A 144,179-nucleotide genomic window follows, 5' to 3' on the forward strand; every position below is an offset into this window, starting at 1 on the left:
ATCACCATTTCAGCTGCCCTATCACATTATAGACCTACAGTGGTTATTTATTCACTTTCTCATAGGGCTGGGCGATAATTCAATATTATCGTTTATCGTCTTTCAGTGGAATCATATCGTGATGATATGAAGATATTTTGATATCGTGACACACATTTCTGCTGTCTGAATTGATGATGACAAGCAAATGTTACTTAAAAACTCTCATAAAATGAGGTATGGTAGGAATATTATTTGAATATTTCAGTTTTGTTTGACATCACACCTAACATTACCATTCGGTTCAATGAGATGAACATTCATTTGATTATTTAACGTGACTTTGCATACATGAACCATATCGTGATACATATTGATATCGAGAAAAATCCTTGATGATTATCATGATATTGATTTCAACCATATCGCCCAGCCCTACTTTCTCACAGTAACTGAATACGGTCTTTATTTTCTAATAGAAAACGGGCCCATCTGTTCTAACTTTCAGAGTGACTTGGCAATTTCGTTTCACTCCTTTTTCAACTGTTTGATTATTGGATGCACTGGCTATTTTCAACTGATAACAAACACTGACAAATATATTCATATATTCAGACGACCATGAAATCACCGTTTGGATTAAAAACTCACATCTCCTCATTCCCACATGGTTGGCCAGCAATGTCGTATAGCTATAAGAATAATCATTAAGTAATTAAGTTGTAGTGGGCCAATAAGATGTTTTTTTTTTTTTTTTAAGTGTTTTAGGGCGGGAGCTTCCCTAACCCTCCACATACTACAGCTTCCTCATTGATCTCTTTAGGAACCCTTGCAGTCTAATGGGCCAACACATCTCTTAGATACACATACAGTATTTGCGGTTTGCTCATTAGCTGAAAAAACACCTTGAAGGGGGAAAACAAAAGACAAAAAAATTTGATCGCACCCCCCACCCCACCCCCACCCATCTACGTTCAAAACGAGGCAAATCTATAAATAGGATTCCTTCAAAAATAATTATCTCCCTTAGCTAAAACAACAGAGCCGGTTTACAGTCTGTGGCTTTTTTTTTTGAAGGGGGGGGGAAGCAAAATAGGGGGGCGGGGAGAGGGGGTCGGGGGGCTTACAGCGCCATCAATTATTTCCAAGCTGGCGTCTCGTGGGAGCCCATTATTGAGCCATGCTGTGGGCGGCGAGCCAGCCCGGGGAGGAGCGCTACACACACACACACACACAGGAACGATAACCCTCTCTCTCTCTCCCTCTCCCCTCCCCCTCCCCCTCCTCTCTCTCTCACCTTCAGCGTGATGTCGGTCCAGTAGATGCGGTTGTCGGTGACGTCGAAGTCGAGCGCCGACGCCTCCTTGACGCCGGTGAGCGGGATGGCCACGTTGTTGTTGTTGGTCTCCAGGGAGATGCGGCGGATGTCGGTGTGGCGGGAGAAGAGCAGGAAGGCCTCGGGCACGATGCACGTGCGCAGGTCGGCGACCAGCTCCAGGCCGATGGGGCAGCCGCACTGCACGCCGCGCGGCTTGTGCAGGCAGAGGTGGCTGCAGCCGCCGTTGGCCTCCGCGCAGGCGTTCGTACCTTTTGGGAGGAGGAGGAGGAGGAGGAGGAGGAGGGAGGTTATTGTTGTTGTTGTTAGTGCTGGTGTTTCTCCACATTAAGACTACATTTCCCCATAAGTCCCCTGTCGCTTCCGATCATCCCTTCCCCCTCTCCCTGAAGAGGATCAACATGTTGGAAGTGATTTTCCGTAAAGCCATGATTCTTAACCTTTTTCATATCAAGGACCCCTAATTTAGTCCACATTAGAGCCACGGACCTCGATTTGATGAGATTTTGTCTCTCGGACCCAAATCTGAGAATATTTTTATTGTTAGATATGATTTTGTCCAGAATTCCACGACTATAGAGAGATAAGAGAGAAACTATGATCAAAACAGTCATTCTTCTACATCCTCTAACAGTGTTAACTTCTTGTAAATGAAATAATGCTGAAGTTTAAGTCACTATCTGTATTGTAGGTAGAGAGATAACTGAAACGATGGCGAAAATAGTCTTTTCTTCTACATTCTCTAATTGTAACTTCTTGTAAAGTTAAGTAGCCTAATGGTGAAATTTAACACTTCCTCAATTTGCTATGGACCCCCAGGAACCTCCTGAAGGACCCCTGGTGGTCCCCAGACCCCATGTTGAGAACCACTGCCGTAAAGCAATGTGCAAGGCTCACAATGTAAAAATGCAGTGTAGAGGCTGCCAATCTCCTCAGCGTTGGTCTTGTTTGTTTATGATAATTATGCTAATGTCTCCGAACTAATATGGTAATGATTTATGGATGTTCAAATGCTACACGGAGCACCTTTAACAGAGTGAAACCATGTAGGCGTAGTGGAACTATGTAGAGCGAGTAAAAGCTATGGCATAGACCAGCCACTAGAAGGCTTTTGGTGTTGTTTGAAAAACCCTCTACATATTCCTGGTGTTGTTTCCTACCCTACTCATCCTCCGCTAGCTGCTTTCACTAGCAGTTATATCTTCATCAAAGCCACACTAAAGCCCAGGGTGGACAAACCCTAAGAAAGTATAGGCCAGTCTTGTTCAGTGGAAGGCAGCATGGCTCCACCACAACAAAAAGCAAGGAAGAAGCAGCTAGCCTGAACGAGCATGACAACATTTATACAAGCTCTTATACAGGCTTTAGTGTCCCAGGATGGTCTGACTGTTGCTTCAGAGGCTTTTCCACCCTGACTAGAATACCTATTTTGGCACGAAACTGGTCAGATTTAAAGATACTGAATATCGGCACAAAATATTGTATATCGGCAGCTACAATTAAAAAAATATATACGCATCGGCATTCAAAAATGTGTCGGTCAAACCCTAGATCAGTGGTTCTCAACATGGGTCCGGGGACCACCAGGGGTCCTTGAGGGGGTTCCAGAGGGTCCCCAGCAAATTGATGAATTGTTAAACTTCAGCATTATTTCATTTACAAGAAGCCAAGAAGCTGTAACAATTAGAGAATGTAGAAGAATTACTATTTTGATCATAGTATCACTGTTATCTCTCTGCCTACAATGCAGATAGTCATGGAATTCTGGACAAAATCATATCTAACAATACTAATATTCAGATTTGGGTTCAAAAGACAAAATCTCATCAATTGGGGGTCCGTGGCCCTAAATTAGGGGTCCTTGACATGAAAAGGTTTGAGAATCACTGCCCTAGAAAATGGACTTGTGTACATCCCTAGCACAGAGAAGTGAGGAGGAATGTAAGAAGGGGGGGGAGAGAAATTCCCTCTGTGGCCCTCATAATCATTATCTTGGAGGCAGAGGAGAGGAGAGGGGAGGGGGGAAGGGGGGGGGGTGTACAGCAGTCTGGATGCAGCCTGCATCAGCTGAGTTGAAGTGTTGAAATATTAATGTGCCATTATCCCCATTTCCCAGCCAGACTTGGCTGCACTGTCTACAGAAATCACCAACAGACAGTTGCTCCGGCATTAGAATTCAGGAGCCATAGTGCGGGTACAGAAAGGGCTGCAGGACTGGATAGAAATCCACCTTGTACTACCTGTACCTTACAGGACTGAACAATGCATTACCCTTGCTATACAAGGGTGCATCTTAACAAGGAATTTAAACGTCTAATATTTTCAAGTAAATGCTTGTAAAAAAGGGATATAACATACGCCAAAACCTCCTTATATGGGATTTGGCAAGGTGGACATACCAAAATGAACAAACCTATATTCAATGTGCAGAGTCAAACACAGATATATACTGGTATATAAAAAGGTGGATACTGCCTATGCCCTGCAGACAGTGGTCAACATAAGGCATCACACCCACCAATATGAACACAAATCAATTCATTGAAAAGCATTTGTTTATGTGTTTTCTCCTTTAAAAATACCTTAAAACGTACATTGATTTCATGCTACTTACCATTCTGTGCTATTTAAGTTTTAGAAATAGAATTAAAAAAACTCTATTCTGCAAATCAAAAGGTGGGTAAACCAAACAGTTTAGGTGAGTTTACCCTTCACCGGGCTGGGAATTCCCAGGCTTCCCGACATTCTGATGTAAAATTCCATGACTTTCCAGAACTAAGCTTCCACGACTTAAAAATGTTTGTTATTGTTGTTTCTCTTAAGACGCGAACAGCCTGGTTCCCGCTCTAGCTGGGCTGAAAACCACGAGCTAATGCAACGAATGTGTCAAACAAGTGTGAAGTGACATTCCACGACTTCCCCAGAGAACTGATCAAACTCCCTAACTTCCCATGTCTGGAAAACGCCGCTCAGAATTCTGTGACCGGCGGGATCTCCAGTCCCGGATCCTCTGCTTACCGAAGACCTCGTGCACGTAGGTGGCCTTGAGGCCCATCAGGTCGGGCAGCTGGTCGATGATGAACTCCCGCTCGGCGCTGCGCTTGTGCACGCGCTCGATGCTGCGCCGCTGCCAGTCCGTCCAGTAGATGTAGTCTCCCAGCAGCGTGAAGCCGAAGATGTGGGGCAGCTTGTCCTCCACCAGGACCCGTCGGCCCGTCCCGTCCATGTCCATCACCTGAGGGATAGATAGAGAGAGAGAGAGGAAGGGGAGAGGGTTAAGGGGCAGCGGTTTTCAGGCTCATCGGCATCTCAAAAAACAAAGAAAGACAAATTTCAGACAGCCAAACGTAAGACTTTTTTAAAAACCTCTTTAAAAGCTGCCTGGAATTGGATTTAAAACGTATTAATCGCTTACTGGAACACTACTAACACTACCTGGAAATGGATTTCAAAAGAAATGGGTTTAAAAAGTAAACAGCAGAGGAGCAGGTGTGGCACGCTTTTATGAATCACCTTTTGCAATATGTAAATGATCAAATGGGCTGGTTGTGTTACAAGTTACAACAACAGCAAAATCAGCCCAGTAATCCAGTTTATGATCCCGTTTGATCCTAAAGATGAGCAGCGGCTCATTTTCGCCACAACGGTCGAGTCTGAAGCGGTGCATTCTGGGTAGGGCAGGTGGACGAGCGGTTCTGTGAGTATTACGAAATGATACAAGTAGCCATGGAATTACAAAAATGCCTGCGTGCAGTTGTAGAAGCTTCGAGGCGGGGCGAAGTGAAGCAAAATGGATATCGAAAAGAAAAAAAAAAAAATGTAATTATGGTGTTTGTATAATGGCATGTATAGGCACATGAGCGCTGTACAGTTCTGCTCTGTTCTGGCCAAACCCAGAACCCGACTCTCAAAATCCACCACAAATCCAACGTACAGCCTGTTCCCGGCACATCGGGCCTAAACGTAAAAAAAAAAAATGACAATAGGCTGCTGAGAAACAAATCAGTGACTCACACAGTGAAACATACTCTGTAGAATCTAAAACATGATAAAAAAAATCTCTTCTTTTTTTAAAAATTGGACACGACCGAACAGAGGAGCCGGACCCGTCCCGCTCGGCCGGTGCGGATGGAGTGGGGTGGGGGTGGGGGGTGGGGGGGGGTCGGGCTTCTTGTCAGTCAACCCGGTGACGTTAAGCTAAGGCTGATGGAGTTTCCACATTGTGTCGGCGCGCTCCGCAGAGCTCAGGCGACCTGGCAGCACATCTCAGCGCCGCTAATTAGAAGCAACAGCCGGAGCAAACAAACAACGGCGCATATGGCCGCCACATTTCCCCCCCCCACCCCCGTCTTCACATGGAGCAACTTTGACATCTTACTTCTCCGCTCGGGTTCCAGCAGAGGGGGGGGGTCAGCGGGCTTTCGGAGAGCCGGATTTGAGACTTTTTAAGGCCTAGGTGGAATTGGATATAAAGGCGAAACAAAAAGGATGGTTTCTGATTGAACACAAGTACAAAGTTATGTTTAACAAAGTTGTGTTCTGGAATTGAATGAGCGGTATGCGAAAAAAGACACCAGGAAATTAGATGTTAGACACATATTGTATTAACCCCATTAATACAGCAGGAGCAGTATTAATGTGTTATGTTAATAATTTCGTCTTATCCCTCAATAGCAGTCTAATTTTACAGCTGCATCAAAATGAAACTCTCATTTTAATACTTTTTAAGGCCTTAAAGGAATAGTTCACCCAAAAATGAAAATTCTGTCATCATCTACTCCCCCTCATGCCAAATGAAACAGGTGAAATTTGTTAGTCCATATAACACACAGGGAGGTTGCCAGCACAACTTGGTAGCAGCCTTCTCCAAAACAACTGAAGTCAATGGGGACCTGTTCTTTAGAGTTCCAAAACAAAAACAGCCAAACAATCACACTGTGAATAGAAAGACCTATACACCATTATTTGTTGCAAATCAATCAGCTGTAGTTAAGATTTGCACTAAATGATGGTGTAAATATACTGTAGGTCTTTTTGGAACTCTGAAGAACTGGTCCCCACTGACTTCAGTTGTTTTGGAGAAGGCTGCTATGGAGTTGTGCTGGCAACCTCCCTGTGTGTTATATGGACAAACTTCACCTGTGTTTCAGCTGGCATGAGGGGGAGGAGATGATGACACAATTTTCGGGTGAACTATTCCTTTAAATTTAGATAACTTAAGACTTTTTCAGACTTTTTGAGGACCTGCGGAGCTTCTCTGTTTGTCAGAGCACTTTCAGTCTCAACACAATTGACTGTCACCACACTGACAGGTGGGGCTCGGTTTATTTATGTCACCGCATCGCAGCCGTTCTGTAGGATAGACACCAAGTGCAACAGTGGGGCTACAGTCCACGCTAAACTCTCGTGCTCGCCCTCCCAGCTTAAGGCCACAGGTGTCAAATCAATCAGAGGCTGCAACACGACGCATTCGCTCAAACTGAAACAAACTAGAGAAAAATGGAATGCGTCATCCCGTCCAGCGCCTCTAATCACTAAATGAAATCATTTCCTGAGCAGATGTTTTGCAAATGACCAAACGGCTATGTGTCGAGCCATACTGCTGCAGCCGGACTGTCTTGGTAACAAAACATAAGACGGCGGAGGGAATAATCGCAGCATCAGAAAATGATTCAGTCGCCTCCATACTGAAGCTTAACCAGACCCGAAAAGCTGAGCAAAAGAAATGGCTCAAATTCTCTAGTGGTGCTATTCCGAAAGCATACCGATGGATTTGATCACTCTCAGTGTTCCAGTGCAAAACAGAACTAAGTTTAAGTGGAGAATTGACATGAAGCTCAAATGACAAAAGGAGGCGAGCGATGTGAGGAATCTACATTAAAAAACAACACACACAGTGAGCCTATAATGGGTGTTGAGTCCATTAGTTGATCAACACAGCGTGGAGTAATACTACTGGCTGTGCCCAGAACAGCTCTTACATGGCCTGCAGCCATTTTTCAGAACATTCTACACACACACACACACACACACGGTATATAAATATAAAATGAAGTTTCCATCCTCAGCGAGATGGCCTCAGCCAAAAGGTCTCCGCTGGTTTGGGAGTTGTGACCGCAGTGTGGTGAGGGTTTCAGATTCTGGGTCTATTCTAAACAGAGGAGACCGCAGCTGGAGTGGAGGCCGCAATCGGAACCAGATGTGGGCTCTCGCCGCAAAAACCAGCGCTCCTCTAAACCTGAGCGAGAAAGGCCAGCTTGGCCTCGGCACCCCCTCGCCAACCCCCACCACCCCCACCCTCCATTCCTGGGGGCGATAGTAAACCTCACGCTCTCTGAGGGTAGGGGTGGGGGGGGGGGGGGATGGGGAGGGGGGCAGGTGGGGGGGGTTTGTGCCACCACCCGGAGAAGAGGAAAACCAGCAGAATGCATAAAAAAAAAAAAAAGCGGGGCAACATGACGATATGCGTGAGGATGCCAACCGCAGCGTCCTCTAGAGGGATGAGAGAAAAAAAAAAAAGCCTCTCTGGAAAAGACTTGTTTTGAAAAAAAAAAAAAAAAAAAAGTCATTTCCATATGTCGGGAAGTGAAAGTTAGAGGGGGCCGCGAAAAGGAGCAACAAGTTTTTCCAGTCCGAGGTAAAAGCGGTAGAAGTCGCCCCCCACCCCCCACATCTGCACCGAATCCTGCCGGTCAACCGGGGCCCTAATTTTGTCGCCCCGGCCCCCGACTGTCAACACCCCTTAAAGTGCCGACATTTAACAATCACTTTCTGAGAAGCGGGGCGGCTTTGATGTGGGGCCGAGCAGATGATGTGGGCCCCGTGGCCGAGGGGTGGGGTGGGGGGGAATTAAACAGCCCCCCCCGCCCGATGACTGACGTGCTCCAGAACCGACGGCAAGCTGTTTTGATTGGCGATTGTCAAGAGTGAGAGGGAACACTGAGGGCACCGAACTCGGGGCTTGGGAATCTATTACAGGGTTTTTTTGTTTTTTTTCTTTTCCCAGGTAAAATCAGCTCCCTAAAAAGGTCAGAACAAACACACTTCCACAGCTCATATTTTACAGCTGATAAAACATAAGGGCAAATGAGAAAATCAAATATAGTTTTATAACGAAATAACCAATTACTGAGGGGGATAGTTCCCGAGTTTACGTTAGAGGTTAGAGAAGCCGGCTTGGGAGCAGAAGGTCGCCGGTGCAAGTCCCAGGACCAGCTGGGAAAACGTGGGGTGGGGAAAGTGAACGAGAAGCAGGGTGTAAACGCAAGGGTGTCCCGTAGGAAAGACGGTGGGTGTTTTATTCTAAGCTGCCGGCGGCTTGATAAAGCCGGGCTCTAAAGAACACCGTGGAAGGCTACACCTGAGGCAAAGGGAGGAGTGGTTTGTCCAGGCTATCTGCAGGTGTCGGAAAGCCAAATTGAAGCCTTTTTAAGACCGTTTAACGCCACCTGGAACTGGATTTACTCTTAACAACCAAAATGAGGAAACAAAAGCTGGCAAAACGGCCTATTTCCGTCACAACCAAAAGCATAGGGAGTGGCTGACTTGCCATTGGCTACGCGAGCGGTTTTCGATCATGTACCAATCGTGACTCAACAGTCTACCGGTTTTCACTTCAACAAAACACTACAGCAGGTGATTGCCCTGGCAGGGTATCTGCAGGTTTCAGAAAGCCAAGTGTAAGACATTTTTAATGCTACCTAGAATTTAAGTTAAAAACCAGCAAAAGTCAGACAAAGGACAACAGCAAATTAAATGCCCTGAAGTCCAACATGTTTGCCGTATTATATTCAACCTGTCCTGTATTAAAGGAATAGATCACCCAATAATGAAAATTCTGTCATCATCTACTCACCCTCATGCCAAATGAAACACAGGTGAAATTTGTTAGTCCATATAACACACAGGGAGGTTGCCAGCACATCTTGGTAGCAGCCTTCTCCAAAACAACTGAAGTCAATGGGGACCTGTTCTTTAGAGTTCCAAAACAAAAACAGCCAAACGATCACACTGTGAATAGAAAGACCTATACACCATGATTTGTTGCAAATCAATCAGCTGTAGTTAAGATTTGCACTAAATGATGGTGTAAATATACTGTAGGTCTTTTTGGAACTCTGAAGAACTGGTCCCCACTGACTTCAGTTGTTTTGGAGAAGGCTGCTATGGAGTTGTGCTGGCAACCTCCCTGTGTGTTATATGGACAAACTTCACCTGTGTTTCAACTGGCATGAGGGGGAGTGGACGATGACACAATTTTCATTTCTGGGTGAACTATTCCTTTAATCTAAGAGTGGACATGCATGTGGGTCAAACTTACTGTGACCAAATGGAAGTGTAAGTAAGGTAATGCAATATAAGAAAATCAAACCAACACTGCTCAACACATCTTTTGGTGAAACTACACACTTCATGGCATTTTGTCTTATTTTATTTGCCTTCATTTCCAACCTGCTTAAAATGGTGAAAAACACTTCTAATAACCGCATTTATGACATTTGAATGCTTTTTAAGGTCTTAAATTTCAATATTTCATGGGCCCACAGACACCTTGTAATCGCCCAGAACCCCTGGCTTCCACGACAATCTGATTAACCGCGGTGTCATCGTTTTCAAAACAAATGTGACAACCGAGATCAAGTGTGTCCTCTGACTGACATCCGTGGCCTTTTGGCACAGTGACCCCCATGGTGGGAGGGCATGTTGTACACTTAACCGTCCCAGTGAGCGGCAGGCATGAACCCAGCGGGGAGCGCTGCTTTGAAGAGGCCAAGTGCGAGACTCGCGCTACCCAGGACTTGAACCGGTTCAGTCACACTCACGCAGGCAGAATGTAAAAGCCGTGCCAAATAGCCAGATAACAAAAAAAAAAAAAGCCCAACCTCGATCTTATCGGTCTTGGCGTCTCCCCAGTAGATCTTGCGTTCGTCGTAGTCCAGTGCCAGGCCGTTGGGCCAGCCCAGCGAGGTGTTGACCATGACGACGCGCTCCGTCCCGTCCAGGTCGGCCCGCTCGATCTTCGGCACCTCGCCCCAGTCCGTCCAGTACATGTACCTGAATGCAGCGGGAAGAGAAAAAGAAAGAATTGCTACATGGCTTGTCGTGTAAATCAGCGGTTCTCAGCCAGCTGCCATCAAGGCCCAAAATTGGCAGGTTTCTATTCCAACCAAATACTACACAGCAGCTGGTTTCACCGATTAGTTCCTCCTCTCTGGTCGAAGGTGTGCAAACGAAATCTGCTGCTGTAGTTTTTGGTTGGAATGAAACGGACTGCCGGATTACCATGGCACATAGTTGAGAACCACTGGTGTAAATCATTTGAAGAGAGAGCGCTTTCACCATAAAAGGCTGAATCAACCATCCCACATCTCCCTGTCTGAAGTCTCTCCTACTCTTTAGAAAACGGCTCACGCATGCCAAGCTGAAATGCAAAACAGAGATAAACATCAGCCGCGTAAATGACAAACTTCCTCGGAACTGGTGGCGGAGCGCGAGAAGAATGCCAACTCTAGCTGTGTGGTATAGGGAAGGAGGGAGACGGGAGGACAAAATGGGGAGGATGATAAGACTCGGCGAACAGATGTCAGTTCCTGACTCATCCGGCTCATCCAGCTGGAGCTCGGCGGCCTGGCACCGGCCAAGCGGAGAGCGGGAGCGTGACAAAGATGAGGTAACCAGTCGTCCTGCCTCCCTGAGTCATGGCTGAGCTGGAGCTACAGTGTTACCACACGGCCTCGCCACTTCCAAGACCTGCGAGGCGCTGTGGTTGGATGAGACCGTACCTGCCAACATACCAGTCACCTGAGCGCAGTCAGGCGAGTCTTACAACAACTAATAGCTCATCAGCCCCGATGCCACAAACACTAAATCTTGTCTGGTGTCATGGTGCTGGCAGGTCCCCAATGTGCTTGTCTTCTTATGAAATGGTCTGGTTTGGCAGGGACATGGGAAGACTTGGGAAGGCATGAAATCACTACCTAGCCTGTTTTAGTGAAGCCGTTCTCTGGCGTGCAGTTTTCAATCGTCTAATGTGAACGGTTCAAACTCTGACCAAAGACATTTGATAAAACACTGAACAAAACATGCAGAGAACAGCAATATATTGTTCTGTAGACCAAGGGTAAATATATCTAAACATAACAAACTAAAGCAAACCACTAAACCTCAGATCACTAGTCCAGTGTTTTCACAAGCATTGGTTGCCAGGCTGATAGCTGATCACTGACTCCTTTCCAGGCAGCTTTTTTTTTTTTGTGGGATATTCTCCTAAATCTAAATCTTGGTTTCCCTTTGTTTTAGCGCTGTGCCAATGCAGGATATACAAACTTTTCTCTCTCTAGTTGGATTCCAACAGAGAAAAAAAAACTTAAACTTATGATTTTATGTGTTTGTAATGTAAAACTTGAGAGTTTTCAGTTGTCAGAGATGTGTAAAATTGACCAACACTCACAACATGAGTGCAATCCCACCCAAGGACTCACTCATTGCCACTATTCGCCAATTTGATTTGAAACTACACACTGCATTGGCAATTGGCAAAGATGATAAATTAAGCAATAACCCACAACATGCTGTGGTACTTTGAAGTTACATCACAGTTAAGGTGTGTTTTTGCCCGACACACAGACAGTCAGCTTTTCATTTTATTGATCCAGTATGTTACATTAGCGTAGATTACATTTGGAACTCCTGTCCTCTGAATAGAAGGTTTTGCATTCATCTAACCAATCTACTGTACTCACTTTGGTCAATAATGGCTTTAGTGGTTGCACTTGATCTATTAGTTTGTTTTAATAAAAATGAAATTGGACAGGATATTATATAGTTTTTGAAGTAAACACATTAACATTTAGATGTGTATTTTGTGTCAGAATGCATGAAGAGACACCAAAATAAAGATTCTTCATCAAAGCATTTTCCCCAACAGAGCGTGACCCCCAACCCCCCTAACTGGCTACGTGTTCTCTTCATCTAGCTACTCAGAGTGCTTCTGGAAAACACAAATAATCAGACGCCATGCTCACCCTGCCACCGGGTCCAGTACGATGGCTCTGGGCTCGTCCAGGTCTTCGGAGATCAAGATCTTGCGCATGGTGCCGTTGAGCCGCGTCACCTCGATGCGGTCGGTGCCGGTGTCGGTCCAGTAGAGGTTTCGGGCGATCCAGTCTACGGCGATGCCGTCGGGGTGGTTGACTTGGGAGGTGACCACGAACTGGGACTCGCTGCCGTCCAGGAGGGAGCGGCGGATGGCCTTCACCTCGTCGTCCGTCCAGTAGATGTGTCCGTCCACCGGGTCGTAGTCGATGGCGATGGCGTGCCGGATGTCGTCCGCCTGCAGGATGATGTCGGTGAAGTCCGGCGTGTCCAGAGAGATGCGGCGCAGGTCCGTTCGCCGTGCCAAGAGGAGCATCTGAGTGGCACCTGGAGGAGCAAAAGAACATTAGGACATAACAGACAAAAGCCCTCTGTGGACGGCGTTAGTATTACCAGGGGAGGTCTGATGAATGGTCATATTTACCTCAGGTCCCCAGGAATTTTACCTTGTCTGAAACGAACAGGTCAATGATTTTCTCAGGCTACCCTAATAAAAACTCTGCCTTACATGACCTACTGTGAGTTAACGCTGATGTTTAAGGGTAATTTTCTTCTTTTCTTCTGTGGGGGGAGTGGCCAAACAAGAGAGGGGGAGCCATGTTGTCAACAACACAGAAAATTCTGATTATAGATCCTGAGTACGGTTTGATAGGCAGCTGAGCTACATGATCAGCAGCAATAGCCATGCTAGAAAGTGAGAGTGCATGGCAGCCACTTAAACTCCCTGAATGCAAATCATCTGTTCACTGGGTCAAACCAAAGAGGTTGTGTGGCGAAGGCGCACAAAGGCGGTGACAAATTAGCAACTCTCTAGCAAAGCTTTAATATCCCAACTTAACATTGTCTGGTGGTGGTGGGGGGGGTAGAATGGGCGAAGGAGGGGTCAGGTCACATTTGGGTCCCAGGGGAGGAGAGACGTGGTTTGGGCCTAACAATAGATGTCAACCCTTTGGGTCAGGCTGTGCCCACGTCTCACCCTGCCGCAACCACTGGACGGCCTCTGATTTAAGGGGTAGGATTGGAAATGGAAAAACCACCAACCCTGCTGAAATAGTTAAAACCAGGCAGTGAAAGGGGGCATTGTCTGCAGGGGGAGCATGTGATCCCTTCCTCAACAAAAGCTTCCCCGCCTTCTCTCCTCCCTTGCTCTGTTGACTGGGGGAACTGAACCAAAAAATGTAAATAAAAGAGGTTGAGAGGGAGAAGGAGGAAGGAGGGGAGGGGAGAGGGGAGAGGGGAGAGGGGAGAGGGGAGAGGGAGAAATGTCCGGGGCTGCCATTCAAACAGCTCGCCCGGTGATAAAGTGGAGTTGCCATGGCAACCGCAGGTCAGCCTGCACCACCTTCAGCTGCTCGGACCGCCCAGAGATAGGATGAGACGGAGAGAGGCAGCACTACCTTGGTAGCAGCCAGCTGAGACTCTAAATACTACAATAGGCAAACAAAGGAAGAGCACCAATGAGCGAAACAGAGCTTGAGGAAGGATACATACGGTTTGGAACAATTCAGAAATGGCAAGGAGAAAAGCTGTTGAGTTTCTGAAGGCTTTCCAACAAGCCAGGTTTCAGATGAAATGCTCTCTTGCTGCATGAATACAAAGCACGGATTGAACAGCATCGCACACTAATGAATTCAATCTGGACGTTGGGCAGAATTCTTGTAAACGGTTACACAAGAGGTTTTTTTTTTTTCTCCTGAAAATAATAGAAAATCTCAACTTGTATGTCTTTCACTGACGCAGCTCAGGAAATATTTGGATCCCTCTCCTTTTCCACTCGTGTCTCCTATGCCTAACTCAAGATAATGAGAAATGGTTTGCCGAGAGAGTTGTTCAACCCCGTTTCTGGAAAATAAAGAAATTCTTTTTCCATATATCTCTTGACTTGCCAGACCTTGTGTAGGAACCTTGTATACATCATTCCGATCAATCACTACAGTAGCCGATCGCACCGATTAATACACCTTCAGCCAGAGAGGGAGGAACTAATCAGTGAAATCAGTTGCTGTAATATTTGGTTGGAATGAAAACATGGGTAACACTTTATTTGGACATTCAAATGCTGATACTATGAGGTGGCAAAAAGTTCAAAAAAGTGTCACTTGCCCATTTTTGTTGCATCTCCACAGACCTTGTAACCTTAAACCTGACCTTAGCCTTAAACCCAACCCCATTTTTAAACCTAAATCTAACACTAACCTGACCCTATTTCTGACATTAACCCCAAACCTAAGATTAAGCCTAACCCAGACATTGACTACTTTTCACACAATTATAGTCACTTGATAGGAAGTTGAGGATCTACATTGGACTATCTAAATAAAGTGTGACCACAACCTGCTCTTTTATGGCAGAGGACTGGACAACACTGGCTTAGGCTGGGGACACACTAGTGGATTATCGGGCTGACTAACACCGGATTTATCCATCCCAACAATCAGGAGGTGGAACTCTGATTGTAGGCTTGGTGAGGACTGATGGACCGCAGTGATTATCTGGTAGTGTGAGGAGTTCACAGGTTCAGTCTGAACCACCGATCGACTCACATACTGATCTGAGCCGCCCCGATCATATCAAATATGTGAGATTTACGACCCGATCTTGACGGGTTTTGAAATGAGAAGTGAGGATTACAGATTCTTTCAAGAACAGATACCACCCGTAGCCAATAAGACCCCAGTTTACAGTGAGGTGAGGAGGAAGTGATATATTACAGAATTATATTAATGATTAGAATTAATGCTAATCATGTCGGGATAAGAATTTGGGAACCCCTGTCAATTGATGTAAGGTACTAGCCTAGCTAACAGTAACGTTTTTTCTGATGATGGTCCTGATGTCCAAAATCTGTGTCCCCCCAGCCTCAGAGGGAACATTGAGTAGTGTGACGCTGGCGGTGGCCTCACCGTCTCGGCAGGTCTTGCCGTCTTCCAGCAGCTGGACTCCGGTGGGACAGGCACACTGGTAGTAGGGCTTCACCGGTGACAGCAGGCAAAGGTGGGAGCAACCTCCGTTCTTCACGGAGCAGGGGCTGGTTACTGCCGGAAAATAACGACAGAAAAGTGTCACATGATACAGTGATTCTGAACCTTTTTCATTTCAAGGACCCAAATTTTGTCCACATTAGGGCCACAGACCCCCATTTGAAGAGATTTTGTCTCTTGAACCCAAATCTGAGAATATTTGTATTGTTAGATTTGATTTTGTCCAGAATTCCATGACTATCTGTATTGTAGGTAGAGAGATAACAGAGAAACTATGATCAAAACAGTCATTCTTCTACATTCTCCAATTGTGTTAACTTCTTGTAAATGAAATGATGCTGAAGTTAATTTATCAATTCGCTGGGGGACCCCCTGGAACCCTCTCAAGGACCCCTGTTGGTTCCTGGACCCCATGTTGACAACTACTGACAAAACACACAGCTCTAAAGTGCGACCATTTTAGTCGCATATGCAACCAAAATTTTATCTGTGCGACCTGACATAGCATTCCACAAACTTAACGTTAACATGAAGCGAACTGACTCATATTTTACAAAAAACGACAATGCCCATGTAGGAGGAGGAGGAAAAAAGCAGTACAATTTTCAAGAAGAATGGGTGAATGAATTCTCCTGTCTATGGTTTGAGGAAGAAAAAATGTACTGTGTTTACTGTAGTATGTGGCATTGAGGTTTTCTGGTAAAACACAATTCATGACTGGGTCCCAAATGTTCAAAGTTTAGTGAAGCATGGCAAAATTTAATTTATGTTGGTGTTAGGGCTGGGCGATATGGACAAAATCAAATATCACAATATTTTTTACCAAATACCTCGATATCGATATTACGACAATATTGTAGGGATGACTATTGGTGCTTTCACAAAATATTTACACAATGAGATTTTTTATAAATAATCATCGGTAATGTGGATATAATGACTAAGTGGGTAAAGGCAAATAATAGAACAGCTAGAACAGTCTGGTAAGTTCAGAAAATGACATCACTTTACTGTAATACAGCCTTTAAAAACAGGAAAAGACAACACTTATGCCATATCACGATATTACGATATCCAAAATCTAAGACGATATCTAGTCTCATATCACAATATCGATATAATATCGATACATTGCCCAGCCCTAGTTGGTGTGCCCAAAAAAACATGGTGGGTGCTGCTAACGTTTTGAAATCAGTGCACCAGTGATCTTAAGAAAAAAAGTTAATAGTGGCATTTTAAAAAAAGATAATGTTGTAATGTTTTGGCATGAAAATGTAACCAACCATAGACACAAACCTGGCAGCTTTGATACAAAAATATCAGTATCAGCCTTTAAAATCCCATATCCATCAAACCCTTGCTATTAGTCAGGCAATCTGGAGTCTTTAAAATTACGCAATGGATTGCGTACAACATCGTAGACAAAAAAAAACCCCAGAGGAGACCACAAAGCCTTTTGATATTCCCATCTCATTGTTATACACATCTGCCTGGAGAATGTGTCTGTCTGCCACCTGAAGGGCCCGGCGTGAACCATGTGGGACGGGTATGGGATGCAAAAGGAGAAGGGTCGTGACCGAGTGGCACGCCTCTCTCCGCTCGCCGAGAAATTCTCCGCATACAATCTCAGGGAACGGAACAGGGACTCCATTGTGTGTCGTGATCACAGAGGCAGGGAAAAAGGTGACCGGCTACTGTGCTGCAGAGCGCCGCTAAACAAATCTCCACAGCACTTCATCTATTGTTTCAGGCACATCTTAAAAAAAAAACATAAGGAGGGACTCCTAGACGAACCTAGACTTTGAAATGACACCATAAAGAGAAATATGCTTTACAATGCAAAGCCACACTGTCTTGGTTCAGGGTTTCTGCTACTTTTTAATTTTAACATTCTAAACTTTTTCCCAGACCTCAATTTCTTGACTGGATTCAAAGATTTTGGTAAAAATTGTGATGAATAATGGATCCTGACAGCTTGATGACTTTCCAGATCTGTGCAGGAATCCTGTTGGCTACTGAGGCTGCCAAACTAGAGACATCCTGCCTGAGAATATGAATAACCCGATCTTAACACTGAATAGTTTCAAGGATTCCAGCTAGGGTTAGACCAATATATGGGGCCGATATTGGCCTCTGAGCAAATGTCGGGTATCAGTCGGTCAGTGTCGCCTTTGATACGATGGAGGTTCCTCCCTGACCATAGATACATAAAAGTCCCAGTGCTTCCCTGCTATTGTCTAGGCATTTCCTGCTTTGAAGAGCTGCTAACCCTAAACAAATTTCATTATTATGGGTTTCAGTGGAGAGTTTTAGTGTCCCATGGTAATCTAAATGCTGTTTCAGAGGCTTTTCCATCCTAACAAGAATAAAATTCAGTAGGAAAACACTGAATACCTGTCATTTTTCTGGCATGAAAATGGTCAAATTTATAGGCCGCGAGGGCGTGAAGCTTACATGCGGGTTGTCTCTTGGGGCTGAAGACGTGGATGTCCATGGGCGAGAAGATGTCGGAGTGGACCTTGCGGCGGTCCTCTCCCGTCTGCTTCTTGCAGGAGTGGATAGAGTGGGTGTTCCAGTCGGTCCAGAAGAGGGTGTCCTCGTGCAGAGTCAGGGCGAAGGGGTGCGGGAGATCTCCTTTGACCACCACCTCCCTGGAAACATGCACGCAACGACAAATTAGGCAACCAATAGCAATAGGGTTTAGGTGACTTGACATCGACTACGCCGGTGGTTTTTAACCCAAGAGTCTGCAGCTTTTCATTCCTACCAAACACTACAGCGGCTGATTTTATTGATTGGCACATCTTCGACCAGAGAGCGAGTTCTTCTGCTGCGTTCCAGAGATGATGGAGAGTCTGAAATTCTGGATTTCCTACTAGGAACAAGCTCGTAAATTCGTGATAAGCTGGGGCCTATTTGGCTCTATGAATCCAAATACAAAAGCCTGATTTGCCAAGCCCAGGATTAAAACCTGAGACTCCTGCATGAAAGTCCGCTGTGAGCTAAAAGCAGTGTGAGCTAAAGCAGTGATTCTCAACCTTTTTCATATCAAGGACCCCTAATTTAGTCCACATTATAGAGCCACGGACCCCCATTTGATAAGATTTTGTCTCTTGGACCCAAATCTGAGGATATTTTTATTATGATTTTGTCCAGAATTTGACTTCCATGGCTGTCTGTATTGTAGGTAGAGAGATAACAGAGAAACTAGGATCAAATAACCATTCTTCTCCATTTTCTAATTGTGTTAACTTGTCGTAAATAAAATAATGGTGAACCTTAACAATTCATCATTTGGGGGGGGCAAATGATGGGGGGTCCCCATCATTTGCTGGGGACCCCCTGGAACCCCCTCAAGGACCCCTGGTGGTCCCCAGACCCCACGTTGAGAACCACTGAGCTAAAGCACCAGCGTGGCTGCTAGAGAAACTTATAGGTCTTGTCTCTAGCTTCTGGTCTCAGCTAAAAATGCAATGGAACGTCCGTTCAACACAGAATTCCAAGAAGAAAACTCAAATTTCCAAGTTCCGACTAATCAGAGGAATCAGCTGCTGTAGTGTTTGGCTGGAATGAAAATCTGCAGACGATTGGGACACAACGGCGCACGATTCAAAATCACTAGACGAAGCATTAAGCGTTAACTGAGGTACCGTACCTTGCGGAGCCATCCAAGCTGGAACGGTGGATGAAGTTGTACTTGGCGTCGGCCCAGTAGAGCTTCTGCAGGCTGTAGTCCAGCGTCAGCCCGTTCGGCCAGTAGATGTCCGTGTCGATTATCATCGCGCGATTCGTCCCGTCCATACCCGCTCGCTCGATCTTTGGGATTTCGCCCCAGTCTGTCCAGTACATGTACCTGAGGCAACATGAGAGAGGGAAAGACAGCAAATCAGTACATGGTGTCATCCTCAAGAGTACGGATAAATATTTTGATCTGGTTTGGTTTGCCACCCAATAACATACAAACAGCTTATTAAAAAAAGCAGTCATCGATATCACAACACCGTACTACTAAAATACTGATATTATAGATCATGATACGGTACTTCACACTATCTTTTTAGTTTTGTAATACATGATTATGTGTATTATTGATACGATTTTATCATCATTAATATGATTTTAGTCTTTCCAGTCCTCTTTATTAGGCAACTGAAATGTAAACAATGCAGTAGGGCTGGGCGATAATTCAATATTATCGTTCATCGTCTTTCAGTGGAATCATATCGTGGTGATATGAAGATATTGTGATATTGTGACACACCACACCTAACATCACCATTCGGTTCAATGAGATGAACATTACTTTGATTATTTAACATGATTTTGCATACATGAACCATATCGTGATATATACTGATATCGAGAAAAATCCTTATGATTATCATGATATTGATTTCAACCATATCGCCCAGCCCTACAATGCAGACATCTGTGTGCTGTAGTGTACACATGCTAGTATTCAGATTTAACCGAGGGCTGTTAGAAAACCATAGTGTTACCATAGTATTACCGCATGTCTTTCAGCTTTCAGATGATGTTGGTTTTACTGAGTTCATGTCACTCCTTTATCTTTTTTGATCTGAAGAGCATCCAAACATCTGCTTTGAGATTTGCTGGTGTTTGCTTAAGGCCTGCCACTGTTACTGACAAAAGTAGTTTGGTCAAATGGGGCCTCCATACTTCTCAAAAACTACATTGCCTTTAAAAACTCCACCTGTTAACACCAAAGCACTGTGGTAGCAAAGTGTTGGTGGAACTAAGAAAACTAACTATTTAACTGCGCTGACTATAGTTAGAGAATCAGGAGCTGCTTCCTGGTATGTGGATGTACAGCGCACCAACCTAGAGCTGGCTCATGCTCGTGTGACTTCTACCGTATTGCCTGGTGTACGGGCGCACACTGCATTTCCCTTATGCAGGGCTCTTAAAGATCTGCCTAAACAGTGCCTACCGTAATTCACCTAAGCTCAGTGCAAAAAGCGTTACAACGCACAAACACACATAGATTTGCTTTTCTCCAGCACCTACAAATAAGCTTGCTCTGTATTGGTGTTTTGATATTTCTACCCAGCCCTAACGAGGACGTCAGGAAGCCGGGAGGAAGCAGGCCTGGCCCTGGAGGAGGACTGTTTCCCCTTATAGAGCTGGAGGCAACCCTCCTAAACCCTGTGGATGACGAGATGCTCCTCAGTGAGTGACAGACTCGTCGAGCAGTCTGAGGTATTTGGATGCAGACGGTGGGAGTTGGGTCTCAAGTGGTGGATGTACATTTACCGCTGCTGTTGCCAGGCAACGAACAAGAGAACAAATGCGGGCCAAGGAGCTCTTCTCCATTTACTCCGTCTACTTGTATGAAACGAACACGCATAACATTGCACTCAAAACACTGAGAACAGGCGACTGCAAGTTTCATCAGGGTGAATCTAAGACTTTTCAAAACCCTTTAAATGCCAGTTAGAGAAATATGAGACCAATTTTGCCATTGAAATGTATATGGGGGGGGGAGGGGGACGACTACTGTCCTATCAGAGTGTGGGGCTGCATGACTAGGCTGATTCTCCAAAGGAAAACTAATTCTTCCCTTTGTTTGCCTTAATTACCCTCACAGCTGGACTGCCCCCCCCCCCCCCCTCCACTCCACCATCCATAACATTGCTAATCTCCATTCCCTCCCTTCCCCCCAACCACCTCACCACACAGTAACCATAGGGGCCGGGCAGGAGCGTCAACTCCCACTGCTGAGGGACAAAAGCCATGAAGCGAGAGAAGACTTCATGAGGAGCTTCAAGGGCAAGCGGAGCCAAACCCACGCTGAGATGCACCACAGACCACGTGATCGAATTGACAAACATGAATTCCTCGACAGAGAAGGATAACAAGCGAGGGGCTAGTAGCCCTGCAAACACAAACTCCTCCAGATCCAGCAGGGGGGTTCGCAGAATGCTGACATAATGCCATTCTCCGATCTGCAGCTGCATCTCCCAGCTCAAACTTAAATGCATTCATGTGGATGGCTGCTGCAGAGGTATGGAAGTGTATCGCATGCATAATTCAAATGGAAATGTAATATGTAAAATGGCCATGTAATCCTACATAGTCCTACATCCACTTGTATGTGCAGTTTTTGGCTCAAAATGAAAATGAAAATTCAATAATGTCATTTGCATTTGACTTCCTATACTAGTATTGACATTTCATTTAAACAGAGATTTGCACGCTTTATTTTTAGCTTTATTCAAATGATGATGCAAATTGGAAAATTAAAATGTATTTCCCGAACTGCATAGATATTTTTCATGTGATCATGCAACAATGGTGTCAAAATTGTAATTGATATGTCATTTACCTTATATGGTTTTGCACTCCCTAATAGGGCATTTTACATTTCATTATCAAAGACAATATTATGCTGTAAAGGTGGCAAAATGTAAATGGTTATCCAAATGTAAAAAGCGAAACCACGCCTTCTGTCTGTCTTCTGTCTGCAATTGCAAATGCATTTCCAGAGGACTGTATTAACATTGTCACAGGCGTCCACCTGTCAGTCATCCCATTAAGGCGGGTCTTGCGTTGCGCAATCAGAAGTAGCTCACAACGTGGGAAAGGAGAGAAGGCGGGGAGTTCTGTGAAGCTGGTCACAATATCATTTTCATTTTGAGCTAAAAACTGCACATACAAGTGGCAAATTTAAATTCAAATGTAGGATTACATGGCCATTTTACATATTACATTTCCATTTGAATTATGCATGTGATACACTTCCATACAGAGGAGGCTGACTGCAGTCCAGATGCAGTTCCAGGGGCCCGGTCATGCCGTCGGCACAGTGCATGAACATGGGATTAACCTGGGACTTCCACTTCAAAACATAAACTAATATCTGCAAATCAAGGCGGAGATAAAAAACAGAAAGACCAGGAAAAAGTGTCCTATCCTTTAACACATCCACTGTTAGCCTATGCCTATCAATCTTACAGTTGAGTCAACAAAGCTGTGAAAATAAAGCAGGAAGCTAGTGCGAGGCAGAGGTCAGGCAGGGTGGGACCGAGCCACAGTGGCTCAGAGGTTACTTGCTGGAGGCACTGGACCTGTTGAAGATGTAAATAAAGTGGGAGGCAAATAAGAGGTCTGGAAAACAGGGCAGGGCACAGTGCTGTAGCATTACATGTCATCTGATACTGGGAGAGGGACGGTTGCTTAACACTGAAAGGAATAGATTTAAATAACATTTAAATCCATTATGTTAGCTAATGTTAGCAGTCAGCTATGTGATACCTATCTCCAAACCAGCTAGGTCCAAAAATTAACTGTTAGCAGTCAGCTGTGTTATATTTATCTCCAAACCAACTAGACCCACAGTGTTAGCTCATGTTAGCAGTTAGCTATGTTATATTTATCTCCAAAACAACTTGGTCCATAATGTTAGCTAATGTTAGCCGACAGCTATGTTATATTTATCTCCAAAACAACTTGGTCCATAATGTTAGCTCATGTTAGCCGACTGCTATGTTATATTTATCTCCAAAACAACTTGGTCCATAATGTTAGCTAATGTTAGCCGACAGCTATGTTATATTTATCTCCAAAACAACTTGGTCCATAATGTTAGCAGTCTGCTATGTTATATTTACCTCCAAACCAACTTGGTCCATAATGTTAGCTAATGTTAGCAGTCTGCTATGTTATATTTATCTCCAAAACAACTTGGTGCATAATGTTAGCAAATGTTAGCCGTCTGCTATGTTATATTTATCTCCAAAACAACTTGGTCCATAATGTTAGGAGTCTGCTATGTTATATTTACCTCCAAACCAATTTGGTCCATAATGTTAGCTAATGTTAGCAGTTAGCTATGTCACATTTATAATCCAAACCAACAAGGTCTAATTATGTACAATGAACTTGTTTTAAGTAGCAGTTTTAACCAGCTAAAGTCACGTAATGCTGGTGTTAGCTAGCAGACACAGCAAACAAACACTTTGACTGTCAAGGAAGTGCCACTGTGGATATGACGCATAATGTTAGCATATTACTAATGGTAAAACTAAAAACTGTTTACGCTAACAATTGATCAGAAATACACCTAGTTGGTTTGGAGGTTAATCTAACGTAGCTGACTTTTTTTTTTGGTCCCAGGCTTCAACTGCTGACACACCAGTGGTCCACACCAGTTCACTCTCCCAATGGAGATGACTAGTAAAAAGGTATCAGCTCTGCTTAGACACTTCGTGCCCCCTTGTGAACAATGCTATAATGTTTGGACAGCTGAGGACCAAGTACAACTTTAAAACAAAACTGCAGCTGACAAATTGTATGGCAATGTAAACATCGTAGCATCTTGAAACACATGAAATATGCCATTAAGGGAGGAGAAACCTTGCAAAACAATGGAAAGGATATAACAGGAAAATACAATCCACAAGTTGAAGTTGTAAAATGCAGCCTGAATGAGAAAAATAACAAATGTGACATGAGCCGTCTGCCCACAGCAGGACAGTCTGGAAATATCAGGGAACGTATGTTTCCCAGCCCTCGGCCTGAGAAACATACCAAAATACCAGTGCTGACAAGCACGGGGTGGGTAGTGATCTGACTGAGGATGAGGAAGGCTGTATGAAAACACAAGGAGGATTACAGTTTGAATTTCTGGACACAAAGTTGGGAGGCTGCCCCTCGGAACTAAGACGCACATTGTCTGCCGCTTCGAGTGTGTGGGAAACGCTGTGTGTTGTAACCAGTGCCAAAGAAGCCAGGGGTCGGGAGTAAGTAAGAGGCAGGTCACTGCTGGGAATGGCAGGAAGGAGTGAACACAGCCACACAAAAGTGTCTGAGTGCCTGAGACAGCGAGAGAGAGAGAGAGAGAGAGAGAGAGAGAGAGAGAGAGAGAGAGAGAGAGAGAGAGAGAGAGAGAGAGAGAGAGAGAGAGAGAGAGAGAGAGAGAGAGAGAGAGAGAGAGAGAGAGAGAGAGAGAGAGAGAGAGAGAGAGAGAGAGAGAGAGAGGAGAGAGAGCGCTCTTTACAACCGGTGGGGGGAAGGAGCTGCTCCTGTCCAAAATGGGCCCTTTAATGAGTCCAATTACACGCTTTTAAAATCTCTGTCTGATGTAATGGCGAGGCCCCGCTCCATCTGACCATGCTGCACTGGCCCAGAGCAAACAGAGTTGTTGTGGTTGTTAAGCACATGTGCAGTGGGAGTTGTGTAAGAGGGCCTCTTTGTCGTGCCTGCAACAAATATTTCTAACCACACACAGAGCAGGCAAATGCATCATCAGTCTGAGAGCCAAATGCACCTAACCAAAAGGAAACAACAACTTTAACATCGTTGACTATATAGTGAATTTGTGTTTCTCCACTGCACTTCCCAGAGATCACCTGTCAATCAAACAGTGTGTCCAGCACTGTGACGTCTTTTTCCTTGGATTTTCATGGTGGCTATCGCTGCTCATGCTAAACACCCAGTTCTTCTTCTATTTATTCCAAACAAAGTGGAAACATAAAACGCATCACTTCCTGTGCGCCAGAGGATTTTTCACAGGAAAGGCAAATGTAAAACTAGCTATAGGTTGAATTGTGTTATATCAGTTGGTGATAGCAAATAGCAAAATGGACATTTATATGTGAAAATGTCACAAATGATTACTTTAACAAAGGGTGAATAGTATGAGGAAACTGTCCAGGATGAAGTCAAACATGTAGCCCATGCATTCATGATTCAAGTGCTTGTTGACTGACATGCTAGGTTTCATTCTAAAGCTTCTAAATTCTTGCTTTCAAATGGAAAAACGACCCCAAAAAAACTAAAACAATGTTGGTGGCCTCAACATGTAATCCCATGCAATTCAAGACACTAGCCTTGACTGATAGCTTGCCCCTGAAGCAAAAAGGCAACAGCCTCTACATACACTAAATGCTTGGGTTTCACTCCAAACAAAGTAACCTCTGACAACGAACCAATTGTTGGCCATGACTAACCATGCCAATGATTAGTCATATGAGTCAATCATGCATGAGAGTGAAGGTTTCAAATACCCACACCAACGCAAAAAAAAGGTTGTGACAGAACTGAAAATGAATGAAATAAAGTAGCCTGCTATTTAAAATATACTCTCATAGTGTAAATTAACATTTTGAAAAGCAAAAATCCATTAACAGATTTACAGGATGCAGATTGTATTTGTCTCAAAGTGAAGATTTCATATTGGTCTGGTTTTAGACATTCAGGTCTTTTCCCAGTCAGAAAGCTAACAATCTGGCCATGGCAAGAAAAACAAGACAAAAAAAAACTGTATGTCCACTGAGCGAATGCCGTGCAGAGAAAGCATCTCCTCACCACAAGAGCTGCATTGTATTTGGTACCTGATGCATTAATCAGCCAAGTTGAACCCGGTCCAGCACTGCGTTCCACAGTGGATTTGGAAACCAGTTTTCCTTAACAGCTCTGTCTCCCAAACTAATGCACTGGGACAATCTAGACTTGGCTAAGCACACATCGTCTTTCTGACAACACACACGCGAGCTAGGCCAATAAAATATGTGTTGTAACAAATCCTATAATGAGTGACTCTTCTGCTTATAACTAAGCACCAATTACAATATTGCTATTCAGTGATTACTCATGCACTGAGGGATGCGCTTTGTAACAGCTTTAGAAAATTATCAATGAACATCTGAATCATTTTCTCTCCCTCTATGCGCAGGGTACCTGCAAGTTTTGCAAAGACAAATTTAAGACTTTATAAGACCAATTTAAAAACCAAAACAAAGAAACAAAGATTTCTGATTATACAAAGCTACTTTGAAATGGGAAGAATAAGAAAAAGGACACCAGGAAATTAACTGTTAAAGGATAATTCTGAATATTTTCAACCTTTTCCTAGTTTCTGTCATCATGACAATTGATTGTGATGGAGATTTCATGACTTGCTCCACTGTAGCGCTTTTTGTTCCTTACTGCTCTCCAATACACACTCACACAGGACAGACACAATCCCCAACAGTTGAACCCAAAATGCGATTAAAACACGTCATTTCAGCACAACAACACTCACACTGCAGTTATGTCTTTAAATAGCTGTGACTGAACAATTATAATGGTCCATTTGATACTTTTTTTTAGTGCTGCTCACACACTTCCTTGTTTACTTTTTTCTGTTTTTCTGCTATGTTCAGGGCATATCGGGAGAACGGGCTTGTGTTGCTTCAGCTTGAAAGCGTTCTTTTACGTGCTTTAGTTGCTGGAATGCCCACATCCAAAATGATTTGGATTTCCAAATTTAAAATCAACCGTAAAATGAACTATTGCAGATTTTTCAGATGCATTGTTGATTGTGTTAATGTGAATCCGAGTGCGAGATTTTTATGGAAAAATACATGTAAAATACACCTGGGGCTGGGGACACTAAAAAGATATTCAATTTACTGATATCACCTTATAGGATATCAGGGTTTTTTTTTTAAATTCAAAGTTATCTCCTGCTGCCACTTGGTTCCCCCAAAGCGCGAAGTTGCCTCATGCAGCTTTGAGACTTCAACACTTTGTAAAAGCCCACGGATGCCCTGGTGTGTGCGTGTGTGTGTGTGTTTTTGTTTAAGCAAAGCATGAGTAAGTAAATCCATTCCCATGCAGGGAGGGCAGGTTGTAGCTGCGGACCTTCCAGAGATGGGATCAAACGCGTGGCACATGTGTGAACCAGACACCCACTGAGGCCCATTAAAACAGCACAGCCAACACCCCCCCCCCCTTCCTCCCACCCTACACACACACACAGGATACACTGCGGGGCCGAGGCCTTGACACATATGTAGACAAAATGTATCGCAAAGCCAGCTGACTCCAGCAACCATATGCATGCAGATAGCCAGGTATACAGAAACATGTGTACCCGTGCCAAAATATCTTGGCTTTAATCTGGTGTAATAGCTGCCAATGCCTTATAAGCTGAAAATAAAAGCCTCCAATAGCTCCCATTGGCAAGTCTTGGACAAAGAAGAAAGAAACACATGTTACAGACTGGAGGCTTTAAGAGGAGAGATTACAATGCGCGGTGTATAGTAAACTCCCCTCCCGCTGCTAAAATTACCTCGGCACAGCATTCCATTTCCACTTTACAAAGTAGTAAAGGCTGGAGGTTTGCGAAGTGTTGATGTGGATGCTCGTCTTCCGTCCTCAACTACCCACCCCCCCCCAGTGTGTGCAGATCAGCGCCAATGGGCATAGTGAGAGTACAGTCTGAGTGAGGGATTAGACAAGACAGCTTCTACTTTGGCTATGTTTATATAGAGGGAGTAGCCCCACTATCGCCCATACTCTGGTTTTATTCAGGTTAAGCTGTTTACATGGAACTTTGATACCCAGTGATTGAGTCTCCCCGTTACCACGAATAAACCAGTTAACAGAATATCCCCCCTCCCTCTTTGACTGAGCTGTAGCTTACTTCTAATAGCCGGTAAAGAAATGATCATCCCAATAATAGCAAGTACTGCTAACCGCCATGTTTTTTGTTGACATCAAAATGTACCCATAATGCTGTGTGAATCTGCACAGACTGTGAAAGCCAAAAGTGAAAGAATTAAGATGTTTCCATGCCACAGTAACCCGTTGAATATTTGGGAGTAAATCAGGCATCTTAACCAGGTTACCCAGTTATGTTTACATGCATCGACCCAAAACGAGTGAGTGAACGGGTCAAATCAATTTTGAGACATTAGTATGATTATTGTAAACAAACAAGACCATCACCAAGAAGACTGGCAGCCTCTACTGGCCTCTACGCTGCATTTTACATTGTGTGCCACCGGGTCGGATTTGGTCCTTCCAGTCCAGCTAAGATAGGCTACATCAAGACAGGAAAAAAAACAGAAACGGAGCGGTCTATATCCTGGATGTAAGAGCCACATCTTGATTAGTAGAATCCTTTCAGCATCCCTTCTTCCATTCCACTCTGCAACAGCGGGCAGCGTCACATATTTCCCTCCCACATACATGAATCACTACACTGGGCATGTTTCTACTCCGGTACCTTACGCTGGCATAGTAACTGCTGGAAAAAAGAAAAAGAGAGAGAGAGAAAAAAATTGACAGAAAACAGCTGCTGAACCAACAATGGGGCTTTGTGAAATGCACGCAACCAATATGTCCAAACTAAACAAGCAAGAAAAAAACAAAAAAACAACAACAACCCAGAAAGAAATTATTTTTTTTAACGTGAACATATGCAACCCATTTACGATTTCATGCGTAAATGAAAGGGCCCACTTTAAATAGCCGTCATGCTAATGAGACGGAGGATGTGTTTAGATGTTCTGAAAGATGTCCACACATTTACACACACACACACACACACACACACACACGGGTAAGCGGGCGCGCTCAGTGGGGGGCCGTTCTGCAGGGCTGGCTGATTAAATCGGAAGCTGGCTAAGCTATTTGTACGACGGTGTAATTACAGCTTTGTTCAACACGGGCCCTTCGCCTGTGCCAGCAGCGTGTGGAGTGTCGCAGTTAGCGCTGCTCTGCCATGGCGTGACAGCTTCAGGCCTCATCAGAGAGAGAGAGAGGCTTCAGCAGCGAGGGGACAATTACAGCAACCTCGCTCCACCTCTTGAAAGTCTCAAAACCCAAGTAATGTCTGATAGGGTTTGATCGGAACGGGTATTTGAAGGGTACCGATATTTCTGTGCGTTTCCCCCCAGAAGTATATTCTCGTGAGGTTGGAAAAAGCCTCATTTTTAGACCATCATGGGACAATAAAACTCTCCACTGAAACCCAGACTAATGAAATTCCTTTCAGGTTAGCAGCTCTTTAAGGCAGGGTGACCCACCACACCTATTGATGTGGTGGGTAGAGAAACTCTGGGATACATCACTGCCTTTAAATGCGTGCAAAAAAAATAAAATGTCATTGCAGATTTCGCACACTTTACTTCAGTGATTCTCAACCTTTTTAATATCAAGGACCCCTAATTTAGGCCACATTAGAGCCACAGACCCCCCATTTGATGAGATTTTGTCTCTCGGACCCAAATCTGAGAATATTTTTATTGTTAGATATGATTTTGTCCAGAATTCCATGACTATCTGTATTGTAGGTACAGAGATAACAGTGAAACTATGATCAAAACAGTCATTCTTCTACATTCTCTGATGGTGTTCACTTCTTGTAAATTAAATAATGGAAGTCTAACAATTCATCAGTTTGCTGGGGACCTCTTGGAACCCCCTCAAGGACCCCTGGTGGTCCCCGGACCCCACGTTGAGACCCACTGCTTTACTTCATGCATGCTACTTTATGTAGCTGTGGTCAGGGAGGAGCCTCCATCATATCAGAGATGGACGATACTGTATGGCTGACATCTGATGTGCAATAAAAGGCCAATACTGGCTTAATGTATGAGCAAACAGATATATCGGTCTAACCCTAATGTCTGATACTGTCATGGATCAAACAGTGGGGAAGCAAGAGTTTCCATGAATAGATACCCAAGAGAAGGCAGAGAGAGAGAGAGAGAAACAGAGAGAGAGAGATAGAGAGCAACACCCCTCAATTTAAATAAAACTAATGAATACATTACAGGCCTCTTTTATCTGAGTCCTAATGGATTTACATTCTAATCCATGCCTCTCTTTGGTGCCTGACTAGGAAAATAGGCAGACTAGTAAACATGGTGACGAAGGAAAGTAAAAGGTATGTGTGTGTGTGTGTGTGTGTGTGCTGTGTCCACATAATATTCTAACTTTAATGGCCAAAAGTAATCTTGGCCGTGACTCTCAGTTCTGCCAACAGGAGATGAAGCACAGCAGGTGGTAATGGGAGCCTCGGAAATGAAATAAACAGTCAGGTTACTTTCCATTTTCATATTCTAGCTGCCTCATGGCATATGCATAAGTGATCTGCATTACACTGAAACAGGAGAGAAACGGATGCTCGGTAGCACTTCACTTCAAAATACGGCAATTACTTAGCTTAGTATGTAGCAGGTGGGTATGCTGTAACTATTACTGAAAACAAGTACCAGCCAGTGGTAAATACAATGTAATAATCTGATGGTTCATATAATTAAATGGGCAAAGGGATCGTATTAAGTATGTAGAAGCACGTATACAGTAGTTATCAGTAATAATCATAGTCGGATAGCTAGTATTGCAAATTCTTCCATCATAGTTACCCGGAATTTTATTGTTACAATGTTCGTTTCTATATCATTTTCATTATTTGCTTTCAAGTATTTCATATTCCTAATAATTACTACAAACCCAGCTGGTGCATGCTTATTATTTATTGCACCATTTATCATTTCATTGTATTTATCACCAGGTAACTATTTGTTAATGCTGATGATTTTTGCATACTAGGTAATTGTTCTGCTATAAAATAAAGTGCTACTGGATTGTCAAGCCAGCCTAAACAAATTCAACACTGATACACAAGCTCCTTTCCTTATTTTTTCCTCCCTCTTTCCCCATTTTTCTCCCTGCTTGAGCAGCAAGGCCATTTGCTTAAGGACTAGGGAGGGGGCAGGGGGACTGCATGCTAGCATCTAGCCTTGATAGCCTGCAGCCATTTGCCATTGGCAATGTTTCGCAAGCAAGGGGGGAGGAAGGAATGAGCTCCTACCTGGAGACAGAGAGGTAGCCTACAGCCTAGAACCATCAGGCAGGCTGCAAGCACAACTGGGAAACAACTCTTCATGGGAAGTTGTGTGCTCTAGCAGAGAATCCTGCTACACTTGCCACTGTAAGCAAGAATTAAAAGGGGAAAAATCCTAAAACTCTACAAAAGAATAACAGCTATTGGTGATGTACCTTGCATTTCTAGGCCCACTGTGTTGTTTGGTGTTTTTTTCTTATTCCTGTGGATAGCTGGCCGAACGTAGACAACGTGACGTCATGTCAAGATATTTCCAGCGCAGCTACAACAGAGTTTGATAACAGAAGAATTTTCAGCTATCTGAAACAACGGTAAACATCAAGGTTTTTACTACTGATGTAATGTGTAATTCACTACAGTGTTGAGTCTGAATAAACTGTTGAACCATGGAGTTTAGTTGAATGGTTATTGAATCAGATGCTTAAATGACAACAGTTGCCCCATAGTGTGTGACGCTTGATCGTAATATGGTGAGAAATTATGAAGTGGGTATGAATGGGATATATAAACTAGCTGCCCACTATTGATTAAAGATAATTCACTTCTATCACCAAACACAATAAATGTACGGAAATGAGTCTCGGTGACATTAATGCAACCAAAGAAGAAAAAAACAGTCCAGACCAGATAGTCGCACTCTGGAGCCTTGCCACAAAAAGGTGTAGGCTCATGCTGACTGCATCATCCATTGAGTGATTCCTGATTCACCCTGTAGGCGAACTACATGGGGCTGAGGAGTGTGTCCGTGATGCATTTAAGATGGGACAATACCAGCCACAACAATTACTGAGATCAGGCAGACATTTTTTTTCCAGCCAAATACTATGTTTAGATAAAGTGAGATAACATCCCACCTCTACAGCTTTCTACAACTACCACATTTTTCTCTGGTTCACTTATTACTGGACACAGAAAAGTGAAACCTGTAACCAACCTCCCTATACAAAACTGTAAGTTGATCAAAGAGCTTATTTGCCAGTAGGTCTGCCAAAGTTGCACTCCCTTATCAGGAAAACTGGTTCCAGCAGTGTCGGCTACGGGGCTATTGTATGGCACCGGTGGTTGGAAAGGTTGTTCTGGGAGAGCATGGAGAGCTCCGTCTGCGTGTGACCGACCATATACTGGTGTCTGCTTACCTGTCCAGCCTTTTGTCCGCCTCCCACACTCATGTTACCCACTTGGGTCACCTGCTTGGCCCTCTCATCCCCAGCCTGTTGGGTGTAACACAAGACCGCCGCCGCCGCACCAATGTGCTACTGTTCCTCTCAACTCCAAGGGGAGTCATCAAAGCCAAGCTGAACCCAAGCGAGCACTAATAAATCACGGCTCTACGCTGCGTTTTATATAGCGTGCCAACAGGTCGGATTTGCCAGGAAATCTGCTGTATTGTTTTACGGCACAAAGGGACGCTGCTTTATGGCACAAAACAGGAAGAGGGTGCTGTTCTTCCAGCACAAATAGAGCAAATAGCAGACGTGTCTTTCCTACAGACGCGACTAATTTGCCTCATTTGTTTGTTTTAATTTGACAATGATATACTGACGTTTAAAAATGATACATGTAGTAACTGTTACATTAATAACAAACCTATCCCTTTACTGCCCAGCTACAAGGCATCTGATGTTGAAAATGAAAGCAGTGGGTGAATTAATGCAACATGCGGATGCTATTGGTGCCATTCCTTCACAGTTTCTGGTATTCTGTGATGGCAGACATATGAGAAGCATGAGCATATCCATCTCATGATGGTTCCCTTACACATTAGTGTTAGGACCTTGTGTTTTTGGTTTGCAAAAATAAAGGCTGGAAAATGGATTTGAAAACTGAATCGAGAAATACCACAAAACTTTGGGAGTTTTCATAAAACAATTTGTTTGCAAATAGTGAAAAATTTGCCATTTTCTGTGCTTCCTGTTGCAAAAAGGATGTTGCTACTTGTCCCTCCTCCACTTTGTTTGTTTTGAAGAGCAAGAATAAGGATAAGGCCGATATCAGCCCTTTGTAACAGCCAACATGCATTCAGACCAGGTAAGGTCACATCAAGGTGAAACTATGCAGTTAGAATAGTGGAACTGGAATAAAGGTGTGTATTACTTCAGAAGTAAACCCTTTGTGCCATAAAGCAATCCATCAGATTTTCTGCCAAATCCTACTCAGTGACACACAATGTTAAATTGCAGTGTACAGGCTGGTAGAGCCTGCCAATCATCTCGGCGACAGTCTCATTTGTTTACTTTAATTATGAAAATGTCTCAAAATGAACGTGGCAATGAGTTATCGATATTAAAATGTTGCAAGTAGCGTCATTTATCGTGGCAACATATACAGATGAGAAGAACTGTGTGCGTGTGTGTGCGTGCTTGCCTGCAACTGTAGGTCAGAAAATCCATGTGGGTTCTCATGGGATGATGAAGCTGAACTGCTGAAGCAAGTGTCACCAACTGTATTTACCTCAGAGAAAATTCAAGCGTCTGTCAGACAGTGCACGTGTGTCGATGCTACAACACAAATTCAGCCTTCACACTGAGAGGTAAGCTCAGCTAAAGTCTGCACGCTCCATTCTGCTGTACACTTGTTCAGCAATCAAGGGTACAAACCGCAAACAACTAGGCAATGAGAGCCTACACATATTCTCAAACGTTTTTGAAGCTTTCTGTGTGCAAGCATCTTCATCTACCAGTCTCAGTAAAGCTAGATGACAGTGCCTGTATCTTAATTGATAAAATGTTCTGGGCTAGATTGAAATTAGTTGAAAAAAAAACTGCGATCACAGGCATTATCAAAGGTAAAAACACTTCAAATAAGACTGACAAATCCACAAAAGGAGAACAAATAAAGAGGAATTGGTGGGAAAATCAAATTGGGATTTCACATGGAACCTAAAGTAAACCAATGCAATGTGGGACTGTGGGGGAGTGGGTTCCTGTTTCCCTACCGATCAGGTTTCATGTCAGATGGCTGTGCGGTCAGGGTTTGCCTTTAACCCCTGGTCGTTCACCTGTTTTAGAGGAGGCTCGACTCCTCGTGACCCCGTGTGTACTGTACGGCTCCATCAAAGAAGAAGAAGAAGCCAACCCCCTCTGCGCTAACAATACAACCGGACGAACGACTCATCCTGAATCACCGTGAATCTGAATATCACTTAAGCATCGCCCAGATATACTGTATATCCTTTACTGTAGAGTCAAGTGAGAGTATGAATCATGCCGTTATTGTTTCCCTCGCACATGACATGAGCGGAAAAGTATTCCGGTCCCCAGCTTTTGAGTCACAGAAAGCGAGAGGGCGGATGTCGAAGTGGCAGTGAATGGCTTTTGTTGTGCCGCCCTGGGTCCCAGATTTCAATCTACTACAACAAAAAGAAATATTCCTTACTCAGACAGGGGAAAAGGTCTATCTCAGTCTATTCGGGGGGGGGGGGGGGAATGCAATCCTTTTCTCGTCCCTTAAAGCATCAGTCCGGCCATTTTTGGACCCTGGGGCCTATTTTCCCAACATTTCCCCCATCAACAAAAATGGAGTGTCCACTGTCCCTATAGGCAAGCAAACTGTAAGAAGCTCTACAGGGAAGCAAGTGATGAGTTATGCTTTAACTTGTTCAGTGTGAGAAATTCAAAGCCATAAGAGTCCAGGTTAAAAACGCATGACACACACCAACAGCAGTCTCCCCAGTGACTAGTGGACAATACAAGCCACAACTGGAAGAGCCCCCGGCGGGAAGCTTTAAGTTTGCCTTAGTGCGAGCGTGACGTACTTTCTCAAAATGGTACCGTCTGTGGTAATATGTTGAATGGTCAGGGCCTATGTGAAATAATTAAAGCTCTAAAGTTCCTTAAGTCAATGACGCTCAACCTTTTTCATATCAAGGACCCCTAATGTACTACGAATTAGGCCCACGGACCCCCATTTCACCCAAATCTGAGAATATTTTTATTGTTAGATATGATTTTGTCCAGAATTCCATGACTATCTGTACTGTAGGTAGAGGGATAACAGTGACCAAAATAGTCTACATTCCTTGTGCATTCTCTAATTGTATTAACTTCTTGTAAATTAAATAATGGTGCAGTTTAACAATTCATCATTTTGCTGGGGACCCCCTGGAACCACCTCAAGGACCCCTGGTGGTCCCCAGACCCCGCGTTGAGAACCACTGCCTTAAGTGACAGCTCTCACCCAGCCAATTCATATTTCTTGTATAGAAGTGCAAAAAGTCCTCCAGGGGTTTCATTACTTCACTGACATTTGCCACTTTTTGCACTTCTATAGGTATTTGCTAAACTTCCCTGACTCATCTGTGCATTTGTTGCCATCATCAGTGATGGGTATTATAATGGGGTATATGTATAATGTGCTGATGTCTGTCCTGAACACAAATTCCTGGGAAGCTTAGTTGAGCAACAAAGTACTGAAACTTGAACCTTTTGTGAACCATCACACATCTAATTGTTAAGACTGGAAGAGTTAATGAATTCTTTGATCATCTGCTGCACTTTGTAACTGACAGAATGATACAAACGCCGCTAGAAAGCAACCGCAAATGCAGAACCCTCAGCGACACCGTCAGCCCAGCATCATCTCCCAGTGCTGACTGTCAGAGGTGAATGGTGAGGTAATTCGAGAGGCATGCCGCTGCTGGGTGACCTGGCTTTGTTTACCCTCCTGCTGGCTCACTGGCTGAGGCAGATGCCCCCTCTATCTCGAGCTGATACAAGACATTCCTCGGCTGCCGGCACCGAGAACCTCGCCGCTCCCCTTCCTCAGAACAGCACAAAAAAAAAAAAAAAACACACACACACACACACACACACACACAACACTGACACTCTTGTTCATTTTGCTGGGGAATTCGGCGGACACCGGCCTGTTCTAGGAAAGGCTCAGCAACCTTGCAACCCAATCCAGGGCCGGGATAGCGCTGCAAACAAAGGTGACCCTCACAAAGCAGTCAGAAACACACCCCTCCGTTCCTCCTGCTCGGGCTTTCAAAGCCTAACAAAGCCAGGTACTCACCCTCTTCCTGGATCCAAGGCTATCGCCCTCGGCTGATCGAGCTCTTGCCAAAACAGAACTTTTCGCAAAGATCCATCGAGCTCCGCCACCTCGATCCGATTGGTTTCCGAGTCTGTCCAGTAAAGTTTGCTACCTAGCCAGTCGCAGGCCAGTCCGTCCGGGGAGGCCAGGCCCGACACCACCACGGTCTGGACCCCGCTGGCCCCTGATTGGTTGAAAACAGTGCGTTTGATAGCCTCCTCGCTCACGTCGCTCCAGTAGATGAGCCCCTGGGAGTAGACGTAGTCCACGGCGGCGGCGTCCTCTAGCCCCCCCACCACCACCGTGGCGTTGGCCTTCCCGTGCGCCGCATCCACGAGCCGCAGGTCCCGCCGGTTTGCATACAATAGGAGCGGCACTCCTGGAAAAGATGAAACAGAGAATTCAAAAACTGTTGCTCAAACTGTAGAAAAGAAAGTCATATGTTGATCCAGTTCAACTTATACCTGCTTCAGACCTCAACAAACCGCTTTTTGGATTAGAAATCGAAACGACTTAAAGAACAAGAAGTCCGCTAAGATCCGTTTAAGTCCTGCAGACATGATGCATTGATGAAATGCACAGGAGGTGAGAAGCGGACTGGGACTCGCGCTACCTCTGCTGGATCCTGGCACGGCGCCTAACCCCAATTTGACACATCTACCACTACATGCCATCGGATCACTAGTAAGGTCACCCCGAGCCCCATGCCTCCGACCGACTGCATGTTTTTTTCCACTGAGGGGGAATTTCCTTCTCCAAATATTTATAAATTCACAGAACATCAAAACCTTGTACTGAAGTTCTTCCAAACTTACTACCCAGCTCTGCCAAGCATAAATATAAGGAAATTTGCTTTTTGGGACACTTAGTGTATGGCCATTGTAAATGTCCTTTTTTTTTTTTACCAACAGAAAGCAGCAGCTTTCATTCTCTTTGGGGTATGACCATATATTTAATAGAGATGTGTCACAATAATCAACTATGAGAGCTTCATAATAAACTCTCAAATTCTGAAGTTCACTCACCATTTCTGGACTTTTTAAAACTTTCAAGCTGAACAATGAGGAAATGTTTTTATCTTAATGAATTTTCCATAAATCGATAAGCCTAGAATCAAAGCAAAGTGTGTTGAATTCAAACTAAACATTGCCCAGTACTGTAGGGCATGTCTAACTTTTTTTGCCCTCTGGCCAGAGCAGCTGGAAGAGTCTCAATTGCTACTTCTGTGACTGATTTTTACGATATAAAGAAGCTTCCAAAGGACAGTTAGTTATTTGCCAAAGTAGACAAACTTACCAACCGTAGCCAAACATTTAACAACATTTGGCTGTTGGCTCATGCTAACTTCCCGCCTTTACAAAAATGACTGATGAAAGATGGCATAAACAGAATAACTGATTATTTGGTTGTTGAAACTACAGAATAACTGACAAAAATCTGGAACCCGGCACATGCCTTTAATTAAAGTTGAAAAGTTCAGCTAAAAAACTGACAACAATCAGACACAGGTAAAGTCAGATACTTGAGCTATACGCGGTTCAGGCTACACCTGTGTAATAAAAACTAGTTTCTAAAAACTACTTCCAAATTACACTGAACAAGTTCAAGAAACTCACTTGAATGTTAACCAATGATGGAAAACATCCAGCTTCCTATTCAATAGTTTCTTGGATGACTGATCCAAAGCAGTCCCCAGTCATTTTCTAAGGAAACTGAATCAAAATTAGACCACTCCACTGCTTTCCCTTACTTGTGGCCCCAATATGGCTCCCAGATGGAGTGAGCTGGCTGCTCTACCTCTCCTCACAACAAATGATTAATGTCACACTGCAATTCTGCATAAACACGGCTTTGTCATAGTTGTAGATGTGACAAAATGGCTTTAAGAGTAGGAAACATGTACAGTAAACACATTCACCTCTTAAAACTTCCTTAAGTGATGAAAGATATTAGCTATTGTTTTGCTTCGAAACCGTGTTTGCTGTGTCTTCGCATGGCTGACACTTGGAAGTTGGACAAATAGTGATTTCCCCTCAGTCTATTCTTATCTTCATAACATCATAGCTGGCCATACATCAAATACAACCAGAACATTTGAACTTCAACGCCAACAAAACATTTCAATAAACTAAAAGAGTGCCCAGTATCTCCATTTTGCAAACAGCAGACTTGGTTTGGCAGAAAGCAACTAAGCACAAGGGGAGCCATTTGTTCAGGTAGAATGCACCGGCTGATAACAAAAACCTAACAAGCTACAATTTGTCGAGTTACTTTCCCATTGTGGTTGAGTTTCTAGTTGCTGTTACCTTAGACAGAATGATAACGTAACTTAATTCCCTTCGAGCAGCACATAACCATATGAAAAATTGGGCCTATGCAGAAAGTAAACTTCGAAATTAGCTCGCTTGCTTCCTAGCTAGCATCACACACAAATACCACAACATGCCAGGTACTACTAACTGGCCTAGCTTGGTCAATGGATTATGCACTGATTTGATGATGTATGCATTCATTGTGTTTTCTAAATAGGATGAGCATAAAGAGTGGCAAGTCCCTATAAGTATCTAACGTTATATATCCAACTAAACACAGCTAGCTCGCCAGTTTGCTCAACCAGGTGAATACTAACGTGAATGACCTGCTAATCACACCATTAGTTGTGCTGACTGGCTTTCCCTGAATCTAACATTCCCATTGATCATTTTAAGATGTTTACAAAATCACAAGTGAACTAACGCTAGCTGCTAGCTAAAATATCAACCATGTTGTACTTGTGCTTCAGAAAATATGGAACCCAGAGTGGCTACCAAGAAACCAACGCTATAAAGTCTCTCTAGTGAGGTTTTACCAGCTAACATAAGCTCTGTGGTTTCATTCTCCTCTGTTCCAGCAAATAGACTGAAGATAGACGCACGCATAGCTGCCTGGCTGGCTAATGTTAGCTTGCTGCTCAGAAGAAATCAAACCCCTGAGTGGGCCTTGGCCCTACGATTGTTCATGCAAGCTATTTTCCCGTTGTAAACAACGGTTTGCATATCTAGGGACAATAGACAAACTTTACACAAAACGAAAAATAGAGCGAAAGGTCGATCAAAACTCACCTCGTATCAGAAAACAAAAACTACACAACAACAGACTCCGTAGCACGGCACCCATCTTTCTCCCTTTTCTTGGCCCTGCCGCTTCTCTTCAACGCAAGATTCCCATCGCTGCGTCCTCTTTCTCTTGCAGAATGGTGGATTTCCAACAATACTTTGGTTACAATATAATGTGGCTCAAATTATTCTCACTTCCATCCTGGCTTGCTAGCTAGCTGCGTTGGTTCAACTCTCTCACATTGTCCTGCAGGAGATCCGTCTCCTTCCGCTGGGAGGAAACTGCTCCCCCCCCCCCTCCCCCGCGCGTCCCCCTTGCTCGGCTCTAATGTTGTCTATTGTTGTAGTGATTTCATGCTCTCAAGCCGAGATAATATTACAACACGGAAAACGCCCCGGCGCCTACACGTTTAACTAGTGCTAAATATGAAACAAACACCTTCCTGGTGCTAAAAAAGCCCAATACAGTGTTGTACAGCCATGGGTTCAGTGCTAAGATTCACATTCCAGTGGGACTAGTTTCTCACAAGAGTACTAGCTAGAGTTTCGACCAACATTAGCAAACCCCTTCGACCCTGAATAGCCTAGTGCTGGATTACCTTATTTTCTAGAGCACTGTACACAGTGTCTATTTACACAGTCTAATATGTCTAGAGTGTCAAGAAAATGAAAAGTAAATAAGCACTATTTCCTACATGTTTGAACACTTTGCCACTAACTTGTCAGCATCCTACTTATCTGGGCTGCAACCTGAAGTACAACTTCACCTTCTTGTGTAAGTACTAACACATCCACTTCAGTTATTACAAGCAGGAATGTAAAACCACCTAAAACCAATTTACTCACCTTTTTAGGCTTATATAAATCTCTAGGAGTAAAATTCATACTATACATCATAGTAAGTAGTATCAAACTGATCCATTTGATATGAAAATAGGGTCTTTTAAGGATAAAAGGCATAAATGAATGTTTTCTTGAAAATATAATAGATTTTTTTTTTGTTTTACGTTGGTGTTTGCTTGCCTTATGGTGATCTCCCACTAGTTTACCCACCCTTTTATTTACCACTACATCACTGGTTACATAACATCTGTCACTGTCTAATACTCTGTGTTTAACTGCAATGCTACAGAAAATGAATCCGATTTAGTTTGGGGTTTATTGAGAGAAAGGGCATTTTAAGGCAAGTCAACACAGACATTCAGTGTGTTTGCTGTTATACAGGAAGCAACCCAATGAGACGATGACAACATGATTTATTCCAAAATCACATTTTAATTCTTACAAGAACAAAACATCAAAGTCCAAAATTATGCAAAAGCATCACTTCACAAAACAAGACCAAACTATTACCATCAATTTCATTTGACATTGTAAAAATTAAAGCAATATAAGTGATGACAACTGAGAATTTGTGCAACTACAGGCCTATTCAATTTGGTTCCATGCTTTCGCCTGGTGATTTTAGCAGTGGCTGTTCTGCATGCCAACACCAACATCAGAGGTGATTCCTAGGGTGGCTTCTGCCACCTAGTGGTGTAATGAAGCTCCAGCTAACCTACCAGCAGGTACAGTATTGTCAATCACACTGGTTAGTGCACTCAGTCTGCACGCTCCCTTGTACACTGACATACAATACAAATTTACTTAGGAAAATAGTGTGTGGCCAGTGTACTCTTCACTATTAAAACAATCTTACTATTTAAAAAGAAGCGTATCATATCAAAAAACACAGGATACAATAGTGCATCAATTTTCAAGGAATTGCATCCATCGTTAAAATTTCATCCACATGTGAAACGAGAAGTATGTGGACAAAATACAAAACAACACAGTGAAATAGTGAGTTAAGTCAGACATCTAGACTGAGTCGGTGATTAAGAAGGAATCACAAGCTCATATGGCTATGGTACAAAGCATGTGTAAGTAAAAAGACATGCAGGTGTACACCTTATACACAAAGGGTTAACCCCATGGCAAAGGCCTTGTAACCATTAGGCCTAATGTACATAGTGGTGTCTGGTTATATAATCCCTTATGTCTCTATATTAGCTAGACTTCAGAGGCTTCCTGAGTTTGGGGAATAAAAATATTGCTGTTTGTTCTTTGTATTCCATAGCCATCTGAAGTTTTTCTCTACAGTTAAAGGGGCAATAAGTACAATTTTACTGCCCCATAGCACAAAATGACCATAATATATCTGCGGGGGTTGATAGGGACTCAGCGAGTACTTGGCCACGAAAGCCACAACTTGGCTACGAAAGCTAAAAAGCCTCGTTCTCGAGCCAAAAAAACAAATCACAAAGCAGTATTATTATTCCAGTGGTTTGCATGGTGATATATTACCTTATGTACCACCATAGATCAAGGGCACAAGTGGGCCAGAGATCGGTCAATGTTGTTGCAGTTCCTCCTGGTCACCAATAGAGGTCGCTAGAGGTCATAAATTACATAATGCCCCTTTAACATAGTGAAGTAGACATTCCATTAACATGTAACTGTGTTCTATTTAGAAACCAAAATATCCGATGAACAATTTGAAACAAACTTGACAAGTCTTGCAATGTCCTTCTGAGCTTCTGTCTTGAAAAGCAAGACTTTGAGGGTGTGAGTGCGCGTGTGTGTGTCTGTGTGTGTGTGTGTGTGTGTGTCGCGTTGCGTTGCGCACCGGTCACGCTCACACCTCATAGTGCAGGTCATTGAGCTCCAGTCTCGTGTAGTGGCGCCTGTCGAAGGACTCCATCGCCTTGCGTCCGCCCACGGCCAGGGCCAGCGTGAGCACGGCCAGCCCCAGCACCATGAACGCCACCAGGCTGCTCTTCAGCGCCCCGCGTGCCGCCACCGCCTTGCCCTGCCCCACGCTCTCCACCGACACCGGGTTCTGGAGCGTGTGGTCGGACTGGACGGCACCTTTGGGCACGATGACCAGTCCCGCTGCCGGAGTTGTCCTTGTGGCGTACGGCTCGGTGGCAATCGCGGTGGTTGTGGTTGTAGTAGCAGCAGCGGTGGTGGTAGTAGTAGTAGTAGTAGTAGTACTAGTAGTAGTAGTAGTAGTAGTAGTGGTAGTAGTAGTAGTAGTACTAGGAGGAGGAGGAGGAGTAGTAGTAGTAACAGGGGGAGTAGTAGTAGAAGGAGTAGTAGGTGGACTAGTAGGAATAGCAGTAGTTGTAGCAGGAGGAGTTGTAGTAGGAGGAGTGGTAGTTGTGGTGGTGGAGGTGGTGGTGGGGGGGTCAGTGGCCGGCTGTGGTTTCGCAGTAGTTCTGTGTCCAGCCTGTCTGCTGGGTGTCACAGCAGGCGGAGTGGTCGCGGTCGCCTGGACCGGCAGGGAGGCTGTAGTGGTGGTGGTGGTGACAGGATGAGGCTTTGCTTTCTTGGACGTTTTGTTCTGCTTTTTGGTCGTTTTGTTCGGCTTTCTCGTAGCCGGTGTATTCGTAGTGGCGGACGGGGCTAGCGCCTCACTGGCTGGCCTGGGGGGAGTGTGGTTTGGAGTAGTAGAAGCTGCTGTTGTTGTTGTTGTAGTAGTAGTAGTAGTAGTAGTAGTAGGTGGCAGGGTTACCACAGGCAATGTGGCTAGGATGATTAAGGGTGGTGGTGGTGGTGTTGTGGTCGATGCGGTGGTGGGCTGGGTTGTGGTGCTCGGTGCCTGCGTGGTAGTTGTGGTCGCGGTGGTAGCTGGCGGTGTGGTAGTCGGGGTGGTGGAGGGCTGCGGGGTCGTCGCCGCTGGGGTCGGCTGCGTCGCGGGGGTGGTTGGAGTCGTGGTCGGTCGGGCGGTGGTCGGGGTAGTCGGGGCCGGCGTTGTGGTGGTGGCGGTAGTCGTTTGCTCTGTGGTGGTGGTGGTGGTGGTGGGTCTCAACGTGGTAGGATGAATCAAACCTGTGGAAGGAGAGAGGACAGACTGAAAGGTTCAAATCACAGTACACAAGACAAATGCTCCACAGAAAAGATATTAAGGATGGGACGATATGTCGAAATTTAGTATATCGCGATGCAAAACTGTAAGGATGGGACGATATATATCGAAATTCAATATATTGCGATACAAAACTGTAAGGATGGGACGATATATCGAAATTCAATATATCGCGATGCAAAACTGTAAGGATGGGACGATATATCGAAATTCAATATATCGCAATACAAAACTGTAAGGATGGGACGATATATCGAAATTCAATATATCGCGATGCAAAACTCGAAATTCAATATATTGCGATACAAAACTGTAAGGATGGGACGATATATCGAAATTCAATATATCGCGATGCAAAACTGTAAGGATGGGACGATATATCGAAATTCAATATATCGCAATACAAAACTGTAAGGATGGGACGATATATCGAAATTCAATACATCGCGATACAAAACTGACAATACGTATCGTAGGGCAGAAAAATATATCGCAATATTAGCTCCATTTTATTCTGCTCTAGTAATCACAAATGAGACAGCTTGACCATGACAATTTCACAAGCTCTACATCGAAATTATATTAATTGCAGTTTGTAATGAAATTTTTAAATTGTTTTCATTGTTTACATTCTAGCAAGCCAATGGCATTTCTAGTCAGAGTTATGGCTCAGAAATAAAAATAATTCTGTACAGTCATACTTTGTTGTCATTGAACTTCTGCTTGTTACACCATATCGTGGTTGTATCGAATTGCAAACCCTGTATCGCATATTGCGTCATAAAAATATCGTCCCATCCCTAAAAGATACGAAGAGTAAGTCTTGATGAAAAGGAAAGGTTGATTTACCTTTGAAGATGTCGTATGTGTTGATGCCGTCCTGAGCCTTGGTTAAAGGACAGTCCTGCTCTGTCTCACAGTGGAACAGGTAGCAGTTATCAGTGCTGGCAGGTTTGTTGGAGTTGAACACAGCCATGTTGCACTTGGCTCCTTTAAGGTGAAAGAGACAAGACTGTTAGACATGGCGTCATCAATAAAGGCAAAGTGAATGTTACTGGTGCATTGATTTTGAATGACTCAGTTTTGACTTTTGCATGTTTTAATATTTCATTGGCTGAATTCACAGGCGTAGTTTAGATTAAACTAGCAGTAGGTCTTAGTTTGGAATAGGTACATTGAGTAGTAAAGTATGGATGTATATGTAGACGTAGATATATTTGATATTCTTGGAGTGGAACTGGAGTGAGATAAAACCAACCAATTACAGACTAGCTTGAAACAAATATACAAAAGCTACTAAAAATCAGACACAAATGATTCTGTACCACAACTGGGCTAAAAGGATGAATTTTGAATGCACCTGTAAAAAATATTTATATGAAGTTAATTCTGCAGCATTAATCTTCTCTCTTTGAGGAAGCAAATTAATTTAATCCAGACCAAGTTAAATGTAGGGTTTTCTATATTATGTGTGTCAGTGTTTGCAATTTGAAAAGGCCATTTTAGTTGGCAACTAGGCACAATCATGTCACTGCCACTGCCCCTCTTTGATTTATGTTCGACTTAATCAAATGATATCCACCTAATTTTATAATGTAACTCAAGTTTCAATTGGCAAGATTTTGAGCACTGAAATACCCCTGCAGCGTCTTTATAAATGGAAAGAGATTGCTAAGTAAAGCTGTAACATCGCTACTAAACCACTATAAAAAGCCTGTCACACAACCTTGCTTTGACCCACTTCAGTGTTTTCAAAGTCTACCGTCTAGACTGGATCCAAAAATGTACCTTGAGGCTCGTAGTTTTTGCTCCCAGAGGGATACAGTTAATTGCAATGCAGCTTGGATGTTTGGAGCAAATTTATCATCGTGCCATCGTGAAACTATGTTAACCGAGGAATACGCATATTCAATTCTATGCATCTCTTAGTGAATAGATGACATAATAGCTAGGAACAAGGTCAGAGATGACACATGACTAAAGAAATCTTTTCAACCTAGCAACCTGAAAATCTACAAACTGCAGCTTTAATAGATTAATATAATTTCAGCACGATTGAATAGCATCCTATTTAATTCTGCCTCTTTACTTAGTACCTCTCTGCTATAAATGAATATTCTAGAAGCACAGGAATTTGCATTGCGGTCTGGTCGCTGTTGTTTTTAACCTTCTACCCCGTACTACCGGTTGCTTGTAATGCTGGTGATTTAGCAATTTAAGCTCATGCTACTGTACTTATGTAGATTGTCGTAGATAAAAGCATCAGCTAAATGCCTGAAATGTGAAAGTAAACGCACATTACGCCCACATCGATTGGAGGGATAGGTGGTTCTTAAAAGCCTACTGAAAGCTATGGAGTTAAAGCAACCCAAAAAAGTAACTGACATTTTTAGGAAATTACAACATTAAAAAGCACCACATCCTGAAACCTTTAAACAGGATGAATAATGTGTTGTTAAGGGAAGACAACAGGTTTTTGGGAGATTGTCCCATTGGTCAATTTCCCTGTGAAGTGATGAGAACACAGACAGCAAAATAACCCATGTGTCCCTGGTGGATCATTGGCTCTGGTGCTCCATTCTAACACTTTATCATACACTATGTTGAGTGATAGTGGGCTCCATGCTAACGCTTTATCATACAGTATGTTGAGTGATAGTTTAGACACCATGCTAAATCTTTAGCATACACTATGGTGTGTGATAGTACTAGCACTAAAAATCACTGTGCAACAGCTACGTACGCAGTACGTTATTTTCTATCAATTTTCATGTAAATCTAACCAATCTCTTATACAAAACTGACAGACGTGGCCACATATCATTTCAGATTACTTACCATTTAGCTGTAGTTTCTCATTTTCTCACCTTTGAGATAATGCTAGTGGTCTACTATCACTCAACAAAGTGTATGCTAAAATGTAAACATGGAGGACTAGAGCCAATAATCTACTGGGGTCACATGATTTCGATGTCTATCTGTTCTCGTCACTTAATGGCTAAATTGACAAATAGGCCAAACTCCAAAATACTTGGTGTATTTCTTTTAAGTGTTGCCAACCTGGCTTTACTTCCTCTGAGCAGCAGGCCAGGACACAGTCCCGCTCCGACTGGACTACACGGGCGTCCATGGCGGTCCCAGGTCGGGTTAAGGCCAATCTGACATTGACAATAGCCTTTTGGTGCTGTCTGGAGAAACATGTCTCTGGTTCCACAGCCGAGACAGGAACAGCTGCCATCAGCGTCAGCATGGAGAGGATGAGCAGCCTGAGCGTCCTCCAGGATCGACCGGTCACTGAGAGAGTCATGGCTTCAGCAGATCCACAAGGCTCCGTTTCCAAATTGCAAGCCCTCAGAGTCCACAGTAGGAGAGCAGATATCCAGAGAAATGTACTATGGGGTAAAAAAGCAGAGGGTGTACATGCCGTTTATATTCATTCTACACTGTCATACCTCAGAACAAAGGATGTGATGATATATAAGTTAAAGGTGATAATATTAACTTCAACAGGGATGGACAATGGCAAAGGGAGCAGATTGATTGTAGGTATACAAACATTTCTCGGAGGCAAGACCGCTCTGGAAGCAGAAATAATCTCATTGGTTGAGTTAAACCTCAGTGGGCGGAGCCAAAGAACCACATTGTTGATTTCTGATTGATTTCTGATTGATTTCATTGATTATTTCTACCTCCACAGCAGCTCTGCATCCGGGAAACATTTGTACAGGCCTAACTAAAACTCCAATCTGCTAAAGAGGACAAATTCAACATGGAGAGCAGTAGGGGAAGAAATCAAGCTAATACGATGTATTTGTAAAATTGGCAATATTTTGTCTCCTTTGTGTTGTGGCCATAAAGTGAAAATCCACCCATGAACAGAATTTCCGTCTGGATTTGTCAACATGAACATCTTTCCCAAAGACAGAGACAAGAGAGCACCAAGACACAAATCCTGCAGCTGCTACACTGATAGCGAACGGGAAACAGAATTTCTGAAGAATCCAAGGAGATTTTATAGAGATTTGGTGATATTTACACATTCTTAACTGTAGCTCTACAAAGAAATAAAGCTTCTTTGGAGGTAAAAGCTCAAACAAATATTTGAACCGATGAAGTCAGAATCTATTAGATTTTTGGCGGCTCAGGGCTTTGGCTCTCGACAGCAACACGGATTAGAGTCTAAAATTGTTCATGTTCACAAGTGTTGATTCATATTGTCTAAGCTAAGTGAACCTTCTGTTTCACCAACAAACATGCAGTAAACATTGTATTAATAATGAAGACAGAATTGGATTTTGTCAGGTTGCTAATTCAGGAAATTTGACATTATAATACCAAAATCCTGAAGATTTTGAGGTGAGGCCCCTTGGTGGCAGTCTCCAAACCAAGCAACATTAAGACAGCCGTTCACATGAAGCTAAGCACTTTGTAAACTTCCAGACACTTCATCTAAGTTACTTCTTCAAAATCTTATCAGCTCAATGACGTCGGTTTCTGTGTGGCACCATAAAAACCTTGTTTTCCACTGTCCCCGCGAGCCCCAGATCTGTCTTAGCTTTGCGACTGACAATAGAACAAAAAATAGACCACTAAATTTAATATCAATTCGGCGGTGTAAAAATAGAAATCTAAAAATGGAACCATTTCATCCACTCCTTCATAGCAGGGGGGGGGTGAGTGAGGTCGATCACGATTCACACAGAAAATCTGGTGTGACGATAAACACCTGGAGCCTGTCTGAATGATGCTGCAAAAATGAACATCCAAGATATCTTCAGTTTTCCAATGAAACCCTGTAGATGTGAAATTATACAGCAGAATGATAAATAATCCGGTTGTCTTCATCAAACTTGAGTTTGAAAGGAAATCATCCTCCTGTGAATAATTAGTTCTACAACTATACCATGGACGGACACATCAGTTTGCCTTCCCAGCTAAATTGAAACCCCAAAAATCACTGGTATTAAGAGCTGAGTACTCACCACCTGCCTGGCAGTGTAAGCAGTCCTCCATCAGATGCTCAGCAGCCCTCTGAGTCCACAGTCCACCGGCTCCACACAGCAGGACTTTACCCCGTCTCCTACATGGGACATGATGGCATTTTCAGTGTTATCTCCTTTACTGCTATAGCTATCTGACCTGCTATCGACACGATTACCGTAACCAAGTTTATATTTGCACCTTGCTCATGTCTGGTGCTGGAGGCTTGTTACAGTGGGACAAAAGACAGAGTGAATCATCTGGAGCTTCCTCTGAAAGCAGGAGCGCTCAAACGCTTTCATGTCATGGTCCCCCAAATAGACACATTAGGGCCATGAACCCCCATTAGATCAGATTTTGTCCCAGAGACCTATGTGTGAGGACTTTAGTTGATTTATTAATGAATTGTAGAAGTAAGCCTATATTGCTTTCTGGCTCATTAACAGTCAAACGATCTGAGATGGAGGAAGGAACCAGACTTGGATCAACCTTAAAAACATCCATACTGCACTTTACAGAGAGATTCAAATTCATGTAATAGGTTACCGATCAAGGTAACTCTGCTTGATATATTCTATTAAATAATGGGTTCGCAAACATTTTCATGTTACTGTCATGTCCCAAACGGATACACATTAGCCCATAGATTGGCCCCCCGTTTGATAAAAAATGATTTTAGGTGTTGATTTAGAGCTGAATTATAGAACGGTCTACACTGTTACCCTCAAGGACCCCTGGAACCCTCTCAAGACCCCCTGGAACCCCCTCAAGGACCCCTGGAACCCTCTCAAGACCCCCTGGAACCCCCTCAAGGACCCCTGGAACCCTCTCAAGAACCCCTGGAACCCCCTCAAAGACCCCTGGAACCCCCTCAAGAACCCCAGGAACCCCCTCAAGACCCACTGGAACCCCTTCAAAGACCCCTGAAACCCCCTCAAGAGAACCCCGCACCCCACTTTGAGAACCAGTGACTTAGCCAGTAGGCCTAGTTTGGAAGTGTGCTGGGAATAAGACAAAAAAAATAGGATCAAAACAAGCCCAGAAACATTAAGCCTGGTATGTTATTGGTGTTAATAATAAAAAAAAAGATTCCAATTTCCAGTACAAATGCCTTAAATTAAACAGCTTGGCTACTCACTGTTGATAGGCTACAGAAATTGCTCAAGGCCAAAATGTAATTCGGTGATAACTTTTGTCTCACCGTGCAGCAATGGATGTATTTTATGTATGTCTAAAATAAGATAGAGGCTATGTAATTGCTGCCTTTGTGTAGCTTCTTGTAGGCTATTCCCATTGCCACCTGTCATATAGGCTATCCGAGCTACAGAATGGCCAAAACATACGTCAGATGTAGGCTACTGGATCTAATTGTGCTACTATGTAATCTACCCCGAGACACAAAGCGGCATGCTGTGTTCTCGGTGAAATCTTTCCATTTCCCCCCCCCCTTCCACACGTACTTGTCCCTTTTCTCGGAGGACACAGGTCGACGCGGCGCTGCATCCGTCGGTCAGCACAGGTCGTTGACTGGAAACTGGAAGCCCAGTATCCGAACCGGTTCAGTCCCAGTAACCGAGCTGCTCCGAGGACACATTACCCATCCCAAGACTCCGAGGACATGTTGACAAAATTGTTGGTCCAGAATCTCTCCCAAAAAAAGAAAAGAAAAAAAAGAAAGAACACAGCGGCGTTTCTCTTTTAAAATCTCAATAAACGGCTCTCCGCGGTGGGTTAATCGACCGTGAAATACAGAAATAAAAGCGTCTCTATCGGCGGCATGGTCAAGCTGGTAAATACCGTCAATAGCATAGTCCCGTGGCTCCAGGATGGACTACATTACATTATGGCTGGTGCGGAATCTGCGATGCAGGAGGAGATCTTCTTTTCTCCCGAGTCTGACCCATTTTAGTCTTTGTCCTCTGGTAGGGGGAGGGATGCTCTACCCCCATATAGCCTACACTATATTCTGTCGTCAACACATTTCTATTATTACTAACGAAATTTTTTTTATATCTATACAAACAAAGCTCAAATCTAACCCTCTCTCAAAATAAACAAAAAACAAAAAACATAGGCTTTAATATAACAAGCATATTTAATTGCGCAATTTATAGGCAGATTTATCAATAATTGAAGAGGGTGAACAATACATGTGATATACAAGCACTCCACCAGCTGAAAATTATGCTAAAATAAGCCATATTAAGGGAGACATTTGTGTATTCATGCATCACTTTATATCATATTGTCATTGAATTTGTTCCTTGAACCAATATACTGTGCTACCAATTTAAAATGATAAATCTAAGATAATTTGTGCTTTAGGGCTAAAATCACAATTTCTGATTCCAGAAATCAACCCAAAGCATCACAAGGTCGATGACAAAAGAAAAAAAGCACAGAAAACTAATATTTGAACTTGCAAAAATCTGGCAGATTTTGCAAAACTCATCAATCCACAGTACACCAACTTGAGAATGCAGTACAGAACATCATCTACCACAATAAGCAGCTGTATAAGCCACACAGACAGGTGGTAATGGGATGTAGGAAATTAAATAACATTACATTTGTGATGCACACAAACAGTGATCAGAAACAGCTTGAGGGTATCTGCAGGTTTCAGAAAGGCAAATGTAACACTTCTTAAGACTAACGCTAAGATTGAACATAGCAAATTAAATTTCTGAAACTATATATGGGCAATATAAAAAAAAGGACAACAGGAAAGTCTTCATATGCCTTAACTTCATATCCCTAAAGCAGATATGATGCATATTGTAGAACAGCGGACATGACTTCAGACTTAAGGGCCTGCAGACACTCTGAGATAAACAAAGTGGCAAATATGAATATCTAAGGCATATCTGTGGAAAGTTTTGGCAGAAAACACTTCATATTGGAGTGAAATCTTCACAAATTATTCCTACCAATAATTTGATATTACATTTCTCAATTATCTTCGTATTCTGCCAGTATCTGTATGTAAATGCACACCCTGCCTGACTGGAACAAGTGGAGGCAGACCCTAACACCGAACATCCCCCTGGGCATAAACAGTGAAAACTGACTTTGCTTCCACCTGTGTTTGTTCAGAGAAGCCACTATATCATATTGCCCATTCAGTATTCCATTCAAGGATGAACTAACTCCCATTTGTCCATTCAAGTCAAAAGGCAGGATGTTGCCCTATATGGCTGGGAGCCAGCAGCGGATCGTGTTGTTGCCCTCCTCTCATTCCATATCTGCCATCTCAACGTCCTCCTGGGACGCTGGGCCCGCTTTCTTCTTTTTGGCTGGAGCGGATGCCGGGGCCTTTTTCTTTGGTGCCGCTGTTGGCTCAGCTATGGAGCGAGACAAAGACAATCAAAATAAATTACAGTTTCATGACACTCAGGACAAAAAGTGAGACACAGACCGAGGAGGCAGGCGACTGCTCTTGTAGAGGATTTGCGGTGGCGTCACAAAATCTCTTAGCAACTAAAACTGGCTCCATCATGGAAGTCCAGTGGAGAATTGTCTGTGTACAAATAATGTTTAAATATACAACAACCAGGTTAGAGAAGATAAGAGAGATACCAGGTTGATTTCTAATACAGTGAGCAGAATCTTTTTGTGTTAGATGGTCTGTTAGATGGTACAAAGCTCGTAGGATGGAGTGAGAACCTAACCTTCCCTATGATTGTGCCATCCACTGCTGGACAATATTCCTATCTTTGGAGAACAAATATCCAGTGTTGGAACTTCAGCATCCAGCAACCATGGAGGCATGGAGACTTTGGCTAGTTTGGCAAGTAGGTGGCTGGCCATTGTCTGACCGACTATGGGACACCTGATTAACTATGCATACTGTCGACCAAAAAATTAAAACATCATTAAAACCTGGGTGTAGGTGACATCATTTACAGCAGGTAAATGACCAAATAGATTGGAATTCTAAATCTGTTTGATTCTGTTGACAACCAGAGGGTAAGTCAAATTTCCACAATACTGACAGTTTGGTTTGGTTTTAGTAATTTGGCTAACTTTACATTAACAGGGCCTTTGTTCAATTATACCATGAAATTGAGAAGTGGAACCAGAAGATAGGCGACGACCTTAACAGATGGGGCTCACTCCCCCTTGACCTTGGCAACCGGATAATGACCATCAAAATGAACATCTTGCCCACATTACTATATCTATTCCAATCATTACCAGTTCAAATTCCTGACACACAATTTAGAGCATGGGACAAGCACATATCAAGGTTTATTTGGGACGGCAGAAAACCACGAATAAGATATACTACATTGCAGTTGCCGAGGGAGGAGGGGGGGGATGGCCGTACCATGCCTGAGGGATTAATTTGTAGCAGCGCAATTGAGACAATTGATTCTTGGTGTAACCCTGAATATGAGGCCAACTGGAAAAACATTGAATTATCAATATCAGGTAGATCTGTACAATCCTTTTTGGGCTGTCCATCTATTATCAAAGACTCGTTCGATATCCAGAATCAATGGGTTTGTTTTTCTTTAGGTATATGGTTAGACTTCGTGAAGAAGTTTCAGATCCAGAAAGAGATAAAACTACTTAGGTGGCCAGCATATGACCCAAATTTTAAACCAGCATCCCAAGATCTAAGATATAGACAATGGTTAGGCACGGTATCACATGGTATTCTTCTTTAGTAAAGGATGGGGAATTAGTAGACTTCCAGTCTATGTCCGAAAAATATGGTTTAGAGAGACAAGATTTCTATAGATACTTGCAAATGCGGCACTATTATGTAAAAGAGGTGAAGGGACCCGAGCAAGGAAGAACCCTCTGATGTTACACAGATGTTTATTAAAGCATAAAACTCGGAACCCACCAGACGGATCATTGGGGACCTGTATCTCAGAATATTATTGATGAAGAACAACTCAACAGACTACATAAAGCAAAACTGGGAAAGAGAACTGGACATTGAAATCTCCCCGAAGGAACGGTCTCTCATCATCCACACTCAGATGACTACGACAAACTCTAGTTGGAGAGACTTTTGCTGGAAGAACTGTGTGAGGTTTTTCATAACCTCAAAAATAAAATCAAAACAAACTGGACTTCAGAACCAATGCTGGAGACAATGTGGGCACTTATTGGCAGATCACACCCACATCTTCTGCTCCTGTCCCATCTTGCAGCCTTTCTGGGCTAATGTCCCAGCCGCCACTAAGAGTATATTAGGATTTGATATTGAGTTCACTTGTCTCTCTCGCTACTTAGGAAACATATCTAAGGAACTAGATATCAGAGACAAATATTTACTAAAAATTCTCATGGTAGCAAGCAAGAAGGCAATTACAAGACGCTGGCTTCTTAAGAGCCTCCCACCCTGAACCAATGAATAGATATTGTAAACAGCATAGCACAGTATGGAACGCATGACATTCAGTTGAAGATTACAGTAAGAAAGGGGAGAAGAGTACTGGACTAAATGGGATACATACCTGTCTAACAAAGAGTCTGACAACTGAAACTATAGTAAATGCAATTGTGAAACACAAAAGTGAATGTGAATGAAAGTGTACCATTCTATGACTAACAACTCATATGTACATCATCCAATGTAACTGAGTGACCTCATGTTTACTGTGTTATAAAACAGAAAAAATAAAGTATAAAAAAAAAAAGAAATTGAGAAATGGAATTCTCATTGCACTGGGCCTGTAAGTAAAGGTGAACAGGTAGATTTGTTTCTAAATGTAGGTTACTGTGACACAGTAAACTGTCTTGTCTTTAGATCTAGTCTCTACTCCAAAACACTCTGAGTTGTAGCTTTGTTATTTTCCTAACTAGCCAGCACGCTAATTTAGCAAAGCAACCGCTGTAACTGCGAACATGGAACTACTAGCCACTAACACTAGCACGTAGCTTTGAGTGTTGTAAGGTTTGAACCATTTGTTTGACTGAAACATGGCTCCTGGTGCCTTATGTTAGTGGTATGTTTACTGGTATGTTGATTTCTTTGCAGGCATACATGTTTGCTAGTTAGCTCTTGTTTGTAGTATGCTAGCTGTTGTTTGCTAATAGCATGGTTGGTATGGCTGTTCATTAGTAGTATGTTTGCTGGGATATTGATTGTTATGTTGGCTTATGCTTGTAGCATACTATCTGACAAAGTGGTTGGTAGTAGCTTGGTTGCTCTGGTTTGTTAGTAGCATGGTTGCTAGTATATTGATTCTTTAGAATGATGAAATGTTAGTTTTTGGTTGTCTGTAGCATGCTAGCTGATAAATTGTTTGCAGGTAGCATGGTTGCTGTGGTTTATTAGTAGCATTGATATATTGATTCTTCAGAATATTGATATGTTGGCTCGTTAGCTTTTGGTTGTCGTGTTCAACCAAAAACCTGTAATGGGAGGTAGCCACTTGCTAATCCCAGTGACATACCTGCATTCACACTCAATGCTGGAACATTTAGATTAGGTGGCTGGTGAATGGTGCTGCCTTTCTGACAGTCCGTTTTTCCGATTTATGATGGCATAGCATGATGTCCTCTATATTCACCATTTGTAGGTTAGTACATAATTCTTTAGACATCCGAATTGGGCATCGGTATGAATGCAGCGAGTACTGTTCAGGAAGAGGTAACTTTTGATTTGCTGTGATCGGTGAAGCTGAGGATCTGAGAGGGACTGAACACATTCGCGCTCCGTTCTGGTTAGCATGAACGACATCTGTAACACTGTCATAAATATTGTTTAACAGTAATGCTGAACACACGACCAGATCTAGCGTTACCTTCCATGCCGGCCTTTTCCTGCTGCATATGATGCAGCTGTTTGAGAAGCTTGCGTTTCTTCTTTCCAGATAGAGTGATGTTTGCTCTTGCGCTGGAGCTGAGGGGGAAATAAAGCACAACGTACAGTGTGGGACAAAGGCTACACATTGCTTAATGTTTTCTTCTTGTTTGGCGTGGTGTTGTAGCAGGATAACATTTTTAGATATTAAACTTAGGGCTGGACGATAATTCAATATTATCGTTTATCATGTTTCAGTGGGATTATATTGTGATGATATGGTGATTTTGGGATATCGAGACACACAATTCTGCTGTCTGAACTGATGATTGTTCTCATCCGCTAATTTTATTTAGAAACTCAGACAAAATGAGGTATGGTAGGAATATTATGTGAAAATTTCAGTTTAGTTTGACATCACACCAAACATTACCATTCGGTTCAATATGATGAACATTAATTTGATTATTTAACGTGATTTCGCTTATGTGAGCCATATCGTCATATATATATTGATATCGAAAAAATCCTTATGATTATCATGATATTGATTTCAACCATATCGTCCAGCCCTAATTAAACTTGGTATTAGTATAGAAGTCAAAATTCTGGTATTGTGACAACACTAAATTTGCAATTCAGTCTTGCTAGCTCATGTTAATGTTTGGTAGTTTTAGTCTGTTTTATAGGTTTAAAACTAAATATTATATCTTTTGCACTTAATATAGCATAAGGAATAATTGCAGCAAGGGTTTACGTTTTTTTCCTCATAGCCTATATCACTGGTCTCCAACCATATACCATTGAGAGCCATATGTATGCAGGTTTTCACAACAACCAAACACTGATTCATTTCAGTGACTAGTTCCTCCTCTCTGGTTGAAGGTGTGTAAACTAGTTTGGTTGGAATGAAAACATGCATACACATGGCTCTCGTTGGATGCTGATTGGAGCATCTATTACCTTAAAAAAAAAAAAAATGCAGTCCCAACATCTGGAAACATTCACAGAATAGTGTGTTCATTCAGGACATTACAGCATTTAGTGACTGTTGGTGCCGATTACTGACTTTCTCTTCTTCAGGTGATGGATGGTGATGAGGCCCTGGTCGACCACTGCTCCAACAACCTGACGCTTCTTCCTCTTCTCTCTGCTGAGAACTCGGCGCCGCTTGAAAAGCTTCTTACCCAACTCCTGCAAGACAAGAAAGTACAATGAATAATCATTTGGCTTGGTTAACTGTAAAAAGCAGGCTGCATTATTCTCTAGTGTGGTTTATTAAAAATATCATCATAACTAAAACCCCAGAAATACTTTATAGTAACCTATCATTTCTTTTAAGATAGACATCATTATTCTACTCGGCAGCCATCAGAGGGTCGTTTTCTGTTGCCTCCGTGTAGAACTAGTTTCATACAGAGATTATACACAGTAATACAGTTCATTATCGAGCAATGGTGGCATGGAATTCATTACCAAGTTTTTTGATTTCAGAAAGTAATACAACATGTTTTAACAAAAAATTAAGATTGTATTTGTTTACACAAGGAATAGTGTAGAATATTATATTACTTTGTTTTTAAGCTATCCATCCCACTTTTATTTGTGCTTTAGTGGATGAGTTGCTAAGTGATTTCTTTTTCTCAATTACTCAAGAGATGAAATTATTATATAGAGCTATCATATGTATTAGACAGGCTTTGAGTTGGTGTTTGTTGTTGTGTGTCTTAGTGGTTGTGTTATGTATTGAGTCGTATTGTGAGTATGAATGTTACGGATGTGTATTGATGTATTTTCTGTTATTGAAGTATTGTTAAAAATTCTAATGGAGACCCCAGGAAGAGTAGCTACTGTTACAATACAGTAGCTAATGGGGATCTAAATAAACAAACAAACAAACAACACATGAAAAACTACATGGTAAGGCAGACGAAATGTATCAGTAACCTAGGTGATAAATAACTTATTTATCAACAAGAACCTGTTAACTTAACAATTAACTACAACAAATGAGACTTTGGCCATCTGACCAGCAGAGGGCGCACTGAGAACACAACTTGGAAAGGGGCTAAACAGAAGACAGCACTTGACTTAAAAACAGCAATTGTTGCTGATTTGGTGACTTAATTGTCCTCTCAAGCATGAAATAATTCTTCAGCCCAAATAAGGAATTCTGAATAGTTTTGCTTTCAGGGGTTGCTCTTTTATGCATCTCTTTTATTTGTTGAGGTGGATTGTAATTGTTTTTGAAGCATTCCAGCATTTTGTGGCTTTGTGAAGCAAGGATGGTCATGGTCATTTCTACTGACATTATTTCACCCATTTTAAACAACACATGGGTTGGCAAACAGGATCCAAATATAGGATCCATAGGAGTGGATGCGGATGGAATCTGGAAGCTCTGAAATGACGACACAGTACCAACACACTGCACCATGTACAACAAGACAATGAAACACTACAGTTGCTGGTATATGGTTAAATGTTGCGTTTGAGTCTTAATAATGGTTTCAGACCTCTTAAAAAAAAGCTGTTTCTCTTTTCACTGCTTTTCTAGTGATAAATTAACTTGGTTGGTTACCTGATTGAAGAGAGACACTGTTAAAGTGAAAATGAACTTGTTTTGTAACATTTACAGTACTTTCTGTACAAATTCTGTTTTTAATCGGTCTCTTCAAAGTCTCTCACTCACTGAATTCTCCCGAGGCTCACAGCCTGCAGCACTAATTGGTGCCCACTTACTTTTCACCAGGGTAATTGAATCATTTCTTCCATGCCACATTAGGAGATTTAGGAGACACATTTTCATGGCTGTACCTGAAATAGGACATGAGATCTGCCTGTTCAAATTCTACACACTTTTAAGCATTATGGTAAACTTCTATTGCTCTGGTGCTTACAGTATTTTGTGTTCCGACTCAGAAGTCTGTGTTTGATGCTTTTAACAACTTCTTCATATCAGAGAATATGGTTTTGTTTCTTGATTGCAATACTGGCCTGTCTTCATTAGACAATGCTGTTTAAATTTTATGCCTATTTGGGAAATTCCCACTTCATAAATCTGGGTTGATGGGCTCCAAACCCAACATCTGGTTATTTTGCATAAACCTTTCAACTTCTTATCTAAAGAGAAAACTAACATCACCACTACACACCTCCCTTATATTAGAAAATATAATAAATCCCACGGATAAATAGTAATGTCAGAATGAATGCTTTAAAATAATGTTTCAGTAGGTATTCTTCTCCTTTTTTGACGTTTTTTTTTCACTCATTGAACTTCCCTGTACTAATGCTCTCTAGTACACGATAGAACATGCGTGGTGTACAAAATGTAGGTTATGTTTGTAATGACATGTTCTAATTATTCTAATAAAAAGAACCATGTCATGTTGACAAGAGGTAGATAGCGTGGAAAGGGGGAAAAGTAAACTTGAAACCGTGGAAAAGTGGAAGAAAGCCAACAACTTTACATATGTCTACTGTTAGCTAACCAGGCTAGCTTGTTTGCTAACTGACAAGCTAAACAGTCGTAACTTGAAGCAAAACGGAACTGTCGCGGGGCATTAAGTTGAAGAATTTCCCCTTCCTGTACTTTATGTTTTATAAAGCTTATTTAAAATCGACTCTCTTACTGTTTTGGGTCTGTTGATCTTCCCTCCTGGAGGAGACATGCTTGCTTTCTCTCACATGGGCAGAAGGTCTTCTTCTACTCGGTGTTTTCAGGCGGTTGTCTTCCAGCGGTAGATGCATTACCGCCACCTGCTGGTCACTGGACGCTACAACTTCTAAATTCCAAATCCCATACGTCAGACACAAATACCCTACTAGATAAACCACTATAAATTCTCTAAAATTAAGCTCTTTTCATATTTAATTGCATTTCTCAGAATCCAGCTTGTGGCTTTTAAGATTTATGTATTGGTGGCGGTATACTATTGTCAAAAATGGAAGGGTTATTTAGATTTGTATATACATTTCTTACCAACTTCTGTAATCAAACAGGTTGATGCCAGTTTATTCAACTTTATCTGGAGCTATGTTGTGAGAAGAAAGAGGGCGGTAATAATACTATATCTTAATTCTTCAAATAAAACCTTTAAAGTTAAATGGATTCAAAATTACCTCCAAAATAAAAGTAGCATCTGGAATATAATTCCAAATTTAGTTTTTCAAGAAGTTGGAGGTTTACAATTCCTTAATGGTATGGGTGAAGTATACAACTTTGAAGACATTATATGCAAGTACAATGTCTGCAATACACTGGCTGAATACCAAACCATAACTGAAGCCATCCCTCTTGGTATGATCCAACTTGGTAGATGGAGACATCCCTTCACTTTCACTTACAAAAACTTACTCTGGATACATGTATTCCTATTTCTAAAATATACTGGAATGCGGCTTTGGGACAGATACTTTGGCATAAGGTCTTCACTGTACCAAATAAATATTGTATATTAAACAAAGTGAAAGACGTGTCTTATAAACTTATTCACAGAATGTATCTTGTAAAAACAAACATTATAAAAAGATTCAAAGTTGCCTCTGATGACAAATGTGTTATTTGTAATTCTTGCCCTGAATCAATTGGACATTTATTTTGGAAATGTTATTATGTTGAGGACTTCGGAGTGGGCTTCAGGACTTCTTATGGACAAAACCAACTCTGAATGTCAATCTCACAAAAAAGGACATCCTATTTTATTTTCATAAGGACAACATTGACACTGAAATCTTTTATTTTCATTTTATAATCAATCTCCTTATTTATTGGGAAGATACCTGATTCACAAAACAAAATGGTCAGCAAGCAAACCTTCATTGTAAAAAAAAAAATGTAATGCACAATGTAAAATGCAGTGTAGAGGCCGTTGGAGGCTCTTCGCGATAGTCCTGTTTGTTTACAGTAATTATACTCACTGGCGCCTATACCATTAGGCAAGTTAGGCAGATGCCCCTCCACTTGGAAATTAGGGGTGAAAAGTGGAGGTGCACAAAGACAATTTTGCCCCTCCACTTTCCCACCCCTTTTAAAAGTCAAAATTTAATCTTAAATATCTCAATCTTTTCAATCTAATATTGAATTAAAAACAAAGTAAAATATCTGTCTCTGTGTCCGTCTGCATTTGGATAGCAGAGTTGCATTTGGATTGCTACACCCCCTTTCCAACCCAAGTGGTATATTCCAACCTGCGCTAAAAATAGTCTGCACTACGTACCACAGACGATGGGATGATGCTATTGTGAATGGAGTGACAGCAGCATAATTGTGTGAACCATTGTTTGAAATTGTTTGAGAGTTAAAAACAAAAAAAAACAAAAAAAAAACAGCACGGGTACGTTTCTCTGAAGACCTTAACCGTGTAACCACCAGAGGTGAAAGGCGAACAGTTATGTGAACTAACGTTTGGCTAGCTAGCTAACAACTGGTGTTTTTTTGAGGGTTGGCTAACGTCCCATTTCGTGTTCTGCGTGCCAAAGGTGTCACTCTTTCGCTCTGAAACTGTTTAACATTTTGCAAGCTATCTAGCAAAGCTAAAGTGATATTTTTTCAACAGATTATTGAAGATGAAACTGTTAGCAGTGTCAGCACAGCAGAGCAACAGCAACAGGTAGGATGCCAAAGCAAAAGGATAATGTTAGAGGAAAGAAAAGAACTATGATATTCCAAATGAATTAATGTTTATATACATGTTAATTCATGTTTTTCATGTAACTGGCTTATTTGTCATTTTGTGCAATAGAGCCTATGAATTCTGTTATTTTCCAAAAAAAGAAATGAAGCCTTTGCAGACACCTCTCATGTGTAATAACATCTCTTTAATTGTAATGGGTTCTTTAATGCAGCATTGAGAAACAAGCATCACGGTTACAAACCAAATGTATAAAAATATATATGTAAAATTGCAGGAAATGGCGTATTTTAGATTAAATAATAATTCCCCCTCCCTATTCAGATATTGCCTCCCCACATTTCACAAAGCCCAGGATTATACTAATGTCTCAAAATTAATGTGGTAATGATTTATAAATGTTTAGTCTATAAATGTTAGTTAAAATTACACACATAGTATCTTTAAGTAGAAAAGAAAGATGTGTAGTGTGAAATAAGTGCAATCAATCAATAAATATACAATATATAACAAATGACACAAGGGAACCCATGCACAATGGTGAGTTTCACATTCTCTTAAATTTGTCTAAAGAACTTCGATGACACACTTTATCATCACATTCAATATTAAAGACTTGGATTCCTCATTAATTTAACTTTGCCTTTAAAGAGCTGGGCAATAATCACTTAAAATGACCATGGTATCATTCTTTGGCTCAAATGTCTCAGTCTGAAAATCACATTTACTAATCTTTAAAAAAAAAAATCTTTTGTACCACTGCCACAAGTCTGCTTGTGTTTATTTAAATTCAAGACTTCCCCATCACAAACCATAGATGCTTGTTGAAAACCAATCTTCTCACACCGCCTCATTTTGCTCAACCACTACACACTAAAAATATAAGGTACCTGTAAGGGTTCATAGTTAGGGATTGTGTTTTTTGGGGGGGAAATTAATTTGTGTGGAGAAACCTGTTTGGACACCAGTCTGTTCCTGAAGGTAAACATTTCCACCATTCTTTTGTCTGAATGATTAATTGTCAGAAAGATGAGGAGGTGGTAAGTAATCTTTATAAAAAGTTGTAGGAAAATGTTCTGTTTCATCATGTTTATCAGAAACATGGAGTTAAATCACACTGCCATACTATGGGCATAGTTATAAACTAGATACAACTCTGTTTTCCCTCAGTTCATCAGCAAGATTGAAACAAAAGATGCAAATTTATATGAGAAAAGTATGCATGTATGAGAGAGAGTGAGGAGAATTATTAGTATCAATCTTAAATACATAAGGCATTGTTAAACTGAAGCCTGATCTGGAGGACAAACGTGAATCAAAATATGAAACATGGCTAATTTATTGCTGAAATGCCTTTAAAGGCATTTAATAGGTGATTCAAACTAGGGGAAGGGCTTCACTTTTCCCACGGCGCAGCCAAAGGGCAACATGAGGTAAATTCAGCTCAGGCATGCAGTCAGTCAGTTATCTGACGCTTCATGAGATGATGCGCTATGTGAGATGGCCTCTAGAGGGCGTTTTTGACTAAGAGATGGCCTCTCGTCTATGGGCTAAATGCCACATTGAGTCCCATACACGGATAAATGCCACATTGAGTTCCAGTGAGCCCCATTCTCCGCCGTTAATTTACAGACATCCACGTCTTCTGCGGCCCTGCAAACCTTAACGGTAGGTAACGTTATTACCTTGTGGTTTTTAAGTGACGTTAGTGGAATAGGTCATTTAACCGATAACTGGGTTGTGCTAGCTGACCATTGCTCCCACACACTGAGCAACACTCTCTTACAGACATCCACGTCTTCTGCTGCCCTACAAACTTTAACGGTAGGTAACTTTATTACCTGTGTTATTTAAGTTACATTAATGGAATTAGATAATTTAACCGACAACCGTGTTGCATTAACAGATAAAAAAAAGATAAGGTGTTTTTTTTGGTTACCTGGTAGCTAGCTAACGTTAGCTATCGTTAGCTAACTATTTCCCAGCTAGCTTATTAAGTTTCCATTCACTGATGTAATGTAGCTAGCTGCTGCTACTGGCTGATGGGGCAAAAACTAGCAATCTGCTAGAAAAACCAACATAGACCAACATAGCTGGTTACCAGCATGACCAGCATAATGCATGCTGGTTACACCATGCCGCAAGACCAGCATGTTGTGTTTTGACACTGGGATGCTGGTGACTAGCATTCCAGCATTCCATGCCAGCCACCAGCATCCCTATCCCTAGTAGGCTATAGGAAGTGTGAGATGAGATGTGTGCGTAAAAGTGCATTCTGAGAATTCCATGCAGTAAATTCATGATGATTGACCAATCCTGTCATGTTTTTGAAATACCTTATATTTTGTTACTCTTAATTACATTTTTTATTTTTTTTTATTTAATTGCTCAGTTCTTTTTGCCATTTTGCTACTCAAGCACTTTGGGCAATGTGCCTGTAATATTTAATATAATAAAGTAATGGCTATGCCTCCATTTTCTCTGTATATATTGTATTTTAGAAATAAATACACAGACACTGATTTGGTTGTGTTGTTTTTATTCCAAAGATGAAGTTTTGAAGTATGGCATTTTCAGGCTTGGCTGGCGAAGCCTGTAGTCCAGACAATAGCTGTGAGTGATCTCATCTCTCCATGGTCACCTTCTGAATTTTTTTAAATTTTCTATATTCCTTTTTGGTTTCAGTTATGAATTGTCATCATGGACTGATCAGTCCTAAACACCCCTATGCTATTTTTCTGTCCATTTATATGTCCAATTGGCTGAATTACTATAAAACAATCGCTTGATCTGTGTAGGTGGGTTTAAAATTGAAGAAATTATGTATTAATTCCTATGGCGTTATATAAAAGCAAACCATGCATATTATAGCTTAGAATCCTGAAGAACACTCATATTAACTAGTAGTTGGTGCCCAACCAACATCAACAACCCCCCAATAAAAGCACTCTAGAATCAGGCCTATTCCACGGTGCTGAAAGGGCGTAGAGCGCTATATGTGGACTGGTAGTGTAGCAGCTACTTCTCAGTCCCAAACATAAGGATCTCGCTCCCACTCGTTACTAAGTCATGGGCATGCATTATTTTATTAACATGTCACATGTTAATAATAATAATCCTAATAACATGTTTACGGAGCCTGTCACCAGACAGGTAGAATTGAACACACGCGCCGTGGGTCTGTACAGGATCTGTGCTTGTTTAAAGAAGAAAATCCACACCTATGATGTCACCTGTAAGGCATCCCACAAGGAAGGGCTGAAGGTGCTTTGCATTGATGGCCTTTTTTTATTTAGAGTGTGCCTTTACCATAGGGTGCTGTATCACCCAGTGCAATGATGTAGTGGAAAATAAAAAGGAGGGTAAACTGTGATCTCCAGTGGTACTTCTTAAGTACCGAGCACCAATGTAAACACAAGTCTGTTACATTTTCAGAGAAGCATCAGTTTATGTTTTTAGATGCTACTTACTACAGTTGGATGCTGATACTTTTGTACTGAAGCTGCCGATAGCCAATAATTTATGCAAATATTACGTATCTTTAAATTTGACCATTTTCATACCAAAAAATACAAGGATTCAGTGTTTCCCCCAGAAGTGTACTCTTGTCAGGGTGGAAAAGCCTCTGAAACAGCATTTAGACCATCATGGGACACTAAAACTCTCCACTGAAACCCAGACTAATTCAATTATTTTAGCCTTAGCAGCTCTTCAAGGTATTAAAAGACAATATTGGCCCCATATATCGGTCTAACCTTATTACTTTCTATGATGCACACTATGAATTAATAGGTCATGAAGATATATGCCAGGCTAAAAAGGTGGTAAACCCGATTCTGCAAATAAAATGGCAGGTGAAGTTGAGTTTTGGTGGCTTTCCCCTCCACCCTTCCTGACCCAGTTGGGCATTTTTAAAGCCAGGAGCTGAGAGAGGAAGGTAAAGCACCAGAGAAGCTTCAGGATAGCCTTTGAACCAGTAAATCCAGGGGTAATTTTGCGAGTTTGGGAGTGGCCACTGATCTAAATGGTGCAGATGTTTCCCACGCTTGTGGTCGATCGATTTCCCTGCTGCTTAATTGTTCGGGCCGCGCTCATACAGTTTCACTTCTCCTTGTTCCCGAGACCCAGAGGGAATATTGATGGCTTTTGACTCATGCCTCTCCATCCTCCTGAAGGGAAACCAACACCAGGAACGCCAGCTCCGCTATTGACCAGATTATATTATGGGCCCAATAGTCCGTCTGCAACATCTGGCCCTCGACTTCAGCTGTTAAAATGCCGCAGCGGTCGCTGTAGGCCTTCGTCACTGCCATGCCTTCATCAGATTCACTGACCGCAGGAGTTAAGATTTACCCATAACAATAAAAGGACCTGACACAGTAATTGGCTTCTCTTTCCTCCCTCCAGATAAATGTCAGCTGGAACTGAACGCGTTCCCATGAATGAACCAACGGACTCGGCTGAGCGATCCAGAAATCCTCAAAAGAATATATGACAGCGTTAATGATCTTTGACACAACATGAATGGAGGTTGACTCGTCCCCTGGATTCCTGTTCGAATTTGTTAAGCGTGTACGTTCTTCGCGACACTACCGGTGCCTGTGATCATTTTTACATGTTGGTTAAAGCTTTGTCACCGGCAAAATTTTGAGTCATTATTTATCCTTCTTTATTTAGAGGGAGGAGGGTCAACATTTCATTTGAATTCCAGCCAGGTTGGAATGGAAACTGGGCCAAACTTTATTTTGTAAGCTCCCTTCCCCATCCAAACAACTAGGGTTTCTACGAGTTCTCGAGGTTTACAGACTTGCTGCCTTTTCTCACATTCTGACTTTGGCACGCTTTGCCACCAGTTGTCTCTCTTGAGGTCAATCTTGTGTAATAGAATGCTAATCCTACCAAGGTAAACACCCTACACAATCACTGTGCCAAGATTCATGACAAAATAAGGTGAAGCAGCATAGTCCGGCGGGTCGATCCTGTCCACTCGTGCAGCCTTTGGCCCGGACTCACTTCCAGACGACTTTTGGGCTCTGCTGAGGGCTCTGGGTATTTATAACCGCTTTGTTTTTGTTGGTTGGATGTCGAGGCCGTCTTGGAGTTGTCGCTCCGCTGGTGCTTGAATCATAACATCAACACCGCTCCACTCCTCCTGCTAGATGTCTCTCAGCTTGCCAGCGCCCCGCCAAGCCAAACTTGTCATGTTGCAAAGCCCAGCGGTGGGAATTATTTTAATGGCTCTTAAAGAAGCCAAGTCCTTCTTGCCACATTCTTGTGCCTAGAGCTGTTGATCATTTGTAATTGAATTTTGGATGGAATTTATGATGAGGGATGGCAATTTGTTGACACTTTTGCTCTATTGAGTGGAAAGTTGTAATTTTTTTTCCCCTGCTGTATGTGTTACAGTAGAATAGCGGCTGCAGTGGCCTTGAAATACAAAAATAAGCTCCCAGCTGATGGGGGCAATTTCCTTGGGGGCAATTGACGTTGAATAGATGTTGATATGACTTGCAGCAATGTTGAAAACCCATGTAAATATAGTACCAACATGTAAGTTGAGAAGACACCCGTAATCATCCCTAGCTGCTTTCTGATATCAGTTCAACACAGTTTCCAAAGCTGTTTTACTATGCATTTTTACCATGCTGTGATATCATAACATGAACATTTTGTGTGGAATTTGGTCACCTCCTGCACATGCTTGCTGGGTTACTGCCAATTAGCCCTTTAAATAGTATATGCAGTCTATGCCAGTTCGTATAATATTAAAATACTGAGATATGGGAAGGTTTATGATAAGGATATGATGAGACATTTTGTCTACTGTGGAGATGAATAATAGAGATCCAGTGTTATTACCAATGTGGTAACACTGTTTATTGTTGAGCATTGTTGAAAATGACGACTATTAGTGTTACTAATGTTCTTGTAGAAGGCATTTGTGGTCACCTACCATAAATATGTTGTGAACATGCAATACATTTATGAATTTGTAGGGGCAATTACTGTAAATGTACATTTTAAAGGGATTTTACCTATGACATTATTGAATACATAGAATGTGACTGACGCAGGGACACAGAAACACTCAATCTTAGATATCAGCAATTGGTGGATTTCCATAATAGATTGTGTAGTGAGGAATGTCTGCTGAGAGATTGCTACTTGCACTGTTTAGTCTAGGTTGGAAGCATCCAAATGGAAGTCGGTCCAAGCAGGTTTTAGTTTTTGATTAGCTTCAGGAAGCTGTCAGTGGAAACTTACAGGGTGTGTGTTCTTAGCTGCTTGTTTCTAGCATGTGTCTGAACTAACATGACTCAGCCTAATGAAACCTAATGCATGCAGTTTGCTTAACTGACTTCCAGAGGGTTTCATGTGAATAATGAAAGCTGATTTGCTGTCTGAAGCTGGAGAGGGAAAGTAGGAGTCTGGTTAGGGTTGAAGTTTGGCCTAGAGAGTAAGTAACAACTGTAAGTAAATCCATCAGTGATCCATACTCTTCCTACTCATTCAGTCTATGTAATGTGTACGGAATTGTTGGCTGCATGGGTTTACATGACCCCATTTGTTTTTATTTTATTACTTTAATTGTTTTTATTGCTATTATTATTTTATTGCCTAGACGTCTGAGAGGCTGACCAAAAAACAGACAGTTGCTGGTTTCAATCAACTCAGTTTACCCACCTTTTTATTTGTGGAATATAGTTTACCACCTTTTTAGGCTGACATAAATCTATATTCTATTTTATTTCTTTAATTGTTTTTCTTATTGTTTTATCACGTATTGTAGATTCTATTTTTGTGCTTATATTCTATTTTTCTCTTTGTCCATGCTGCATCCTATTGTATTACTTTTGCTGCTGCAAAGACCCAATTTTGCCACAGGCATCAATACAGTTTCATGTAATGTAATCTCAGTGGTGGAAGTAACAAATTACATTTACTGTGCTTACTGTAACTGAGTCGCTTTTGTGTGTACTACTTTTTTAAAGTATTATTTAAAGTAATTTTACTTTTACTAAAGTATGTTTTGACTGAAGTATCATACTCTGCGATGCAATGTTAAAATGCATCCATTACAGACAACAAATTTTGTCTCCATAAGTATAAAACACAGTATAAAAAAATGGTCAATTATAAATTGGCTGAAAGGAAGAGTAATGTGGCTTCACTTTGTTCATGTACTTTTACTACTTACTTTTACTACTTTACTTTTATTAAAAGAATCTAGGCCAAATTCTTGTCAATCTAGATGCAATTGTTACATAGGATCTTTGCCATGCAATGCAAAAATACTTATTCATGAATAAGTATTTTGCATTGCATGGCAAAGATCCTATGTAACAATGTTCTCTTTTGTAGAAAAGTAACTCAGAAACTTTTATTCTTGGTACATTTTACATTGAGCTACTTTTTACTTTTACGCAAGTTGATTTTTGAACCAGTAACTACTACTTCAGTAAAAACTCCGTAAGTAACAGTATTCTACTTGAGAATAATTTGGTTATATTTGCTGTTGTATAACATGTTTGGCATAGCAAGGAAAATCTTACTTACTATCTAACTCTAATTTCTGAAAAAAATGCATATGTGTAGTGGACCATTCATGTGTATGCAGGAGACACTAATTCCAGTTACCTGGTATAAAACGACCACTAATATAAACTTTGTCTCCTTAAAGGTAATAACAGGAGGAAGTGACACCAAAGACACGGGACAATCAGGGAGGATACTGTCAAATGTTTAATCCATTCAGTATAGGGTGTTATCTCAGTGCAAGTGCCAAACAACAATATCGAGCTGTTATGTGTTCAGTTTATGTACAAAGTGAACTTTGGCATTCAGAAGCAGAGCAGGCCATGGAAGAAACAGGGACACCAAAAGGCAACTGGTGGGGGCTGTGTAATAAGGACAAGCCATCCTATAGCGTAATGTACAAACTAGCTAAAGGCCCCACTGAGTCCCAGAGTGGGGGGGTGGGGGGTGGGGGGTATGGGTTGGGGTGGGGGTGTTTGTGTGGTTAAAACAAAGACATCCTAAACAGCAGCAAAGAAACAGAACTGGACGGCTGAACAGAGACAAGATCATATGAGCTAAAAAAAAAATAAAAAAAAATAAAAACTGAGAAGTAACACACGGAAGGATGACCATTGTTTTCTTCATTTCAATCAACCACAAAAAAAGTCAATTAACAAAATTACTGGTATATATATTTATATTTATATATCTAAAGTGCATTATGGTACAAAAATATAGAAGGTCAGCAGCACCTCGATACATTTACAAAATAAATACACCATTCAAACAAAATAAATTACCGCAAATCTGACATTTATAATTGGAATGAAAACAAAAAAAGCAAGGATTCACAATGATTAAAATCTGTTGCCCCACAGAGCATCAAATAAGGTTTTATCATATTTTTTTTTACTGTCATCATTATCACTATTCTGCTATATTTAGAATATTTACAGACAATAAATATTTTCCTATTTCTTTCCAAACAATCACTATTACAGAAGACTGTAACATGAGTATTTAGGTGTCCACTTGAACTGTCCGTTGGTTTCTGAAAGACAAGGAAAAAGAGACAAACAAGTTACTTCACTGGTTTGTTTCCAGTTTTTCAGTGTTCTTATACCATGTAGGGCCTATAATAGAAACACTATGGGTAATATGATTTTGAGATGGCAGATCAAATAGGATGCATCTAAAATGGAATATACACATGCACTTGAATGCGTACGAGTGTGTGTTTGTGTATTTGATCAGGCCCATCATGATCTCCCATATATAATGAGCCGATGGTGGGGTTAGGGGCTTAGAGGGTGCGTATTCAGACATGTGTTTGCAATCATGCCAAAGAGACACCTCATTCAGCAAACAGGCCTTCAGATCAAACAACTCTGGGTTTCTCTGGACGAAAACAGAGCTGGGAAGCTGAGAAATATGTGCTTCGAGTGTGTTTATACATCTGAGTGTGTTCGTTTGCAGAGCAAATGAGAGGGTGCGTGCGATGTGTGTGTATAGAAATTACTGATACTCCTTAATGTGGTGATTGAGAGTTCCTACAAATGGCAATTTGATCAAAAGATGTTTGTTCTGCCTCACGGACACCCATATACTAGCATTAAGCAATTACTTGGAATTTTGGACAGGGAAGGGCAGTAATGCTGCTGGTTTACATGCCATGGTGGAAATGTCTCAGTCTGTGTTCTTGTGTCCTCCATGATGCGTTTGATGTGTTATCTAACAGTAGAAATACGATTCCAAAACAAAAGAACGCAGAGGATGGGGGAATAAAGTTTGCAGGCTAACTGAGGATGCGTCAAGAACAAATGGGAAGCCCCAAGATTCATTGCAAGACTGACACATCATATCCAAACAGTGCTATAGTCTATAGTACAGAGCTAGATGAAACAGCTGTGTCTTAGGCTGTGATCACATAGGAGAATTTCTTCTCCTTCTCAAACACAAAGCTCAGCTGTGAGCATCACTGGTAACAGAGAGAGCAAGAGGTCAAAGGGCGCAAGATAGCTAATTAGTGTTCTAACTAACCTGAAGTAACAAAGGCGATAATGTTGTTGAAAATAAAAATGGACAAGAGAAAGTTAGCTATTGCTCTGCTTGCTCTTGAAGAAGACGATGAGGAGTCCATGCTGAAACAGAGGATGTGGGTACATGACGTCCTCCCAGAGAGAACAGAGCACCCACAGTTCTATCATCTCATCTAGAACTTTACCTAGATAGAGCCATTTCAAGGACTATTTTCACACTGATGCAGTGTGTGGAGAAGCTAAGACAACTTCAACTTGGAGTGAAGGGCAGCACCACAAAACCCACTGCCTCCACAATACTAGGCATGTGTGCCCAAACCATTGAAAATAACAGAAAAAAAAGGCGCAGGTATGTTCAAAAAGTGTCCTATGTGATCACAGCCTAATTTGATAATACGTTATTGAGTACACAGTCCTTCTCAAACGGTAAGGTTTCTCTGCTCGTGTTCTTGAGAAATTCTGACTTGGTACTGACTTGGCATTCTTGGATTTCGAGAACGGCCCTAGACTCACCTTTGTCAGAGGCTGACAGTGTTTTAGTGAAGCGCCCCCTGTAGGCCGAGGAGAGGCCGCCACTCCAGGTGGAAGCCACTTCCGGGCTCGTCTTCCAGCCGCCATCCCAACGAGCGTGCCCGCCGCTTCCTTTTCTCGCCCTCTCGCCTCTTGCCGGACCTCCCTTTCTTCTTCTTCTTGCCAGAGGTCTTAAGCACCCCGTCTTTGTACGTCTGCGACTTGTTGGTCTCCTGGGGTAGGTTGGTGCCCTCCTCCTCCTCCAGTTGGAAGCTGATAGGGAGATTCTTAGTTCCTCCTGGGGGTTTAGAGTGGAGGGTGCTGCCGGTGGTGCTCAGGTTGATGGTCATGCCCACCCCTGGGAGGCCCACCCCGGCTCCGCTGCTGCCCCCGGTCCGGACGGGAAGCTCCCGGATCTCGGCTGTATGGACCTCGTCCAGCAACTCCTGCAGCCACATGCGACGCTTGAAGTCCTGCAGCGTCCGGCCTTTGTCGTGCATCAGCTGAGCATGGGTCACAGAACGTTTCCTATAGGAGGAGACAAGACCAGACCGCTGGAGGGTTAGCACTGAGAAAAGCACAAAATCAATCCTTACATTTCCTACATTTAAGCATTTAAATGTGTAATCCTTGTCAGTTTGTGTTGTTATTTGGATAGTGTACACCCAAGGTAGGTCAGTCACTCAGTTGGTGTGGAATTTGGGTGTTCACTGCTTCACCAGTAGAGGTCAGTATGAATAAACAAATGAATTAGCTGTTTCAAAGAGACCAATTGCATAGGTTTAATAACAGCAAGGAGTAAGACTTTTTTGGGCTTTTTCCTTATGTTATTATGTTTTAAGACATTCCTATATCTTTATGCTTGAGAGAGGGATTGTCTTGATCAGGAATCCATCTTCAGTGCTCTCGTACTCCCTTCCTTTAGTTGAAAAGGTTGAGCAACACTGCTCTCATTGTGCAGTATTCCAACAATTTGCCCCTGCATCCATGAAATCACTGGCTATCATCATGACATGATTCATAGAACCACGGGAGTTAAGCCTTTTCCAGGGTTGTTAAACTGATACACAAGATCCCACCCTGCCAACGGGGTTGAGATGAGTTTTCCTCTCTTTTGGAAAATGCCAATTTTCCTTCTGATAGTTCATTAAAATCGTCTTACTATCACCGTGGCATTTGTGTTGCACTGGGCAAACCTCTGACCCGTCACATTTCATTAATATCCAGTAACTGACAGATGCATGGTAGTCAGATCCCATAGGTGCAAATTGCTACCACATATGCTACAAGCCAATTAGGCTACTTGTGGTCCAAAAGCTAAAAAGACTTACACTCGCTCTAATATCTGAACTTGAAATACATGAGACTAATAATCTAGAGTTTACTCTAGACTTTACCATAGGAGTAAGGCATGAAAGAAGTACAGTAGATCACAACACAGAAAAGGAGAGATCCAGCTCCCAATCACGCTGTGTCAGGTCTTCCTTCTGTCGTCCTGATTTTGACCAGATGGGAAAGGGCAGTGCCCCAACCTGTTATCTTTTCAGATACTGTGTGAGCGGCAAAGGATTCATGCTTTGCTTTGCTGGAGTGTCTTGTTACCCAGGCCTTAATTCTTAGGAAAATAGAGAGGGAGAGGGCATGGCTCAGCGCTGCTCGCCAACGCATGGGAACGACAGCACACCAAACGCTGGCGGACACCTCGGCCAAACACCGTTTTCAGCCTCAAGTGTCTGAGCACATAAACAAAAGGGCTTCAATGGAAGATATTGCGCCTGATTACTGAGAGCACAGCATGGCTATTCAGCTGTCGGGACAGGGATTTTCCCAGGTTACCTCTTGCAAGGTTACTTTTATTATCTAGAATCTGGAGTACAAAAGTATGTACTTCTGTAGTACTAAATAGACCGATATAGTATGTAGTTCTATTTGAAAACACTGGGCTAATTTATGGAGTTTTGACAGCTGAACGGTTACAGAGGGAGAAAAAGGGCTCATGGTGTTATAGAAATCAAACTTTTGCTTTGATACATGTTTGTCATGATTTGTTTGGTGGTTGTAGTTTCACTTGAATTGAAATGGATCACCAAAGGAAGCTGCACACAAACTGAAAAGCAATATGCTGAATTTACCATTTAAAAATGATTAACATTAGATTAAGCTCAACAGGGTGTATAAGTTTTCCATTTCTCTCCTTTTGTTCCTCCAATGCATGAAGCTCGAGCTGAAGTGTATTTTCTCCTCCTGAATGAAATAATATCCTGGACAAAATTTGTCTCCCATACAGAGGAAGCTCTCGAGAGTGGCTTTGTTTATATGCATACAGATATTTCCTGTAAATCTCTGGCCTAAAAAAAAAAAAAAAAAAAAAAAAAGCAAAAACACTGGGAGTGCGCTGTCTTTGAAAACTGATCTCACTCTGTTTTTACCTTTTAATAAGCTCACATCAAACGCTTTTCCAAGGAGCAGCTAGAGAGAGGAAAGGAGGGAAAGGAGTGCGGGGGGGGGGGGGAATAAAATGGCCCTGATACATCCTGAGGTGGCACCGGTCCAACACACCCCTCTCTTGGCCTATCTGATGTTAATTGTTTCTCTCTGGGAATGAAAGGAGGAGTGTATACCCTAAACCACCAGCATGTCATTTCCCAGTGCTGGCTGATTGAACTTCAAGCCCGGCGCTGGCTCCGAGTCAAATGACACGTCGGTTTGCCTCCTGAGGCTCCGTGGCTCTGAGCCAGAGCTATCGATTGCTCAGAATTCGCTCATTCCCAGGCTTTCAGCGCTTTGTGTGATGAATACTGGGATGAAGCATAGCCCTACTGGTTGATACTGGTTAATAATATCCACAGCAGCTCTGGTTACCACTCCATCCTCATGATTTTGATCTATCTCTTGGTATGTCAAAATGAAAAATAAATCTAAAACATAAATTAAAACAAACTAGATCAACTCACTGGCAAAATTAATAGCCTTATTTGCTGATTAAAGGCCACAGGAGATGGAGTGTCAGAGGTCAGAATAAAAATTTCCCTCATCACCAGTGACCTGCGAACGTGAGCTTTCACCCGCTGCAGTGTGTCAGCCAATCGTGTGATCTTACCACACCAGTTTTCATCGCGCCAATGTTTTCCTTTCCACTCAGGTGGCATTAACTCGGTCCTGAAATCCTATTAAGTGCATATCACACAACGGGTGTACCTCCATTTCCCCTGACATAAGCATAACAGGCCCCACACGCTGCACGGAGAAACAGAGAGGCATGGCGTCTCGGGTACCGCGCCTGGAGCCCGTTAACGCTCCGTTCTCCGCGCGTCCATGTAAACCTGCCTGGCCCGGGATGACACACGGTTTTAATAACTTTAAAGGCTCCCTCGCTCTTCCTCAGGAACCAGGTTCAAAACGTGCACTGCCGCCCGCCAAATGCATTTCAGATGTGATCTCTCCTCCTGAGTCTCAATACTGATTCGGTTAGAGGGGCCAAACATCTTGGGCTGAAAAATCATTTAGGGACGTGATATTAGCACAGGGAGAACAAAGCCTTACAGATTGTGTCAATGTTATGGATATGTCCTGCTGGTCCAAAATATTGACCGCCTTTAGAGCTTCTTCCCACATCCTGTCATAATGACTCTGCTGCTTCATTAAAAACTGATTCACCCAAAGTGCACCACTGGCAGCGAAGACACACCAAAAACCATTTCAGGGATATTATCTTTCCAAAGGGAAAAGCTCTCAACGCGTGTTTTGCATTCTGGCTTCAGAACTTGAAAGAACATTTACTCTGCTAGGCATAATATACTTCACCAGGAGGAGCAGGTTTTGCTTGGTACACCGCCTAGCCATACATCAGCATTATTCATTTCCCCCCTCTAAGACTCGTCTTTATCCCGGATGGACACCAGCAGGCAGCCCAGCAGAGTGGATTACAAAGCTGGCATGGCGGTGGAAGGTGTGAAGGGGGTAACAAACAAGAGCATTTCTGTGTGTAGCCGGTGGTCTGAAACCCCCGTCAAACCGAGCCCTGGGGGTGTCAGGAGGGGAGGGGGGGGGGGGGGGGGCTGGAAGTTAAAGAGGAGCTGTGAACATCTCTGCTTGGGAACTGGAGGGGGGGGAGTAGAAGGAGGGAGGAAGGAGGTAAAAGGGTTCCAGAGTTGCTTGTACTTTATCGCACGGACGGTCCCCCCTCCCCCCCCCCCCCCTTTCTCCTTAGGCAAACACGCAGGTGGGCGAAGACTATCTAAACAGCTGCCAGCACGTTTCACAAATGAACACATTTTCCAGCCGACGCGTTTGCTCGCCCGCCAAGCGGGACAACGTGTAAATAAATAAATCGAAATAGCAAATAATGGAAAAAAAGATGATGCCGAAAAACTTTTTCTTTTAACGTCTGAAAGATTTCCAAAAGTAATTATTTCCACCCTCAACTTTTTCAGCTTTCCCGGGCTTTACACTGAGGAGCACGGATTGATGGAATTAAAATGGAATAAAAGGTAATTGTTCAAAAGCATGCAAAAAAAAAAAAAAAGAAAGTCAGACTTACATTCTGTTGCTCAGGGCATCAATTGGTCTCCCATAGTGTGGCACTGGAGAGCACAGTAAGAACAGAGCAAAGCACCACTGTTGTAGTACTCTTCTAGAGCAGAACATCTTGGAAATAGATTTCTGTAAAGAAACACACAAATACATGAACAACTTTGACTCAAATGCACTTCTGAAAGAAAATACATTGCATTCAGGATATATATTTTGTATTCCTAGTTATTTAAAGGCTAATAAGTGCCAACAGACTGCAAGTATTTATTTGAGCCCAGTTGAAACGATTAGCATACCCTCCTTCATACTATTCCCCTGCAGACAGAGGCAGCAATGCCAGCACAGACTGGATGACTACAGCCCTTATTGAACTGAAACCAGTCCAGCATGTTTGAGAGCAAAACACAAATTCCACCGAGCCCAATTTGCCACAACAAAGCTGAAATAAAACAACAAGCCAAAGAGAAGAAGAGAGTGGGAACTTACTTTCCCAAAGCAGTGTCCGTCCCGTAAAAAAAAAAAAAAAAAAAGTATTGTCACTGATGTCCTCAGAGTCTCCAAAAGACAGAAAACTATCTCAAAGTTTCCAGTCTGAAAAAAAAACACAAACAAAAATGTCTAGGTCAATCCAGGTGATTATACCCTCGTTAAAGCAGGGGGAATTTGAAAAAATCCCCACAGAAGAGACATCCAGAAGGTCCTTGTCGTCAGTCCACTCACTTTTTTTTCTCAACACCCTTTTTCCTCTGATAGTGAGCTAAAAGTCTTAGAGAAGTCCAGCAACCAGGACCAGCTGTCCCTCCAGGTATCCTCTAGTAACTGTGGAGTGGGAAGCTGACCTGGAGTCTGTTATAACAGAGGCAGGGCAGCGGTGGGACCGGCTGAGGCTGAGGTTGGACTACTAGCACTGATGGGAAAGTTTGCTGCATGCTGCCTGTCTAGCTGTGCAGGTCAGAGGCAAGGAAGGGGAGGACTTATTATGGGAGAGGCAGGGCCCCGATGATGCCTCTGCCCCCTAATGTGGAGTCAACTCCTGTTTGTGTGTGTGTGTGTGTGGGTGTGGGGTGTGTGTGCTGGTGTAAGGAGTGAGATAGCAAAAGACAGAAGGGGTGGAGGCAGAGGGGGGGGGGAGTTGAAAGAATGGCCAGTGGTGGCAAGAAGGTGGCGCCCAAGCAGCACTCCACAGCAAGTTACCCTGAGATCAGAGCAGGATATATGGGAGAGGGGGAGAGGTGTGTATGTTGTCTCCCTCTGTGTGTGTGTGTATGTTCTCTAATGGGGTTGGGGGGGGGGATGGGGGAGTTGTGCATTTCCCACCCCACCCCACCCCCTCACCCCTCCAACTTCTTCCACCGCTGACACCCCAACGAAATGCTTGAGGGAAATTCATAGCATTCTTTACACCCCAAAGCGGCAATTTAGAGAAAAGTGATAAACTGTTTGGGTAGAAAGCGCAAGGGTTTGTTAACGAGACAGTGTTTGGGAGTTTGAGAAGCTACAGATTTCTCCGTTTTGATTAATAATGTTGGTCGGACGTGTACTTTTTTATCGTAGTATTTGGACCGGAGGTATTTTTCCGTTTTAGGGGCTCGTAAGTGCGTCACGTTATCTGATGTAGAGCGACAGGCGGTAGAAGTGGGGGTCAGAGCTGTGACTCTGGGCCATCGCTGGCCTTTATACACCCACTGCAGACCATGCCCCCCCCCCCCCCCTCCACCGACACTAAGAAGAGTCAGGTACCTGGACTGGTACTATCGTCCTCTGGCCATGATGCTGAACTCACAGACATGAACGGACACAATGCCAAACTCACAGACTCATGGACACAAATAATCAGTGGTGGAAGTAGTACTCAGATCTTTTACTTAAGTAAAAGTAGAAATACCACAGTATAAAAATACTAAAAATAGTAAAATTCCTGCATTCAAAATGTTACTTAAGTAAAAGTACAAAAGTATTAGCATCAATATGTACTTAAAGCAACAAAAGTAAAAGTACTCATTATGCAGAATGGCCCATTTCAGAATAATACAATATATATTATATTATTGAATTATAATTATTGATGCATTAATGTGTAAGCATCACTTTAATGTTGCAGCTGGAAAAGGGCTGATTTCCACTACTTTATATACTGCTGGGTAGCTTACAGTAATCTATAATAATACATCACAATTTATTAGTTGATTATATTTTGTATAATAATCTGAATCTGCAAAGTAACTAGTAACTTAAGTTATCAAATAAATGTAGTGGAGTAAAAAGTCCAATATTTCCCTCTGAAATGTAGTGGAGTAGAAGTATAAAGTAGCATAAAATGGTAATACTCAAGTAAAGTACAAGTACCTCAAAATTGTACTTAAGTACAGTATTCGAGTAAATGTACTTAGTTACTTTCCACCTCTGCAAATAACGTGAAGATACATTACTCAACTACAAAAGGATGATGTGACAATTGCATGAATTGGACACGCCATTTTCACGTGTTCGCCTTCACTTTGGTTAGGGTTAGGGGGAAAGGCATCGGTCATGGTTAATTCACGAGTTGGGAATTGAACCCAGGTCGTCTGAGTTGAAGATGAATGTCTTCACCCATCCACTCGTCGACCTCCACACCCTTAACTTTCCACCTCGCTATGTCAATGTCAAGCTACTTCCTGCTTCTAGTCATGTCTCCTCCACCTAATCCTTTCCTGCTGGGGGGAACGCATTTCTCTCACTCTTCTTTCAAAGAGAACCGTATTTGCATTTTAAGATTCTTGCATTTCACACAATTTCATGGGACCAGACAGGAACATGGGAACCGCACTCTCCAGTCGTAATATTATCACAGCGACTCTCATCTGCTGGTTCCTGGATCTCTTGTGATAGACGACTGTGTAATACTCATCATTACTGGCTCTAGCATTCACACACCAAGCCTTTACATCAGTGGTTCTCAACATAGGGTCCGGGGACCACCAGGGGTCCTTGAGAGGGTCCCAGGGGGTCCTCAGCAAATTGATGAATTGTTAAACTTCAGCATTATTTCATTTACAAGAAGTTAACACAGTTAGAGAATGTAGAAGAATGATTGTATTGATCATAGTTTCACTGTTATCTCTCTACCTACAATACAGATAGTCATGGGATTCTGGACAAAATCATATCTGACAATAAAAATATTTCCTTGATATGAAAAAGGTTGAGAATCACTGCTTTACATCAATCTAAGCCAGTGGTTCTCAACCATGTGCGATGGAGGTCCAAGAGTCTGCAGGTTATCATTCTACCCAGAATCTACAGAAGCTGCCATACCTCTTATTATTATATGTTTCTAGACACATTTCTGTATATATGCTACTTCCATCTGTAAATATGATGTGCATTTTCATGTCTACGCACATTCCAACACATCCTACCATCTGTACGCCAGATAACGTGAACTGTTCATGATGCACATTTGCACATCTGCTTCTAACCTGTATATCACTTTTATCTCAATATGCTCTCTTGCTGTAATTACTTGTATTATCTTCAGCTTCATACTCTGCTCTATTCTTAACCATATCTTTCTCTCTGCTGCTGTAACGACTCTGTTTCCCACAGGGATCACTACATCTAATCTAATCTAATCTAATCATGTAAAATATGCATGAGTTTGGCTTTATAGGAAACATTCCTCTTGCCTCCAGATCAAACAGCGAGAGATGCTTTCGCACTTTGAAGCCTCAGACTACCGACGCGATCACTATTCTTTAGCAGAATGTGCTATAGCAGTGGTTCTCAATGTGGGGTCCGGGGACCACCAGGGGTCCTTGACAGGGTTCCAGGGGGTCCCCAGCAAATTGATGAATTGTTAAACTTCACCATTATTTCATTTACTATAAATTTACAAGAAAAGAGATGTAGAAATGACTAGTTTGATCATAGTTATCTGATTTGATCACTGTTATCTCTCTACCTACAATACAGATAATCATGGAATTCTGGAGAAAATCATATCTGACAAGAAAAATATTCTCAGATTTGGGTCAGAGACACAAAATCTCATCAAATGGGGGTCCGTGGCCCCAATGTGGACTGAATGAGGGGTCCTTGATATGAAAAAGGTTGAGAATCACTGTGCTATAGAGTAAATGATTCAGTCATGGTATTCAAATGGTACTGAGATAGAAAAATGATGCATAAAATTACACAGAAATCTAATTTCCAAAAATGTGAATGCCACACTGCTTATGTAAACATTTTTCTCTAAATGATTTCAAAATTTCTCGGTCTCTTGCCTGGTAGATAAGGCCTATTGTGTCTTTGCTGATTTTTCTTTTTTTTTTTTTAAGATCTGTTTTTAATTGTAAGGGACGACAGCTGGAATACATTGCTGATATTTCAACACGTGTCAGTCAAAGCAGTGGAGGGGAATGGCGCTCCTACCGCAGTGTTTGTCTGACTTACTGTTGTTTGCTCTTTAGAGGAGAGAGAAGGCTCCCATCTGCGGAGGTTAACTAAGGCAAGAGAGAAGGGCCACTAAAGCCATATTTAAAACCTGGACCTAGGTTTGCTTTTGGGGCAACTTTAATCAGTCTGCTTGTAGCGGCTAATCTGACTCGCCCTTCATCAGCTTTCGTTCTTCTGAGTCTGGAGACACTGAGCGTAAAGAGTCGTATGAAAGGCCAAGGATTAGCCCACCATGCACTTCCAAATGTTTAGCTAACATTATGGATGGCCTCCAGGGTTTTCAAATGGGCAATGTTCCTTAAACCGATCCAACATCCCTAAAGGGGAATGACGAATTTTTCTTACGGGGGGAAATCCTATACGCATAGCATACGCTTTACCAGGCTGTGAGTGCGGATATAGATATTTATCAGGGGATCCCTATGTATTCTGACTCAACACTAACTCAACTGGCTGAGTTGAGTCAGACTGTGTTTTCAATTTACTCAATTTTCTCTAACATTCTGGCTTGGCGACTGTAGTTAGTCTATTGATGCGTCCTTGATATTTGCCCAGACTAGCAGCTTTACTGTAAAGGTCACTGTATTACTTGAACAACACACAATGGGTACATTATTTTCTAAATAGGTAAATTACTAGTTATAAAGAATGGCATCAGTCAGCAACAGCTGCCAACATGGGGTCTGGATGTGGTGACGCAATGAAGGTGAACGCGATCTCTTTCAAGTGCTCTTTTCATTCATTAGTGTTGTGTTGGCCTAATAGTAAACAGAATCAATTGTTTCACTCCTCGGTCATCATTTGGGATATAAAGAAGTCAACATTTTGACGGTAAAAAGATTAGTTCCCGAGGGAATCGTGGGAGTAGTTTTCCCCAGTCATCTGCAAATTAGTAAGGTTCCTTCCATTTTTATGAGCTTCTCTGGATGGAATTGTTTCAGGCAAAGTCAGTCCAATGTTATGTCAGATCTCCAGATGCAAAAGAACAAAAGGAGTCTCAGGGGATCAGTATTAAGTCTACCTGTTGTTGTCTTGCTGTCACAGTCTCCCCCCCCCCTCCAAGCCTTGCACAGCACATTGACATTCAGCTGGAAAAAAAGATCTCATATGATTCCACTCTGCGAAAAGCTACTTTACCTGCACATAAACAGGTAAAAAAAAGTCTTTTCCTGGCAGCGGGCGGTATATGGGGTCGGAGCCAGGAAAGCTGTTTTAGATTCATAGAAAATTGCTGCGTCTTGGCAGAGCACAACATACACAAAACAAATGTCCGCTTTTAATCTTGCGACTTCATCATCCCCCCCCACTCCTGCCCCTCCCTTTGAAAACAATTCTCCTCACAAAGGCACGTACTGTTAGCCTTTCTCCATCAGTGGTCCCGACTCCTGCCGCCCTGTTGATTCCCGGGGCCTCACACCGTCCCGGGAGCGATAGCTGCCGTAACTGGCTTAAAAAATTCGCCCTCATGAATGGGATTTAATAGACGCGTGATGGCAGTTTGCAGCTGTGCGACTCGTAATAAGTCGAAGAGAGGAGCGCCGGTGTTTGCGTTGAGAAAAAAGGGGGGGGGGGGGGGGGGGGTATGGTAAAATGTAGGAAAAGTGAGACCGGCAGTGGGAGAGAGGGAGGGAGCAGCTTGATGGATGATGATGATTGAGGGATGATGAAGAGTCCATGACGAGGCTCGCTCATTCTCCTCTCAGGGGTGGCCTTCCTCTCTCTCTCTCTCTCTCTCTCTCGCTGTCTCTCTCTCTCTCTCCCCTCCTCTGTCTCTCATCCTTAACCTCTGGCTTACCTCTGGCCCTCCCTCCTTCCCTGTGGCCCTCGCCTCGCTCGGCGGTGACACATTTTAACGGCGAAACCAAAGAATGTACGATTCACCCTCCTCTTTTTTGGGCTGGGGATGGACAGAAGCTCTCGGTGCCAAAAAAACAAGCTCCCCTTTTCGCTCTCTCTCTCTCCCTCCTGTTTTACTCTCATTCACATTATACGACATACACCCAGCCCATACGCCCAGCCACAGGAACACATGCTCGCCACCGCTGTGCAACCACAAATAGTCATTCTTTTGAGGCGTACGGTACAGTAAAAGCTGCAGCAGTCACATTTTCAGAAGTTTTTGCTCCCCAGCCTGACCCTGTGACCGTTCAAGGCAATGTACAAAGCTTAGCAACTGTCCTATCTACTAGTAGTATCTCCAGTAGCTACTCTACTGCAACTACATTAAATTTGTGGAAAATAATTCTGTCGAGTGAAATGAAAAGGATGTGCAACAAAAAATGTGAGCATTTAAGTGGTCTTGAGGTCAATTCAGGACTTCTCATTTGTGTCAAATTCAATTTCATAAATTTAAAGCGACACATTGGAATGTGAACTGTGAAGGGTTGATAAATTGATCAATTGAAAGAAAAGGTAAACAAATCATTTGAGTTACCTTGAATGGAATTAGGCTATATTTCCTTAAATTAAATGAAAAATTTGTAGTGTTTACTGTCGGAATATCAATTCCAATTTCACATTCACTGAATTGTATCAGGATTTTAGACAATTTCACAATTAAATTCTCAGTTGAACCTAAGCTCAGTGATACAGAATGAGCACAAGACATTGATTTGTCACCTGGCATTCGATCAACTCACATCATAGTGTAGCGTAACGATGAGTTTGACATATAAACAAGGTATCTTACGTCAGCGTAAATAACTAAAGTGCAGCAGCGATGGTGCGCAAAAGTCAGAGTTATCTCCACAGACATTTGGCACCGGCTGGTTTTCTCTGCAGGGTGTGTTAGCGGAGCGTGGAGCTCCAGCGCTGGAGAGCCGACAGCATTACGAGGAGAGGGGGAGAGGCGCCTGCAATCTGCCTGCCTGCCTGTCTGTCTGTCTGTCTGTCTCCGGCTGACTTTAGCAGATGTCACCAGATGGGTGTACATAATCCGCTGGTGTGTCACACTTGGATCCCACCGAGGCAATCGAGTCCCCGCGCTCAATTAGATCTGATTATGGTTAGCGCTCCGCTGCCAGAAAACTGGATTAGACTATGGAGAGGGGATAGAAAGTGGTTTTGAGCTGTTTTGACTCGCTGAACAGTTCTCATTTGTTGCGCAGTCGTCAGGGTTTAGGATTTGATTAGGCTTTAAACTAGTGCGCTATCTCGGACCGCTTCGAGTCACTTTCGAGTCGGCTTTGGCCTTGATGGAACTCTATGCATCTCTCTTGCCTACTACAATACTACCTGTAGTCTTCCTAAATTGCAGGTCTCTACCACATTAACCAATGCTCTCCTCTCACCACCCAAGCATTCCACATTGCCACACACAGACAACTTCTCATTCAGAGATTTTACCAGCCCAGACATGGCTTAGACGGGCTGGTCTCCCATTATTTATTGTACGGACTTTATACGGCCAAAAAAATCTCTTAACAAGGCTACAAGCCCAGGTCTAACCCACACCATTTGATTTGCCTGAGTGGAACAATACACTAGTCCTCACAGGTTAAATATTTGTCAGAAAGGCCATGACACACAATCAAACTGTTTTTCACTATTTTGCAAAATGTACTCACCTCTATATCAGAGTTCCTGGCTTCTTGTGATTATTACCAATCCAGTATGGAGTTGAGAAAAAAATCAAAACTTCCTCACTTCCTCAGTCATATGTTCTGGTAGTCTTCTGTAGCGGGTACCGCTCTTATAAAGAGGATACTCTGCTCTCTTGGAGGTGCTGCAGTGTGTCTGCACTTGCTTTGCCTGGTTGTGAAGTTAGTTGGGGTTTGAAACGCTATATAAATAAGGTTAAGCCCTCCTGCTGACATCATTTGCCGGTCATCATCATCATCACCGCCTCATGGTAGTTAGAAGCCATGAGCTGCATATGTAATTAGATGGATGAACTTACTCACTCTATCTGTCCCTCCCTCCCACATCCCTTTCTGTCTTCCCTTCCTTTCCTCTTTCGTACGAGGAAACACAACACACACACACACACATGCAGACACGCAGACACCACAAGTTTAGGTTAGAATTCACAGTCAAAACTAATGCCACATGCCAATGATCTTTGTTGTGTTCTGTCCTTTGGCCACATGTTTTTCACTAGTCATGGTTTTTGGGGTAGAGGGGGAGTCTAATGATAATGCTCTCACTTTGTTAGAGATTGATCCTCCTCACAGTGTTCTGCTCTTTGCACGTCACTGAGGTATGGCAATAAAACCTAAATGTTAAATTCAACCTAAAAATGACTGTTATTACTGAGGTGAAAAGACTACCTAAACTTTACTTAGGCAGATTAATGTAATCATTTAAAAGCCTGCTATGAAAACAGTGTTTGCAGACAGTGCAGTCAAGGTTGGTGTTGTCTCTGTTTTTGTCTATCCCAATTGAGTTATACTCTATTAAGTAATGACCCCCTGCTGCCAGACTTCAGTTGGACTGACCGGAGGTGGGAGGGAAAAAAAATCTTTCCAAAACACAGCGGTGGTAGTAGTGGTTTTGTTCGTCACTCCCACCCCTGTTTGCGTAGTGTGCCTCTTAATCTCCCAACACGAATGCGCTCTAGTTTCCACTCATGTACCGTCTGGTCTGAGGTTCTCTATGTTTAGCAGAGGGTCGTGGTTTGGGTTGTGTACGCCGGGTCATACACTCCTTCAGGAGAAGACTGCAGCGTAGCCAGAGGCTGCCTGCCTGCCATTTCCAGTCTGCCAGCACTGGCTGTCAGTGAAGCCAAGCAGCATTTACTGTACCACTTATGTTCTTGGAAGAATAGCCAGAGCTGCGAAAACACCTGAGACAAAAAATAAGTTCCCTTGAGAAAGTTCAAGGACTGGGTCATGACCTGTACAAACCAGGTTAACAACACAATGGGAGCAATTAAGAAGATGCTCAGCTACACTATTAGTTAATGGAATACATCACGTTTTGTGAAATCATGTGATGAGCATGCAGTCACCAAAATCATCTGTGTCCCTGGTAGATTGTTGGTTCTAGTGCTCCATGCTAATGGCAGACATGTGACTCAAGTCATTTGGTTCAAGTCTCAAGCAAGTCCCAAGTCATTTTTTCTTGGGCAAGTCAAGTCACCAGTTATGTCAAGTCGAGTCGAGTCCTTAGTTAAGGCAAGTCAAGTCCCAAGTCAAGTCATTTTCTTTTCTCCCCCCAAGATACTGCAGTCTTACCTGCAGTATCCGGTCTTTATAAAGAGAAAAGACAAGGTATTAGTACCAGTCTAATAATGATATTATTGGCCAATTTATCTAACCTGTTCAAAAAGTATGACAATGAATTGAATTTGTATTATAATTATTGATATTCAGTGAAATAAATGTAATAAAAAAAAATGAGTGATGACTCTAGGCACAGTCGCGGCCGCCTGATGATGATGATCTGATCTGATCCATAGACCGTATAAAGATCTGATCGTACTGTGTGTGTGTAACCACCAGAAATACGAAATAGTCTAGAGTGGGAGGGTGTAACGAGTAACGAGTGCTTCTTCTTGAAAAATACATCAGGTAGCGAGGAGCTTGACTGACAGGGTCGTCATCCAGTCATGACAATGCCATTCCCAGTGTGCGCTCGCATACCGGGTAACATTACACACTACAGAAACTTGTAATGTGAACATTGACAACGTTGAACATTTTAATATTTAATATTTAATATTTAAACTGAACACATAAAATGAACACAAACAAGTCATTCGAGTCATCATGTCTCACGTCAAGTCACGAGTCTTTAACTTCCAAGTCGAGTCTCAAGTCATTTATTTTCTGTCAAGTCAAGTTGCAAGTCATCAAAACAGTGACTCGAGTCAACTCAAGTCCAAGTCACAATGACTCGAGTCCACATCTCTGCTTTAGCATACACAATGTTGAGTGATAGCAGGCCACTAGCATTATCCAAAGTAACAAGACTGACTTTTTAAGTTTTTAAGATATTTATTTGGTGTTTTTGTATTATATGGCCCATAGATTCATACATTTAAAAAAAATAAACATCATTAACTCAATATAGCTGATGTGGGCAGGTTTATTTTTGGAGCTATTTCGGGTGAGCAACCATGTATTCCATCTCCCACCACCTTCACTTGCTATGGAAACAGGAAAAGTAGTCCCTGCTAGTTCAAAACAGCACCTTATTTTTCGATCATATTTCATGTAAATTTTACAAATATCCTACACAAAGTTGCCAGACTTAGCCGTATATCATTAAAACATTCTTACCATTTAGCTTTACAGCTGCCAAAAGCTCTCATTTTCTCAATTTTGAGATGATGCTAATGGCCTACTATCCCTCAACAAGTGTATGATAGTGTTGAATCAATGATCTACCGTACTTTTGTTTTTAAAGCGCAGTATGGTGAAATCATTAACGCTGCTGCTATAAAAGTTGTTCAGTGAAGGTGTTGAATTGGCGAAAAAAACAAGAAAAACAAAAAACAAGCCTAGCCTCATTACATGAGCTGTTAAGTAACACCGACTCACTGACAGTAAAACACATGATAAGCCTCAGCGTCCCATGACAATGCCGTGTGCAATGGCTCCATTGGTGCCGCTGCTTGTTTCCGGAGATTACAGTGTTTTTGTCACTATTTTAACATGGCAAATTAAGCTTTCGGTGAGGATTTCACTGCTAGTCTCTGAATTACTGCTTCCCATGCAATAGCTCTTTGAACCAAATTTGCATATTTGCACCTGGCAGGGGTCTGTGTCCTGGCAAACATTGCATCAGGAAGCCCAGCTTCTGGCAGTATATCCCTCCAGGTCAGACAGATGAGCTGCTCCTCTGGCTGTAGTAAAGCTAACTGACTCCAGAAAATAGAGTGGCTTACTCTGTTAGCAGTTCAACTGCTTGAGGCTTTATCACTTTGCCTTTGCATTTATTGATGTTGTCTAGCTTATTGTGGATCCACTGCACCTGACGTACCAAGACTTTCTTTTAGGATGTTTTCCAGTTGGACATCAACCCTACTGGAGTTTCCACTCAAGATGCAATGATAAGTAAATTATCTTCTAGTACCTTGTGTGTCCTTGCGAGCCATCTAAAAACGGCCATATTTTTTTTACATTTTTATTTTAGCCTTTATCTTGGTTGATTTCTCTACTGTTGGCCACTGGGAGCTGGCCATTACAACCACAGTCTTCTACTGGTGGCCACTGAGCAGCTCCACTGGAGCAGCTGGGGGTTCAGTGCTTTGCTCAAGGGCAGGGAAGGAGGGGAGAGACTTACTCTTTCACTTTTACCCACGTACATTTTCCCAGATGGTCCTGCTTCTCTAACCTCCAGCCTAACTGCTCAGCATTTACGTGACTGCTTATTTCCCCCATCTCACCTTCTTAGCTGTGCCCTTCAATACATTCCAGCCATCTTACTGGAACATAAACTATTCTCTGCCAACAATGAGTCACTTAATAACCAATAAGTAACCATCCATAACCATACTGTAGTTTTACCCATGTTTCCTTTCCAGAGGAAGAGTTGAGGAGATTCTCAACATCTGGGTCTGTTGAATTCCAAGGCCTTTTTTTCCCAGTGTGAAGGTTAATGATGGTGTTTTCCATCTTGTGCAGGTAATATTTCCTCTTCATCTGCTCAACCTTAAACACTCTTTCTTTGAAGGGTGAGAAATACTGTATCATGATAGATGGCATTAGGTCAATCCAAAAGCCAATTTCTCATGTTCTCTGCCATGCGGATCCAACAAAAACTGCAGCCATAATATTTTCACTCCTGTTAATTATACTGGAACTGCGTCATCTGATCCATAACTCCCTTTTGCCTTGAAGACACTTTACAAATCAAACCCCCATGTGTTTGCATGTTCAGTTATACACAGTAGAGTTAAATGTTGTTTGGTAAACTATTACCTCCAGTCGGTGATCATCATAAGGCAAGCAACAATCTCGGAACCCATCGTCTATCGGTCTGACGACGATTAGACTCTGGGGGCGACGGCCAATATTTTGGGGTTTCCGGTGTAGCCAGCGGACATCTGGGCCAAGACTTCCTCTTCTGTGTGCCGGTCATTGTTTACAGTCTGATTAGCAACTTGAGACGCGAGAGTCGAACGTTTTGCCACACAATACACAAACATCGATACTTTTTGTACATGTTTTAGGTCCAGACGACATTTCGGCTAATCTCTATAAACAGATATCTGCTCGATCTGAGAGTTTCTCAACTCCAACTCCATTCTCGCGTCTCAAGTTGCTAATCGGACTGTAAACAATGACCGGCACATGTTGTGCTATTTTAGGAACTGATGTTAGAGAAGAATAAGTTTAAAGTCACAAGGAATCAGCATTTCGATGGTGTCTTGCTTCCGTAATTCCACAAACACCAGAGAGACTTTGTATATAATCTTGAGCTTCACAAATTCCTGATTCTACAAAATGAATACATTTTGACACCGGGACACAACTATAGTTGGGCGTACCATGTTGCCACTTGTCACTTTGAAAGTTATGAAGCTGCAGCAGGTTTTATATGGGAGAAGGGATTGTTCAAAAATCTGTGATGGTATTATTAGTTGTAATTTTTATGTTTGCCTTCTGGTACAATGAAGTAACCACTAAAAATATAATGTTTTCCAGGAAGTAAAAGTAATGGGATTTTGATATGAAAATACAGGAAAATTAAAAAAAAGTATATAAATGTTTAGTAGGTATAAGTTATGATGTTAGTTAACAAGGTGAAAAAGTGATTTTTCATTTTGACTTTAAAGCAAGCCAACAGTAGAAATGAATAGGGACTCATATACAATTAAGAGACTGACACTGCTTTAGTCAACAGATCAAGTTTTGAAAACGTATTAATTTCAGTGTTATCAAGAGAAGATTCTTTTTTATTCTTGGAAAAAATTAGTCATTGATGAAACCACATTAAACAATTGCTCATGATTAAATCTCCGGCTGATGTCTGATACTCTTACTATCAAAAGCAGGGCTATAGATAGTAACAAAAGACTGAGGAAAAACGGCATTAATGCATGTAGACTAAATGGACAAGATAACATGAGAACAAATGTCATTAGAGGGATTTTGCTTCATCTGTCAAAAATGTACAATCTGCTGTGCTACCATGAACCCAATGTGGCATTCATTTGGAAGCTGTTTTCTTTATTAAGAAACTGTAAGATGAAAAGGGTCCTGTGAAATGTTTCCACATGCGTAAGTGTCTTGTTTATTGTGGAGACATAAAGTTGAGAAAGTCAGATATAGAGAGAATTCTAATGCACATGCAGTAATCTTCCTGTAATGAATCGCTTTGAAGCTGCATCCTTGCAGACGCCCCATGCTAAACGAATTAGCTTCTTAACACAAAGTTCACTTCCATTTCATCTGGAAATATAAATTGAAAGTGTTTGTGTTTGAGTCTCACAATGAAGCCTCACTTTATGAACATACACCAAACAAGCAAGAGCAATTGAGCAAGAAAAAAAACAGGACTTGATTAACAGTAGCATACTGCAACTGCCGTGAAAGAGACTAAGGCACTTCACTCATTATAATTTTGTTAAACTATAGCTGAAGAATGGGAGTTTTTATTCATTTCAGACCCGATTAATCCTAAATTATTTAGCAGGCTGCAGTAACTGAATAGTATAAGAATAAGACACCAACAACAGATGTATTTGACATTTCTTTTAAATGTTTGCCATCCCTGTAATACATTATATTAAAAGATATGCTTCGTATTGAACCTATCTGATCTCTGATCGGGTGTCATTACATAGAGCTTCTATGGTGTCTTTTGAAAGGCAAAGGATATGAACACAATCTCTTATTTTCATCTCCTTGACAATGAAAACATATTTACCCATAGAAGTGGTTGCGAATGAGCGTGGGACATTAAACATGGATCAAAACCAGTCAAGTCACTTGAAGGAGTAGCCTTATGTTCTTTTCTGCTATGGTTTATGATGCATTCCCAGAATCCATTTTCCCCCTGAGTCAGTGAGCATATATTATGGTACTGATCCCCTCTGTCAGGTCTCATATGTTTGCCAATATGGCTTTACTTTGAACGCATAATTTGAATCAGTTACATTCCATACAGAATATACATGCAGAGTTTCAAAATGAAAACATAATGCACAACACAGTACCAGTTCCTTTAGCTTCCTTGTGCAAAATCAAAAGAGATCTATCAAAATTGAAGGCAGAAAAGCTGATGCAAATTCATTTTCATATCATATAACAGTTGACATCACAGAAATCACTATTACTATGCAATTACAGTAATTACACTTACTTTTTAGAGGCAGATCCACTGCTGTTTTGTCTTTGGGTCCTTACACTTCTGAATATGCAAATCAATAGCCAACTTACAAGAACAAACCTAATACTGGGACAATGTCAGAAAAAATGACAACATGGCAGTTGAACTAGAATGATCCAATCCTCTTGTCAAATAAGATTATTCTATCTTTTAGTAAAATAAATCTGAACTCACCCTGTCCCCAAATCTGATATTAGGGGATCAGAATGAATCAGCATTGTCACATTCAAACCACATGTTTTTACTAGCATGCAAATCAGTGAGGGTTATAATGGAGCGATGCCTGTGTTTCATGGTGACAGGCTACAAACAGAGTGCATCATAGACAATGCAACTACAACTGACTTTTACATCTGTAATATAGTCTGAATATTGACAATGCTAGAGCCCATCAGCTCTCAATATGTCAGTTTTTCTCTATTCATTATACCTTATCAAAGCAACTACATCTATTTTTATTCAGCAAGTATCAGGCTAATGTGTTTATTAATTTGTCCACATGAATGCTGAAATTGCATGCACAACATAAAGAAAATGTGCATACAAATGAACCAAAACAAGGGAATGATGCGTATCTCGTGCGCTCGGATGAATTAAAACAACATAACAAAGTCTATCTTGTTCACACATAATAGAATAGAAGATGTGGTAAATAGTGGCCTTAACTTATTTTTTTTCCCCCTGTGAAAACCTAGATAGATGAACTCAGTCGTTCCAATGGTGATGATGCAGCACGCTAAACGCAACACATGGAAAGACGCACTCTATCTGCCTCAGACACATGCACACACACACTGTGCATACACTCGCGCTAATATCAACATATGGCAACTTGTTCTCTGTTATTAGCGAGTGGTATTTTATAGAGCTATTTATAGTTGCGTGATCTGTCTGATTTGCTTTGTGTGGCGGAAAGTCAACTTGGAAATTGAAGCGAAGTGAAGCCGTTTCAAGTGAAGCCAGGCAGACGGCTCCAGCACAGTAGAATTATACATTTTATTGGCTTGCATGCTGCTTTTCCCTGCCTTGCTCTGCTGTCCACAGTCCCTCACTCAAGAGTTATGGATTAATCTGTGATATTGACATCAGCAGGGCTCCTATATGATTAGACCTACTCATATCTTGGCTTTCCTCAGCTGCATGAATATATCTGTATTTTGGGGGTTCCTAGTTACCTACATCTGTGCAGTGAGAGGGCTTCATTAACGTCTTCATTTTTAACTGGAAAACTCAAATTCTCACTGGCGCCGTCCTCCGCAGCACAACTCCTGCTTGGCTGTCCCTGTGCTGCTGTAGCCAAACAGTGGAAGAAAAGAGGCTGGAATTACAGATTCTTACGCGGGCCTAATCTCTAAGGACACCTTTGCACATGGAAACTACTGTAAACCAACCACAAGAAAAACAGTTCATCACACACGCACAGTAAATACTGCGCCGAGAAAGCTTGAATCGGAATACTTGAAGTCCCCTCTCGGCAGGCGATGCAAGTCTTTTAAACGAATTATAAAGGAACCGGGGTTGAGTGCATAAGTTTCGGAATTAATTTTTCTGCCCCGTGTTGAAAAGTGCTCTCGTTCCCCTGCGTGCGTTCTCCCATAAATTTGCCACCATCGGGGATTATGTTTTTGTATTTTCAGTTTTAATCGCCTGAGAAAATATTGAAATATGTTGCCTCGAGATGTCACAGCGACATGCAATCGGCGTGGGAGGTAGACTAGAGGTTGGATGACGGAAAACTACCGTACATTTATATTCAAAGTTGGACTGTCCTTGACATGCTATTTTGAGTCTTTTACTATTCATAGCCCGGCATTGGCAATTTCTGAAAATAAGGTTTGTCTTATGTTTCACAAATGGGTGCTACAAATCAATATTTTCACCACAAGTATTTATCTATCCATAAAGGGCTTATTAGGGTATTAGAATTGCCTTTGCTAACTTGTCATTAGAGACATATCTCTCCAGTGGAAAGTTGGGTTCCAGTAAACTCGCACGGCACCCTCATTAACGCACTGTAACTCCACATTACACCCTGTTAGCTTGTCTCACATGGTGACCTCTTGTGATGTGGGGGGAGCTGAACAAGCTGTGTAAAACGGGGGGGTAATCCCTCCGGGCCAGACGCGGCTGATTGGATAATGCTATAATAACACAGCAGAGGGAGAGTCATAGTGGAGGGACACCACACTGCCGCAGTCAGACTAATCTGCGGGTCCGAGGCGGGGAGGACCAGCGGCTTTATCTGTGCCCAGCGACCACTGTGGTTTTGTCTTTTCACAGCTCCCAGCATTTAGTGGGCCCCGCGCTCGGGTTTTGCTTTCCAGCCGGGGGAGGGACGGTGTCCCCGCACTGACGCACGCTCCTGCCTCTTTGTGGATCTCCTTGACTTTTCATTCTCTCCCAGCCTAAAATGAACCCCAACGTCAGACATAGAAAGAGATAGAGATAGAAATCGGTTGCTATTATTGGAGCTTGTTGATATGTCAGAGCCATGACGCTGTCAACCTTTCCTTAATCCCAGGATCTATTTTGAATGTTTCCAAATAGTTGGAGTTTAAAGTAATTGGTGACATTTTCCTATATATCGAAGTTTGCTTTGCTGCTCGCATCACCGACCGACGGATGTAACGCAATGGTGATTTGACCTATCCAGTTCATGAAAGCTTTTACATTTGCTGCTCTAATCACCAGGTGTCTGGTTGCTCTTTCCTGGGAAAAATTCTCTGTCGCACAGGAAGTGATGCGTTTTATGTTTCCATTTTGTTCGGATTAGAAGAATTGGGTAGTTAGCATGAGCAGCGATAAGAGTGCTAACGCAGCAATAAGCATGTATGCACCCATCCACCACCCTGACCACAACGCCCTTACTGACCACCGTTGTATTTCAATGTCACACTACTTCCTGAGTCCCGACTGACAGAAAAAAAAAACGTGTTGCAGGCACAAAAGATACTTCCAATTGAAATACATTAGTTTGGAGTGTCACGAAAAAAATGGAAAAATCGTGTCCATGTACACGAATCAACAGATTAAATTTCGTGACTATTTTTGAACTGCCGTGAGACCGGGTTGCTTTCTCACACGTATGAATATGAATGAGGGCCATCAGGATCCAATAGTCACACTTGGAGTCTGAACATGTCCATACAATGCCCAAAACAGTTGTGAAAACCTTTCAGCTACATGCGACAAGGCAGACATTGTGAGCATGACCTAATGCTTGTACAGAGCCCTGCCAAATAGCCCCCCTGCTACGAGTCATTTACTCAAACCAAAAGTTACTTTTCAGATGATTTTATATGTAATGATCGATGATGGGTAATAAATAGGCTCTGAAAAGCCCGTTTCTTGAGCAGCGGTGAGTGCTTACGTTTTTTATTTGCTGTGGCAGCTCACGGTAAGCTGGAGACCCGCTCCCGACTATTGTATATTGTTAGGCTGAAGGCCCGGCATGCAGGTGTGTTGCGTAATGACTAAGAGTCTCTTGAGATATCTTATGTGGATGGAAACAACTTTTTCTTCACTCTACTAAAATGAAGTGAAATGCAGTGCTTGGGTCCATATTCTGTGTGTGTGTGTGTGTGTGTGTGTTCTTGTACTTCTATCCTTGGGAGAACCAGTTTAAGATAAGGGTTAACATTATGGTAAATTTAGGATTAGGACTAGGGGTTTAGGGTTATACAATTAGGATTAGGTTAGGATAGGGCAAGGGTTAAGATTAGGCATGCAGTGTTGAGGGCACAGAACTTGAATGGATAGAACGGTCCTTCCAGTGTTTGCCATGGTAATTTGGCTAGTATGGCATAAAATGGTGATTATGGAATTTTAAGGGTTAGTTGCTATGGCGACAACACATGTCGGAGCATTTATGCTGCGTTCCATTTACCTCGGAAGTTGGAGCTGGGAATGACGTCACACCTGAGTTAACCACGTTCCAGTACAACAAGTCGGAAAACCAATTAGTTTTTTTTATTTCACGGGGTGGGGGAAGTGGGGTTTGCTCTAGCCAGGTTAGCCATTGTTACTGTAGCAATACCAGTTGATAACAACGCATTACGCTGTATTTTGCGCATACAAACACTGTAGCAACATGTCCACAGATGGAAGTTGGACAGTGCTGTGTGTACGACTGATTTAATGAGACACAAATAAGACAGAAGTGCTAATAAACAGTATATTACTGCAGCTTGAGGCGCGTAGCAGCCATCTTGGATTTTGAGGTCGGGGTTGGTGAGGTTCTTCGACTTTCTGAGTCGGAAATCCGACTTCAGGGGGTGTTCCAGTTGAAATTTCTGACTGGGAACTCGGAAATTCTGACTTCCCAGTTCAAATGGAACGCATAGTAAGACCTTAAAGTGTGTCACACTTGGTTGAGAACTGAGCAGCTGAGTCTGTTAGCAAACTGCCAAAACGCAGCTGGAAGCTAACGTTAGCGACGAGGCTAACGTAGCTTTATCACAGACTGTACTTCTCTCTCTGGCTCTTCTAGTCAACATTAGCATGTTAGCAGTCCATGGCAGCAAGGAGACGGAGAAGATCCTTTGGTTCTTGCAGTAAAACCTCTTGCTGTAAATCGATTTATACGGCTAGACCAACAGTTCACATAAAAATGGCCGCCGCTCCAACCGTCCAGGAGCGTTGGACGTGGATGTGTGGGTGTATGTGTGTGTGCGTGTGTGTGAGTATACTCATACACTGTCAGAAAAAAGGTACCTTTTATTGCTGGCGTTGTATCTTTTTGTCCAGGTACAGCTCAACAACTGTTCCTTTTTGTTTCTGAGCGTAACGACCAGTGTTCCCGAGGCCATTATAAGTATTTTTGTAGAAGAATTGCCAAAAGGGCCTTGAGCACGTCGTTTTTTCCTTGTGTGTGTGGAGGGAGAGGAATGAGAGGAGTGGAGCAGTTGCTCCTCTGTTCGGTGACACTGGGAGTTAATGTTCTGTGAAAGGATCAATTTATGTCAACTTAAAAACCCAGCAGAAACATGAGAAGACATTTGTAATCCTGACGCTTTACTGTGTCTCACAGCAATGATGGGGAATTATGAGCAGATTTCACACGGGCCCGTGTTGTTGACAGCCAGATTACTAATAAATGTTACGTGCTGCTCAAGTGTTAGGATTATTTTATTGTCGACGGAGAGGCGTTATTTATTGATCTTTGGGGTTTGACTGTGCTATCGTTGTTGATTTAGGGAGTGGGATAATACAGGCTGGGCCAGTTTGAGCAATTTTCAAAGCTTTCAGTACAGAAAGAATTGAAAACAATCAAAAAATGAGGGTTTTCTGGACTGGGGTGTTAATGAAGATAAATCTGACCCACGCCCACTGGTCTGTTTGGTATCACTGGCCCGTGTGAAATGTTAAATATGACAGTAAACATGTCTCTGAAGGAAATATATGAGCCAAGTGATGAATCTTGCTTTGATATGTGTTTTGAATGGGGCAGGGCATTATTCTGCCTGTGACAGGTACCTAGGAAAGAAACACTAGAAACATCTTGATATGAGTTGAGACAGTAGACACCTGGATCTTCCTTTTCTAATGGCTAATTTTGATCTGTAGTGCCGTGAAATCGACGTCTAATGGTGACCAAGGAACAACATGGACAGGTCTCAGGCACAGTTTACGGTGGCCTGTAGTTGACATAAATAATAAGTCACATTCTCACAATAGAGAAAAGTAAGCTAGGTAATCAGAGCAGAGATCCAACAGAAACTTCTAGTGAAGAGGTAATATATCACCATGCAAAATACGGGGATAATAACACTGCTTTGTCATTTGCTTATTTGGCTTGAAAATGTAGCTGAAGTGTGTGCTGGGGAGATCTTGAAACTGCAATGGGCAGGAGTTTTTGTTCCAAAACGAGTACGGGGGTTTTGAAAGCCAGAAATCTCAGCACCTGGCCAAGTAATTGTACAGTCATTTGTACTGATCCAATCAACAACCCTATCAACCCCCCACAGATATACGGTATTATGGTCATTTTGTGCTATGGGACAGTAGAAATCTTACTTAATGCACCTTAAGGCTGTTCAACTTGAAAAACAAGTAGTTGTAGTTGTTGGTCCCCGGCCAGGTGTGGTTAGATGGGTTGGGTTTATTTTGTGGACACAGTACACCTCTGCCCTTGCTTTCGTCCCCCTTACAGTAGTTGGTGTGGGACCCCTGGGGGCCCAGTCTGGGTGTCTGACCACGGCTCCCCGTGCAGTCTCTGTACTCCCAGCCTCTTCTATACTCTCCTGGGTGCCGGGTCTCAGCCAGCTGGAGCAGGGCTAAGGCCCACACAGGCTAGACACCACCGGGGACCTCCCCCCCCCCACTTCTGTTTCTACTCCCCAGCCCCCATAGCTCCCTAAACCTCAGGCATTGCCACAAATGGCCTACCTCCCTGCCAACAAACACACAGCAGAAACTCACAGTCTGAGCTCTGATTTTTGCCTCTCCTTCCAATGCCCTGGTAAACATAGCTCAGTTGTAAAGTTGGCGGGGGCGGCACATCGTTTGACGAAGGCGGGATTCCACACGCTGCTAAATCCACCCCAGTTTTTCTGTTTTTGAGGCAGCGGTGATGTCATCCATCTGTCTGTGGAGCAGCCACAGTGTCAGACTGTGGGTTCGGCCACTCTGATAGGCTGCCGACGGCGTGGGCGGGCGCGGAGGGCTGGTGTAGGCCACAATGTCATAACTCTGGGACGGGAACCAGCGCTGCATGGGAATACTGTATGTTGACCCAGTTGTTTAAAACACAACGGCCATCCATCTAGCTCTTCTTCTTTCCCCTTTATCATAAAGAGAACGTTTCATGTCAGGCTACCACAAGCTGAATCCTGTGCCAACATAAAGTTTTTTTTATTCATCTCCAAAGCATCAAGTGGCTCTCATTTGGTTGAATTATTCTCACTCTTGATCATATTAATTTCGCCTGTCTTCCCGAATGTTCCTGATTGTCCTTAATGTAATTGTGAGAGGGGAATCTATTCGCAGTGTGGGGTGCTTTCACGGTTGAGCATACACATGTGACAAGCAGGCTATTAAAAGCAGCAGTGGGCGTTGTGCAGCCCTGTGTTGTGGATAATGTCTGTGGTGGCGGTCAAAAACCATAGAGTTTCACTTGTTATGATACCAAAGTAGAAAGGAATACATCTCTGGCTCACGTCAGAGGCCTCAGAGTAAGCCTGGTCTTACCAACACTGCCAGAGAGTCTGCCAAAAAAGGCCTGTGGCCTTACTACAAACTTACAGTAAAATCTGAAAGCGTCTGGCTCGTATAGCACTACAGCATACAGTACTGTAAGCACTTACAGTAACACTTTTCATATTGCTCAGCTGAGGCATCAAACAGCTTATCGACTCATCATTTAGAGGGGATCAACACCCTCTTCACAGAGTATTAATACAACACAGTACAGCTGGGTTTGTTAAGCTAAGGGTTGGGTCCCTAACTGGCTCACAGGCCTACATCTGCTGGGTTTCCAAGGAGCTAATGTAGTACAGCCTAGATCCCATAGACTTACGATCTCATTTGGGTCAAAAGCTGAAAAAATGTAAAGAAATGCAAGAACTAGTGCTGTATCTACTACCAGACACTACTGCATCAAGCCTAGACTGACTGACAAAAAGCATAGTCTCCAATTCCTGACCTTCCCCATACCTCCAGACCATTGTCCAGTCCTACACCCCATACCTGCAGACCATGGTCCAGTCTTACCCCCATACCTCCAGACCATGGTCCAGTCCTACTCCCCCATACCCCCAGACCATGGTCCAGTCCTCCAGACCATGGTTCAGTCCTCCAGACCATGGTCCAGTCCTATACCCCCATACCTCCAGACCATGGTCCAGTCCTCCAGACCATGGTCCAGTCCTACACCCCCATACCTCCAGACCATGGTCCAGTCCTCCAGACCATGGTTCAGTCCTACACCCCATACCTCCAGACCATAGTCCAGTCCTACACCCCCATACCCCCAGACCATGGTCCAGTCCTCCAGACCATGGTCCAGTCCTACACTCCCATACCCCCAGACCATGGTCCAGTCCTCCAGACCATGGTTCAGTCCTCCAGACCATTGGTCCAGTCCTCTCCTTAAGTTCTTACCTCCCTAGACTTTAATTTCATTGTTTCTTTCTTGTTGTTTCTATCTTGTAATGTTTATGTTTTAATGTTCTAAAATGTAAGATGCATCAAGATGAAGTCAAAATATGTAAGCCGAAAACCCTTGTTGAGTGAATTGACAAAAAACACAACACATAATATTAAAAACAACACACAAACAATGCAAAGAGTTAGCTTACTCTTCATATTTATACTTCATACCTTTACTGTACCAGACCCACTGACTGTAACCATATTAAAGGTTTAATCAGTAAGGTTTTTACTGTCCCAAAGCACAAAATGACCATAATATATCTGACTGCTCTAATTACTGTAGCTAGCGTACTCCTCTCTTTTGTGACTTTAATATTTATGTCAATTACAGGCCACCGTAATCTGTGCCAGAGACCTGTCCATGTTGTTGCAATTCCTTCTGGTCGCCTATAGAGGTCAATAAGTCATAGATTACTTAAAGCCCTTTTTAAAAGCGCAATTTTAAGCATATCATACAATTGTTAGCACCCTAATACTCTCTGCCAATATGAAGATGAAGTTCCTCCGAAAGTTGGGGTGTCAAAGAGCCCGCTATAGCGTCTCAGCAGCATCTGGACCCCCCAGACACCAGTAAGGGAGAGGCTGCTGGCAAACTCTGGCAGCTGTATTCAATTTCAACTTTTAGGAGGTTTGGAAAGGCAACGCCTCCCACCTCGAGGACTCTGTAGACCAGCCGGATCGGTCCGATGCTGTGACAGACTGGAAACACCCCTGTCCTGACAGTCTGCACTCCCACCCACCGAGGCTGCCGCCAGCCCATATCTTTGGGTGGATCACTGCCTGGCGACCCACTGACCATGACTTTGTTATTCTTACTGCCAAGAAACTGTGTGTGTGTGTCTCTTTCTATTTGTCTGTCTGTCTGTCTGTATCTCTGTAGCTGGGTTTCCATCCAAGTTTTTTTTTGTGTGAATATTTATGATAAAATCATTGCAATATTGCAAGTTTTTAAGGTTGCTTGACGCAGATGTTTGTTTTTGTCAGTATAGAATTTCTGCAATAAATGGATTGCAATGGAAATTAATTTGTTGAATAATAAGATCAGAAAAATTGTTAATGATCCCCATGGGGAAATTGGATATATTGGGTAAATAATTTCAATTTCTTTGCACACCAGTTTGACCATGACCTCCAGATATGTCAAACCTGCTGTCACTCCCATGTATAAGTCTCCATTGTAGTTGTATGACCTACATTAGAATATCACTGAGTGCATTTCTTTGTTTTCCTCCTTGGATGAAAGCAGAAATATGGCCAACATTATCTGACACTAAAGAACAATAACAACTTCACCAATATTATATAAATTCTTGAAAAACTCTTTCTATTTTTCTGGTACATGTGTTTTTTTTTAGATTCAGAAGGCCGATTTGTTCGCTTCAGCTGATGGAAACTCACCTAATCCACATTTTATTTTTTGCAACATTTCAAAAGTTTGCATAAAATTCGCTTGACAGCTGGGTGGAAACCTAGTTTGTGTCTGTTTTGAAAGAGAATACCTGTGTGTGTGTGTGTGCGTGCACGTGTGTGTGTGTGCGTGCGTGCTGCTCCTGCTGCTTTGAACACAGGGAGGAGAGTGTGATCAGTATCAGCGATGACATCACTGACTCTTGATGTTGTGTTTGTATTCAAACTGTTTACATCCAAGCCAGTCTGTCTCCAGCCACACTGTCACTCTGTCCTCTGGCACGGGGTGTGAGGGATGGGATAGTGTGTGTCGGAATGGGAGGGTATTGTTGCATGTCTGTGTGAGTGTGTGTGTGTGTGTGTGTGTGTGTGTGCGTGTCTGTGTGCGTGCGTTCTTCAGTGCTTATGTGCTTGCATGTGGGTGGTGGACGGGGGTTCTAGGATGGTGAAGGGGGCAAAAGAGACAGCAAAGCAGCTCCACCCAGAGACAACTCATTGGGATGACGCCATATTGACTGAGATGTTGCTTTCCATGATGCAGCTTGCCCATTGATCATCCTTGAAGCGCAGTTGGAGCTGACAGGCATACCGTGGCTTCTGATGGCTCCTCGCAACTCTTTTGATCAGCTGCTCCTTCCCACAGTCCAGCTTGTCCATTAAATGAAGATTTACTCGTATTTAAAGTGGCTCTATTACAGGAATTCAAATGTCCCTCTATTTTTATACATATCGGATCAAAGAAAATTTCATTTTGTTTGAGTGCTTAAAGTTAAAGTGATTTTATTTTCAAAAACACGTTTTTTTTTTCTCAGTCAGTTTCAGACCAACGCATCACAACTGGACTTGATTGGCTCCTCTTACTAAAGAATTACTGGAATCCGTCCAATCAGGCCAGTTTGCAGCATTTGTATTCTTCAGTTTTTTTTCAATAAATAAATTCATTCATTTTCCACTAAACTACATTTATTTGCAAAATGTCATGAAGGGTTATTCTTATTCTGAGCTACAATTGCATCCTAAATTACAGAGAGCAGTAGCAATAATGTATATCAAATGGCAATTTTAGTATTCATGTAAACTGAGCCTGTTTGAGCCAGTATACATTTTTGTGTGGATTGCAGAGAAGGGATACAGAAATGTTTTCTATTAGGCCAAATGATGAATTGTTCTTGTTCACTGTGATTGTGAAACTATTTTCCCACAGTATGTTTGTTTCCCCTTGTCTCCGGCGTTAATAACATGGGCCCTTGGCCATTTTCTGCTCCTCTCCCTTTAATTAATTGCATAGTGAGTAGATGGAGTCCAGTATTGTTAGGTTGGTATGGGATGGTATGTTTCTCATCTTACCTGTGAAAGAAAACAAATTGAGTTCTGGTCATGTTTATTCTGCTTCATTGATTATGTGTGGTGTGCCTCAGGGCTCAATTCTTGGGCTCATACACTTTTCTCTTTATATGTTACCATATGTTACTTGGCCATTTTATACATTAGCATAGCATCTCATTTCACTGCTATGCTGACATTACTCCTGCTTACTGCTTATTGTTACAGTAAGGGATAGAATAAATAAAAAAAATCCTTCAGATTGCTTCATTCAAGACGAATCCATTGCACATGTTGGTTTTCATTTCTACCATATGTAATTTTATGCAAAACAATTTTTCGCTATTTGTCCTGTAAAGTTGATGCAATCTCAATGATATTTTGCACACAGCATGTATGGACTTTCTATATTACAGTTAGAGATTAGCCTACCCAAAGTTTTGAAAATCTGACTGTTTGGCCGTGACACACAGAAGAAGTGACAACACGCAAACAGGAAGGTAAACTTTTTTAAATGTCAATATGTCAGGCACCACTTCACCGAAATGTTACATTATACATGTAGACAGTACGTGAATACGTGAATCCAGATAAAACCTTAGATTTTTTTTTTAGATTTCACCTCTTAAAACAAGTTCAGCCATGAAGAGACGTACTGGAGATGAAGGGGAGGAAAGGGGTTAAGGGAAGATTAAGGAAAGATTAAGGGAAGCGACATGGATTGTGTAATGTGGGGTGCAAGTTAATATTAGCAGGATAGTCCTGAGTTATTATAATACATTTGGAACTGGAAATTGTTAAGAAGAATGGAAGATAATGAGCCTCTGTAATGTGCAGTTGATGGCTACATAATGATACTGTAAGACTTGCAGAACAACAATGCGGTTGCCTACTGTGCAGCAGGCCTATTACCTACAGTACTGTACGTCCGCCTTTCCCAACTTAACTGGGTCGTCTCTTGTTGATGCAAGCAGCTGAAGCATATTGTGAGAAAAAAAATCGCAAGCATGATGGCCAAAATAGCAATAGGGGAATTCAAAGTACCAAAAAGTACAACTGTCAAAAAAATAAACAGGGGATTATATTTTATGGCCCTTTTCTGCATGTTAGTGATTTTATTGTGTGGTTTCTAGAAGCCACTGTATTTTCCAAAAGCTGCAGTTGCCATAGTGCAATGAAGAGGCTCCGGATGATGCTTATAGATAAGTTAACACAGGAGGGAAAATGGAGGCAATTAGGCTAATTAGTCACAGCCAAGAAACAAAGACACATTGCAACAGAGTTTAATTTCTTCCTTACAGACTCAAGAGGAAACGCTTTATTGTAGCAGACCCTCCCAATGAATATTACTGGCGTCAAGCAGGGGCACTTTATGTCTGTACTTTAAACAACTTCGGTGTTGTAAAAGAAAATACTACTTCCAGTGAAAATTGAATATTTTAGAAAACAGTATTACACAAGTGCGCTCACTTTCCTTTGGAGCTGATCCTACGTATACTCAAAGCAGTACTTTGCAGAAATTGTGCAATTATTTTAAAGAGATGGTTTCATTTAAGACACTGAATGACAATTTTGACAAAAAAGCAACATTGATTTAACAGTATTTACCAAAATATAGCTTTAAAATCATGTGTGGCAAGCATATGGATAGGCCATGTTGATTGAATAAAATTCACATGATAATACCATGATTAACACTAAAAAGGACAATTTTGGATATGGGGGCCTTAAATAAGCCAAAATCAGCAGCCTAAATCAGGCAGTGGGCTTTACCATTCCGACTAAATGAAATGCAGTACAGTCCTATTTGCCCAAATTAAATTCTGCTGGCGGTATGGTCACTGGTGGGAAATCTCCACAGGAAGTGAGGAAGTGATTGAAACTTAAGAGTGAAAGTGTTGAATGATGGCTAAACCTCACCATCTCACCTGGATTCACATAGTCAATTTGTTTCTGAAAAGACTCGGTGGCCTGCATATATTCTGCACTCTATAATTTTGGAGATTGTTTTCACATATACAAATCTATACAGATATACAAAGGCTAATGTATACTATACCTATATCTATACCTGGCTAAGCTAAAATGGGATGTTATCGCTCTGAGTCCATTAATTTCCTAGAGAGCTGAACCAGGGAAACTCAGCCGATGTGTGGACAGTCAACTAGCTTGTCGGCTGAGAAAAGTTGTCCTTCAGATTTCCACGTCTCCCAATCAGATAGCCAATCAGATTTCCTGGTCTCCTTGTTATGCCGGGCCAGTGCAAAATGGACGAGAAGTTATAGCCACTGAAAGGTTCCCAGTTCTCTCTAACTTTTACTTGAAAGACTACAGGAATGTAGACATAAACGTCTCAAAGACAATGCTTGGAGAACGGTTGAATCCATCGTTGGGGTTCATGGGAAGCTCTGAAGCAATTGACCATTTGCGAAAAAATGCTTTGCATCCTACTATCTACCTTCTCCAACATTGTTGCTCTGTCATCGCACAGAGAGTACTGGAGTACGGCTTTTGTTGCAGTGGTCTGACTCTTGAGAGACAATAAAAAGGTGTTGTTGGGGAACCACTGAGGCAGATAGTAGCCTCAATAGCTGCGTTTACATGGAGCCTTTTAATCAGAATAGTAGCCCAATCAGAATAAAAATGCCTCATATAACCACCTCAATCAGAATAAGCTGGCTGGAATGACATTTCATTCCGTTTGAGAGGGGTGGTATAGCGCTTTCCGGTCGATGGATAAAATGTTGTCATGTAAACACTCATTCCGATCACTTTCTTTGGTTGGAATATCTCGACTCTTTCTGCACATGCTCGCGCATTTGACGTAAGTAACGTCAACTACGTTAACTTTTTTTCCAGGACAATTTGAATGGATGTGCTGGTTTTTAACCTCGGGCTTGATGTAGGTGGCGCAGCCCTTTATATCAAGTGCTGACTCTGCCTAATAGGGCCAGTTTCAGTGTATGGCGGTGAAAATTACAAATGGACCCAATCATTGCGGGGGCAAAACAAAACGTCTTTTTCTGACACTTGGAGTCGTATGTTGTGATAAAGCTGTTGCTTCATCAGAAAGAACAGCAGTAAAGAAATAACGGTGCCAAGCGCCCGACGCAGGTCCATCTTTTAAAAACATAAGCCCATGTTAGAGTGCTGGATTCTGTATTTTGCACGTCAGGAACTTTTATTATGATTACATACATTGGAACACATATACACCCTCCATGCGATCCTTTTATTTAGCGCTCATGTAAACAGAAATGTTGCAAACGGGGAATTGTATTGAGATTTTTCTGTTTATTTTTGAGTAATGCTACCTTATTAGTAATATAGCAAAACGACATACTGTTATGAAAGGCAATGCCAAAGCAGTGAAAAATACACGATTTGCCGGTTAAAAACTTTGTAACTGCAGACCACTACATAGATGGATACAAGGATACAATGACCCAATCAACCAAGATCCAGATCAAAGACAAAACCACTGCCGTTTTACAGCTTTTGTGAAGCTACCTTTCAATAAATGTGACAACAACAAACGTATTGCCACTATTCATTTCACTGTTTTCTTTTTATTGTTTGTGCGCTTGGGTTGGGTTTGAAAACTCTTTTATCTGCTGGATTCTGGGTATGTTAGGGTTGGCTTTCAGAATTGCTTGGATGGGTGTGGATCCAAAAGGAACAAAAAAGACCTACGCACCGCTCTGATGCACTAGAAGTTAAGGGAAGGATCTATTGACATTTTCAGATTGTTCACAGGTTGTAATCTTACTGCAGATTGCAGGTAGGACAAAACACTGAGACCGGTCTATGCATGTTCCTTGTCTTTTCAAAAGAACAGGGTCGCGCTTGACAGTGAGGATATTTTGCAATATTTAATCCGGTTTCACGAAGGACAAAATGTTTTCAGCCTTCATCATTGTCTGTGGATAAAAGATCCACTGTCTTAAATAGAATACCTGTCAGTCACATCGGAATCCGTTTAGTTCATTCAGATTATTGTTGCATCAAATACAGGTTTTCATCAGGTCATATCAACAATGTACATAAAAAAGCCTTGAAGGCCTCAAGGGGTTGAAAATGTTTTGTACGTCATGAAATTAAAGTAAATATTGCAAAATATCCACTGTTGCTTGTGACCCCATTCTTTTGAATAGACACAGGTTGCAATGAAGAATTGAGAAAAGAAAGATATTTCCTATTTTCCTGATTTTAATAAGCTGTTGTTTAGAGGTTTTTTGGTTAACTAACAACTTGGTTATACGTCACGTTCTATTAAAACCTCCTTGATCCCATCCACTACAATAATGCATTCCAGAGTTCTGGAAAGATCTCAAGGTTACCCTTAGACTTGGAAGTGAACTGCAAGTGAGTGCTAACGACAGTGCGTGCAAGTGTTTTGGTGTTTTCACTGCACAGACATTCCTGAAATGAGGATAATACATACTGTAGCCATTCTGTCTAATGTTTAAATTGCTTATCTTAAAAGAGACCCACAAAACCACACTTTTTTCCTCCTTTCAACACTTAGTGTTCAGTGAATGATGTTACTATTGATCTGCAGCCAGTCTGCCTGTTTTCTGTCTGTCTCTCTCTCTCTAACTCTATCTTTCTCTCTGCCTCTCTCTCTCCCTTTGAGACCACAGAGTCCATTTCTTAAACGGGTGATTGAAAGCCTCCCCAGGTTGGGCTTGTGTTGAGCGGTTAGACAAAGTACACTCCCTGATTATTTTATGTTATTCTGCTTTCAGCTCTCAGTTATTGTTAACATACTGTACTACTCTGCCCCACAGCTATGTAGGACTGCATCGGCCCTCTGGGTTGCTGGCGCACTGTAAATGTTGTAAAAATGTTGTTGTCAAGGAGAGATCTGCAAAAAGAGGAGGAGGAGATAAGATTGAGTTGTCTTTGTGATGAAAAGTCATGCATGCTGTACGCTGTTGACCAGCGCATGACTCCCAAGAGTATCTGGTTTTGCCACTGGAATGATATGGAAAATCATTATCTTAACCTCACAAAGGAATGGACAGGAAAACTCGCAGTCTTTCACCATAGTGACTGGAATATTGCAGGACCTGGAGGTTGCTCACAGGGCAAGTGGTTTCACAATTCAGTTTGAGGAATTCAATAGCTTGTCACCTCCCTCACAGTGTCAGCTAACCATAATCACGGCGCATCTATCAAACTGTGACAAGATGATGCTTCGCTAAGTGCGTGATGAATAAACATTTTCAGGGTCATTTCTGAGCGCAGACCCCACCTCTGGACTAACGTCATCACAGCAATGTTAGAGAGAGCGCGCCCATGATAATAGTAATAATCACATCTTCAACCCCACAAATCAACAGCCACTCAGCCTGAAATGCATACCATGACATCATCTTTAATTTTCCGTCAAACCGGTCCGAGCAGGAGACTTCGGCACTTCTACTTTCCATGAACTTGATTCAGGAGTGACGGAGTATTCAAGCATCTACTGCCTCGGGTGCTGTGTCTCCATCAGTCATCCAAAACAGCCTAAATCTGATTCCTTGCGACAGGGAAAAGGGAAAAAGTCCCTGTGTTGAACTCGGTCAGGTATAAACTACATGCATAACATTTTCAGCGATGGTTTTTGCTTTAAGACCTGAAGTGGGTGGTTTCCAGTATACTTGATCAGTCTTTCTGGCTTTAATTTTCACTACAAGTAGCATACGAATACATGAGTAACAATATTTGTACAAACCGTAGTCCATGGTACAATAAGTGCAAGGAAAATTAGTTTCCATAGATTGTCCATGGATCTAATACCTGCTGATTGGATAATCTTAATGACCTGATTTAATATGTCACAATAAGTACACAATAAGTACAGTGACTTCACAATAACACCTAAAAAACCCTTGTCTTTTACAAAAAGAGAAATGGTCACTCTAATTTTTGTGCATTTATGTAATAAATAATTGTATGTTTTTCGTATGTTTTTCATATTTCACTGTTTGGTTCATCACATTCATAATTAAAGGCAAAATTGGCAATAAATGTTAGGTAGACATAGATGTCTGTTTACTTTCACAGGCACTATTTGCAAAGAGTGATGCATGTGAAAGTATCAACAAAAGCATTACTCAATATATAAATGTCCTCAATGCTATAGTGAAAAGTCAAAATGTGAGCAGTAATTGCTTCTCAGACATTTGTGAAAACCACAAATCTAGTACATCTATTGTATTTCACAAAAATATTTCAATCTTATACCAAAAGGCTTGGCAGGGCCTCTAAACTTGGTTTTATCAGTACAAATGGACACTGTTTGGTCCCTTGGCACGTGGCTGCTGTAGCAATTAGCTAAATGAATGTGGGGAGATTTGAGCGCTGCTTCCCTAGAAAAACTTGCTTTTATTCTTCTTCCCCTGCCAAGAGATTTGCTTCAAAGCATCATCAGAACCCCCTTTCTCTTTCACCTGCTCCTTTGTCCTGCTTTGTTTTGGTGTCTCCTGTGGTCCATTCAAGGGCTTCCTTTGTCTAGTCTCTAGTATAGGCCCTTGAGGCCCTCTTCCTTGACTCCTGTTAAAGTTAAAGCTGCACTAGGCCTAATCAAAGTGGGGCTGCAAGAGAGAGGAGCGTTCCATCCTCTTTAATTAAGATGCTGTAGATTTGCCCACATTGAATTCTCGTGTCAGTATGTGTCACTGGTGGGAAATCTTCTCCACACAGGAAGAGACAAATCAAAACTTAAGAGTGACATCCAAAAGTGTCCTAAACAGCAGTGAGCGAGAGGTCTATCCAGAGAAAACTTGACTGTCTATCATCAGAGCTTTTGTCTCTCTCGTCCCTTTGGTATCCTATGGTATAAAGCATCACAGACCGGCCGGATTGGTAAACATGAGCGTGCTGTGTGCAGTTTACTGACATCACCTCACAGGATTTCTGGGTATTGAAATTCTGTTTTCAAACAGCTCCCATTTGGAGCCGCCCATGTGCAAAGTTGCCTAGTGTAGCTTTACAGAATATGGACAATGCTGCTGCTTGTAAAATATGATCCATTTTTATTAGTTCCTGCTATGTGGGAACTTCTTTTAACAGAAGTCACGAGTAGTGAATTGCAGCTCATCCTGCAAGTGGATTGTTTCTGCTACATCTTACTTGATGTGCTTTGTAATCTCATCCCTTTCTATAGGTCAACTTAAGATTTCCTAGTTATTGATAAAAATAGTGTTCAAAACAATCACGCCTTTTGATAGAGAGAATCATGGGACTGTCAGTTTCTGTCATGTGATTACAGTTACAGCTTTGTGTTTTCATAACTTGACTAACAAACAAAGGCCAGTTATACAATTATACAGATGCTTGGATCAGAGTGGATCAGAGGATGCAGCCTTGTACACCAGAACAAGGATTTTGAATTTGATGTAAGCAGCCACAGGCAGCCATTGAAGGGAATGTAGTAGAGGTTGGCATTTAGAGAGTTAGTTGAAGATGAGGTGGACTGCATCATTCTGGATGAGGTGTAGGGGCTGAAGGAAGTGTTCTGAGAGGCCAACAAGGAGGGAGCTGCAACAATCCAGACAGGAGCTGACTAAAGCTTGAACTTTAGTCAGCTCCGGAAGGGTTTGAATTAATTGATTTTGTGAAGTTCAAACCCACAGGTTGTCTAAAATTACACCAAGATTGGTGGAGAGGTAGAATATTACAGGTAAACAGAGCAGCTCAGTCTTGTTGAGGTTGAGTTTGAGGTGATGGGCAGACATCCAGCTGGAGATGTCAGTGAGACAGGCTGAGATGCACACCTCAACCTGAGTCAGAGGATGGGAAAGAAAAGTAGAATTTAGTGTCATCATCATAGCAATGGTAGTAGAAGTTACGGGACGTGATGACAGGGCCAAGTGATCTAGTATAGAGAGACAAGAGAAGGGGACCCAGGACTGAGTCCTGAGGGACCCTAGTGTGTGATGAAGATAGAGTTCCCCTCCTCGACACATGATAAGTATGACCTGACAGGTTGGAGGAAAACCATGAGAGAGCAGACTGGACTGCAGTCTTGGTAGAACTGGATGTATTGAAGCCAAACTGGTTTGCGGTCCAACAAGCCATTCTGTGAAAAATATTGACAGAGCTGGTTCGAGCATGAAGGGGGTTAGAATGTGAAGGGAGGCAAGGTGGGTTACAGTGATAGCCTGGAATTCAAATGAAAAAATAGACGTTTGAGAGAAGAGGAATAAGAAATTTCCACCTGGATGAGATGAGCAAACCTGTGCCACCACCAGAGCTGAAGGCCTTGGACAGTAGTTGAAGCCTTATGCAGCAGAAGGGGAAACAGGGTGATCCATGTCTCTGCGAGCCAAGGTGTGTAGAAACTGGAGCGAGGTGACGGCTGAGATGAACTCAGGTTTCTGTGCTGCTTGCTGACAGTTCCACCAACAGTGGATAGAAAAGAGCAAAGAGATCAAGGGGAATAGACGAGGTCTCAAACTGAGAGAGGCTAAAAAAGCAGGTGTCTTGAGGAACTGAACCAGTGCATCAATGATTATACTCAAACCTCTCTGAGGATGAGGAATCAGAACCAGATTGCTTATTTCAGCCAGAAATTTCCCATTTCAGAGGGCTTTACCTCTGTAAACCTCAAGGTTAGTCTGTGGGCCAGAGGAGCAGAATTTGACTGCAACACTGTTTGTTTTCATGGTGCAGACTCACGATTACACCCAGAGTGTTTCCTAAGTCTGGCTGTTTATTGAAGGAACCTGTATGCGATCTCGGTGCCAGTCCTCTCTCACCCAGCTGTACCATACTCAGGGCCACATTAAAGTCCTTGTTGTGGTTCATACGCATGTAAAAACCGCAAAGCAGTTGCTCCATTTCATTTTTTTCCATCATCCAAATGGAGACAAGGTGCTCCACGCTTGCTCCTGCCAGTGGCACCTGAGCTTGGGCTAACTACATAATTGGATTGGCTATGGTGTGTGATTGAATCCTGTTAACCTATTTCCTCTCCCTCTAGCAGTCAGAAGGCTCCACCCATGAAACAAGCACTAAATGCGACTACTGCGGGTAACTGAGAGGTACTACTGCATCGATACTTGCGTTCAAGGCTGTAACTCCATACTGTTAGCCTTGCCATGGATTATGAGTTGAGTCCCTGATCTGTACAAATGAACTCTAATAATGTCAGGTTTTTCCTTAGCCCATTCATCACATTTGGCTGGTCTTTGCTGAAGTTCTTTATTAGAATTCCCTTGATTTAGTTCTCAGTCATTATAAACATATTAGAAATATTCTTGTGTGTGTGTGTATGTGTGTGCAAATGTGTGTGTGTGTGTGTGTATGTGTGTATGCACCCACATGTATCAAGCACATATGAATGTTTGTCTGCGTGCCTGTGTGTATTTGTATATGTGTGTATTTGTTTGTTTGTGCATATAGGTTAGGCCCACTTTTTCCTAGTGTGCCAGTGGCAGGTGCTGGTGGATTCCCGTCAGAGGAGGGGTGAAGCCCACTGTGGTTTGGGGTCTTCTGGCCTGGACCACCTTCAGTTTGCTCTGCGGCTCTGGCCCCGGCCGGCGGGTTTGTGCCTCTGAAGGCGCTCTCAGTCTCTGGCCACACACTCATCAGACTTGACAATTTAATGATGGGGCTGGGGCGGCCCAGGCTGTTAGTCTAAGTGAAGAGCAGAATCCAGAGCCTTAATGAGGGCTGCAAGCATGCTATGCCACCATAGCAAACAAGCTTGGCAAGCCACCGTTGCTGTATGCTCGTCTGTGTGTGCCACTCTGTGCATTTTTACATGATTATGAACTTTCGGATGTATATTTGTCTGGTTATTAGAGATTTGTGAGTGTTCACTATTTCTCTGCCCATGTGTTGTACCTGCATGTGTATTTCTATGTGGTTCTGAGTGTGTGTTTGCATCGGTTAGTGTGTGAGGTCTGAAGTGGTCACCCGGCAGTGCCTGGCAAAGGCCCTGAGTTGTTTATCCTTTACTGATTCAGACAGAGATGGTTGTGGCGGTCTGAAAGGGCCGTCTGTGATGGCTGTCTCTCCCTCTCCTCATGGTCGCCTCAATGCCCTCACTCAGCTCCCTCTGCCCTGATCTCCGGCCTGTCACTATGACTGATGGCCACTTTACAAATGGGGCATTTCCCCCCACATGGCCCTGCTGAAACAAATAGCGTAGCGCAGGACCCTTTATGCACATGCTGCACCTGCAATGAACTCATTAAGCTCAAACTGAGTAGGTCCAGGGCTTAGCATGCAGAGTGAGACCTCTTATGGACATATAACAGCGTGGAGAAAAAGTGTACCAGACAGAACTCTGTCATATGGTTTTTCAGGGTAATTTTTTTCTCTTGGGGGTATCACAGTGTCTCAGTGTTTAACCCGTAACCACACAGCCAGAAGGTTGTGGGTTGTGGCTGTGATGGACTGGAGACCTGTCCAGAGTGTCTCTGCATACTGGGACAGGCTCCAGACTCTCACCACCCTGAAAAGAAATAAAACTAAAAAATAATATACTAATAATAATATAATAATAAACTTGATCCGATTGTTTTACATAACTGTATTTTATTTTACATTTAAAATTATTTTAATCAATTTGGGCATCATGTAACAGGTCATAGGTTCAACCCCTAACAATTATTTTATTTTAATTATCGTAATCTATCTTTTCTTCCCTAATTGGTAGTTAATTGTGGTATTGCCTTTTCTCTGTTGGTTTATGTCTTTGCTGTTGTTTTCTTTTTCTTTGTTTATGTAATTTGACTCCAAATCATTGTAAATGAGGGTCTCCCTCAATGATTCTCTCGAGTATAAATAAAGGTTGAATGAATGAAAGAATGAAAAATAAGCGGATAAAGAAAATTTATGAATTTTTCTCCTGATCACTATATCAGTAGGTCTTTCTGCAAAGCTGGTATGAAATGAATAAATATTTAAATAGAGTTTTAATGAGCCATATATGGACCACCTAAACAATAAGAAGTCCCCCAGTTTGAACTGCTTCTATTTCTTCAGTCCTCTGTAAACCCTTTAAATGTGACAACATCCAGTGTAAATGAGAGCTTACTTGTCCCGGGGTCAGAGCCCACACCTGGACCCCCGTCCTCACATCCAGTCTGTACTTGGCAGCTTTTTATGGACCTCGGTGCGAGAGGGTAGGTGTGAAACACTCAAGTGTTTGTGCGCTGAGTGAAACTGTTACCTGTGTGTAATCACATGTAATTAGCAACCTCGGAGAGCTGGGCAGCCCCTGCACAGCTTAGTGCATTTGCCCATGGGGGGTTGCGGAGGGGGTGAGGGGGTGGGCTCCAGGGATCAGTGGCCTTGGTGGGCCGGCAGCCTGAAAGTGTAAATGCTCCCCCTGAGGAAGAGCGGTGGCCGCTCCAGTGACCCTGCCCTTTAAACAGGAAGCTCTCTGCTTAGACTGCCCTGATGCTCTCTAGCCCTACTTGGACCAGCTAGGCCTGTGGATTATATGAGAGAGAGAGAGAGAGAGAGAGAGCCATTAACAGGTATTGTGATATTGTGGTTCACACTTAGACATGGGGTGCAGGCGTAATGTGTGTGGTCATGTGACGGACATATACAAATTCAACCATGTTCGCAGTTCACTGTCGGATTTACAGTAAATATAAGCTGTGGACTGGGAAAAAACATTCACATCAGCCTCCTAGTGGTAATTACAAGTAGGACGTGTTTCAACGCAGGCGGCAAACATGGCAGCTAATCGACCAATGTCAAGAGATAACCCAAGATAATAAAATGTAAACGATCAGTTATATTCACTATACAATACAATCAACTCCACTTTGATGATGATGTCTTCTTGTTATTTTGAACGTGAAGGTGGAAATAGCCTCAAGTTATTGGTGTTTGTGTAGAGCAGCGTTAACAGGCAGCCAATCAGGAGCCTGTTTGATACCATTGTTTTGCATTGACTTGACTGGCTCATGGTCAGAGAGAGTGTATGTTGGCCAGCAGGGACAAAGTTTGAGAACAGGCAAAGACCAAAGATTGTATAGAACCAAGGCATTTAAATGTTATTGTCTCAAAAAGTTAGCAGTTCCAATACATATTACCAAGCGGTCTGTCAGTCATTTTGCTGTTGTGGTTACAGGCACAGGGCTAAGCTGTCGCCTCCATGGGTGTGTTTGGCCGCTCTCAGGAAACTGGGCAGGCATAAGTCATTTAAAGCAGCGTGTAAAACACTAAATGAGCTGGCTAACAAACCGCTGAAGGCTGCTGATGGCTACTGTGAGGAAAGGGAGGGATGGGGAGATGGAGAGGGAAGGGGTGGAGGAGGGGAAAGCAGTCTGCTGAATACGACCGGCCTCCTCTAGTGAACCCAGTCACCCCTTCATCACTGAAAGAACATCACTTCATGCACTAATACAAGCAAAACGAAGCAAAAAATTTACAACATTGTTTTTAATCAAAACCCCATTACTTTTACTTCCTGGAAAACAATATACTTTTAATGGTTGCTTCATCACCTACCAGCAGACAAACATAAAACTCCAACCAATAATACCATCACAGATTTTTGCCCCACCCGTCACATAAAACTGCCTTTGTCTCCCTAATGGATAATGATATCCCATCAGTTTACACTGTCGACCACTTTGGAACAATCCCTCTCCACGTTATGTCCCACCTCAACAACCTGTACAATAGTTATTACGGAATTATGGAAAGATGATGCTCTTAAAACGGCATTTCATTAAATCATAGAATGCAAGAAATGGCAATGACAGAAATAACATAGGAACAGTATATCTCTAGTTCAGTGATTCTCAACCTTTTTCATATCAAGAACCCCTAACTTAGTACACAATAAGGCCACGGACCCCCATTTGATGAGATTTTGTCTCTCGGATCCAAATCTGAGAATATTTTTATTGTTAGATATGATTTTGTTCAGAATTCCATGACTATCTGTATTGTAGATAGAGAGAAAACAGTGAAACTATGATCAAAACAGTCATTCTTCTACATTCTCTAACTGTCTTAACTTCTTGGAAATTAAATAATGGTGAAGTTTAACAATTCACAACAATTCATTCATCATTTGCTGGGGACCCCCTGGAACCCCCTCAAGGACCCCTGGTGGTCCCCGGCCCCCACGTTGAGAACCACTGCACTAGTTCATGGCATGAGAAAAATGACTGGCATTCCTTGTAGGATAAAGGAAGAAGCTATTGACTAATTGGCTTTCTATTGATGTGCAAGACTGAATGAAAACTGAAATAATGCAAAGATTGGTATATTAACAGTACTTGCTTTAACATGCAATATATGCATGCGAACACAATTCATGTGAATTGCTCTCACTGATTTACTGTGTGCATGAAACTGTAGTGGGTGATGGCTCTGCTTGGCCAGGCCTAGGGTTAGCTGCTAATGTGCTTTCAGTATTGGGGTAATGTTTCTGGCCGTGGGGGGGCATGACATCAGCAGCAGGTCCCCTCCAAGGGTGGTGCTGCTTATTTTTCTTCTCTTCATTAAAACGCGGGCCATTTTGGAGGGCCGATTTAGAAGGTCCACCGCAGACGCAGGCGGCTGTATGACTGTGGTTAGGCACCTTTAAAAAGAGGATGATAAATTGTTTTTTAATTGCTTATAAACGTGTAACTCGACTTGGACGGCTGCCTCTGGTGCTGATTGCTCATTGGAGTCCAGCGGCTGGTGCAGAGCTCAACGCTGTGCCTGCAGATCAGGTTATAAACCAAGGGAAATCATGTATTTCATGTATACAGAGGAGAGGCCTGCTGCATGGATACCGTGTGAGACTTTGTTTGTGGTAGTATTATGGCAACTTAATAGGAACACTGTATTTGTTTAACATGTTGCATTTCCACAACTCCCATGGTCCTAATTATATTATTCTCTGCCAAAAAGTTCTACAGCTACATTATTTCATAACACACCATGACTGCAGAAGGAAATCCTGTTTTCTGAAATATAAAACCCCACCCAAACATGGTGAAATGCCCCTGATAAATGCTAAAAGCAATAGTCTTCAACACTAATGCAGCACAGTGAGTTAAAAAACATCAACTTTTAACCTTCTCCTGTTTCCCCCATAAGAGAGATTATGGAGTGTGAGTGAAGATGGACACGACTGGGCTGCCGTTACCCCTCTGCTAGTCTGTGCAGCCGGAGCTCCAGGCCTCGCTAACCGCTAACCCCCAGTGTTGGCCCTCTCTGGTATGTAAACAGTGCGTTAGTCACCGGCCACGGTGATCCAAAGTTTCCAGAGCTCAATGGGGAGAACCTTGCCACCGGGGGCGTCTGACCAGATGACTAATGAAGGTGTCATTAAGCCTGTTGATTTTCACAGGCAGTGGCTACTCCGGCCCAGGTAGACCTTGGCATGTGCAGGTTGTTGTTTATAGTCTTCCACCAATGGCTCATGTTAGTATTGGGTTGGGGGGGGGGGTGGAGAGGGATGGGGACCACATCCTAGTCTGGCTTTCAAGAGGGCAGGTAGCGTCTGACCCTGAATCAGGGTGTCATTAAGTGTGTTGATTTTCACAGGGCCGCAGCTTTTCCACTGCACAGTAGGTAGAGCCTGGCATGCGTCGCTCTTTTAACCTTTCAATAATTATGTTAGCTTTAAGTTTGGGAAAAAGTGACCGTCGTTCCTGGACGCCGAGCGCAACGTCTCCCTATAGGGCGGACCCCGCCGAGGCACTTGTCCCCTATTGGCTGTCTGTTGTCCAGATGAGATGATTCAGTTCCAGTCCGCTCGCCCTGCTGATTAACTGATGTCTACATTTTATACAATGACTAGGGTAACAAGTGACTCCAGGGTGTGGGCGGCCTATTAAGAGAGGGTTTTTTTTTTATGGTGATGTTTAGATGACATTAGTGATCAACTGGGGCGTGCTGTAAGAAACTTGATTGGGGGAATAAACCGAGGCGAGGGCCAGGAGACAGGCCGACCGCAGCTGTCAGCAGCAACTTCAACTGAGGACTTGGATATATAAAAAGGAACATGTAAAGACAGCCATTGTTACAAGTGGACTTGGATGCAGCCTAGGTGTCATTTCAATAAACTCTATCCACCAGCAGATAAGAGGTTGGGATGCTTCTTAACTTCTAAATTTAATTATCATGGGGTTGGGTAATCTTTGGATTAAAAAATGTGGAAAAAATAAGAGAGATCCAAGGCACTCCAAAAATCTCTTAAAAAGCCTTTATTCTATTGTAAGTTTTGGCCCCTTGGCTTTCATCAGGGTATACATACCGAAACCACGTTGGCCACAGTTATTAAATTATGACCAGCCAAATAGAATCTATCAATCAATCAGCTTTTTAAAACCTTGGATGTCTCTTTTTTTCCACACTCTATCCACAGTTGTGCCTCAGATACAGGGCTTAATGAGGACCTTTCTCAGTGGGAATGGCAAATCGCTTATTCATTGGCCTGGATCTTTTGCACATCTGACTTTCACATACATCGATCGATCAATGGGTTCCCTATCAACAGGTGGATAGATTTCCCCCTTCTGCAATGCCTAACTCCCATCTCCTATGTAGTTCATGGTCTGAAGTCTGTCTTTGGTGGATAAATCAAGTGTTCACCTGCCACCTGGCTAACTTTTTCAGAAAATGACATTTGAATGCCTCGGTTAGATGCAGTCTGTGGTCTGTTCTCAGACTCTGACTAGCCACCATACACTGTCTCTGACTGTAAGCCAATCAAATCAAAGCAAAGCAATGGCTCTATATCAAACAGGCTCCTGACTGGCTGTCCTGACTGCTCTACACAAAGCGGTAGCGTTTAAACTTCCTGGATGTTTAACTAGCCAAACGCTACCTGAAACACAACATTATTCCCATGTGGTGATTAGGGATGAACGATTTTGAAAAAATATCTAATTGCGATTATTTTGACTGATATTGCAATTGCGATATGAGCGGAATGATCATTTTTACATCATTATTCTCATTTTCATTGAAAAACTTATTAAAATGATTATGGTGTGATTTTTGTGGGGATCTGTACCAAACAAAGATGTTTTCTTAAGTCTGTAGAATATGATGTGTAGGCCAGGACATCTCTGCAGCACGACGATATTTAATTAAAAATGGTATTTTGACACACATTTCGCCTTTAACAAATATTGCGCCTCCTGCGATTTGAAAATCGCAGTAGGCCATATTGTGATTTCGATAAAGTTTAGATTAATTGTTCAGCCCTAGTGGTGATGCATGTGAAGACACCAAAATGAAAAAAATCAAGACAAAAAATGTACCATACAGTACTTTAGTCTATATACAAAATAATATTGAAAATGTGTAGGGTGGCCTATTTATATGAAAAATGTATGTTAATTATTTTGCCGGCTAAAAGCAATTTTTTTTTGTTTACTAGCCTTTGGCAGGTGAGCCAAGATGTTAATTTTGGACAGTGATGTGACTGCACCCAGATTCCTCAAGTATATGATACTTACTGTGGGATGGAGAAGGTGTTCCATGTCTCCCCTGCCCACATACCCAGTTTTGGTGGTATTACAGTCACATCTGTTTGTTTGCAGTCAGCGTTTCCTCCAAATTACATTGATTTCACCACCTTCTGGCATACGCTGAGAGCCCGAGTGCTCGGACAGTTACGACCTGTGACACTTTTGCACTCCAAAAGGCCAAAAAGCACAAGAAAAAGCATGAAACCAAGCTCTGCTGCCTTCAGCTCCACAGAGGAAGGCAGAAATAGAGTCGACTTCTTTAAGTGAAAAGCAAGTACATTTTTCTTGTGTGGACCAAGTTGTGTGTGGACATTTATTTGACGTGTCACGTCATCGCCCCTCCATGCCAAGCAGCCTGGCCACCCCTATGGCTGACTCCAGGGCCATGTTTGAACTCCATGCCATACCTACACTGGTCTTATTCATTTGTGAAATAATTGCTATGACCTTTGCAAGTTTTCCTTGCCATGCCTCAAAATACAGGCCCTAGATTTGGAAGAAAAAAAAACTGGGTGCTAATTAAGCAGGGTATCATAGCTCTTTCCCTTCACCACACTCCACCATATTTTAGCTTAGCAAATTTGTCTGCACTTCTGTTCAGCACCATTTGTAAGTTTCTGTTGAGCGAGTGTGATGTAATGGCTGAATAAAGTAGGAGTGATTCACCTGGGCTTGTGAGCTCTATTTTCTTAGCTACAAGTTCCAGTAGTCGTGAATAGTGTTTGCAGAATGACTAACATTCAATATTGATACTGTTAGATTGCTCATTGATGAAATGGTGAGCTGGCCTGGATACAGAGTCTACAGTAAATGGCAGAAAGTATGCAAGTCAACACTTGAACTCAGGATGAGAGCCAGAGTGAAAATTAACCCAGTTTATCACTTCAGGTAGGTGTTGGCATAATAATAGACATAGAATTCGACAAAAAGATTTCAGAAGAACTCCCTTCCTGCGAGACTTTGAACATAACTTCTTTTGTTTACACAGGAAGTGAGCGAAGTTAGCCATACAGCTAATGTTTTTGTGCTGTTTATTCGTATTGAACTTCACCAATGATGAAGATTGAGATTTTCTCTGCAGGCCATAGAATAAAATACCAATTTTGGATTACTAAAATTAGTAAATTAGTGGATTACTAAAAAAAGTAAAAGATTACTAAAAGGTTTATCTTCATGCTTTGGATACTGCTAACAGCCTACAATTACTTAACGTACAGTATGCTAAAGCATTCCCCAGTTCTACATATGTGCTCTCCCAGGGTCCTATGTTCCCAGGGTCCTGTGTTCCCAGGGTCCTATGTTCCCAAGGTCCTATGTTACAAGGGTCCTATGTTCCCCAGCTCTATATAGCACATAATGGGAACCTGACAAAGATGTTCCCCAGCTCTGTATTCGCTTAATATGGTTAGTTAGGGTTAGGGTTTAGGGTTTAGGGTTAGGGTTTAGTCATGTTCCCATTATGTGCCATATAAATCTGGGGAACATAGGACCCTGGGAACATAGATATGCTCCTGTGGACAGAACTATCTGCTAGAGACACAGAAATGATTTTGGTACCCAAAAAGTCAGTGTAGTCCTTAACAGAGACCTTTTCCCCTTCCAAAATCAAGATTATGAAAAATAAACCAAAAACTCAAACACTCTTTTAACCTTGTACCTTCAAAAGACTTTTGAGTGAATTTAAACGTTCCTTTTCCCTATTCAAAACATGGCATTCGGCCTGCATGTTCTCCTCTTGCTGGTTGCTGAGCCTTGGAGCTTGGGTATCATGCGGTTTGCCCAGTTGTTAACTCGCTCTTTATTTTATTTATTCACCCCTCCGAGCTTTTGGACTGGGCCGCTTCGATGTGAAGGCCGGGTAAAGAGGTTACCCCAAAGCCTGAAGCTTGGACCGCGGCTGCACGCACACGAAAGAAGCAGCAGTGGTGGTACAGTTGTAGTTTTAGTCCCAGGCAGGCTTGGGGAGTGTAGCTGTAAGTGCTAGAGATTAACACACTCCTACACTGAGATGTTAATGGTCTACAGTTGTGGATCATAGAATTGCCACCAGTCATTAATGTAGTTATGGCAATTTTGGTAGGGATATAATGAGAGGCATTCGTTTTAGTCTAAAAGGAATAGTCTATTAAAAACAGAGCTCATAAATACTCCCATGTCCACACCTCTTGAAAAACACAGGCAGAGTCTGACAGAAGATAATAAGCAGTAGTGGAGTTGGTTTAATAATGTGACCTCCCTCGCCTCTCTTTTTTTCCACTAGCGCCATCCCAGTGGTCCAGAGCTGGGAGCCGCAACCTGCTTATGATTCTAGGCTCATGGCTTCAGGTTGTAAAAGTCAGACAGCTCTTAAAATGCGGCAGAGGAATGCTCAATCTGTCCAGAAACGATTAAAGCAGTCCTCATCATCTTGCCCGACCTGACATCTTCTTCGGAAAATGTGTGTGTATTTGTGCGTGTGCGTTTGTTGTGAATTTCCTCCACAGCGTTCACTCGACTCGACTCAAAGGCATACTGCATGCTGAGCTGAAAGCACTTGTGTCTCGGCGTTCAGTAGCCACTCTTGTTTATTGCTGCAACGACTGCTTTTTCACTGGCTTGTTAGACAGCAAGTTTATAATAAAATTCAAATTATGGTAAGGAAAATGTTTACAGAACATACTCAGGACTTCACAGCTTCTGACAGAGTCTATATTTATCCAGACTTCACCAAACATCTGGATCTGGTACAGGGGAGAGCAGTGGAGAGGCTTTTGGTTGTAAACTTACAGTAGGTGCTACTGTACAGCCCCCCACTTATTGGCCCTTGTCTTGTTCCTGGGCTAGGATTGAATTACTCGACCGCACAGTAAAAAGAGCAAAGAAGTCATCGTCTAGAGTGTCTCTCTGGTCTGAAAATCCCCTGGCAGACGGCGGTCGGGTGGCAGACATGTCGACTTCGGCGCAGGAACAGGGATCGTCTGGAACGCAGGCGACATTCTTCCGCAAACAACAAAAACACACAAGACATGTGCCACAATGAAACTCACACTTTGCTCAAGCCCCGCTCATAATGACAGACCCCCGCCCACAAGACAAGGGGATTATAGTGACAATTTGCTTCTCCGCCACGGAATATATTAGTCACTACAGAACCGCCACCACCATCCTTGCCATGCCCTCTTAGGTTCGTTGGATCTCAACCAACTCCAATTAAACAGCAAGAAAATCTGAATTCAATTCGGATATCGGATTCAAGATGCTGCGCAATATTGGAAAAAAGTAATTTTGTTAACCTCGTAAATCTTTACTCATCTGCTCGGAGTTTCTGAAGCGGTACACTTGATTGCTACTGGCTTTTATTTACATCTATAAAGTTTCTAACGTGTCAATGAAAAGTGGGAAATGAGAGATCTGTGTGGCCTCAGTCCGTCTGCCTGTCGCCTTGACGTTGACTTCCCGCTTAGAACATTTCCAGAAGAGAGCCACCTCAGAATCATCCCGCATTCTTCTTGTAGTTTGTGCAGGATGGGCGATTTAAACTGGAAGAGAGAGACAAAGAAATTGAGAGGTTGAGGTCATTTGGGAGTTGGTAGAAAAAGACTAGAGGAGAAAAGAGTCTTTAACAAAATGAGGTTAATTTTAAGTAAAAAAACAAAAAAGTTTTGCTACTCTCTATAGCCGATTGATATGACATGATAGTGATTCAACCTATAGCCAGTTCATGACACCAAGTGTCAGGTTGGTCTTTCCTGGAAAAAAAGACAATTGGAAGAACTAGAAGGGCACTCGGAGAGCACAGACCTCCTCCAAGGTTCGTGCTATTATTGCTTGTTTGTGGGTCGGATTGGCTCCAAAATTTAATGGGTTCTTCCTTGGCCCATGCTACACCTTTCCACGAAGTTTCATGAAAATCGGGCCAGTAGTTTTTCCGTAATCCTTCTAACAGACAAACAAACAGACAAACAAACAAACAAACAGCACCAAAAACATAACCTCCTTGGTGGAGGTAACTAGGGAGTTAGCATGAGCAGCGATAGCCGCCGTGGTTGAACAGACAAAGAAAAGAGCGCCACCTACAGAAACTCAAACTGCATCGACAGTAAACCCAAGCTCTGCCCACACTGTTTGATTGACAGGTGATCTCTGGGAAGTGCAATGCAGGAACACCACAGCAATGAGCGCTTAGCACCAAAGATGGAGACACAATAATGAAAAATAAGTAAGGAACTTGCAGATTACCACTGTAACTATACCTCAAAATGACAAAAAAGGTAATAGCACTATCTAAATTTGAGTTTAGTGGTAGCTGAACTAGTACCAGGTTACTGTGAAATATAGATAAATCCTATTCACAACTCTCTCTGAACCTCCACAGGCCCAAGAAGCAGTTATTGAATCGTCGCGTCCCGCACAGTGCTGTGATCTCACTGACCTGTTAATGTGTGGTTAAAAATCTAATGGCCCTTTTGCAGTGGAAATCTACCTTTTGTGTTTTTGGAAGAGTTGATAGTTCACGGTTCCCCCCCTCAGGCTGCAAATAGCTGCACTCGGACAATTGATTTGATTAGGCTGATGGCGTTACCATATGTGACTGAGCAATTTACAGTTCCAGTTGTTGTTGTTTTTTTCAAAGACTTAACTGTCCTTTTCCTTTGGAGCAAATGAGAGGGAGAGAGAATTCAGACGGACAAAAGCTCGGTAGTGACTAACCCTTATTCTGTAAGGCAGATGCCGGCAAGAAAAAAAAATACTCCACTCTTTTTGTTTAACTGTATATGACATGTTTAAAGTATCAACTCCTTTAACCTAACTCCCTTGTTCATACCAATTGACTTGAGAGGAGAAGAAAATGCAATTTGGCCTTGGTCGTTTGCGTCTCTTTTTTCCTTATTTGGGAGTATCTATGGAAACAGGCTTTGTTGATGGGGCGTGTTGACAGGCGGCCTCCTGTGCCAAAAAGAGAGAAATCCCCAGCACTCCTCATGAGGGCAATGCATGGAGGAAAATCCTGTAAAATTCACTTACGCAGTAGAGAATGAGGGCTCTGTCGCTGCATAAACGTCTGATCCTATCTTCCTCGGGGTAGGAGCCGGTGTCGTTTTGCACCATGCACAAAAATGCAGTGCAAGTTCCACTGTGTCATGTCTTTATGGATTCATTCGTGCATGCATGTTGTGTTCTCAGGTGTCAAAGGCTAATAAGGCATAGTTGTTTCATTCCGTTATCAGTCGGAGTGCTGTATTCCTGACAAAAAACGGATGCCTTACTTGAATTTAGTGTTCTAGTGATTGAAAAGCAGGCCTGTAATTTGTTGCAGACGTTTTGTTCTGTCCAGAAGGGATTCCAACCAGTGGGTGTAGGATGTGCTGATTTCCGTTTGCCAGGAGCAACAGCCAGTTAGCGGCAGTTAGATGACTGAGCAGAAATGGACACCAGTCACCACACAGGGAGGCCGAGGGATCTCAGCGATGCCAATGCCACATTTACATTATAATACCTGCAGTAAAAGCAATCATGGTGCTGCAAAAAGAGGTGTTTTGATAACATTAGCGGCTGGCTGCAGGTAGCAGCAGATCACAGGTGGGTGTTTATCCAGAGCTAACAGAGTCCCGAGCCTCCAGGCCCGGAGCCGGGCTCTCTGAGCGCACAGAGAAAAATTTTGACTTCCACTCAGGAAATAATTAGTCTCATTTCCTTCTTTATTGGCGGGCCTGATCTGCCAAGACGGTAATGGAAGTTCTGTGTCATTTTTTCTCCAAAAATGGATGCCGTGAAGAAAAGAGCTTAGTGAGGATTTACTGATGCACTGTCCTCCCTTTTTTTTTTCCTCCCTCTCTCTGAGGAGCGAAGCCAGAAGATCTACTGGAGAGGCAACACGAAAGTACAGCCTCGACCCCTGTGACTGATTATTGCTGCTCACTCTTCACTGCTATTGTAGTTAGTTCTCAACCTTTTTTGGCTTGTGACCCCTTAAAATGAAGCGATGCCTCCTCATAGCTCCCATCACAAGCGTGTTTTCAGTTCAACCAAAGAATTTCCCCTTTTCAGGTTGATTCATTTGATTCAATATCAGAGGAGGCCTAGAGGCTGAAAACTATTCAGTATTTCACAAGAAAAAAAAGCAAAAATGAGAGAAAGATTTGAGAAAATAGAAATAATAATACATTTGTGTAATAGAAATATGATTTTTTTTCCTATCCCATAAATCATCTTGCGACCCTCCAAAATGATCTTGTGACCCCCTGGGGGTCCCGACCCCCGGGTTGAGAACCACTGTTGTATGTTGTATATCAATAACAATCATACATAGTCAAATATTGGAAAGAAATTATTCATGAAAATATCTTTCATTTGTATGCCAATATGAATATGATTAAATGTCTACATTTCCTTGATAGCAGAGTATTTCTGTGACCTACAATTAATTCCACAGTGTGTTGAGATGCGCAGGTCAAGCAGGATGAGTGTTTGGAAAAGTACAGTGAGGTTCCCAACAGTCCGAGATAAGTACTGTCAGTACATATTGGAATGGTTTTGCATTTAATTAATGCATTTTTATTGTATCTTTTACTGTACCATGACACTGTTGTATGTCATTTCCTGTCTTTAAATGTAACTGTGATAGGGTAAGTATGAGGTAGAATGGGAGCTTTAGGGCAGTGGTTCTCAACGTGGGGTCTGGGGACCACCAGGGGTCCTTGAGGGGGATCCAGGGGGTCCCCAGCAAATTGATGAACTGTTAAACTTCACCATTATATCATTTACAAGAAGTTAAGACAGTTACAGAATGTAGAATGACTATCATAGTTTCACTGTTATATTTGCCTACAACACAGATAGTCATGGAATTCTGGACAAAATCATATCTAACAATTAAAATATTCTCAGATTTGGGTCCGAGAGACAAATGGGGGTCCATGGCCCTAATGTGTACTAACTTAGGGTCCTTGATATAAAAAAGGTTGAGAATCACTGATGTAGGCTACTAAATATCTAAGAAATGCTTCCAGGTGCCTAATGGTCTTTCACTTGTATGATTTAGGCTAGGGACTAACATATGCCCTATCCACATGGGACCACAAGTATGTGGTGATCTAAAGGGTGTATTATAAATTTGGCTGTGCAGGCAGGACAGGAAATATGGCAGGGTGTGTGTGTGTGTTTGTGTGCAGCATGGGCATGTAGGCAGAGTTTGGTTGCTGCAAGTTCTTAATTACTCAGATTTATGCACGTTTGTCGTACTTGCCGCGCGTTGCACTTGCATAAAACAATAAATACAGCGCCGTCTCTGCCGTCCGGGGTCGAGGAGAGTGGCGGCCTAATTATTTATCACTGTTTCTTGTCTCAGCGTGCCGTAACCAGCAACCGGCTCTGTTTTCTTTGCCGTGTTTGCCTATGCCCCTGAAAAAAACCAGCACCCCGGTCCGCGTCCTTGCCTGAACCGAGCGGTGCCGGGCTAGCAGGGGCAATGGCCCAACATCCTGACTAGACCTCCGGCTCATATAGAACAGGCCTCATTCCACCGCCCCCCCACTCTGCCCCGCCTGTCTCCCCCTCCAAAAAAAAAAAAAAAAAATGTGGTGTGAATATTAGTCGGGGGCATCTCCAAGCATCAGCAGGACATGGGGGGGAAAAAAAGAAGGAAGAACAATGAAAAAAGTGGCCCAAAAGAAAACTGGAAAACAGAAGAGATAGCACACTGCAAAAAATCTCCATCTTAACAAGTCATTTAGTCTATTATTGAGTCCTAAAATAGTAATTTTCTCAAAATAAGTGAAACAATCTGCCAATGACATTATATAATTTCACTTGTTTCCAATATAAATCAACTTGTTTCAAGAATTTTGTAGAATCAAGTGTCACTTTCTTGATAGTAGTGCAGTGATCTGCCTTTTCCTGACTTGTTTATACTGACACTCATCAAAAAATTCCTGAAACAAGTGAAACTGCATTGGAAACAAGTGCAATTATCGCACCCCACTGGCAGAATTTTTCTCTTGTTTTAAGAAAAATAAGATTTAAAGGCTGAATATGAGAATAAATGACTTGTTAAGATGGATGTTTTTTGCAGTGCAGAGGAGGAAAAACAGAAGACTGGGAAAAAACGCATATATCAAGGCAAAAATGTCTTTATTAACTCACAACAGAATTCAAAATGCATGAACTTGCTGTGCTCCATACTGAGATATCACTATTTTTAGCCCCTTCTGATTCCTTTGGACATGCAGATATTATTTTCCCTGATGTTTCCTACTGTAAATTTGCCCGAGTCACATATTGTACAGACTCAAGGCATTTATTATAATGGGGAGGAGTGATTTACAAAAGTCCCTGATAGTTTCCTAATTTGATTTTCAGCAGAAAAATTCCAACACTTTTCCCATGTGTATCAATTTACTTGTCATGATGGTACATCTATCAAGCGGCTGTAATAGGCTGGCTGTAGCGGCTGGACCTTTGCATTCAGCTGAATGGAAAATGGCATTTGAAAGCACATTAGGATTCTTATTCAACCCAACCTGGGGCTTTGCTGTGTCGCTTAGCGCTTGGTGTTAATTTGCTAACTGGGTTAATGATAGGGCTTTCACACTTAAATGACACATCCAACTGTATTAGTTCAATTATTTTTTTTATTTTGTTTTCTGTTTTTTGGGAGATTTGAAGTGTTTGGCATATGTAGATTTGGTGTTTATCTTCAATAATGGCGTATAGGTCAGTGCTACTTGGAGAAAGTGAAGCGAAGGTCGTAGTAGGGCCATCCCTGTTATAATGGCAATACCATTCCGTGTGCGGTGTAATAGATACGCAAGTGCCGCAACGCACTTCCTTGTTGTGACTCTGTGGTTGTAAATTGTTTTAAAATGTCTTGAGGAAGGGGAGTGAAAGTACTGAAAGCCTTTCGGGGGAGGAAAGAAGGGAAGGAAGCTTGTTCAGCATTTCTCCATATGTCCCCCGGACATGCGAGAACCCAAACATATTACTGCGAGTTATTAGGTAAAGAGAGGAGGGCAATGACATTTCAAACAGATTTAATGTTTAGGCAAGGCCACACGGTTCAGTAGGGATTCAACAACTTGCACAAGCGTACTGCGTACTTATTTAAGTTTCCTGCTCTTTTGTCCAAATCATACATGCTGTAAAAACTTAAAGGTGAAATAAGTAAGATTATTACTGTCCCATAGCAACAAATGACCATCTGCAGGGGTCGATAGGGTTGTTGATCAATACCAGAGTGCCAGAGACTTGTGTAGGAGGAGATAAATTCTATCAATGTTGTTGAAATTGCTACTGGTCGCCTATAGAGGTCAGTAGTGGTTACAGATTACTTAATGTCCCTTTAATTACGCTAGCAAAGATGAATCTACCTTTTCTCAGATGTGATTATATACTGTGCAACAGTAGTGTTAATCCTATCATGAAAATAATAACTAAAATGCTTGTTGACGAAATTGCTAAAAGCCTATGATGAGTTAATGTCAGAGTTAAGTCGATATTTGAAATAATTTGATTTCATTCTAGTATTGGTGAAAATCTGGCGAAAGTTAGAAACAGAAAAATAAAATGTTTAAATGCTGCAAATGCAATCTACACGAAAACGTAATATTTTTGTCAACTATAATGTAATTATTATGTTGACCGAAACCATTTAAGTAAATAATGGAGCAAATTTAATCAATATGCCATTACTGACACAGCCAAGTGTAAAAATGCTGGGAAAATTAACTCTGCAGGGATATAAAGTTATAAAATAATAGACACTTCATACAAAAACCTGGACATTTCCAGTCTCTGCTTGGCTCCTGTGGCCCTAGAACACCTTGAAATACTTTACCTATTACTGTCCAAGTAGTTGTAATGAGAATTTACTGAATCCTTCATGTGATAACCTGGTAATCCTTTCCTCCCTGGGGCTTGAGGAGGAAGCTGGAGAATCCATCCTCCCAGCCGCTGTGTGGGGAAGCCTACGGTAGATTTATCATTTATTTTCATATCAGCGAACGGTGGGTCCAGCCGACGGCCCCCGCGAGAATAAACCTAAAGTGCCGATCTCTGGTTTTACTCACGATTGGTCAGATGGAAAGATGCTTCCATTACCCGCGGGCTAATGCAGATGTGAAGCTCGGCTGCAGTATTGATTACAGCCTCCATCTGTTGTGCGTTTTCTCAGCATTTTTTTTTTTTTTCTATTGTGAATTACTCTCTTTGTTGTGTGTTATTTTTCCCATCCATGCTCAGGCTATTTCCATGAGTCACTCAAACTGCTCGCTGCGATCCAGGCCCAAAGTATTATTACAGACAGACTCGATGTTTATGGATTTCTCATCAATAAATGGTCTATTGTCTCTAGACACCACAGGATTCACTGTGGGCCCTAGATAATTTACTTTTAAACAGGAACATTACAATAACTGTTGGTGCGTGGTGGTATTTTTTCCTCAAAAATATTATTTTCACAGTCAAATTCAAAGGATGGTGTGGCCACTTTCTCCCTCACACCCCGTTTAACATCCTTAACAGACTGTGAATTAATTAATGTTACGACTTTTTTAATCTCTGATGATTTTGGCTAAACCCTAACCCTAAACATCTCATCATGTGAGACATAGTTGTGATTGATAGCACGCTAAAGGATATTTCATTTGACAAAAAACTGAGAAGAAGACAAATTATTTGCCGTTACTTTGAATCGAGGAGAAAGACAAAGAACACTGAGGATTCATTTATCCTGGCAGTTAAGACGGTGGCAGTGTTTATCTTATATAGCGTCAGATCTAAAGAGAGGAATGCATTCTGTGGTCAGCCAGGCATTCCTGATGACCACATATTAGTCTGTGGAGCGACTGGGATCAGAGTTAGGAGTGTCAGACGATAGTCCTGGGTGGGACCGCGGGTGGATCTGCCGGGGTTTCCAGGGCTCCAGAGTCACGCCAGCCAATGAAAAACCCCCAAAGGGTTTCGGGGCGCTGCGTCTGCTTTAAGTTTTAGCAAAGCATTTTCTCATAATTACGTCGTCTCGCCATGAAAGTGTGGGGGGTGTTGGGGAGTAATTGGGTTAGGTGGGTGGGCATCTTCCAGAGCATGGTACCAAATTGGCGTTACAGCCTTGCGAAACAGCCTGAAATGGGTGATTGTCCTACTAAGGTGGGGGCTTTGGCTTTCTCAGCTAGATCCATCCAATAAATGTTGTAGTTGCAGTGGACCTTGTGTCTTTGGCAGTGTCTCTGAGGGTTTTGGGTGACTTTTGGTGATGGCATTTGCTCAAGCTGGGATTCAAAGCCACTTTTCCTTTTTCTTTTTAAACAGAGACATGCTAAAAATAAAAAAGGGGGCTTTTAAAGAGTGTGGCTTTTAATGGCAGCATGTAAAAATCTGCTATGTGTTAACAGCCTCACTGAGGCAAACCAAAAGACATGCCATAGCAGCCTCAAAACAAATTGGGATGGCAAATAAAGGAACATAAGCCTTTGGGATGGAGGCTTTATGAAGTAGGTGGCTTTCTTTGTTGTGTTTGATCAGGAGAGTGAAGGCAGCAGTGACGCCGGAGAGATTCCACAAACTCCCATGGTGAGATATTACGCACAGCAAGGACCTGACAACCACTTAAGAGACACTTGCTTTTTAACATCTCCATAAAGATGTACCTTTACAAAGACATTTACCACCCAAAAAAAATAAAAAAGGAATAAAAGTAGCCATTGTTCCAATACTTTTCCCATCACTATGCCCTTATCCTGTACTATCAAAATATTTTTTTCTCCTGGATTACTTTTACAGCAGTGGAGGGTTGAAGTAATTGTGTGACCTTGGTTTGCTCCCATTTTTTCCAGCATCCAGTGTATATATTACTTGGACGCTCGTTTCATGACATATGAACTAATTGTAATTTTTTGTTTTGAGTGAACAAAAACATGGTAACATTTTATCATCTTTATGTTTTCCTAGCTCTAGGGAAAACTTCTCAGCGGTGGAAATCTGCCACTGCGTAATGAATCAGACGTTTTCGGCAAGCTCCTCTTTTTTAAAAGTTCAGCGTGAACGCCGAGGGCTTTAGGAACGCTTTGACAAACAAAAGTACGAATATGAATTACGGCAGGAGAGAGAGGGGATGGAAGTGGGAGGCGGGGAGCTGGATGAAGAAGATGCAGGCAGGCAGGAAAACAGCCTTGCCAGGTTCTGAGACAATCAAGGAAGGTGAGGCACATAAAGCTGGATCAAAGCAGAGCCATCTGGCACATTAACAGGGATGTTGACATGTTTGGCAGACATGTGTAATTGGCAGCGTGGAGGTCCCTCATATTATACCCCCTCTCATTTTTCCCACTGGGCCTGATAGTTAAATGTGTACTGCTTGTGCTTAATGGCGCAGTGTGGGTCAGACAATGAACTCATATGCAACCTGCCTGAAGAAATAAATCAGCGGATCTATTTTTTGTTTCTTTCGAGCGCTATAGTTTGTCGAAGCCCGAGCCCCAATAAGTCTGCCCAAATTTTATGTTGCAGCAGGGAGCGAACAATAAACTTCAACGGAGCATAACGCTACATGTGATGGGGTGACGCCAAATGTGTTAAACATATTTAGTCGAAGATCCAAAGATATTCTAACAGTCTCATAGAATGTTGTGAAATGAGCACGAATGCTGAAATGCAGATTACATGTTGTGGATGCAAATAATTGTGTCCAGTAGCATGCGTTGGACACACCATTTTCACTCGTTCGGCAGGTTAGCTAACAGTCACATTTAGGTAAGTTAAAGAGTAACTAACCCTAAACCCAAATCTGTGGTGAAGCCTGACACCTAATGGTGAAAAGTAGGGTACTGAACTGTCCATCTGCTATTGGCTGGTCTTTGGTGCCAGGTGATGACACAACAAGGTCTCTTCATCTATTGATTTATGTACATGGACACGATTTTGCCATTTTTTTTCATGAAATGAATACAACAACCTAAAAAACGTGCCTCCACCATGACCTGAAGTACGTTCCTCCACCACGAATTTGAAAACATACGTTTTGGCAAATAAAACAACTTGGTTAAGGTTTGGTTATGGTTAAATAAGAAAAACGTTCGTTAAAAATTTAAATGTGGCTTACAGTTGAAATGTAGTTTGAACACGCTGGGAAATCAACTCCGGTTGTCGGCATCGAAGGCAAATGTATACACCCATCCACCACCCCGACCACAACACCCTTACTGGCCACCGTTTTATTCCTACGTCACACTACTTCCTGAGTCCCGACTGATAGAAAAAAAAAACGTGTTGCAGGCACGAAAGATACTTCCAATTGAAATACATTAGTTTGAAAGTAGTGCTGAGTGTCACGAAAAAAATGGAAAAATCATGTCCATGTACACGAATCAATAGATTAAATTTCATGACCATTTCACGGACTGCCGTGAGACCGGGTTGGATGTCACCACATTCTACTCTATGGAAGGTGACTCTTTAAACAACTTTGTTAAGGCTAGGGTTAAGCTTTTGGTCATGGTTAAATAAGAAGAACTTTCTCTGAAAATTAAAACTTCACTCCCAGTAGAAAAGTTCTTGTCATGAGTTGGGAATTGAACCTGGATCGTTGGACTTGAAGGTAATCTTGGCCCATCCACCCCCTCGCCCTCCACACCCTTACTTTGCTAGCTCAGCGTGAAACTACCACCTGTTTCTAGTCGCGTCTCCTCCATCTAATCCTTTCGTGAAAGATTCTCAGACTTTTCCTGCGCGGACCGGACCGCGTATTCACATTTCATGACGTTTGCCCATTTTGCGGAATTTCGAGAGACCAGGCTCGATAGTCCGACTTTTCTTTAAGGGATAACTGCTAAAGAGGTGTTTGTCTGCTCTCTGGAGGGAAATCTGGGTTATTTTACCCCCATGAAAGGCTGATTGGATCAAGCCCTGAGGTCTGCTCTATTGTGGTAATAGCCTCTTCAAAGCCCTGCTCTTTGCTCAGCTCAATGGAATGCCCATTACCTTGTGGTCGCATGTCTCTCAGTTCTGCTGGAGTGGAACCAGCCCCTGCAGAGCCGGTTGAGCCAGGTATCCCGTCAGCCACCAGATGGCTGTTGTCATGGGTCATGGGTGGGAAGTGCGGCAGCGATCCCTCACACTGGGACTTTGATGGGAATTGCAGGGGGCTGAGAGAGCGGCAGGGTGAACATGATGATACCTTTCCTGTGTGGGCCTCTGTAGCTGCAGGAATGGAAGCACTCTTCTGTCTCTGTTGACGCAGAATGCTGTATTTTAGTGTGCGCACACTGTCTTGGTAAGCAGAATGCCTCACAGAATATCACTGTAGGCCAGGCTTCTATTTTTAATGTGCTCCGGTCTAAATATACAGCTGCCATTTCTACAGCTCGACTCTTTTACTCTTTCCTCTTGGCTTAAACAATGCGTAAGAAATGTAAAAATGTAAAAGCTTTGTTTGGTTTGCGGCCTCTGGAGCCCCGCGCAGCGTGCATCATGTTATTTCCGCTGCTGGAATGTGGAGTAAGTGGATATTTTGGATGTGTCATGCAGTGCGGGCTGCCCGCCTACAGCTTCAGCAGGGATGCAGCGTCTCGTTTGATGTTGCGGCTGACAGCAGCAGTGATGCAACCGTCGCTGTGGAAGGGTGTGTTCTCTGGCCACATGTTGACGCATTTCACTGGGAAACTCCTTCCAAATCCCCAGCTCTCCCAGTCTGCCGGGCTGGACCTGGACTGCTGCCATGACCGCGTGGGTCTTGACTCTTTCTGTGGTCATTATGATTACCAACCATGAATCTCTGTTGATAGTTTTTTTCAGTTCCACTCTTATTTTGATTCAGTGTCATTGCATGTTCCCTGTTGATATAATATGAACTTTTTTTTCTTTTGACCATTTTAGCTTTTTAACTAACTTCACAGCAACAATCATTAAAATAGTAAATAATTGATGTTTGCATAATGATGAGTGAATTATACTTTTATGACAGTATTTTTCTTCCGTGATTCTTCGCGGTTTGTCATGTCATCATAGTTGTATCATCTAAGTAGACAAAACATTTAAGTCGAACGACTCCTCTTGGCCATAAAACAGAAGCCTAGACATGGCCGTGCCTCTTCGGAAAAACAAAATGCTGCACAAATTGTTTTGGGTTGTACCGACAGCTAATAAAAAAGAGGAAGAAACACCAACAACAAATCTAAGGCTTTTTTAGTGCAGGGGATAAGGGAGTGACTTTATAGTTTCATCAAGTTTCCTTTCATCTTCCAGTGCAATTGAATTAATTATATAAAGGAAGCTAAGCTGTCATGACACAATGTAGAATCTATGGGGGGTGGAGGGTCTCCATCTTGTGTTTTCTGTATTATACTGTAGATCTGTAAGTAATACAGGAAAATACACAACTTTTCATGGGACTCCCCAGGTCGTGAGCTCTGACAAAGGCACAACCAAGTACTAACATCTCCAAATTGTTGTGTTCTCAAGCAAATATGGATATTTAGCTTCAGTTCACTCCTCTACTGAACAGGGAATAAGGTTATCTAAGCGCTGAAATCATGGAATGTGTAATTTAAGGATACATCCTAATCCTTCCCCTAGTGTCATAGCCAAGGGTACATATAAATCCCTCTCCTGGTATCATAGCCATTGATTGATCCATGGATCATCGGCCATTCAGCTAGTTTCTATGTTCCCTTTCCATATTCCATATTCCAACAGTGGCTTCGAGCCAAAGGTTTTAGGCTCCACGCTGTTTTAAAATATTCCAGACCAGAAGGACTAATACCTTCCAAGCATAAATATCATGGGAACATTCTGCATTTCCAAAAACTCCACATCTGCTTGATGTCCCACTTCACAAATTGACCAAAGACAGCGGCATTAGGGGAATATCTGATTATTATTCCACTGCAAAAAAATATTTTCAAATGGCCTGCATCAGGCCACCTCTTTCTCACTCATTTATTTTAGATGGAGATGTTTAGTTTTTGTTTATAATGGCAGAAATGATAAAGATGAGGCCTAAATCTCAAAATGTATTTAATGTTTAAGTGGTTTCTTGAATTCAATTTGTTAATTTACAAATATGATTTGAATTAAGGCTTCATTTCTTTTAGTGAGCTAGTCTCTGTGCCACCTCAGTATTCATATTGTGTAAGTACTGCTTGATATTGTTACAAATTTACAATACAGCATCCTAAATGTTCAGCTAAATTACATTGGAATGTACTGTATATAGACAGTGGAAGTGGCTGGCATTATGCATTGATCCTACTTCGTCTATCAATTTAGCAAGGGGAAATTCAGACGCTCATTAAGCACAGGGTTAGTGTTCAGTCATTTATTTATTCACTTTTTGTGAGTGATGAGAACATAGATACCAAAATCATCCATGTGTCCCCGGTAGATGATTGGCTCTGGTGTTCCATACTAACACTTTAGCAGTAGTAGGCGACTAGCATTATCTCAAAAGTGTGAAAATGAGAACTTGTAGCAGCTGTAAAACTAAATGGTGGGCCATTTTTAAAAATTGTATTTGTAATTGTAATTGCACTTTTCCTTGGCTTTAAACATCATATGTGAATTCATATTTTAAAAATCTTTGTTGTGATTGCTATATTTAGAGGTGTTGCCTGTCTTTTCCACCTTAGCACCTGCATTGCCTATGCCATTTTGTCCATTTAGATTCATTATTTTTGCTCAGGAGTATTTATTTATGCTTGTGTGCCCTGCTGTACAGTACCTCTTTGGGTATGAAAGACATCACTATTTCCCACAGAGCTAATGCTACAACCAGGGCAATCCGCTGTGATAGTTCACCAGCCGGGCCTGGAAGTTTGTTTCAGTCTTGTGCAGTGAGTGAGCAGTTCTGCCAGACAGCGTGTGTTTGTAAGTGTGCATGTACTGAATGTCCATGGCTATGTGTACTCAGGATGTGCGTGTCAAACAGTTGGCCAAACAGGCTATGGTCTACATGAACACATCTGATCTGGATTTTTTGGGGGAATTAATTCAGCTGAGTGGTTAGAAGTCATCATGAACAAACACATGATGAAACAGAATCTGAATCAGAATCACTTTATTTTACCAACTGCAGTAAATGTACAGGAATGGAACAAAATGCTGTTTCACTTAACATCATGGTGTATGTTGTGTTTCGATTGATTGATTAGCTGGGTGCTAGGCTTAGGCTGAATATCTTGATATTTTGTGAATATTGAGATATTTTCTGCGATATGGACTATCACCCCTAATTTAGTCCACATTTGGGCCACGGACCCCCATTTGATGAGATTTTGTCTCTCAAATCTGAGAATATTTTTATTGTTAGATATGATTTTGTCCAGAATTGTATTGTAGGTAGAGAGATAACAGTGAAACTATCATCAAAACAGTCATTTTTCTATATTCTCTAATTGTGTTAACTTCTTGTGAATGAAATAATGCTGAAGTTTAACAATTCATCAGTTTGCTGTGGATCCCCTGGAAACCCCTCAAGGACCCCTGGTGGTCCCCGGACCCCACGTTGAGAACCACTGACCTAGACTGCCTGATTGCAGACTGAATCTATAAACTTGTCGTCGTGCATCTGTGCCAGCATTTTGTGAGGAAACCATGTAGCTCATCCTTATTTGTCCCCAATAAAATGTCACATGGGCTCTTCAGAAGTGGTTTATGATGCACAACTCTCCACGGTGGTCTGCCAGTATGAGTGGAAAGTCAGTGAGGCGAGAAAGTATGATAACAGCAGAACCCTGGTTCAGCCTGTCTAAAATTATACTGTGTCACTGTGCTCGTATCCTGGGCCCGGATCTGGTTTTACAACAGGAAACACAGTGCCACGATCAGGTGCTCCATCCTTTCATCTGTGATGGACTGGCCGAGGATCAACCCTACTCTCTCCCTTTAACATCTATCTAATTTCATCAGAGGAGCTGTAATTTCAGACCTACAAAGATGAAATATTGTGCCGCTATAGGCCAATGGGTTATTTGTTGGCAATTAAAGGACGTGGTATTAGCTATGTCTGTGGCCCTTCCTGCAGACATGATGATTTACATGGAATCTTATTACAAGTATATTGTTCTTCGTTTTGATGACGCTTGTTGCTTAATGAATTACATCAGAATAACCAGTCAGAAATTCAAATTAGGTCTTTATGCTCTGGCAAAGGAAAACAAGTGGGCATAAGTCTGAACAAAGCAGAGCAACAAAGCTTTTTTTTTTTTTTTACATAGAAATTCCAACCAATAATACCATCACATTTTTTAACAATCCCCCCTCCCATCAATTAAAACCTGACACTTTCAAACACAGCTTTCAAAGTGTCAACATGGTACGGTGGTGAAAACCCTGTTTCCTTTTCCTAAGACACCATGGTTGTGTGCTGGTGGGTGGAATTTATTTATTTTGAACGATCCAGAACTCAGAGCTTATGAGCAAAGCACTCATGTCAATTTCCATGTTCGTCCTGGTCGTCAAACCTGCTCACTTTTGAACAATCCCTCACTGCGTTATGTCCCAACCCGACATCCTGTTTCAACCGGAAATATGTCGAATTACGGAAGAAGCCGCATAGAAATGCCAATTCCTTGTGAAAGTGTATTTTATTTGATTTAATGGAGTTGAGATCAGTTGAGATCATGGATGGACCATAGATTTTCTATTTTTATTTTTTTTTAGATAGGAATAAGTGTCCTGGTGGCTCAGTTGGCTAAGGTGCATACCAATGTCCTGCAATCACCTGGGTTCAAATTTGGCCTGGGACCTTTATAGCACTTCATATCCCTCTCTCTCCATTGCAAACTATCCAATAGAGAAGAAAAAAAATAACAAAAAGAAATGTGTCCTTTACCTGACACTCATTGATGCTGCATGATAAGTACAGGCTGATGTAGCGATGAGGGCAAATGTCAGACGGGGTAAAGAAGATCCTTTCCAGAGAAAAAAGTGTTCACACCCTCTCTGTTTTCAATAAGATGGGAATGAATAACACATTCATGCTAAAATTGGACCTCCGCTTTACCCTCATTCCACGCCGGCAAGGGTACGCATCCGTTAATGTGTAACCCTAACCTGAATCGATTCAACAGATCATCGTGCGCTGGCACCGAGAGTTCTCGAACTCCCCCGGATAGAGCAAACACGCATGGATGCCAAGCTGTAAGACTGTAAGACTTTTGCGTTTTTTTCAAAACATCGAGTACAAGTGTTTGCAACCACCAAGCACTTTTTCTCCTAAATTTTTACATTCCCCCTCATAAAATATGTGAGAGGAGGGTTGTTTGTCCAGGACGGGCCCACGCAGCATCTCTAACCAGGGCCTGGCCGGGCCTACCGAGACCATGGGCGGACCACTGGGAGAGCAGGCTTTCATTACCTCTTTACCAAACACAACTGCGAGTCTGACTTTTTTTTTCTTTCGCCTTCCCTCCTTAGTTTGTTTTTATAAGGCTTGTTAATAAAGCTTTAGTGATTCAGAGCCTGCTGAAACCCCACACCCCAGCAACCCCCGCCGCTTCCCCGAAGGCTTTTGGATGGTGGACCGCCGCAACGTCAATTCCCTCAACGTCGCATTGTCCTCCTTGAGCCGGTGGTGCAGACACAGATCGTAAGGTTGCGGGTGGGAAACAAAGCGGGATCGGTGCTTTTAGGTAGTGGCGGTGCTAACAAGAGACGGGAGGCTCTTTTTTATGAGAGACTGTGGTTGGAGCCACGGGGAATTCCTGGCCCGCCGCCTCCCAGTTGGTTCGCCTTGACTCATCTGATGAAGTGTAAACTAGAGCGACGCGTTTCACAAGGGAGTTTATCAATATTTTCTTTGGGCATGTATGTACAGTTTGTGATTTTCGGAGTCTATTTGTGTCAAAACACAGAGCTGTTTTTAGCCATATTAAATTCGGTCTCTGCCGTACCTCATTGGGAGTTTCCACATAATCCCTCAGTGTCGTTATGCGCATAGGCCAAATGGATGATGTAGTGAAATCTTGACAGCAGCATTCTGTCCGTGGTCCAAGATTTTTTTTTTTTGACTCACATTATACACACTTGAGTTGCACCCTCTTTTGCACAATCCACGTCTTAATTGCCTCAAGGCGTACAACTCTGTCAAGGATTGCCCTCCTCCCCTTCATTCACCTGGTTTCTCTATTCATATTTCAGGTATTCCCAGTATTTTGAACCCTAAGTTCGCTGCACTGTCAACAAGTGCATGAAACGAATTGAGGCACTGAATCAATAAAAGAGGCTTAAATATTCATGAACCACGTCCAAGGCAGACATAAAGAGATCTTGTGATTTCTCTTCAATGGTAACAATAGTCTCTGAGAAAAATTCTTTTTGCTGCAATCCAAAACAAGAGCACTCATAGACCACACAGGGAGTGTACACAATCCACATTCATAAGCTATAATTCAAAACAATCACCCTCAATTTGAATCTGTACTGCATGTGCAACATTTGCTTTGGGATCAGTGTTAATAGGCAAATAGTTATAGTATGATTTCAAAGAGGTTTTGCAATGGCTCATATTATGAATGAGTGCTTCTGGCAGGATGATCTAGGATGTACTTATTTGTGGATTTATTAAATATGGCTCTTATCTGGCATTGCTGCTTTCTATCTATGGGGAACTAAACAGATTCTGTGCCTATTAGCTGTGCAAAACATACTTTTTCATGCTGCTGTCTGTACTGAATTCATGTGTTGTGTGACACATACAATTCAGTGGTATTTGACTCATGTGATGGCCAGCAGAACAAGAGGCACTTGAGCTGCCTAATGTCCCACCACAATCACCATGAGATATTAATTAAGCTTATTAATGTATTAATTAGAGAATATTTGTTTGTCAACATACTTGTCCTCACATAAAACATGGGTGGTAATAATATTAACTACGTATCTGAAGTCATAATAGCTTCAAGAGAATCAGTTTTTCCTCATTAATATGCAAACTTATGCAGAAAGGTGCTCCAAAAACGAATCAGATCATCTACTCTGTCAGGAACCTGTGATGTAAGTATGAAGTTTCTATCATGTATTGTTCTTAAGTTACTGTTTTCACAAGAATGTGTCTACACACAGACAGACAGACAGACAGACAGACGCCAGGGGCCGGATTCATCAATGTGTTCTTAAGATAGTTCTTAAGAAATGACATAAAAGGACATTTTAGGAAGTTCTTAAGAAGGCTCTTAAGTGCAATTCCTCAATATTTTCTTAGTAACAGTCTCACTTCTTTCGAATTTCTTTAATTTTCCTACTAAAGAACTTCTCAATAGGGCCTGAATTAATTCTGGTTAATAAACTTTAGGCTTACTGCCATTGAGGATAGGAGACAAGGCTAGGAGGCAATCCAAAGTGCTTCCAGCTACAAAACAACTGGGGAAAAACCTATTTAGAGCAACTAGAGAAAAAGATTTAAACATTGGTTGCTGTTGGTAACTGTAAAATTTGCTAGCTTATTTTCAATAAACATGAGACAGAGGCCTACCTGGCCTACACCAAATAAAGCTTTACAATAAATGTTCATCTTAATGTTAGGTGTAGGGGAACCTATGAAGACTTTGAACTATAACCTACTTGTCTAAAATGTGTTTAAATATATGATATTAGAGGCTTACCTTTTCACTGTAGGAATTTTAAGACAGGTGAAGGGCTGTCTTAAAGTTAAGATGTTTTTTCTTAGGAAGAAACATAAGAAGAAAGTTAAGAAATATGTAAGAACTGTTTTTGAGAATAGCATTTTTTCCTTTTTTTTCTTCTTAAGACTAAAGTTAAGAAAAAAATGGCACTTGAGAAGTTTTTTTTTCTTAAGAGGGTTTTGTGAATCCAGCCCCAGTACGATGTAATGTCATCACCTGTTCATCACGTGAAAAGGTTAGCCAACGGTTAGGTTTGGTAGCCTGGTAAGACCATCCTGATCACGTGACCTCACATTCTGTTTCGCTCCACGGATCAGTCTGGACTTCTAGCCGCCCACATCGATTTCCTGAAATTACAATGTAACCGGGCTAATCAGGGACTGTGTCGTAGTTGATGACGTGAAATACAGGCCGCCGCTGGCAAAACAGTAATGGCGTCTCCCGAAGCAACGAATAAACACAGCCATAAGTATAGTTATTGAGTCTATTTCTGCAGTAACTGCACTCCCTGATTGTAATTTCAGGAAATCGATGTGTTCCAAATGACTTTATTTGCGGTACCAGTAAAAAGAAGCAAAACTAATGATCTTTCTGAATCTGGATTGGCGTTTTAAGTTTGATTCTCACAGTACTTGGATGAGAGACACCATCTTAACTTTCACTAGGTTTGCTGAGTATGCACTGGACAAATAGATTGTTGTTTCTTTGGTCTAAAAGAGATTATAAGTAAATAGTTTAGCACTCCAAAGTACTTATAAACTAGTACTTGCTCCTGCACTCTTTCATGTTGCACTCTACATCTTTAACGCTGTAGACTAAAAGATACATGACGGGATAAATGTGCAAATACAACTGCAAAAAAAGATCTGATATTTAGAAGATATTTAGAAGCCAGAAAGGGATGAGAAGATGATGAATAATTTTATAATAAAGACAAGTTTGCCATCCTCTGATTCAGTGTTCTATTTAATGATACATGCTGCATGGAGAGAAGTACATCATAGCAAAGGGAATGGTGCAGGTCTCTGATATGGGTCAGACTAACCAGGTTTATATCTTCAATGACAGCCACCGGCAAGCCTACCCCCCTAGTATTGTCTCATGATGGTGTTTGTGCGGATGTTGTATAAGTGTGTCTAAGGAACATTAGCATCTTGTCTATGTATGACACTCATGACAATTAATACATTGGAATACACAGTACATATTTTCTCTACAAAGGATAAAGTGCCTCCTATAAGGGGACTAGTTTGAATTCATGCAATAGATTAGGCCTACTTCACCTGGAAATAGCTTGGTACATAATGGATTAGGCTTAGGCTTTTTCTGTTTTAAACCAACCTAACGGAATCGGTGGATACAGAGAATATATATAGAGTAGAATAGAACAGTGGTGGTCAACGTGGGGTCCGGGGACCACCAGGATGCTTGAGGTGGTGTTAAACTTCACCATTATTTCATTTACAAGAAGTTAAGACAATTAGAGAATGTAGAAGAATGACTGTTTTGATCATAGTTTCACTGTTATCTCTCTACCTACAATACAGATAGTTATGGAATTCTGGACTAAATCATATCTATAACAATAAAAATATTCTCAGATTTGCGTCTGAGAGACAAAATCTGTGTATTTCTAATCACAAGAGCATAAAAGAGTGTTCTTACTTTGGTTAACTAACACAACAAATACTGTTCACACTAGCTAATGTGTCTAGTAGAAGCTAGTAGTTGTATGTTAACGCTGGCTAGTTAGCTAGTGACAAAGCCAAAATCCAAGTTTGCTCAGACTATTCTCAAGCTAAAACTCTAGTGCAGAAGAAGGCTAAAGACAAGACACTTGACTGTGTCACAGTCACATACATTTGGAAGCAAATCTAGCTTATCAGACAATTCACTTTTACATACAATGTTACTAAATGGACCTACCGTACAGCCAATTCTAGGTCAATTCCAAAAAATTGATCCGGGTATTCATTTAGAATGATACTTCAGACTGAAAGCTGTACTACTTTACATCCTGGTAGTCAAATCATAATAGCCACCAGGCAACACAGCAATTGCACAAAACACAAAAATAAAGGCCTCTTCTCAATAGCTGAGTGTATCAAATGTATAGAAATTCTGTTTTTTTTAACCAACATACTTAAGTTTTTTCTGCGATCTCCGGTGCTGGCTTCATCAGCACCAAAGAGGCCCTATGAATTTATACCAGTAGACACACAAGCACACACACACACTCACTCACAGTTAGCTAGTAAATTACCGCTCTCAGCAGGCCAAGCAGCCAAAGTGCAGATGTAGCCCTAATTATAGAGAATATTCCTGAAAGAAACTAATCCTCCTTGGTCTTGGAGAGCCTTCAGTCCCAGAAGAGGCTCCTAGACTCATCAGCTTGTAAATCACCACACCGTTGGCTCTACCATAACTTCATCTTCCCAGGTCTGGCCCCACACTCTCTGAATCACTGTTAACCCTGAGGATTTGAGCTGCGGGGAGGCCAGGTATATTTGCTTATCTTGCACTGTTGGATATATTGGAATCTGGACAGTATTTTGGTGAATATTGGGCCTTTGAAATGTAGAACTGTAAAAACTTCCAGTCCCACACCAACCGTGAGGCTGTTCGTGCCGACAGTTAGATGCAGACTGTGGAATTTTTTCTAACCACTTTCGCTTAGAGTAAAACATGTGGCTGCAGTGCCCTTGTTCAGAGTATTGTTTGAAGTCTATTCAAAATTTAGAGCTGACAAAGAAGATTACTTACTGCATTAAGAAACGGTAATCAGAGAGGCATTCCTTTTTTTGTTTTAATTTATTGAAATGGAGGCCCTGTGTCAACTTTGTTCTTGTATCAGTCCCAGGAAACCAGCCATGATATGCACACTCCAGAGGTGGGTCCCAAAACTTTATACTGCCGCTCCTCCCTTGCCTAACTACCACCCATGAAAGAAAAGAGGGAAAGGATGGGAATGTCGGTACAGATTAGTACAGCACATGGCTGCATATTCCATTATAAGCTGTATATTGTAGATTTCACTATTCAAGTTCATCCTCACAGTTGTGCTTTTCTCGTCATTGTTGGACCACTCATCTCACATCTGGCATTGGACTTCTGGGCAATCAAGCGATCTTTTTGCCTTTATCCCTCAAGGGTCCGCTGTGTATTCTTGCTCTTTTCACATTCATACAATTAAACACTTACTCATTCAGGTTTGCTCAGCTAGTCCATGGATTCGATCCGGCGACCTTCACTTTATGGATTGCTACACATGGTGTTGTCTGTCACTGTGGCAGGTATTCTAATTCGTCTGTCTCATTGTCCCCCACCAAAGGGGGCACTATGGATCGGTCTCTGTCCGTTAGTTCGTCCGTTAGTTTGTTAGTCACACTGTAACGTTGACTTTGTGCCGCTAGGGGGCGGCATTGACAATGAATGGGGACTCAGTGGTAAAGCAGGTCATACAGTTAAAGTTATCATACAATGTGGGGGACAATGAATGGGGACTCAGTGGTAAAGCAATACAGTTAAAGTTATCATAGGTAACATAATAGTCTACACACGCTACACACTTGGAGACATCAGACTGGGTTGATGTGTTGAAGTGAGAGTCAATGGAGAATTTTGGGGCAACCTCTAACCACAAGACACTGTACTTATTGTACAGTTGTTGGACTGTTGTACTGTTATTGAACTCATCACTGCACTACCACTGTGCCATCAGTGTTGACTACTTATATCATATTACCACTTACCTACTGTGCAATACCATATATCACTTATCATTTAGCATTTATATTATTCATAACATTCACGCTCCTGGTGTTGTATGTTATATTGTATATTGTATTGTATAAATTGTATTGTAGTGTACATTGTGTAATGCACAGATTGTATTTATTGCGTATTGTAGTTCTTATATTTCTTATATTATGTACTGTATTGAGTAAAAACAGGACAATTACAGTTACTACATTTCAAGATATAACTTGTAAGCCTAATTCTGAGCAGAGTAGGCAACAGAAATATATGGTCAATCTGTCCTTTCATTGTCCCATACGAAAATGCTTATACAATTTCACTCATATTTCAAGTACACTAAGCAATCACTGACTGAATCACTGGTGGGGGACAACATGTTTACTATTGGCTTGTCTCCTCTACTATTGGGATAGCAGGTACATCCACATCCGGGTAGCAGTGAAAAAGAGGATGTAGCAGAGGAAAGAGATTTGTAGATGAAAGATTAAAGTCTCTCTCTGTTTCTTTGCCTGACTATGTTTACATCTGCACATTAATGCAACTATTGCCAATACTCCAATTATAGCAGAAATATCCAATATATTTTGCATTAAAATAACAAATAAATAGGAGACATTACATGTTATGAGTCTGTGTCTGTCTGTGAGCCTGTGTGTTCGTGTCTAAATCCCCCTGTTCGCCTGTGATTGGCTTTTCAATGATGTTGGGGGTGCGTACCATTTGCTGTGGGTGTGTCAGATGGAGATTAATGTCCGCTGATCAAGATGAGTGACAAGTGCTGGGGCGGGAACTTGACCAACTGAGGAGGAGGAGGGCGGGACTAACAATACACTATACACTAACTGTCTCAAGGAGAAAAGTTGCATATTGTAGCTTTAAGACAATAGTGCGATAAAGCTGTTTACAGGAGTCTCTAAAGTGACACCTCCCCTAATAATCTGGTTTACATGTGATGTGGCAAAAAACTGACAGAGATACATCACCAACTACACATGCACAGCTTGATCACACTTGAAAAAATGCCAATGAACAATTCTCCAACTTGCAAAGCTGCAACCTCCATAACAGTTTGTTTGTTTATTGTTTGTCTTTGGTTTGATTTTCAGAGAAAATAGTACATGAATGCATTGCTGTTAAGCAGCAAGTCCCGAATGTCGTACCTTCCTACCAGTACATGAACGCAGCATACTAATTATGGCTGAGAAACAATAATAGTCTAATGGTGGAAATCCCAGATCCGAATCATCACCAAAAATTGAATCAACTCATCGTTACGCCAAGGGCTATCTGTTCACCAAATTCCAGCCAAATCCATTTGTAACGTATTGAGATATCTTGCTAACAAAGACCAGTCAAAACATAGCCTCCTTACAACTTTGTTGGCGGAGGTAATAATAAAGTCTGATTCATACCTTTGTGCCGGAACACCAGATGCCTTACAAAAATCCTTTTTCTCTCATCAAAGCAGAGCACAAAGACACACCCCGTATCACTGAGAGAGAACTGCCAGAAAAAGAGAGATGGTAATTGCTCAGCTGTCAGGTAAATCACTTTGATGTGCACAAGAGTATTTGGTTAGTCTGTGGCGCTAATGATTGGCATTGTTCAGTGTTGTGTCGGCTAGCAACACATAATGAAACGAGATATATATCCTCCAGGCTGAAAGTGACTATTTATACTATTTATAACAATTAAAGTTGGAGATCCCAATTAGACTGTAGCTCGTGGGAGTATC

General features: G+C 42.2%; 3 protein-coding genes across 3 annotated transcripts; all 3 read right to left on the reverse strand.

Moving 5' to 3' along the window:
- Positions 1–1,276: 1,276 nt before the first annotated feature.
- LOC139662311 (low-density lipoprotein receptor-related protein 6-like) lies at positions 1,277–39,279 on the reverse strand (the record flags this gene model as incomplete). The annotated part of the gene is made up of 9 exons (XM_071540970.1): positions 39,172–39,279; positions 36,050–36,449; positions 19,046–19,243; positions 17,845–18,041; positions 15,313–15,444; positions 12,340–12,736; positions 10,198–10,369; positions 4,334–4,550; positions 1,277–1,566 (listed from the first exon to the last, which is right to left on the reverse strand). Coding segments are annotated over exons 1-9 (2,058 nt in total), but the record flags the coding sequence as incomplete, so codon positions are not given.
- A 10,879-nt stretch (positions 39,280–50,158) lies between these two features.
- LOC139662318 (uncharacterized protein C11orf98 homolog) lies at positions 50,159–58,533 on the reverse strand. The gene is made up of 4 exons (XM_071540977.1): positions 58,457–58,533; positions 55,891–56,015; positions 54,823–54,920; positions 50,159–51,399 (listed from the first exon to the last, which is right to left on the reverse strand). The coding sequence occupies exons 1-4, from the start codon at positions 58,493–58,495 to the stop codon at positions 51,290–51,292; spliced, it is 372 nt and encodes a 123-aa protein (XP_071397078.1). The 5' UTR covers positions 58,496–58,533; the 3' UTR covers positions 50,159–51,289.
- Positions 58,534–68,224: 9,691 nt separating this feature from the next.
- pthlha (parathyroid hormone-like hormone a) lies at positions 68,225–75,803 on the reverse strand. The gene is made up of 4 exons (XM_071540978.1): positions 75,544–75,803; positions 75,065–75,186; positions 70,528–71,052; positions 68,225–69,026 (listed from the first exon to the last, which is right to left on the reverse strand). Exons 2-3 carry the CDS (start codon positions 75,169–75,171, stop codon positions 70,551–70,553), a joined length of 609 nt encoding a protein of 202 aa, XP_071397079.1. The 5' UTR covers positions 75,172–75,186; positions 75,544–75,803; the 3' UTR covers positions 68,225–69,026; positions 70,528–70,550.
- Between the last annotated feature and the right edge of the window lie 68,376 nt (positions 75,804–144,179).

The sequence above is a fragment of the Centroberyx affinis genome, unplaced genomic scaffold (assembly GCF_046629955.1).
Source record: "Centroberyx affinis isolate AG114_WGS23_722 - 3 ecotype Tasmania unplaced genomic scaffold, CSIRO-AGI_Caff_v1 ptg003756l_1, whole genome shotgun sequence".
Taxonomy (NCBI): Eukaryota; Metazoa; Chordata; class Actinopteri; order Beryciformes; family Berycidae; genus Centroberyx; species Centroberyx affinis.

Coding starts and splice junctions, on each gene's coding strand:
- pthlha (XM_071540978.1), bottom strand. CDS start 75,171: ATGTTCTGCTCTAGAAGAGTACTACAACAGTGGTGCTTTGCTCTGTTC. Junction 71,053..75,064: donor GATGCCCTGAGCAACAGAAT/GTAAGTCTGACT, acceptor CTCCTCCTATAG/GAAACGTTCTGTGACCCATG.
- LOC139662318 (XM_071540977.1), bottom strand. CDS start 58,495: ATGTCTCCTCCAGGAGGGAAGATCAACAGACCCAAAACA. Junction 56,016..58,456: donor AGATCAACAGACCCAAAACA/GTAAGAGAGTCG, acceptor CTTGTCTTGCAG/GAGTTGGGTAAGAAGCTTTT. Junction 54,921..55,890: donor CATCACCTGAAGAAGAGAAA/GTCAGTAATCGG, acceptor TTTCCCCCTCAG/CTCCAGCGCAAGAGCAAACA.